Source organism: Chenopodium album, chromosome 11 (assembly GCF_948465745.1).
Source record: "Chenopodium album chromosome 11, dcCheAlbu1.1, whole genome shotgun sequence".
Taxonomy (NCBI): Eukaryota; Viridiplantae; Streptophyta; class Magnoliopsida; order Caryophyllales; family Amaranthaceae; genus Chenopodium; species Chenopodium album.
In genome coordinates, this window is record NC_137844.1 from 56894815 (window position 1) to 57033652 (window position 138838).

At 34.9% G+C, this 138838-nt stretch overlaps 18 protein-coding genes, 1 long non-coding RNA gene and 1 pseudogene across 25 annotated transcripts; 10 read left to right on the forward strand and 10 right to left on the reverse strand.

Annotated features, from left to right (window-relative positions):
- Window positions 1-969: 969 nt before the first annotated feature.
- LOC145567869 (regulator of nonsense transcripts 1 homolog) lies at window positions 970-18084 on the reverse strand. The gene is made up of 29 exons (XM_081627281.1): window positions 17304-18084; window positions 13942-14193; window positions 13654-13824; window positions 13161-13211; window positions 12942-13034; window positions 12656-12751; window positions 10038-10088; window positions 9831-9949; window positions 9225-9333; window positions 8777-8899; window positions 8621-8692; window positions 7293-7364; window positions 7134-7200; window positions 6779-6921; window positions 6630-6701; window positions 6367-6495; window positions 5968-6123; window positions 5703-5816; window positions 5481-5579; window positions 5319-5396; window positions 4768-4902; window positions 4435-4509; window positions 4216-4333; window positions 3762-4126; window positions 3613-3675; window positions 3454-3525; window positions 2744-2875; window positions 2519-2638; window positions 970-1797 (listed from the first exon to the last, which is right to left on the reverse strand). Exons 1-29 carry the CDS (start codon window positions 17871-17873, stop codon window positions 1642-1644), a joined length of 3873 nt encoding a protein of 1290 aa, XP_081483407.1. The 5' UTR covers window positions 17874-18084; the 3' UTR covers window positions 970-1641.
- Window positions 18085-19287: 1203 nt separating this feature from the next.
- On the forward strand, window positions 19288-22141 carry LOC145569365 (uncharacterized). Its single transcript, XR_014096104.1, has 2 exons — window positions 19288-19656; window positions 21926-22141. It is a non-coding gene; the product is annotated as an uncharacterized LOC145569365 (long non-coding RNA).
- Window positions 22142-22796: 655 nt separating this feature from the next.
- On the forward strand, window positions 22797-23548 carry LOC145569366 (putative invertase inhibitor). The gene has a single exon (XM_081628709.1). The coding sequence runs from the start codon at window positions 22814-22816 to the stop codon at window positions 23399-23401; it is 588 nt and encodes a 195-aa protein (XP_081484835.1). The 5' UTR covers window positions 22797-22813; the 3' UTR covers window positions 23402-23548.
- A 107-nt stretch (window positions 23549-23655) lies between these two features.
- On the reverse strand, window positions 23656-27380 carry LOC145569367 (vesicle transport protein GOT1-like). Its single transcript, XM_081628710.1, has 7 exons — window positions 27276-27380; window positions 27003-27057; window positions 25766-25857; window positions 25574-25654; window positions 25334-25431; window positions 25171-25252; window positions 23656-24016 (listed from the first exon to the last, which is right to left on the reverse strand). Exons 2-7 carry the CDS (start codon window positions 27031-27033, stop codon window positions 23978-23980), a joined length of 423 nt encoding a protein of 140 aa, XP_081484836.1. The 5' UTR covers window positions 27034-27057; window positions 27276-27380; the 3' UTR covers window positions 23656-23977.
- A 1307-nt stretch (window positions 27381-28687) lies between these two features.
- LOC145567870 (ras-related protein RABH1b) lies at window positions 28688-34068 on the forward strand. Its single transcript, XM_081627282.1, has 6 exons — window positions 28688-29048; window positions 30691-30761; window positions 30850-30938; window positions 31019-31130; window positions 32683-32773; window positions 33581-34068. The coding sequence occupies exons 1-6, from the start codon at window positions 28932-28934 to the stop codon at window positions 33722-33724; spliced, it is 624 nt and encodes a 207-aa protein (XP_081483408.1). The 5' UTR covers window positions 28688-28931; the 3' UTR covers window positions 33725-34068.
- Window positions 34069-34972: 904 nt separating this feature from the next.
- Window positions 34973-37007, reverse strand: LOC145569368 (putative purine permease 11). 2 transcript variants are annotated; one of them, XM_081628712.1, is made up of 2 exons: window positions 36860-37007; window positions 34973-36103 (listed from the first exon to the last, which is right to left on the reverse strand). In XM_081628712.1, the coding sequence occupies exons 1-2, from the start codon at window positions 36894-36896 to the stop codon at window positions 35037-35039; spliced, it is 1104 nt and encodes a 367-aa protein (XP_081484838.1). In that variant the 5' UTR covers window positions 36897-37007; the 3' UTR covers window positions 34973-35036. The 2 variants fall into 2 exon arrangements, with proteins under 2 accessions (XP_081484838.1, XP_081484837.1); XM_081628711.1 differs by lacking the exon at window positions 36860-37007 and adding an exon at window positions 36192-36842.
- Window positions 37008-39606: 2599 nt separating this feature from the next.
- Window positions 39607-42213, forward strand: LOC145569369 (putative purine permease 11). The gene is made up of 2 exons (XM_081628713.1): window positions 39607-39700; window positions 40960-42213. Exons 1-2 carry the CDS (start codon window positions 39664-39666, stop codon window positions 42087-42089), a joined length of 1167 nt encoding a protein of 388 aa, XP_081484839.1. The 5' UTR covers window positions 39607-39663; the 3' UTR covers window positions 42090-42213.
- An 844-nt stretch (window positions 42214-43057) lies between these two features.
- Window positions 43058-43809, forward strand: LOC145567876 (em-like protein GEA6). The gene is made up of 2 exons (XM_081627289.1): window positions 43058-43185; window positions 43563-43809. Exons 1-2 carry the CDS (start codon window positions 43065-43067, stop codon window positions 43694-43696), a joined length of 255 nt encoding a protein of 84 aa, XP_081483415.1. The 5' UTR covers window positions 43058-43064; the 3' UTR covers window positions 43697-43809.
- A 1777-nt stretch (window positions 43810-45586) lies between these two features.
- On the forward strand, window positions 45587-53426 carry LOC145567874 (phragmoplastin DRP1E-like). The gene is made up of 15 exons (XM_081627287.1): window positions 45587-45712; window positions 45895-45958; window positions 50149-50256; window positions 50422-50523; window positions 50628-50678; window positions 50800-50861; window positions 51081-51171; window positions 51263-51327; window positions 51666-51860; window positions 51943-52062; window positions 52180-52250; window positions 52327-52552; window positions 52656-52706; window positions 52804-53142; window positions 53298-53426. Exons 1-15 carry the CDS (start codon window positions 45587-45589, stop codon window positions 53424-53426), a joined length of 1800 nt encoding a protein of 599 aa, XP_081483413.1.
- Window positions 53427-54102: 676 nt separating this feature from the next.
- Window positions 54103-56946, reverse strand: LOC145567872 (haloacid dehalogenase-like hydrolase domain-containing protein Sgpp). 2 transcript variants are annotated; one of them, XM_081627283.1, is made up of 5 exons: window positions 56758-56946; window positions 55377-55494; window positions 55022-55173; window positions 54678-54939; window positions 54103-54584 (listed from the first exon to the last, which is right to left on the reverse strand). In XM_081627283.1, exons 1-5 carry the CDS (start codon window positions 56784-56786, stop codon window positions 54387-54389), a joined length of 759 nt encoding a protein of 252 aa, XP_081483409.1. In that variant the 5' UTR covers window positions 56787-56946; the 3' UTR covers window positions 54103-54386. The 2 variants fall into 2 exon arrangements, with proteins under 2 accessions (XP_081483409.1, XP_081483410.1); XM_081627284.1 differs by having other exon boundaries at window positions 54104-54584; window positions 55377-55491; window positions 56758-56945.
- Window positions 56947-60311: 3365 nt separating this feature from the next.
- Window positions 60312-61892, forward strand: LOC145569370 (expansin-like B1). The gene is made up of 5 exons (XM_081628714.1): window positions 60312-60530; window positions 60642-60748; window positions 60858-61039; window positions 61215-61347; window positions 61511-61892. Exons 1-5 carry the CDS (start codon window positions 60386-60388, stop codon window positions 61712-61714), a joined length of 771 nt encoding a protein of 256 aa, XP_081484840.1. The 5' UTR covers window positions 60312-60385; the 3' UTR covers window positions 61715-61892.
- A 488-nt stretch (window positions 61893-62380) lies between these two features.
- On the reverse strand, window positions 62381-64685 carry LOC145569372 (pentatricopeptide repeat-containing protein At5g15300-like). The gene has a single exon (XM_081628715.1). It carries the CDS (start codon window positions 64683-64685, stop codon window positions 62721-62723), a length of 1965 nt encoding a protein of 654 aa, XP_081484841.1. The 3' UTR covers window positions 62381-62720.
- Window positions 64686-72286: 7601 nt separating this feature from the next.
- Window positions 72287-76938, forward strand: LOC145569373 (DEAD-box ATP-dependent RNA helicase 51-like). Its single transcript, XM_081628716.1, has 12 exons — window positions 72287-72466; window positions 73113-73298; window positions 73379-73564; window positions 74065-74148; window positions 74865-74906; window positions 75055-75126; window positions 75223-75522; window positions 75647-75685; window positions 75778-75882; window positions 76151-76219; window positions 76297-76422; window positions 76603-76938. The coding sequence occupies exons 1-12, from the start codon at window positions 72380-72382 to the stop codon at window positions 76771-76773; spliced, it is 1467 nt and encodes a 488-aa protein (XP_081484842.1). The 5' UTR covers window positions 72287-72379; the 3' UTR covers window positions 76774-76938.
- A 6006-nt stretch (window positions 76939-82944) lies between these two features.
- On the reverse strand, window positions 82945-89656 carry LOC145569374 (uncharacterized). Of its 2 annotated transcripts, XM_081628717.1 has the most exons (9): window positions 89509-89656; window positions 88538-88763; window positions 87551-88427; window positions 87226-87287; window positions 87044-87102; window positions 84483-84592; window positions 83897-83969; window positions 83633-83813; window positions 82945-83473 (listed from the first exon to the last, which is right to left on the reverse strand). In XM_081628717.1, the coding sequence occupies exons 2-9, from the start codon at window positions 88737-88739 to the stop codon at window positions 83388-83390; spliced, it is 1650 nt and encodes a 549-aa protein (XP_081484843.1). In that variant the 5' UTR covers window positions 88740-88763; window positions 89509-89656; the 3' UTR covers window positions 82945-83387. The 2 variants fall into 2 exon arrangements, with proteins under 2 accessions (XP_081484843.1, XP_081484844.1); XM_081628718.1 differs by lacking the exon at window positions 89509-89656 and having other exon boundaries at window positions 88517-88680.
- Window positions 89657-90713: 1057 nt separating this feature from the next.
- On the forward strand, window positions 90714-100044 carry LOC145567871 (transcription factor MAMYB pseudogene; annotated as a pseudogene). Its single transcript, XR_014095748.1, has 2 exons — window positions 90714-91807; window positions 99631-100044. The product of XR_014095748.1 is annotated as a transcription factor MAMYB pseudogene (transcript).
- On the reverse strand, window positions 93676-98963 carry LOC145569375 (disease resistance protein RPM1-like). Its single transcript, XM_081628719.1, has 2 exons — window positions 96028-98963; window positions 93676-94021 (listed from the first exon to the last, which is right to left on the reverse strand). The coding sequence occupies exon 1, from the start codon at window positions 98840-98842 to the stop codon at window positions 96041-96043; it is 2802 nt and encodes a 933-aa protein (XP_081484845.1). The 5' UTR covers window positions 98843-98963; the 3' UTR covers window positions 93676-94021; window positions 96028-96040.
- Window positions 100045-101450: 1406 nt separating the features above from the next.
- On the reverse strand, window positions 101451-104282 carry LOC145566955 (disease resistance protein RPM1-like). Its single transcript, XM_081626208.1, has one exon. It carries the CDS (start codon window positions 104280-104282, stop codon window positions 101451-101453), a length of 2832 nt encoding a protein of 943 aa, XP_081482334.1.
- Window positions 104283-119266: 14984 nt separating this feature from the next.
- On the reverse strand, window positions 119267-122931 carry LOC145569376 (uncharacterized). 2 transcript variants are annotated; one of them, XM_081628720.1, is made up of 5 exons: window positions 122788-122931; window positions 121630-121997; window positions 120858-121053; window positions 119930-120061; window positions 119272-119724 (listed from the first exon to the last, which is right to left on the reverse strand). In XM_081628720.1, the coding sequence occupies exons 2-5, from the start codon at window positions 121980-121982 to the stop codon at window positions 119605-119607; spliced, it is 801 nt and encodes a 266-aa protein (XP_081484846.1). In that variant the 5' UTR covers window positions 121983-121997; window positions 122788-122931; the 3' UTR covers window positions 119272-119604. The 2 variants fall into 2 exon arrangements, with proteins under 2 accessions (XP_081484847.1, XP_081484846.1); XM_081628721.1 differs by lacking the exon at window positions 119930-120061 and having other exon boundaries at window positions 119267-119724.
- Window positions 122932-124941: 2010 nt separating this feature from the next.
- LOC145567873 (uncharacterized) lies at window positions 124942-131465 on the forward strand. 2 transcript variants are annotated; one of them, XM_081627286.1, is made up of 8 exons: window positions 124942-125228; window positions 125500-128144; window positions 128244-128402; window positions 128497-128676; window positions 128762-128956; window positions 129947-130045; window positions 130161-130778; window positions 130889-131465. In XM_081627286.1, exons 2-8 carry the CDS (start codon window positions 125520-125522, stop codon window positions 131249-131251), a joined length of 4239 nt encoding a protein of 1412 aa, XP_081483412.1. In that variant the 5' UTR covers window positions 124942-125228; window positions 125500-125519; the 3' UTR covers window positions 131252-131465. The 2 variants fall into 2 exon arrangements, with proteins under 2 accessions (XP_081483412.1, XP_081483411.1); XM_081627285.1 differs by having other exon boundaries at window positions 124942-128144.
- A 3811-nt stretch (window positions 131466-135276) lies between these two features.
- On the reverse strand, window positions 135277-136844 carry LOC145566956 (uncharacterized). Its single transcript, XM_081626209.1, has 2 exons — window positions 136028-136844; window positions 135277-135971 (listed from the first exon to the last, which is right to left on the reverse strand). Exons 1-2 carry the CDS (start codon window positions 136842-136844, stop codon window positions 135277-135279), a joined length of 1512 nt encoding a protein of 503 aa, XP_081482335.1.
- Between the last annotated feature and the right edge of the window lie 1994 nt (window positions 136845-138838).

A 138838-nucleotide genomic window follows, 5' to 3' on the forward strand; every position in this document is an offset into this window, starting at 1 on the left:
TTTAAATTATTTTTTCTTACACTAATTTCTTACCATATGTGCAAAGCATATGAGAAAATGAATACTCGTATAAGACCACGTATTTTTAAGGACGGTTGCATGATGGATATTATATTCCGAAGTTTATATATATGTCCTATGTTGAATAATGTTTTGTTTGGCATATATGGATTTTGGTGTTTGGTTGTTTTTTTGGTGTTTAGAGAGCCACAAGGGCGGGGATGAGAATCGATTCCAGGATATGAAAACGGGAGGAAAGCTCTAACCACTTGAGTTATGCCCCATTCTCGAGTATTCTGGTGTTTGGTTGTCATGGTCAGCTAGAAACCTTTGGGAACATAATATAGCTAATATATAGCGGATGTACCCTTTGTTAGCGACGTGGTCAGAGAGGATAACAGCTTGCTGCAACCTGCAAGCTTGTCGCAAAGCAACAAGTAGGAATGCAGAAGGGCAGGAATCAAGGCTTTACGGAACCATGTAGCTGCCCGACCTCGGGATTTCATAGAACAAAGGCTGGCGCAGGGTGATTGTGCAGCAATGGGAGTGGCTTGGTGTTGTAATTTGGTGGGATCATAGAGAATTTGATAGAGCTACTTCCATATTACAGAATTGCAGTGCATCAAGTTTGATGAGGGGTAATGGTCATATGAATTACCTTTCAGGACATTATTTTATGTTGGTTTCCTAAACCTAATATAATTAAACTCTCATTCCCTTGATTCTACATTATAATATTATACTTGTATTTGGATTGTCTCTTCATTGTTTTCTGTATAGCCTTGTTCTTTTCACTAAAAGTTACTTTGACGACATTGTTTTCGATTAAGAGTAAATCAACACATTGTCAGTTTGTCACAACAGGAACACCCCAAGCCTTGTAATTTATATCCTGCTATGTTACATTTTTCTTCAACTGTCAATTTCTTATTATAGAAAACATCAAGACAATACTCTAGGGGTAGACAATTAGACACCATAAGCAAGAGTAAACACTCAATTAACCAAATTTTCAGATTTAAACTTTTACACACTTGTATTGGTCAAGACGATTATGCACCCCAAAACACACCAAATAATCGCCATCATCTCTATTCATACTATTATCATTAATTTTGTTGTAGAGTATAATTACACGTCAGGAAGAGCTGAAAGGGTATGGTAAAATGGAATCCTTTCCCTGCACTACTGTACACAATCCTGTACTTCACTGCTGTTTCTGTATGAATAATCAGGGCTTTATCCTGCACGCCCCTCAAAAGCTCGCTATCAATTCCGAACCCTTTCCGACCAGACCATGCCATGTAATGATCTCTCCCACAAAAAATAACCAATTTCAGCCTTTTCTCAAGAGAATACCTCACGACCGATAAAGGGGGTCATCCTTCTCCTTCACAGCCTTATTTTGGGACACCTGTGCCATAATAGGGTTTCCATAGCCAACGACTGAAAGTCCTCCTTCAGACTCCAATCATCCTTCAACAACTTAGTATTGAGGTAGTGGAAAAAACCATAGACAACCTCATCCGAGCAAAAACTGTTGTTTCCGTTTTAATAATTATGCAGTGGCACAAGGGTGGACAAACCAAGTCACTGATATTGAAGACTAACCCATCTTTGGCCAACATTTCCCATACACTCTCAACCACTGTAGTGGACTTTCTGGTTTTGCGAGTTCAGACCCTGCTGAGCAGCCTGCTGCTGAGGCTGGGGCGCCTGGTGCTGAGCATTCTGCAAATTCAAAGGTTGCGAGTTGTAGTGTGTGAAAGGCTGGGAATATAGAGGATTCATTGGGCCCTGCAAAATAAGCCTTATATGAGAATACAAAATATACAAATAAATACTCCCTCCGTCCCTTTTTTACGTTCTTGCTTTTCTTTTTGGGTATTCCAAAATTACATTCCTCCTTTCCTATTTTAGTAAGCATTTTTTTTCCAAAGATCCCAAATTATCCCTCTTTTTCTGTTTTGTAATTAATGCTCACTCTTACTTTCCAATTCTCACTCTTATTTTCCCCCTAAAAAAATTCAGAATCCTTGTGCCTAAATTTAGATGAATATGATTGGTTCTTAATTTTCCAATAAGAGCATGTTATTGTTCCTTTTTTTTTGCAAAGGATTGATGACATGACATCATTAAATATTAATCTATCTTTGTTTTACTCAAAGACATCATTTAATGTTTTGTACTTCCCATTGTGTTTTGTTTTATTGTTATTTGTTTTATTCTTAGTTTTTAATTCCCGTGTAATTTTACAAACAGGAATGTAAAAAAGGGACGGAGGGAGTATATCTAAGCAGTAACATAAAGTTACGAAGAAAAAATGAAGGGCTCCATATAGAATAATGTACAAAGAGAACCTTTCCCCTCCCTCCCTAGATACAATGAAGGGCTCAAAATTTTTGAAAGTCAGGCCTCAAAACATTTCTTCAAATCAGCAATGCAAGTTTAACACATGGTTTATATTTCAAAAAAAATTACTAGTATATAAACTCGCAATCTTAAAGCAATATCACACCTGTGACTGAAGGGGGTTTACATTTCCTACTCCAAAATGGCCTTGTGAAGAGTCATCTTGAGATGGATCATTGAAGCCAACTTGAGTGAAAAGACCTTGAGAACCATGCCCCATATAATCCTGTAAAAAAAGTTATAATTTTAAAAAAAAAAAACACTATCAGTATGAAGTACAGAAAACTAACACAACCTAAAAACAAAGGGAGACACGGCTACTTCTCCATACCTGAGACATAAAATCACTCCCACTACCAAATCGAGAATATCCAGCCTGTGAGTTTTGGTTCAGGAAACTTCCTGGAAAGCCAGACTGTGGTCCTTGTGTGGCATAATCAACAGAATATCCACTCTGTGAAGCCTGTCACCACCAAATTATTAAATACACACATATTTACCATAGTGGAAACAGTAATCAACATAGCCTAATGTACATGAGTCCCACACATACAATGCCAAACTCAGCTAATTTACAAAAACTTTACAGTAATTCGGTCAAGAAAAAAGTGTTGTGTCCATAATTATGTCAGAATATAACGAATCCTATAAAAAAATACTTTAAATGAAAGGAGAATTTAAGTAAAATAAACAAACAGAAGAAAATAAGAGAGTACTATGAATCTACAACTCTTGCATATAAACCCACCACAAACAATTGGTAACAAGAGAAGGGAACATATCAGCTAACAAACTCTTCAGTTACTAAAGGGGCAATAAAATACCTAACTGTCACAGAGAAATAACCTAAAGCTTAATAGTAGAATTCTATAATCCGCATCTATACAATGTTTAAAAAAGCCAAGAAACAACTTACAGCATGTCATGAATAAAAATACAGAGGCAAGATAGGCAAAAAATTATTCAGTACAAACAAAAGACGAGATAGGCATGTAAACGGCAAAAAAATCATGGTATGCAAATTCAATTGTCTGAAAATACCTGTGTTGAAAACTCTGCAATATTGTAAGGAACATGTGATCCTTGACTCTTGAAATCATCACCCAAGAAGTCCTAGACATCATTGGAATGAAAATGAGAACATATTCAAAGGGTTATCATATGAATGCATTGCCCAAAGTTTGTCAAGTGGTATTATACCTGTGACATTCCTCCCATAGAAAACCCATCACGGAAAGATTGGCTAGGTCCTTGTACAGGCAGCTGTAAAGTGTCAAAACACAAATTCACCATAAGAAAAAAGACAATAAATTTCACAAAGAAAGCAAACCGATAAAGGAGATACTAACATTTGAAACAAAACCGGGTTGTGACAACGGACCACCAATAGTTGGTTGGCCATTGGGACTGTCCAGAGGAAAGTTGAAATTAGGCCCAAGACTTCCAACAGGTTGTTGTGAAGCTTGCTGGTGTGGTAAATGACTGCCAATAGGCGCAGAACTGCCACGTCCAGCACCAAAACCACGGCTTCCAGGCTGAGGGACTTGAGGAACTGCTCCAACAGGGCCATGTACAGCACCACGAGAGGGAATAGCATATGGCTGAGATGGTGGTGCACCATGATAAGGAGAAAGAGGAACTCGAGTCATGGGGAAACCAGAAGGATGCACTGCTGGCTTGTGCGTACCATTGGGCACTCCAGGTGGCATGTAACCTTAAAGAAACCACATCAGAGTGATTTAGATAAAGAGCAATGATAACTTCCAAAGTTATGTTGAACCAATGATAAAATTGATAGCATACCTCTACCACGACTACCTCTTCTATCAGCACTAGCACCGGTGGTTGAAACTGATGAAACGTTATCATTAGGCACAACACCAGCTGCTGCACCATAGAATAGTCTACGGTCATTATAAATCTGTGAACAATCGGGAAAAAAAAATTCAGCTGAGTATTACAACAACAATAAGACGTGCTGCTAGTAACATGGAAAGCCGGAAAAAAAAAAAAAAAATTTACCTTCTTGGGCTTCTGAAATTGAACCATACTTTGCTTCAAGTTACTGAGTGGTCCCTCAACCAAGCACTCATGCTCCTAAATCAGACAAAGGAAAATTTTGCAAGCCAAACATTAGCAAATGTAGCTAACTGCATCCAAGCAATAATGAAGTATTTAACAAATTTTGAGACCACCCACAAAGGCATACAATAATGAAAAGGCACCATAGTAATTTCCATGAAGGTTGAGACAAATACCGTAGCTTACTAATGCGAGCTATGTTTTATGTAAAATGCTACCCTCATTAGATCAAAGTCAATACTAAATACTTAACAGGCAGCAGACGAGATATACCTTATAGTGAGTCAATAAGCCATTCCAAAGTGGCTGCTTGCTCAGAACTTTCGGATTCCCCAAGATGACAATACCATATCGAGCACGTGTTAGTGCAACATTGAGCCTGCGGGGATCATTGAGGAATCCAATTCCCTGGCCATACATATGCAAGTCAGTTAATAGAAAATATCATGCTAACACATAGGGTTTCGGAGAAGGACAAACAACTTCAAACGTGCAAAATATAAGGCCTCAGGAAAGATGCATCTCAATTATTAATAGTATACGCCAAAGATTTTAACATACAAACAAATGCAAGGCAACAACTGACAGGGACACATTACACATATACCCTATTCATCACAAATAAATTTATTAAGCACAGAAATAAAAATTAAAAAAGACAAAGGTCAACAAAAAATGGACTGGAAGATAGAGTATTGTAACCAAAAAGAGCGTTGTAAGCATAATGATAAACAAATAGCCTTCCACCGCGCTAAATGCACACTCACACCATCATAAAAACCAATCAAAAGGGATTCGACTTAGTAAAAGAATGATGAACAAACCTGGTGTTCATTACTCCTAACACAAGACAAAATAATGTAATCTTTTTCCCTTCCTTGGAATGAATCAACGCTTGCCACCTAGAGGAAAGACAACAAGAGAGATTAAATTTATGAATATAATAGAGCTACACAAAGAACTGAAAACTAATTATCATATGTTACCTCAATTTCCTTGTAAAGTTGCTGTCTGAGAGCTCCATTCCTCGACATATAATTCACAATATATGCCCTCTGTCCTTCATAAGGTGTAATAACCCCAATCTACAGCATGAAAAAATCCCACAAGAACATATTAACTCAATCAGAGGGGGAAAAAAGTAGAATAAAGAACAGAAAAATAGAAATTTGCAATAAATAAGTGGAGTAAACAGAAACATTAAATACCTGACTAGGGACCACACCGCTCCTCAAGAAAGAAGTCACTATTTTCTCAACATTGGCAGCCTCAGTGCGGTTAAGATATGATGTACCGCTAGCACTTATCTCCTCTTGCCCCATCTGTAAATCATTTTTTTTTTAAAAAAAAAAGAAAAAAAAAGAAAAAACTATTCATTATTTTATCTAAGTCAAAGACTCTAGGCTATAAACTATTAGTTCAGAATCCTAGCCATAACATACAAATCAAAACCTAACAGCACAATCCACACACCTGGACGTAGAAGAACATTGGGCGATTTGGAACAGGCCATGGAAAATCAATTCCAGTAGATTGCCTTTCATTGATCGTCACACCATTTTGGAGTGTACCTTCATAGAAGCTATTGGAAGGAAACTCTGAAAGCGCTGGATGCATACGATATTGAACCTGAAGTGCAATTAAAAACAAATCAACCACGTTTCATCTCTAGGACGCACCAATAAATCATAACGACAAACGTATAATGATTTTCATAGTTCCAATTACAGGGATTGGATCAATCCCTTATAAAATACGGGTTTCAAAAAAAAAAAAATCCCTTATAAAATACAACAAATAAAATCAAAAAAGGCATTTATGACTATTATGCATATAATGAAACAAGAGATACAAATGGATAGAGTGTCAAACCTGCAGCCTGATGGGTTTCACACCAAGCAACACAAGGCGTTCAAAAAGAGACTGTGCAAGACCCGCTCGAGCAGCTTTCTTGCACATGATAACAGGACCAAGTTGGCAGTGATCACCAACAAGAACAACCTGATAGGAAAAAACAACGTTTCAGAATGACCCCCAGAAGCATAAATATTAGCATTCTGCAAAAACCGTCTTTATGAACGAGCAACTGATGAGGGAGTTTGTGCAAAAACATGTCAAATTGAGCACAAACATACCTGCTTGGCCCCAAGTACCAGAGGTATAAGGCACTCAGGTTCTGTCGCTTGTGTAGACTCATCAATGAGTACCTAAAGGTGAAAAGTGAGTAAAAATGCTGCACCAACATTATCCGAATAATTACAATTCAAGGCTTATGCAATCATACCTGACGAAATCTGAAATTTGCAAGACGAGGATCTCCAGCACCAACACAAGTGCAACATATGACATCAGCACTTTGAGCTATCTCCCTCTCTGTTGCTCGTTTCAATGCTTTGTACTTTTTCTCATCACTGCTAGACAATTCTCCTGAAAAAACAGATAACAGATTTCAAACCCAACACATCCAAAAGAATGGAGAAAAAAATAGCTAACAAGTGAAGAATGAACAGTCTTAGCCGATTCTTCCTTTAGAAAGCAAAGACTAATATTAGCGCCAAGAATAATATAATTAATCCACAGACTAAACCCCTTTCATCACCACAGAAAGGAGATGGAAAAAAAATAAAGCAGAACTTCACCTTGTTCATCCTTCAGTTGCTGTAATTTGTGAAGTTCACTCTTCTCTGATGTATCAAGGTGCCGCACCTAAGAGAAAATGATAAGAAGCATATACATTACATTACAGCAAAGCTGCGGAATAAAACGAGAGACATAAAGCAAAAACAAGAAAAGCAAACCTGATAGTGAAGTGTCAGATGCTCAACAGGAGAACTGACCGCTTCTCTAGATTTTGCACAGAGTCTGACAACCTATATACAAGAGTACAGTGCATACATTAAATAAAGCAACCGTGCAGAATCAGATAAACAATAGATCACAATCCTCACCATTGAGCAAATGCTAATTGATCTTCCCAGCCAAATGAAATACAATCAATGACTTTGAAATTTATAGAGACCCAGTCACAGAACACATGGGTCAATTGACAGACTAGCACACAACAAAATAAGGCAAACACCTTATACCAAATGGATCAGGTTAATGCATAAACCAAAAAATCTATCTACTGTGATCAATTGGTCATACGCAATTTGCTTTCATCCAATGCCAACTTGCTCTAGAAATCCCTCCATCCAAATTATCTTAAGCCTCCCCAGTTGTCTTTTAAGAAAGCTGTTATCTCGACCCTCCAACTTCTATACCAGTGCCACCTATCGTGGGTAGGGCCTAATCACCCTTACTCAGTCATTTTGGCCCGCCAAGGAAAGCATCTATTCTTTTAAAAAGAGTCCTTCACTTTGAATAGGTAGCTTCTCCGCAAAGATTTCCATCTGCCAAAAGACGTGGCCTCTATGCTTCGTCCCCTGCAAGTAGGGCCGATTCCCGTGTGCTGGAGGGGCGACCAGGGTCAATGTCTCTCACATGCCGAAACCAAATTAGTCAATCCTCTTAAATCTCATCCAGAACTTTAACTTTTATCCAATTATCTACATTCCGAATTCTATTCCACAATAGTTCTCCTTAATCTTATCCTCAATAGCCACAACTTCATCTTTTCGTCAAAAAAATTAAAAATAAAAATAAAAAATAAAAAAAACACTTCATCTTTCCTCCAAAGATCTAATTTCTGAATTCCATCCCATAATGTGTTCCTAAACATCCATCTCAATACATGACACTCACATATTCAAGGTGTAGCTCATGATCTATAACCCTCGATAAATTTAACAGTGGATCTACTTTGTTCTTATAAGAGATACCAAGGTATTAAAGATGGGCATGTAATTACAAAAGCTAAGGATCATCATAAATTAAGACTAGAACACTAAGAAAGAAAAAAAGTTTGACAGAAGCAACAAATTTGCATTTAAGACATAATTTATATACAATGGATGCAACACGAGAAATCTTGAACAATAGACATTTTTTGACGGAGTGCATGTTGGCCCAAAGATGTAAAAACAATGAGAAGTAGTGTAAGTCAGTACACCCTACACACCAACTGACATTTCCATGATTTAAAATATTTTCATTGTTAAGATAAGTAAAGAGAAAGACAAAATACCTTTAGACCAGTAGCACTTATCTTTTCAGCCAATTGATCTACAGCCACATTACTTGGTGCACAAACCAACACCTTCAGAGCAAAGAAAATTCAACACCCTATTAATAAAAGATTATCCAATACAAAAAATACAAGAGTCAGTGCCAAAACTAATACCTGTCCTTGTCCTTGTTTGGCCATGTGATACACAATAGCAGCAGAGGTAACCGTTTTCCCAGTTCCAGGAGGGCCTTGAATTAAACTGATAGGCTTTTGAAGGACACTCTTTACAGCAAAAACCTAACAATAAATAAAGATAAATTCAAAATATCAACAGCTATACCACCTGATGCAACAAAAAAAGACAAGCTAGACGAAAGCCTTGTTGCTTGGATATCATCTAAAATACAAAACCGGCAAAATCGTCAAGAATTACCAACACGATGCCTACACTAAAGAACACTAAAAACTAGTATGGCAGAATGATCGTCAATAACATAGGATCTCAAAGCTTGGTTTGGAAAAAAAAATTAAACAGAATATTTTTGGACTGGGGCATTAAGTTCGGAAGGACAACTATGACATGTACCTACAAGAATAGTTGTAAAACACAGGGAAAGAAAACCTGAGATGCATTGAGCTCTGGAAGGCCTGGAGCGCCAAATCGACGAGGCAAAGTATTTCGAACAATCTGCATTTCAACTTCATGTCCCAACAAATGGTGATAAATATACCTAAATCAAATTCAAAGACACTTAAATTTGTCAAGCAACAGAAGTGGAAATAAATTGAATACTAGCAACTTTTTACGATTCCACAGACACTACCATTCACCTCAGCAATATAACAGAACCAACACAGCCAACTTAAAGCATGAATTTAAGTCATAACACATATTAAACAATAAAATAATAAAATCATGTCAAATGAAGATAATGCAATTAATTAATAAAATTATGTAAAATGAAGATATCTAATGACATAATGCATCCTAGGATAAATCCTTAAATCAAGTCCAAGGAATATGTAACACGATTAGCTAGTTAAAAACATCCTAAATTATAAAGAAAGCTTCATATTCTTTTATGACAGTTGACAGTGTTGACACCCTATGGGACCCATAAACCTAAGATTCTGAGCGAGCCCCATCGACAGTTTCAATGTTAACCCACTCACAAATTAAATAAATGCTAAAAGTGGAATCAGATAAGAGTTTTCTAGGTAAACCCACCCACTGACACTAGTCTCATCCACTGCAAAGGTTTTCATGGCACCCTGCATGCGATCAAAGCTTGTACTCTTCCAAACAAAATCAACACTAAAACCATGAGTTATGTCAACTGGAACTCCCTGAAATCAACGAAGAAGATTGAGGTTGAGAACTTGAACCCACAGATGTAGAACCCAAGCAAATTGTCAAAATATAAAAGACTATCACCTGACTCGCACGTAACTCAAGTGCCACCTCCTCCTGTGCAGTCAACTTAATCTGAAAGCACAAAACAAAACATTGCAAGTGAACACTTAATCTAATACTGGTTGGTAGCAAGGTTATATCAAAAATAGATCTAGGAAAGTTTCTCCCAAGAAAACCAACATAGAGCAAACTCAAATCAAAGAAAAGTAACTTCTTAGACAACAATCAATCAATCAATCAATCAATCAAAGCCTTAATCCCAAAAGTGGGGTCGGCTAACATGAACCAAATTTGATTATTCCGTGTAGTCATCAACATAAATCTTTCTCCTCCATCCCTTACGATCCAAAACTTCATCCTCACGTAAATCCATGCACTTCATATCCTTCCTCACTCCTTCCAACCAAGTCATCTTTGGTCTCCCTCTTCCTCGTTTAATCCCTCCATGGTCCCACTCTTCCACTCTTCGCACCGGTGCACCCTCGGGTCTCCGTCTTACATGTCCAAACCAACGCAGACGATTTTCCCTTAATTTATCTACAATGTCCGCCACACCTACTTTCTTGCGAATAACCTCATTTCTGATTCTATCTCTTAAAGTGTTTCCACACATCCACCTTAACATGCGCATTTCCGTAACCTCCATCTTTTTAATATGCTCTTTCTTAGAAGCCCAACATTCTGTACCATAGAGCAACACTGGTCTTATGGCAGTCCTGTAGAATTTTCCCTTCAACTTTAAGGGAATGCTGCGGTCGCATAACACTCCCGTGGCCGCTCTCCATTTAAGCCACCCTGACTTAATCCTGTGGGTCACGTCTTGATCAATGTCACCATTCTTCTGGATGATCGACCCTAGGTACTTAAAACATTCACTCATGGTCAAATCCTTTCCATCCAAACTCACCACTTCATTGCTTGTCCCCCTCTGAGTGCCAAAACGACATACCAAATATTCAGTCTTACTCCGACTTAGCTTAAACCCTCTAGATTCCAACCTTTGCCTCCATTGCTCCAACTTGACATTAACCCCATCCTTAGTCTCATCCACCAAAACGATATCATCTGCGAACAGCATACACCATGGAACCTCATCTTGAATTGGTCTAGTTAATTCATCTAGAACCGTTGCAAAAAGAAAAGGGCTTAATGCAGACCCTTGATGCAATCCGATTGTAATAGGGAAATCTTTTGTCAACCCTCCGCATGTCCTCACATTTGTTGACACATCCCGATACATATCCTTAACTAGGTCTACATACCTTCGTGGGATACCTTTCTTCAACATTGCCCACCAAAGTATCTCTCTTGGCACCTTGTCATATGCCTTCTCTAAATCAATAAAGACCATATGAAGATCTTTCTTCTTTACCCTATAAAACTCCATCATTTGTCTTATCAAATGGATTGCCTCCATAGTAGATCTCCCAGGCATAAAACCAAATTGGTTATCTGAAATGCTTGTGCATGCCCTCAACCTTTGTTCAATCACCCTTTCCCACAACTTCATAGTATGGCTCATAAGCTTAATTCCTCGATAGTTAGAACAATCTTGAGCGTCTCCTTTGTTTTTATAAACCGGGACCAAGGTGCTCTTCCTCCAATCTTGTGGGATCCTTGTAGCCGTCCATATCTTGTTGAAAAGGTTTGTTAACCAATCAATACCAATCTTACCCAAACACCTCCACACCTCTATCGGTACCCCATCAGGGCCAACCGCCTTCTTAGGTTTCATCTTCCTCAGTGCAATCTCCACCTCTACTCTCCTAATCCTTCGCACATACTCCATGTTGATTTCTTCATCACTCATAGAGGTATCTCCTATCACAACTCCATTACTTCCATTAAATAATTCATCGAAGTACCCCTTCCACCTGTCCTTGATGCCCTCCTCTTGCACTAGGACCATTTGGTTCTTATCTTTGACACACTTCACCATGCCAATATCCTTCCTTGCCTCTTGTCTTCTCTTTGCCATCTTATAAATGATCCTTTCTCCCTCCTTGGAATCAAGCTTTTCATAAACCTCCTGATATGCCTTTTCTTTTGCTTGGCGAACAGCTGCCTTTGCCTTGCTCTTAGCCTCCTTATACGCTGCAAAGGTTTCATCACTCCTACATTTTCCTAAGGCTTGATAGCATTCCCTTTTTTGCTTAATTACTGCTTTCACCTCTTCATTCCACCACGAAGTATCTCTCTGTACCGAAGTTCTTCCCCTTACTTCCCCTAAGACCTCTTTGGCCACTCTTAGGAAACAGTTCTTCATTCGTAACCAAGTCATGTCCGGATCCACCTCTCCATCCCAATCCGCTTCTTCAATTACCTTTTCTGTAAAAACCTTAGCTTTTGCATCCCTTAGGGTCCACCATCTTATCCTTGGTTCTTCTTGTCTAACTTTTTTCTTCGCCTTCTCTTTCAGACGAATAGTCATTACCAATAGCCGGTGTTGGGTGACCACACTCTCCCCTGGGATAACCTTACAGTTTATGCAACTTTGTCTATCTATGCTCCTTGTGAGCAGGAAGTCTATTTGAGTTGCATTTGCTCCATTCCGAAAAGTTATCAAGTGTGAATCCCTCTTCTTAAACCAAGTATTAGCCAAAATTAAATTCTTAGACAACAAGAGATATGGTAATTACCACATGACCAACTGACTGCCATGCAGGATGAGCAGCATCTCCTGAGTAACGTAGCCGCAACTCATCACCAGGTACAAGACGCAGCTCATTGTCCTCCTAAAGAAAAACCATATATCACGCGTTTAGACACATGATATAATAACAGAAGTGAATGAGAAAACGGCACATACTACAGAAACTTAAACAAATGACTGCCCCTGCTTTTCATAAATGCAAAAGTATTCAAAGTATCAATCCATAAGGGCTATGGACAAAAGTTGAACTACACAAAAATAAAAAAAACCACCTTTGGAAAAACAAAATATGCAACACGCTTCTTATTTAGACCAATATCCCACCGCACTGTGAGATTGTCCTTGCTTTGAGATTCTTTCATCATCTGCAGGGCATTCAAGACAGGTGATCATTAAATGAAGATGAAAAGACAAACAAAAAAGTTTCTAAAACATAAATACAGAACACAGGAGCAGGGCACAAAAAATTAAACAGATGACAAGAGTCTCACTTTATCATAATCAGCCTCAAGCTTGATGAGCGGGGCAAATACATTTTGATACTGCAAATAAACAATAGAAATTATAAAACCAGATATATATACAAAGAATATTCAAACGATCAAATAACTCAAACAGCTATCTATGCTTAAAAAAATAAAACGAATTTATGTCTGATAACTAACATGCACCCGAAAAGACAACTTGAAAGGGTCATTGCACATTAATTATACTTAGACCCTCCCCCTCCCCCCCCCCCCCCCCCAAATTTCACAAAAGACAGTGTGAACTAACACTTCACATAACCACGGTTTGGCATGATTGGAAATCAGATTGCTTTTAAATTTTAACAAATAAGACAAAAATTCAAATGTAAACGTATAATTCATAAGAAGAAGGTCCTATCACATCATCAGAACCCCCACCCTCTCTAAAAAAAAGGGAAAAAAGCACAGTTTTCCTGTCTTCCAAGAAGAGCAGGAAGCAAGGAAAAACTTCAGAAACCTGAAAAGCATCTTCATATTTTAAAACAACAGGCTGAGGCTCATCATCTACACCAGGTTTCTCAAGATCCTCCAAAGATGCATCAGGGTTTGTTTTCCATAGCTCTTCAATCTTATTTATTTGCTGTGCACTAATCTGTCTGGCCCTAAGTTGCTCTTGCTCAGACGGAACCTGCAAAAGGCAATCAATAAATAAGAAAAAATATTCACATTTAACCTCCCTGATAAGTAGCAATTCACTTCAAATTTAAAAATAAATAAATAAATAAATAAATAAAACATTACTTACCTTAACAAGCCATGGAAGGAAACAGCGATCATCAATTAGAGGACACCATTGACTCAAATCCCAATTCATGTCCTTCAATGCATTCACACTTAAGCACGGTTCCCTACAAAGAAGAACAACTACACTCTCGGTCTTGGCAGAAATAAATCCCAGAAGGAAAACATTACGGCAACCACAATTGTAACACTCAAGAATTGTTTCTCCCAATGGACTATCTTTATGCAGACAAACTTCTTTGTGTTTAGCTCGAACCTGCAAAGGATCAATTTTGAAGAGCGATTTAGTGAAAAGAAATAGTAGAGTCTAACATATGTTTCAAAATTAGACTTTACAACCAAGAAGATCAGTCATTCAGAATAACTTGTTAAGACACTCAACTTACCTGTTAAGTGCATGTAAAACATCAAAACGTATTAAGAAGGAAAAGAATACCACACAATCATGTATTGAAGTTGCTAGGACTAATCTACAATGTATAATTATAATGTAAGCGGAAGAAAAACACGCTTGACCTGTGTATAACTATAAACCAGAGAACAATTACAACTGTTGTTCCAGTTGGGGCTACCAACATATGAAATAAAGAACAAAAAATACCTTACCGGCTGCTAAAGCTAAGCTGCTCACTACGTATAGAAGAACTGTTCAGAATTTGAGATTTAGGCCTAAAGATCTGCATATATTTTTGGGGATGTTAACTATCAGGGTAGTATATTGTATACTACATCCACAGACCAAAAGAAGTCAAATGAGTTCAAATTCATTCTCCTCACTTCCTTGGAGATCGTGCATATACGAGTATTATATCCTTCCCCCTTTTCCATTCCCAATACTCCATCAAAGCAGTTTAACATTATGTTCATTGTTCACCATCAATAACCATGTTACAACACATATTACACCTAAGATTTTGTCACATAACTAAAAATCAGTTCTCTAGAAAATTATACAAGAAACTTCACTGCATTATATTTTCTGTTCATAACCCTTTCACCAAATTTGGACCATGCTCAATTAAGCAGGATAAATTTAACTTCTATGATATGATAGTTATTTACAGAACTTGGTAAGAAAGTTCACAAAATAAAAAACATTGGTTATACGTACCTATACCAACAGATGATTTTAAAATCCTATATATAAAGTGAAAAGGGGTTTTGGGTGATAAATTTTACTTTCCCAAAATATCCCTCTCAATTTTGTCTTTATTTTTTTAAAAAAAGCTATAATTCTTTATATATATAAAAAAATAAAAATAAAAAATAAAATAAAAACCTACCATCTAAACAAAAAAAAAAAAAAACCTTCAATCTGAAAAGAAAAAATAGAGAATCGAGCCTGAGATATTCAGGCACACGAATTTTCGTGTGTGGCTTAGCTTGTATATATAAATCAAGACGCAGCCATAAGTTTCACTAAACATTACTTAAATCAACATGCAATTCAGGATTGGCTAACTCGGAGATAGGAAAGTCAAGTTCCATAATTAATATAGAAACAAACAACAATACGAGCCACAAATGAACTCTTCTTTCCAAATCTACCTTCAGCAAAGAAAACCAAACTTGACAAGTGATGAATTACTCCTGATCTTAACAATACCATGCGCAACAGGTTATAGTAACACCATGACAACACACTCTATCAACAATCAGATAAGAAAGCTTGTAGTAATTGTTTTATAACAAACAAATGGTATGTAATTTGAATCCACAACCAACCTGGCTTCCACAACAAAGAAAAATTCAAGAGAAAAATGAGACCACATCTAACGCTTTCACAGCATACTGAAGTACAATCCATAGTGAGCTACAGTTCAATGAACAATTCATGCAAGCTTTACCAATACTAATGACAATGTGAGATCACCACCATTTATCTCCTACATGGGAATTTTAATTCAAACAATACTTCCAACAGCAGGATAAAAAGTGGAAGACACATCTTGAAATGACATCTAGCATCGTGGATCAGCATATATAACAGCTTGTCAGACATCTTGGATACAGATTTCTACAACTCCCCCCCAGCTATAGGTATACAAAACAAAATGCCACTCAGACCAAAACATACAGAATCTTAATTACATCCCATCTAAAGGTCTTTGCAGAGTTCCACATAACAAATATGAACTCTCATTGCGTCAGGATTACATGCATATTTGGCATTTAGTCCAACTGTCAAATCCTCCCAAAATAAATTCCTATTGTAATGCATGAGTTCATCTCATCCGATTGCAATGTATCCAAACACATGTATCAGCTCACCAACTTGCCAAGCAATAATCTCCAAGCTGTAAAAGGTGTAAAGCATTGCCTGATAAAGAACCGAACAACCAAATCTGGTACCATTATACAGTGCCTAACCAGTGTAGTAACATGCTGACATATCCAATCTGCCTGACGTAAATTCATAAGGTATCAACTTAATACAGAACCACAATGAAGTACACTTCATAACAACCAAAAAAGGCCCCACTAGACTTAAATAACCTGCTTAGCAGTTCACATGCCAGTACCATTATATCGCGTAACCTTGACAAGTCCAAAACACATCCCAAAACAGATCCTATAGCCTACAGCTAAAAATCCCAAGTAAACAAAGTGTTTCAGAGTCATTGCTAGTGTTTAACACATAGGCTAGCAATATTATCCTAGTTAAATTCAACTAGAATGTTCTACATTTCTATTATAGCTACAAGACAAAAATGTTTCTATTAACTTGGTTACCAATATTTACAACATTTGCACGCTATCCGCTGGAATCATAGTCAGCCACAAGGCTCAAGCTACACAAAAACATCCTTTCCCTCACCCCCTTCCCTTGATAGCCAAAGGTTCCAGCCATTCTTAATCGCTTCATTAGTATGACAAACAGCCACGGGTCTCAAGCTAAGCAAAAACAACTTTCGCCTAATCATCAGCATCAAGTAGACAGCACCATTTCTCAAGCTACACCAAACCAGTTCTTAAAAGGTAAATGCACTCAAATTTTAATATACACAGTAAGGCATCCCCACTTCTCAAATTAAACCACTCCATCCATCTAAAATCAAACACAATTTTGCCACATTGTCCTATTATCTATGATTTTCCTAAAACATCCTTTGCAACATTAAAATCATTCCCACACTCTACCCTTCAATCATTCTAAGTAAAAATCATCTACCAGATGCAATCCAAAACCATTACTAATATAGAAAAGGCGCATTACTTTTCCCTAGCATCCTAGGGTAATACACGTTAATACTGTTTCGAAACACTAGAAGAACACAAATTTCAATAACAATCACACAAGTCATAACCATGAATGTTCAATATAAAAAACCCGAAGAAAAAAAGTAAAAGAGAAGGAAAACTCACCAGATGATTGACAATATGAGAACCAGAAGTATTCCCCCTGGAATTACAGAACCATTTCCGGCAGGACGGTACATTACACCGAACAACACACGCAGGATTCTGAACACCACAATACCTACAAGCATGCTCAGAGAAATCCCCAACACCCTTCCCAAACTGATCAACAAACCCATCATCATCACCCGCCGTCTCCTCAAAGTTCAACCCACTCATTCCAGCAGCCAACGAGTCCACAACAGAAGCCACACCCTGAACCCCACCACCCCCTCCACGACCCTTACTAGGCCCACCAGATGAAGAAGCCGAATGAGGCTCAGAAACTTGATGGGGTTCCTTAATTTCCGCCGCAACAATGGAATCAGAAGGAGTAGGCCAAGCGGGAGAAGACGACGACGTCGAAGGCGAAGCACGAATCGGTTGCGAAAGCTCGTTGAATTGCGGGTAAGCGAAGTCGTCATCATCATCATCTCCAGCACCCTGAGTGTTGAATTCGAGGAAAGTGTAAGCATCGTCGGTTCCAGTATCGGGTTGCGATGCAGTTTCGTAAAGATTGCTCGGGGTTGAATCCATGGCGATTGATGGAAATTAGTGTTTCGGAATTACAGTCGCATTAAGAGGAGAGAGAAAGAGGGAGATTAACAATGGTGGAAAGGAAGGAAGGAAGAAGAAGATGAAGAAGAAGAGTGAGAAAGAGGAGAGAGAAAGTTAGGGTTAGGGTTTGGTGGAAAGGGAAGAATAATAAAATTGGGGAAGATGAAAAGAAAGGAGGATGCTGGTGTTGTGAGACGTCATGAGAGAGAAAAAGCGTTGGATTTTTGTGACCTCGATGAAAATAAGGTGAGGTGGGTCACGCGCTACTCACGTGCTCTTAGATTTACTCTCTTTTTTTCTATTGGGAGATGGTGGTTAGTGAGGAAATGTGGTGATATTATTGGTGAATGGTGATGTAAGGGGTGGGGCCATAAATGTACTGTAGGGTTGTGAAATATTATCCCATTTGTATTATCTGATTAATTTAGGGTTTGTTCGTAATGGATCGTTCATTGTTTTCAATATGTGCATAGATAATTAGTGTGAAATTAAACAATGATGATTCAATATGTGTATGATTAAGAGAGTCAGGGATACCTCAAGTGGTTAGTGTGAACAATACAAATAGTGAATATATAAATTTATACATAATCAAATTAAAACACATTGCAAAAGAAGTGATTTTTTACACGCATGTTTGTAAAGAAATTAAGAAAGTAATCCCAAAATTTATAAATTCTTGCACGCACAAACAAAATGAGGTGAGTTAGAGTGCAAATTCAATATTTAATAACTCCATGATGGTAGTGAGTTAGTACACCATACTTTATTTTTGGAGGTCAGTGTCATAACCTTAATTGTGAAACATAATGCTTGGGAAAAAAATATGATAAACAACCAATTCAAGGCGGATTGTTACAAGTAATAATTTCGGAACGTTTGAAAGTAATTTGACACATTACCCAATATAGGAATGTGACACCATGGAAGCTAATTTGAGCAACAACTTAATGCATTTAGTTACTTTTATTTACAACGTTTAGAATTTCATGTATGTTTTTGACGCATGAAATTTCATATTTGCTGATGTAGAATTTTAACATTTCATATTTTTAGTTAATGTAAATATAAAACTTCAATATTATGAAAATCTTAGTTGAGACTGTTAATGGACCAACTCAACCAAAAGCTTAATCTGTTGGTTGAAACTCAAGATCGATTTATATACTCAATTTGTTCGACTATATACTCTATTAGAGACGAATCTAAAAAAAATTATACATGACTATACAAGTAGAGGAGTAGTGTCTTAAAAAAAAAAAAAAAAGAGAAGTAGTGCAAATTTCCAAACGTTGCAATTAAAAGTGAACCGAGAAACTCGTAATCGTAATTAACTTTCACGATATGTCAACACCCCTCTTAGTTGGGCCATGTAGCACATACAAGTCCAATACCCAACACCAAACATCCCTCAAGGTTTCAGCTCAAGTGAAACCCAAAAATAAAACCAACTTGAAAAAATAATCATCAACCATTGCACATTTTCACTGAAATTTCTAGGTCTTTTTGCACAGAAAGCTTCCATTTTTTCCCAGAAAAAGAAGAAGAAGAAAGAGGAGAGAGAAAGTAGAATCGAAGATGAGCAGCAGCGCAGCAGTTCCATTCTGGAGGGCAGCAGGGATGACATACATTAGCTACTCAAACATCTGCGCTAATCTGGTCAGAAATTGTCTCAAGGAACCCTTCAAATCTGAAGCTCTTGCTAGGGAGAAAGTTCTTTACTCCATCTCCAAATTCGAAGATGGCAAACCCCAGAAGCCAAGTATGATTCTTTCAATTCTTCATTTTGCATTCTTTCAATTTATCGATTTTGATTGTTCTTGTTTTCCCCTAATTTCATTGGTGTTATTTGTTTTGACTCAATCAATCGAGATCTAGGGTTTTTGGGTTTTTCTGGGTTTTTAATATGATGGTTGATTATGGTTTACATTTTGCTTCTTCCATATGATTTACATTTTGCTTCATCCATATGTGGTCAACTTTGTTTGATCTTTTTTGCTCATTCTCGAACAAACGTGTTCAGTGTAACTTGTTTGGACGATAAGGTTATTCAATTGTTGAAATTGGTGTCGTGAACAACGAATGATTGATCTATGGAATGTGAATGTGTTCTATTGACTGTGGGTTATATTGAATGTGTTCATTTGGTTGATTTTTTCCTTTTTCTTCTGTGAATCAAAATCCCCATTCCTTGCCCTATTCTGCCTGGAGCTGGCAAAAGTTGACACAACACGACACGAACCAATAATGAAAATATTGGGTTATTGTCAAGGGTTTTCCACACGTTTAATTAAATGAATCAACACGACATGTTTACTCAAACAGGTTGGGTTAGTGTTGAGATTCCTAAACACGAAATTAACTCGACTCAACCCGCCTAAGAAAAAAAACCTAATAAATTATGGAAATTTTGACAAATTTATTGAATGAGACTAATGTTTTTCATGTAACACAACAACATGACACGAACTGGACACGAAAAAAGCGGGTTAGTGTCAAGAGTTTCCGACATGTTTAATTAAACAAGTCAACACGATGCAACAATTTATTAAATGGGTCGGGTTAGTGTTGAGGCTTCCTAACCCGTTTAATTTTGAACACGAACACGACATGACATGATTGCCTACTCTAGTTCCGCTGCGGCCTTTTTTCTATCTAAATTGTTGTATGAATCACATAAATTAGTTTTTTTTTTTTTTTTGGTTGCAACTTTGTGCTAGTCATTCAAATTTTGTGCTTTCTTTCTATATTGATTGAGGAATTTTGCACTGAAAAATTTCTTGCTATTACTTGGCTCATAAAGGGTGAAGTGGCAAATTTTTTTAACAGAATTTATGTGGAATGGTGGCAAGTATTTTTGAGTGGCTGTGTATTAATTTAATGTAATATAATTGCAGTGCATTTACTGGAGTATAAGATTTTTGTGGTTTTGAGCTTATTAAATAATTGATGTATGGTAGTGTAGCATAGAAAGATCCTCCGATTTGCATAATTATATTGTTGGGAGGGATTCTGCATCTTGAAGCTTGGTGATAAATGTGCAAACTTTGCGGCTGGGGATGGCGATTACTTGGCCTGTTGATAATCCTGCTTTAACTGGTCTAATTTCTAGGCATCAATTATTGATGCTCTTAATTGTCTCCATGGTATTTAGAAGGGCAAGTCTTTGGACATATTAGACTTTATTTTGATGAGCATGCTATTTATTTGTTTGTTTAGTCACTTGTAGCTGACATTGTTGGTGATTTACTTATGCAGACAATAGTAAAGAATTTGAGGGGTGCTTACATGTTAATACTGTCATTAGGAAACTATCTCTTTTTTAGTTTATATGTTTGGCTGAAGTTCTAATGCTCGGCTACAGAGCCAGACCAACACCCCCCCCCCCCCCCCGCCCTTCTTATGGTAGTTATTTCCCTTTTTATGGAAAATGCCAAAGAACAAAGTCTTTAGTTTGTAGAATTTCTATTCTGTTTTAGGGTGTAGCTACTAGCTAATTGGTCAGTGATTTAGTGAAACACCTACTTACTGAGGGTTTGCTATCCTAGCCTTTTTATACTGGCAAGGGGTAATCAATTAGGGAAAAAGTAAAGACTATAAGAAGAGGTGATAGATTTCATTGAAGTGCCTTGGTTGGGGGAGTGAAGGACGGGGGACAGTATTACCTTCTTGTTGGGGTTAATTTATTGCCACCTTCATCTCAACCCATCTTTCTTTGTAACTTTTCTCCTACCACCACTTGGTTCCAAGCAACCCTGACGAAGAACCAAAATATTTGACTTCATTGTGAGTAATACAAATTTTGTCTCCAAATAACTTATGTAGTCTTTTCTTCTTATTCTTATATTTGTATGCTGATGTTGAGTTCTTTATACACTGTTATCATGCCTATTAGAATGTTCTTGTGCTAGCAGCCTAGCATTGGCTTGTTGCCTTCTTATGGCTATACAAGAGGTGATAGAATCTACTTGTATAGAATAGCACTTTGTAGTTTCCGTTATACTCACTCTTTGCTGTTTTTTGCTTGACAGTCCTCCGAACTGATGACGGGAAGGAGCTCTGAATCATGAAGCTTTTCCACCATGATATGCTCTCCAAATGTCGTTCTATTTTTGTTAGCGTCGTACATTTGAGGTCTAATACCCAGACTCTGAGATAAATTTCATTGTGAGCTTTGGATGTTGTGATAATAATGTAACTTTCAATCATCTTGAAATATTGAATAGTCATTTTGTTTGATATGGTTATGAATACGATTTGCATTCTAAGTTTGGTGCTCTTGATGCATTCTTATTATGTATGATATGCATCGATCAAATAATATACTTTGTATGTTGGTTTTCGGGAGCAATTCTACCATTTGCACCATTTTATGACCGTTACCCTCCCAGAATTTCTACATCAGTTGTAAGCCTTGATCATTCTTCATTTGCTTCTGATTTATTTTGACTAATGACAACTTAAGTTGCATGTCTCTTTCCTCAAAAAACTAAAAACAAAGAACAAAGTTGCATGTCTCTATGGACTCTCTACCTGTCAAGCCTTTCCTGTCTCTACCATAACCTCTCCTTCCTACAAAAAGCACGGACGACTTTAATATGCATGCTAAAAAATTAGATCAATGCCAGGGTTTAATGCGAACAGGACTTTGATTAACCACAAAATTAATGAAGTTTACTTTTCTAATACGAAGTATCATGTAGCTATGAACTACCAGATTTCCGAATGTCTCTAAATCCTGATTTTTTTACTTACTACTAAACTACTTAGGCCACCTAAGCAGCACGATTCATGACTGCAAATTCTTTTAACTTCACTAGACAAATTTCATGTCATAATTAGCCAGGGAGTAGTTTTCATAGGACAGGAATATACATGGACACATATCTTCGTTTGAAAATTAACAAAGCAACAGAAATATGAGATCATCCTCTATCTTCCTCTACTCTCTTGTCTTCATATTTTCTCTATTAGTTCCCCTTCAATGTGTCACCCCTACAGAAAATATATCAGCAGATATAATCAACAAAACATGCGAAACATGTGCCCAAAAAACTTCATCCAACTACAGCTATGACTTCTGTTATTCATCACTTGCTGCAGTTCCTGTTAGCCATTCCACTGACCTCGCAGGGCTTGGGCTGATTGCTCTGGAGCTAGCCCTAGAAAATGCCACCAACACATTTTGGATCATAAGTGGCATGTTAACCAAAAATGAGTCTGATCTTCGTTGCAGCAGTTGTCTGGAGTCCTGCATGGAGCTATATCTAGAAATGAACATAAAATTGGAAGAGAGCATCGGCGAATATGTGTCTGGAAAGAAGCATGATGCTATATATTTATGGGTAAGTGAAATAATGCAAGCAACTAACACATGTGAAGCAAGCTTCAAGGAGGAAAGAAATGAATCTCCTCTTACAAGGGAGAACAACACCCTTAGTCAGTTGTGTGGCATAATTCTGTGTATTATCGACCTAATTAGCTCAGATCTAAACTCATGGTCTTAATCTAGCTTCAATAAGGAACATAAATAGTCTCTATTAGCTAAGTGTTTTTCCTACTTAAGGAATTGTGTTCTGTTGTAAATGATCGCTAATATTGCCTCGTAAATTAGTAGCATCTCTGATCTTCGTCGATTTAAGTTAGTGATACCATAAACTAACATATAAAATATATTAATACCAATAAGAATTTCAATTTGAAACTCAACAAAAATATTCCTCGCTGACCAAGTCACTTATAGTACACGAGGGCAGGACAATTGATATGAAAACATAATTTTCACTGTTGTGCAATTACAAAAGTTGAACATTATTCTACAACAAAACATATACAAGTATCTTTTATATAGAGTAAAGTAGTAAACCACAAATTGTGCTTTTGTTAGTTTGATCTGTACAAAGAAATATTGGAAACTCCTAAGAAAGTGGGCAAAAACTTGAACAAGTGAGCCAAACAAAGGATGACACACTTACTACTGAAAGAATCTAAAAAATTACACCTTTGAACAGCCCCTTTCCCCAAAACACTTACAAAGAACATGCTAATTCAGCTTCTTCACTTTTTCCTAATCATCTTTAGCTTTATACTGGTACCCGTTTCCCGCGGAATCTGTCTATCAACTGCCAATCACAGAAATAAGCAACATAAGGTCAAAAGGTATGCATGCGAGATAAATTAATTAACCACAAGCCATATAGAAAATATATAAGTAAAGGATTCCTAATTCTCAACCAGAAAGCAATATAAAAAAAATAACATAAATAAATTAGATGAACAGATCTAGTAGACATTCATTTTCGTATGTGTTTTCAATGACATTATAAATTGAGACTCTGCTCACATGATCACCCAACCCAACAGTCTGGTGATTGGTTCAAGCTGTTAATAAACTTTTTCCCTTTTCTTTCCTTTCTATTAAAACTGACGAGTCTAGTATCTAGTTCAGAAACTGAGGAGGTCTGCATGGTAAATTCACAGCAGTCAAGGCTGCATCATTGACCTAATAAGCGACAAATTAACACACAAGCCTGTTCATGCTTTCCAAGTCCTACATAGAGACACTCTTTGAAGAGAAGCAATCATTTAAGTCCTCAAATAGACAGACCATCTGTAGGCATGTAAAACCTCACAAAGGGTGATCAGACACCCAAACCATTGTACCCAATCAGATTGTGTATAGGAAAAAGATCATGTTAAGCTCACAGCAAGACTTGGTCTTTCAACTTTTCAAGAGGTAACAAAGAGCTGGAAATTTGGATACAATTTGACAATGGAACATGACTTTTTAAATTTTATTTAATCTTAATTTTTTCTCAGTCACATGCAATGCAGTGAATACACATTAAACAGTGACTAAAAACAACTAATCCATTATAAAGCCTCTGTAAACCAAATTTATATAATTCAGGGTTCAATCAATTTCTTAATCTCCTCTCTCTCTTTCATCAAACCCTGTGTTTGGTCTTGTGATTTGATAAACTTTAGCACAGTTAACCTATTAAGTATTGACTTTGTTTATAAAAGTTATGTAGACCTTAAACATATGAAACCATCAAATCTAGCACTGGCTGCATCCAGAGTGTGATAGTGAAAAAACTGAAAACAATGGCTGCACAATATTTAGCAGCAATAAAGCAGACCAACACTCTGTCTTAGTTATTAGATGCAGAGAAATTTCATAGAAAGATATATGATGAGTATGACAGGTCTACAATGAGTCATTTTATTGCCAAAGCTTGGAACTACCATGCTCAGATATAGTCAGATGATTTACCGCTCTAAAAAGTGGATGTTGCAAAACCCAACCAAGAACAGGTATCCTCTGTATAAAAACTGCCAGAGTAGGCCAGAAGCCACTGCAAAGATAATCAACCAATCAGCTGTCATTCAAACACTAGAAAGCTATAAAATTGCAGAAATTTATAGCCTCTACAGACCTGAAAAGTACAATGAATCCATATAATTCCAAAATCATGCCAATAATAGGCCAGCCAATAATAACCAAGAAGAAGCCAACACCAAATGATATCGTCCCCTGAGTAACCATGAATAATCATTGAATACACAGTCAGACAGAGGAAACTCAGAAGGGGGGGGGGGGGGGGTTGGGGAAGGAGGAAGGAATAGAGAGGGGAAAAAAGAAGAGAGGAGGTGGGGGGGGGTATTGCCATCAGAACCTTAAAATTTTGAGGTTTCATGAAAAAACCAAGAGCGGATTTTGGCCCAATGGTCAATGTCACACCAGCCAGGAAGAGGATCTGAAATAACATGTTTCAATTACAGCACATCAGTAAGCATCAAAAGGAAGTTGACATGGTGATAAGACCATATATCAAAATGAGATCACGAGAATGAGATAAGAAACTTACGTTACCCATGGCAAGCAACCCCTTGTCAAACAAGAAAATGACCCCCAATAATGTAAAGAACATGCCAAATCCAGTCAATCCCAGTCCAATCTCTGTCAAATTTCACGTTCCAAGAAATCACAATAATTATCTTCTTCAACATTTCTCATCAATCCAAAAGAAGTTCATATTCGATATAGAGCAAGGAGAAAGATATTCTCTCAGAAAAAGGCAGCAATCAAAACCTAGGGTTGTGTTCTAAAGGCCTTTAACCAATGAGGACAAGAAAGTTCCACCTATGTAGTACATATGCGGCCACCTAAATAAACCCACATCTGACTTGCAGACGTATTAAGTATGACTCTCACGCTTCAAAGTAGAATGATAAGCAGACCAGACCTTGGGGGTGCTACCCTGACCCCCTAAGTTACAAACTAGTACATGAAATTGTGTCCCCAACTATGGATACATAGCACCAAGCAGTAAAAAGCTCTGTTCTACGATATCCCTCCCCATGGAATTGTCACTCTAAGGTCTTAATTGAAAACACATTATTTGTAAATTTTCACTTGGATAGGACTGTTGTCCCCAATTTGGATTTTGAACACAAACCTATAGTCTTCCAATTAGGTGATTAGATCCTAATCAGGAAAGATATCAAAAGGTTTGACACAAAGATCCACAGTCCTCTCCAAAACTAAATTCTTGTCCCAAGTTGAAATTTCATAGCATCAGCAAGCAGTTAATAAAGAGTTGCAAACAACAATCCCTCCCTCCTAATTTAGTCCCAAATTCACATTTATGATTAGAAACTATAGCTACTATCCAAAAACTCAATCCCAATTTACCACCATGATCCACCAAGTTATCGCCCTTATCGAGCATCCGAAATCACACAAGCATGATTTAAAATCAATTCAAACAACAGCAATTAGAGTGATAGTCAAACCCAATTCACTGCCACAATTCACCGCATTATTGAATTCAAAATCTTAGCAGCATACCAAATCATATAAGCATGATTTAAAAACAATAGCAACAATCGACTCAACTAACAGCAATTAGAGTTGTACTCAAACCCAATTTACCACCAATCCACCTTGTTATCTAATTCACAATCTCAGCAGCATCCCAATTTGCATAAGCATGATTTAAAGACAATAGCTAAACTAACTCATTTAACATCAATTAAAAATTCTTAAAAAGTGTATTAATCTAAATAACAATTTATTTCCAAAGAAAGAAAGTATCCGCTTACTTTTTCTATCATCCATCTCAAATGACGCCATCTTTGCCGATTCCAAATGTCAAATCTGCGAAATCCAGGAACAATTTTACACGAAATCAAGAGGAAAAACCATAAAATTAATAGCAGAAAATGATCAAATGAAGAAATAATTAGGGTTTCAAAAAACTCAAAGATCGAACTTACAACTAACTACAAATTGAGAATTAGTTGTATGAGAAATCAAAAGGTTGAAGTTAAGCTGAATTGCAGAAAACAAAGGAAAGCTTAAGCTATTGCGAATACCTGTTAATGGAGGAGGGAGAACGAAGCAAACGTAGTTGATGTGTTACGAAATATTAAGGAAGAAGAAAAGGAGAGATGAAGGTGGTGATGAAATGAAGTGGAAATTGGACAAGGCGTTATTTCAAAGGCAAAAGCTTATAGTTGCCACGCCATTTGGCCAATGAGATGAGACACAACACCGAATTATGCAAGTAAAATTTTTACATCACTTTTTTTTGCATCAAAATCAAAATTTGGTTGGTGTTAATGATCGTAAATGTAATTAGAATGAAATTATTAAACGTGTTACCATGGAGTATGGACTATGGAGTATTTATACTATTAATTGATTGTATTTTTGAGAATTATTACATTTGGAAAATCGAATTGAATGACTCGTCACTTAAATATGACTCTATAATTTTCTCCAAAGTGAACTCAATCTAACACTCAATTTGTAACCTTATCCAATCAAGCCTTCACCTAATATCAATCAATACATTGTTAAATCTATTGATGTTTAATAATTAACATAGTTTTCACCAAAAGATTATACATCCAGGGGTGATTTGCATCACGAACCAATATATATTCTATTTCATCTTATATGCACATTCTTTTTAACATATTTTTATGTACAACTAAGATTATATCACCTAGGATATGGTGCAATGTCATATTTGTTGAGGGGTGGTGCATAGTAGCATTTCTCGGGTTAAGGTTTTAGGCATAGTATATAACTCTAGGAGGGATTTCTCCGCCCCCTCATCCTTGAATAAATCTTTTATATTAAAAAAAAAAAGGACAATTACCCCCCTAAAAAAAAAAAAAATCATTTGTGACTCTCAAAGGACAATGATCAATTGCAAGATGTTGTAACTTGTAAGGACTAAGGAGTGATTTCCCCCTATATTAAAAAAGGAAGCCCTAATTAATATCTTGGATAAACAAAAAGTGTTTATCACATGGCATTTTTATAAATAAATCAACAACTTTATTCAGTCATCATCGTTACGGGGCTCGCTTTTATTACAAAAGTTATCAAATTATTTACTAAAATGTCATATGATAAACAATAATGGTGTATCTCGGAGTTGAACTTGTATTTTTATCATAAGGTGTTGTTCACTAATTTTTTCCAGTTAGTAGATATAAATTACGAAGTACAAATTATTAAAAATATGACATGTAAAACTCATTTACCTATGAGTTTATATGAAATTAGGTCTTGTTTAGTTCATTTCAGCCGTATAATTATTTTCAATTCAACAAGTTTAAGATGAAGTAAATGGGCCGTTAAAACCTAATCAATAAATCAAATACGAGTACTTATTATCAAATTTTAGTTTTTAAAAACTCGAGACCCAAATCATGTTCTCGGGTGCATAAAATAATGATCGGTGCACTCTCACATGTCGTAATAAAGTCCACTATGAGGCGTTAGCCGGGCTGGTTAGCTTCCTAACTCACTGCTGTCTCTCCCTCACTTCGGCAGCTCTTTCTCTCTCCTCCCCTCCAACCCGGAAACGACAAATTTCCCACACTCCAATTTTCCAATCGCCATCTTATTTTTTCTGGGATTCATCTCAAATTCAAACAAATTTCTTAAACGATTCAATCGAATTTCATCTTGATTTGCGAAAATTGTGTTTTTATTCACCTTCAAAATCCCCAAAAATGGCGCCAGTTTCAGCTTTAGCAAAATACAAGCTCGTCTTCTTAGGAGATCAATCTGTTGGTAAAACCAGTATAATCACTCGTTTTATGTATGACAAGTTCGATAATACCTATCAGGTGATTTTTTCCTTTCTTTTTAATGTTTATTGATCATCATCAATTTACGATTTGAATGATTGTTAGGTTTTTGACGGATCTAATCGTTTTTAGGGTTTTATCTTATTGATTCTTTGTTTTCTGCTGGTTTAATTCATTGTGATCTTATTATATGAATCTGATTAGGATTCTTTAGTGTTTGAATTGTGATCTTGAAATTTTGTGATTCTGAAATAGTTTTATGGAGTGGGATTTAGATCTGTAATTTTGATAGAGAATTGTTGTAAAGCTGAGTTAAATTAGCAAAAGGATCACTCTATATAGTGATTATAGTGAATGAGTTGTAGAATTGTGATGAAATTTTGGCATTGTTACCGCATTGTGGTTGTATTCGAATGCAGCGGTTTGATGATATTTTAGGAGGAATTAGTTGGATCGAATGTGCTGATCACTTGCTGTTTGTATGTGATACATGTCTAAAATGAGGTCTTTTCTCTGTCAACTCTTAAAGGGGACTAGATGAGTACATTGCTTTCTTGTCATTGGTTGAAGTTGAACTCTTATAATGGCCAAAAGTCGGGATAAAGGTATTTGCAACTTTACAAGTCCTTGTTTTGCAGAAGGACCACTGTGGGAAGCAAGCAAACAGTGATTAGAAGGAAGTTTAAGAAAGTATGCTGTATGATGCCACTTTGTTAGAGATTAGGATCCATGCTTGTCTCGTCCATGTCTTTCCTTCAATCAAGAATGTAGCAGAAGGGTTGGAGAGAGGACTTATCTTAGAATTTGATGCAAGTGTAGCACCTTGAAAATATAAGAATGATTAAAGCGTGCATTGACTTAAATCAATCAAAAAAAGAATGTTTACATGGATCAATTCAAATACTTAAATACTCCTTCTGTTCCAAAGCTGTTACATATACTTTATATGTGGTTTTTAAGTGATGAATAAGTGGAGAGAAAAAAATGGGTGGTTGGATATCAGAACCAACTTTGGAGAAAAAGTATTGCATCAGATGAATGTGGCAATTTCATTAGGATGTCCAAAAAGGACTATGTAGCTACTAGCTAGTTATTTGTGACGGAGGAAATATTATGCTTTAACATAAGTCAGTGGAAGAGTTCAGCTATAAGTATAAAAAATACGGTAGAGAGGTTAAGAGGAAGAGCATTTAGGCTCATCAAAAAGACTTTTGAAATGTGATGCTTCATGGATTGAAGAGTTGCTCTTTCCTTCATAGTGTTGAAGCTATCATTGTATAGGGTGTTTTGTTATATATTACCTTTTGCCTCTTTTGAGCTCTTGATTTAAGGTCTTTGTAATGAATGCTGGATACAAAAAGGGGTCCGAGGAGGCAGTATAATTAGAAGGGTGAGAAGTTTTTAGATAGGGGATCAAACCAAAGAGACAAGATAGGCACACTTTAGATAAATTGAGTTGATTGCTAGACTTAGACTAGCAGCAAGGATTGAAATAGATGCCTGGTGGCTTTAAATGGCGTGAAAGTGTGGCTGAGGAATGCTTGTTAGTCAGTGATGAATTTTATATGCCCATCAGCTGTTATAAATTACTGCTTTCATATTTTTGTTGTTACTTGTGATCTCATCCCCTTTCCCTTTTGGCAGTGGTTAAGGCTTATGTGACTCTTCTGATGTTTCTCAGGCTACAATTGGTATTGATTTTCTATCAAAGACCATGTATCTTGAAGATCGTACTGTACGACTACAGTTGTGGTAAGCTTCAACCTCAAATTGACTGTTGAAGCTTGCACTGTATGCTTACTATCTAATATCCCATTGATTTACTATTTTTTGTGTACAGGGATACTGCTGGGCAAGAGAGATTCAGGAGTCTTATACCAAGTTACATAAGGGATTCGTCTGTGGCAGTCATTGTATATGATGTTGCAAGTAATGCTGTTTGACCTTTCATAAAATATATTTATTTTTGAGCCATTGTTTAGCCTATTTACATATTGTGCTTTGTGCAGGCCGACAATCCTTCCTTAACACTGCGAAGTGGATTGAGGAAGTCCGCACTGAGAGGGGTAGTGATGTCATTATTGTCCTTGTTGGAAACAAGACTGATCTTGTGGATAAGAGGTAAAATGACGAAAAAAAGTTTTACATTTTTTAAATGAATCTATGTGTTCTATGTGAGACCCCACTTTTGGGATTAAGGCTTTGATTGATTGATTGATTGATTTTATGTGTTCTATGTGAGATTGTTATTCCCTCCCCTTTTTGTTTGCTCCATTTTCTTTTTTGGTGTCAAAGTTCATCAATTTTGACCATGAAATTTATTTGATCTATGGAGTATAAGAAAAATTACAGTCTTGGGGAATCTGTTACATTGGTTTGGACAAACATTATCAACTTTTTATTATTTTTACCTATACTCAACTATATGTTTGTTAAAGTAATTGGTGCAAACAATAAGGGACGACGGGAGTATTTCTGTCATTGTGGCTCCTTAAAATTACATTCTGACTAAGCTGTCTGTTAGACTATTGTATTTTATTGATCCGATTTTCCTTTAGTCTCTAGTGTTTCCCCACACAATGCTTAGGTAATTTTTGTGAATATGAGGACTTCAGGCTGCAGTACCAAAGATTTGAATCATAGCTATTAATAAGTTGGTCTATCTGAGTGACAGGTCAGATGCTAAATTGCTGACATGGTGAGTGCATAAACTTAATTTGATTTGACTTTATGGTAAATGGAAATCTGGGATAGTTGGAATGTTCATAATATATATTTTTTCTCTGGTTAGAAAAGTCAGTCTTATCTTTCTTTCTTGAACATAGGGATTGTATATTGATTCACACCTTTAGTGAGCCATTTGGATCTAAAAATACCTGACTTGCATTTCTGCAAAGGATCTTAGGTGCAGAATTTCCTGTGAAGAATAAAGTTCTAAATGCTTGTATTAGTATTTGACAACCTTATTCAAAATCTTCAAGCTGAAAGAGAAAATGGTTTAATAATACATGAATGATGGCCGAAAATGTTTTAGCGTCTTTATAACTGCTTGCTTTATTGTTATCAAGTCAAGTCTGTATGCTTTGTAACGATGGTTAGAGCTGAGGGCAATAGTGAATCATAGATCAGATTGCTTATCATTATGGAGTAATTTGTAGCATATGTTTTCAATTTTGTTTGGAAAGTTTGCCGGGAATCACTTACTTCGTATAATATAAGCGGATAAGCCACTTTGCAATTTAAGAAGTGAAAAATAGTGGCGGTTGCCTGGTTGGTGTGGTGGAAGGAGTGTAGAGGAATTTGTAGAGTAAAAGGGAGGACTGGAGGAGTATAAATAAGGAAGATGCAAATTGGGCACTTGATGTGTTTTTTTCAGATGAAAATTGACAAAAGCAGTTGACATTGCAAATACAAGTATTAGCTTTTATTTAAGGGGATCCACGAAGGCCAATGAGGTAGATCGATTATAATCGCAAATGTTGTACCATCCCCAAAATTATTTTATTAACTGTATTTTTAAATTAGGTTGCTATCCAGAATGTTACTTGACTTGGTGTGTGCTGCTAATTTTCCTTTATATTTCCTTTTTTCAATCTTGAATGTAGTTCTATCATAGTATCATACCCATTGTTGTTGTTTCAATGTTTTTATTTATTTATTTTTCACTTTACAGGCAAGTCTCCATAGAAGAAGGAGAAGCAAAAGCTCGTGATCTCAATGTCATGTTTATTGAAACTAGTGCAAAAGCTGGCTTTAACATAAAGGTACATCTTTACCTTAAGTTTTGCTTAAGCTGCACTCTAGGGTGAACTGATGACCAGAGTAACTCATTTAGCAACTGTACCCATATTTTCATGAGACTTTTGTCACGATTGTTAAACTTCTGCTTAAATTGCACTTTTGGATGATGTCAAAGCTCAATGTCTGCGACATTCGGTTGGAGCATTTGTAGCATAATTGGAGACCGTATGAAATAAGTTTTTATTAGGTGATGTGTTTGCCTTTGGGACTAACCTACCCTTTTCACATTCTCCTTGTCAGTTGTTGAATGATTTCCTTATGATTGCCAAATGTTGTTTTCTGTTCCTATTGCTATACAGATTTTCTCCATATCTCTTGCTTTGCTTCACGTGTTCAAATTAGAACACCTAAGCAAGTATTAACTCTCTTGATCTGATGGAACTCTGGCTGTTGTTATCAATGTGCTGGTTGCTCTTATCAATCAAATATTAGAGCACACATTAATTTCTGATGCTCTCCATTTGGCTTTTGTGCTGTCAGCTCTTGATAGTCCTTTGATCCTTTTCTTTTCATCGCTATTGTACTTTCTTTGGTGCTTTGGTTAAATGAATTTACGTTTAACCAGGCTACTTCAGTTCCAATATCTTTGTTTGGCATTGCACAGGAAAATGTGCTTCCGTGTTTAGGTGGCAGTATTACATTGTGTTTTGATGTTTGAAAGCCTGACCTGACCTGACAGGGCCATCATATTATTGTGATTTTTTCTTCTCCGGCCTCCCTGCAAAGTAAGATATTGCATACCATGATATTAACATAACATGAAATTGCAGGCGCTGTTTAGGAAAATTGCTGCTGCATTACCGGGAATGGAGACACTCTCTTCGACGAAGCAAGAGGATATGGTTGATGTAAGTCTCAAGTCCACGTCTAGTGCACCCCAGTCGCAGTCCCAGGGAAGTGGATGTGCTTGCTGACCTTACCTCATAAATCTCCATGGAAGTTGCATTCTACTTAGTTTTGTGTACCTTTTTGTACTTTCGGCCTTGAACTCTAGAAAGATTTTGCTCTCTTCTCTGAAGTAATCATAGTGATAATGTTGTGCTGTTCCTGCTAGAGTAAAAGATTTTTCTTTGAGAATTTGAGGAACTAAAGGACGTAGAAATATTCGATTTATTATGCTATTATTTGTCTGAACTCCAACGTATTTCAGATATGAATATGACTTGTTAGCTCAAAGAGACGGTTAGCTTCCTTTGCCACACTCTGTTTTTTGGAAGCATACGGAGCTAGTGCTTGCTAGTGTGATTCACATCCCCAATTCTCAAGATATGTATTTTTTTCATTTTTGTTTTTGTTATATACTTCGTATATGTTATGTACATCAGGTTTAATTATAAAAGTCGGTGAGATAAATTCCCCCCTCTTCTAAATAGCAGGTGTGATATTCATCTGATGTTTTAATGCTCTCGATGTGGTTGGTAACTATGGAAAAACATTATTATGATGAAAAGCTGTTGATGTGGTTGATAACTATAGAAATAACTAGCCTTTTGACCCGTTCGATGCACGGGTTGTTACTTGGTTATTTCAATGTAGATATGCTTTTTAATAGTTGAAATTTTTGATATAAAATACGAAATAATTGTTTCATTGCTAAAACTTAAAAGAAAAAGAAAAAAAAAATAGTGAGGGTAGAACTGTAGAAGAAGATGAAGGAATTTAGTTAGTTATATATACATAAAGATCGTGGGATATGAAATGACATATTAGTTTAAGTTATATTTTAAATCTAGGAGCTGAAAAGACATTTTTTTTCATTATAATTCATATGTTTATGTGATGTGTATTAATTGGATCAACTTGATTTTATTATGGCGGAAATAAAACACTTTATTTTCTTTATTGAATTTGCAAGTTATAGAATGCATAAAGATTTAAACAAAAAGATTTAGAAAGGTGACATGTGTCATATGGGGTAATGGGTGAGTAGTGACTTGTGATGACATGTGTCATATGAAAAATTTGTGATTTGTGTTTTTAAATATTAATAATTAAAGAGTATATATATATATATATATATATATATATATATATATATATATATATATATATATATATATGTGTGTGTGTGTTCTCGCATATGAGCAATTGGTTATAGACATGCATGAGATAGTGCTGAAGTTACCGCAATTGTTATAGTAAACTGATGGAAGTTCATTTTAATATAAAAGTTAAAAAAAAAAATAAAAAATCACAACATATGAACTAAATTGTGTATACTCTGTATCAGAATAACTCTGTGCTAGCATCAAGCTTTACTTTTGTTGCTTTTTTAGCTTCAATATCATCCAAGTAATGCTGATATATATAAGAAAGGAACCCCCACATAGCAAGAATCATAGAAATCACCTTCACACCATTCATCTTATCATGGAAGAACACAACTGCGAAAATTGGAACCAAGGGCAAACTAAAGGTGGCAATCACATTAGAGAAAAGGGATGAAACCTCAAAAATTAATCCTAACATTCCCAACGAAGCAAGTTGCCAACTTATAGCCGTGAAAGTTAATGTTAGCACATAGGACACACCACCCATTTTGTAATTCCTCATCTCTTCGTTCAGTGTATGCCATTCCCCGCTACCAAAGAGCCCTATTACACAAACACAAGTCGCGACGATAAAAGGGTAAAGTTGCATACATACCACGGTGTTTAGGGAGTTGTCCTTAATCACCTTCTCGAAAGAATATTGTGCCACGGACACGTTGAAAGCTAATGCCGCGGAAGCTCCAAGGGTACATAAAAACCCTAAGGCAAATTTCCCCTTCCCGGTATTATTGCTTGTGTTAGCTTCATTATCAGCATTGATAGCTATAAGACACGCGGAGATAGTAAGGATTACAAGCGAGTTAAGCACTAGGGCAGTGAACTTCTGCGCGTTGATGAAGAAGGATGTGACCGCGTTGAAGGCTAGTTGGGAGGCACACAACAAGGAATACGTAGACACAGGGAGGTATAGTAGTCCATAAGAGTACATCAAATTATCACCAGCCACAAGAAGGCCGTAAACAAAGTAGAGAAGGGTGAGCTTATAAACCGGGGGATGAAGAGACGTTGGTGAGGAGACTAGGAATAACTTGAGGGGAATGAGGATGGGAAAACCGGCTGTTTGTACAAAAGTGGCCATCCATTTACTGTTTCCACCTTTGTCAAAGTAGAGCCTTCCTAAGAGAATTCCGGTGGTTTGGCCTACGAGAAGAAATAGGATGTAAGGTATGATTCTAAGCCACATTTTGTAGTGTTTAAGGTTTGTCAAGGCTAAATTTGATCTAGCATCATCTTCTTTGGTGCCTACAAAAAAACAATTGTTGCATTAGAACTAACAACATGCTAAAACTTAGATGACATAAGGCGTCAAATATTGAGAATCAAGGTTGACCTAGTAGTTGGAGGCCCTCCTTCCACCCCAGTGAGAGGGGTTCGATTCTCATCCCAAGCAAGTGGGATCCCTATTTCCCCCCTACTCGCAAGGGATTTCTCTTTAACTCTTAAAAATATAAAATAATAAGACATAAAATATTACCATGTATGAAAAAGAAAAATAGTCGAGAAAATCATTCATTCGAAGTGTTTTTTTAATCTCTTAGGTAGAATATTGAATAAATATGTTGCTTTACATAGTAAAACAAGACGTGCACATGTCTATAAACCCATTAAAGTTCAATTTGGCAAAGAGAGAATATAAACCCACATACTTTTTGAAGAAGTTATGATTGACCATCATTTACGGCAGCTAATTTTAACTTACTGCTTAGGATACTACTCCAGTACTCATACTATTATTTAGAGAGCGTTTGGTTTACAAGGTGGTATAAGTTTTTGAAAACTATAAGGTTATAATTTGAATTTCTTTTGGTGAAGTTGAAAGACCATACAATCTATACTCGTATATGTTGAAATAGAATTTTTTTTTTATGATTGACTAAATTTAGAAAGAACTGGAGGACTAAGAAACTAGAAAGTAGTTGATGAATTAAACTAGCAGCCACTCCTTAGGTGATGAACTTGATTATTGAGTACTTGAGTAGTAAGTAGTTAATAGCTTACCTATGGTTTGCTGCGCTAAATCTTGAGTAGATTCCATAATTAAACTAGTAGTGCATTAAGTTGGATGAAAAGTGTGATAGTTCCTTGGAAGTAAGAGAATAGGATTTAAGAAGTTGAAGTGAACAACAGTATGAAGATATTTTAACTACAACCTTATCACATGGGCTTCTTATAGTCTTGTCAAAGGGCCTAAATAGATAATTTGCACAAAAATCGATTAATATTGGGCCAATAAATTTTATAAATTATTTAGCTTTGAATAACTATCAAAGTTATTCATAGTGTCATAAAAGATATTCATATTTTTTCCTTTATCTTTTCGCCACATATTAAATTATTATAAATCTATTTTTTTTTAAACATTTGTCTTTCTAATAATTTCCGCCTCACACCATAGTTAACATTAATTTCATTTTTTTTGGGTGAACACGTTAATTTCATTTTTGAATCAACACAAAATCATATTGGTGGGCTGTCCAAATTATATTCTGTACATTGTTTTCATAGCTTATCTTATTATCTTGAAAGCCTCTATGATTGATAAGGCTCATTAAAGTTTACTATCAGACGAATTCAAGAGTCACCTCCATCATTAATTCATTATTGTTGTTTATCAATAAATAGGAGTACAAACCAATAATTCTCATCACATACAATTAAGTAATACAGAGATTTTAATTCAGAACACAATTATTGTCACACACTTTTCGTATAGTTGATGAGAAGAGGTAGTCCAAAATGATTTTTTCTTCACAATGAGTGGTCTTCTAATCTTTAATCGATGTCTTTCGTTCACGTCATTTGTTCCACATCAATCAAGTAGAAAAAACATTTTCATTGAATCGATTTAATTTGTCTCACTTCCAACTTCCCGGTCCCACCAGGTCTTCCATTTTACACACGTGTACTGTACATTATCTATGTCAGACGAAAAGTAGTGTAATCACTTGCATGTTTAGCTAATACGAGCGTAAAGTGTAAACTAGGATTTGGTCACAAGTAAATGCTACACATACAATTGTTGTATATGGTCCCTATATATAATTTTAATTTGTCATGTTTTTATTGACTAAAATAATAGATCTAAGTCTTATTAAACTTCAATTTATATTTAACTCCTAATTTTCTCCCCTTTTTTGACGAGAGTTGTCAAATTTCTACTGGTGTTATATATAGGGATAACATACAATGGTTGTATATGTATTTGGTCACCTAATAGATTTATAGAGTCCTTTATAGATTGCTGATACGAGTAATTATAACATTTTGTATGTTATGTAAGAAAACCAATATAATGAAATGCAGAGGCTATCAACTATGGCCTGACACGAAAAGTGGATAGATTTGAACAAGTCTAAATAAACTGTTTAGTTAAAAATCTAAACTAGGCTCGTAAAAGTCCGATATTTTTAAATGGAGTCGGACATGATTTATGATGTTAAAGCCCGGCTCAATTTTATTACCTCTAAATATCATTAATTGCTAATTGATTGGATAAGGTTTTACATATTTTGAGTAAACATTTGTTGATCACAAAGATAGATAAAAAAATTTCTAATCTAATTTTCTTCACTATGGAGTAACTGAATTTAGTAACAGCATTTCTAATCTAATACGACTCGTTGTGATATCAAACAAGACGACCCACTAACCTTTATGAAGAGCTCATACTGAATAAGCAAAAACTTTTAGTTGAGGAAAAGAATTGGGCAGCCACTAGAATTGACTATATATGGAATTGAAATTTGAAATATGGATCATCTACGATAATCCACGATGAATTAAATCTTAAAAGAGTTGGCTTACATTATCTACCTGTAACAGAGTTGGCTTACACTATCTACCTATAATAGACAAGGAGTCGAAGAGTGAAAAGCGGAAGAAAAAAAAAATATTTTCCCCGTTTCTTAATAGTTACAACATTTCTGTTTTTATGCTGTCAATGCATTATTTAAATCGATAATATTTTAATTTACCAATATGTAAAAATTATAAAAATTTGATATTTTGAAAGTATAAATTGAGACGAATATATCAAAATCCCACATGAGTATATTTTTCCTAACCAATAGTTGAAGTGAGATATGTAAATAGTGTAAAAGTCAAACTGTTACAAGTAGAAAAAAATGGAGGAAGTATAAAATAAAAAACGTGTCTTTCAACGCTACAAATTCTAGACCATATTTAGTACTCGTTCTCCAAATATTACAACATGGGGATGAGAAGAAGAGGAGAAACTTTTTTTTTTTTTTTTTTCCTTTTTTAGAGAACTACAAGACAAGTGATGAGAATCGATCTCAAGATCTTTTGGAACTGGTAAGAGAGCTCTAACCACTTGAGCAGTTGAGCTATTCTACACTCTCAAAGATTTATAGAGAAATTTGACACTCATGTAAACATGAGAGAGAAAAGGAGAAAACATATGCATATAGAAAAATAGTGCAACATTTGTAAAACTTCATAATTGTTGCAATATTTATGAAATGGAGGAAGTAGAAAATATATTTCTTTGATTAAAATTTTCTTGAATAAATATCTAAAAGAAATCTTGTTATAAAACTACTCTGTTGAAATTAATTCAAAATCAAACATAACACAATAAAATCTTGGAAAAAATTTCCAACATAAAAGTTTCCGTCCAGATGGCTAATTTGGCAACACAACAAATATCTTACAGTAATATTCATTTTCAGCATATAACAAATATCCTACAGTAGTATCTATCATTTTTTTTATTTTTTTATTTATTTATTTTTTGAGTAAAAATATCCTTCACAATTTATGCGATACTTTCTTGGTTCTCGATGGATGCTGCTCAAGAGATGGTTAACCAAAGTCGAGGTAAGCCACTCAAATCACCAATTTTTCTGTTTTTAAATGTATTTTATTTTGATCGATAAACAATTAGACATACATGTACTATTTGTTAATTGTTATATGATGAGTTAAAATTAAAGATACAAACGCCAATTTTCGATCTACAAAATATATATTTCCCTGTTTTATTTATTTATTTATTTATTTTACACTTTAAGAACTTTTTTTTTTTTGAAAGAAAACTTTAAGAACTTCATCCCAAGTTTTTGATTTTTTTTGGTGCTCCGATTCATTTTATACCGATGATAAATTGATAATCCTTTAGTGAATGAGTAGCTGCTACTTTAGATCAGCTATGATATATCAAAATCTGAATGTTTAAAATTATCGAATTTATAGCCATTATTAACTAATTTACTGTTAATATTATTTAAATAATGGAGTACGAAATAAAACATGCATCATTTTTTAGACATGTCAAGCTACCATTAAAAAATTTCATGCAAAGTCTATGATATCACCTTTAAGATTTTTTTTTTTTTTTTTAGTTACTCGTATTTTAAGAACCTGTTCAATTCAGCTTAATTTTAATTCAGTTCAGTTCAGCTCTATTCAATTCAGTTCAATTCCAATCAGTTTAATTCAGTTCAACTCAATTCAGTAAATGTAAACATGTTCTAATTAGGTTATTTTTTGAAAGTACATTACAATATGTATGCCACTTTTAAAGTTTTTCAACACAACAATAATAATTTTTTTCTCAAATTTAAATTTAATAAATTTGGCCTTATTATTTGTATTTTTTTTTCAAATAATTTGCCTCATTTTTATATTATATCATTAATTAAATTGGAAAAAAAAAATTATTACTACCATACATCCCACGGACATTGATAATTTAATATAGTCAAATATCACCTTACGTAGTACCAAGATTCCACTAAATTAAAATATGTACTCCGTAGTAAATATCTTTCAAAAAAAAAAAAAAAAAAAAAAAAACGTAGTAAGTAAAATTGTAGTACTAAGATTATGGGCCATATGGCCCACATTGTTGGATCAGCTAGCTAGTTATGACTTTTTGGGCTTTAAGACCTTAAGAGTGGACTCACCATAAGTCCATAACTCACAATTCAACTGTTTTACAGGTCTAGCTCCTAATTATAAGGACATGTTATTGTTTAATTCATACTTGTGTTAAGAGGGTGTAATACCTTATACAAGTGTTATTTGATAATCATTCATTGATCATTGTTCTGAAGTTTTAATTAGCAATTTTGTAGGCAAAGAAGAAATTGATCCAAGACCAAAAGAGGGCATTGTTCATCATAATTCCATAGCCAACCACATCAACAACAAAATTCTTCCATTTCCAAAGGTTAAACACTACAAAAAATGGCTTCGAATCACCATTTACATCCTCTTCCTCCTCGTTGGCCAAACTACCGCGACTCTCCTAGGAAGACTCTACTTTGACAAGGGTGGAAACAGCAAATGGATGGCCACCTTTGTACAATCAGCCGGCTTTCCCATCTTCATTCCTCTCTTATTCTTCTTCTCCTCATCAACTACTTTTCGCCGCCCTTTAGTCCTTAGGCTCACCCTCCTCTACTTTGCTTTCGGCCTAATCTTAACCGGAGACAACTTGATGTACTCTTATGGACTACTTTACCTTCCTGTCTCTACGTATTCATTGTTGTGTGCCTCTCAACTAGCCTTCAACGCGGTCACATCCTTCTTCATCAACGCGCAAAAATTCACTGCCTTAGTACTTAACTCGATTGTAATCCTTACAATCTCCGTGTGTCTCCTAGCCATCAATGCAAATGACGAAGGTAACAAGACTAATAATGTGTCGAGGGGCAAATATGTCATAGGATTTTTATGTACACTTGGTGCATCCGCGACATATTCTTTGTTATTGTCATTGACACAATTCTCTTTCGAGAAGGTGATTAAGGATGAGTCTTACAACACAGTCATATGTATGCAATTTTATCCTTCGATCGTGGCAACCTGTGGTTGTGTCATAGGGCTCTTTGGTAGCGGAGAATGGAGAACGTTCAAGGAAGAAATGAGGGATTACAAGACGGGTGGAGTGCCTTACGTGCTAACATTAACGTTCACGGCTATAAGTTGGCAAGTTTCATCGTTAGGGTTGATAGGACTAGTTTTCGAGGTTTCTTCCCTCTTCTCTAATGTGATTAGCACCTTGAGTTTGCCTATGATTCCGATTTTCGCAGTCGTGTTCTTCCATGATAAGATGAATGGTGTGAAGGTGATATCTTTGGTGCTTGCTATGTGGGGGTTTCTTTCTTATATTTATCAGCATTACTTGGACAATATCGAAGCTAACAAGGCAAGAAAAGAAAAAGTGGATGACACTCTAGGTGCTAGCACAGAAATGTGTTGATAGAGGAACTACTAAAGTTTTAATTATTAAAATAATTATTGCAATTTTTATCATTTTTGAGAAATTAGTGCTCCGTAGTATTGTTGCTTGAAACATGTAACTCTACTATCATATTCTCAACCACTCAACCTATGGCCATTTAGCTTTTAGAAAGTTTGACCAAGTTATATAACACTGTTCCATTACTTTACTTTTGTCCCATTGTCATTATATGAGTCGAACTTTGAAAACTTTGAGTATAATTTATGATTAATCTATAAGAAATAATATAGTCATGTAAAATCCTATTAGATTCGTCTTATTATATATTTTATCAATAGTAAATTATAATTTATACGTGTACGAAAATGAAAATATGTACGTTTATTAAATAGAGCAAAATTTAGAGACAAAGGGCCGGGTGTAAACCATAAGTAGTAAAATTGTGTTTCGTATAAAAACCTTTACATGTAAATGGAACTAACAACTCAAACACGAGCAATGAGAATTCGATTTCAAAAGGTACATAAATATGTATATATATAAGTAGATCAGATAATTCAAAGTATCATACATACACGTACAAATGTACAATACAACCCAAAATAGAACATTATATCCAACCGCATAAAATATCATGCTACACTTATCCGAAATATAATCCGATTTTTATCGGTACAATAAGATGAACATAAAAGTGTACGTGTCAAGAAGGTCTAATTCGGTGACGCAGGTGTCAAAGTGACATAATTATACATACAATTATGCTTGATTATTCACCTTGCATGTTGAGGTTCAAAACGACAACGTAGCATGCATCTTATATTGTTTTACCTCTAATTTATTTGTCGTGTCTTTTGTATGTATGCACTTATATATATACTTGTATAGTTGTATATCTATCTATTAGAGAGAATAAACTGGTAAGTTTGAACAGAACAATTAAGGATAAAAAAACTAGTTACAAAGGAAAGCAAAAGTAGAGAGATAAAAAAAATGGCGACGAGACAACAGCATAAGAAAGAAGACTTGGATGAAAAGGCAAAGAAAGGAGAGACTGTAGTACCTGGTGGTACTGGTGGCAAGAGCGTTGAAGCCCAACAACACCTTGCCGAAGGTCCGTTCTATTTTTTTATTGTTCTTTTTTCGTTTTAATTTAATCTTTTTTACTAATAATGATATGTATTTTTATTTGTATATATATATTTTTAATGATCATATTTCAATTGACCATTATAAAATTTTTAGAAAAAATAAAAGTGTTTTGAAAAATTCATAATCGGTATTAAAAAAAAAAAAGTATGTCATATGGACAATATACTGTAGCAATTATTTTAAAAATTGATCACGTAGGTCTCTAGCTCACATTATACAACCAAATTAAAGCTAATAAGTCATGATAAATAGAGTAAGATAAATAAATTTGAATGAGTGAAATATGTACAGGTGAATTGAACACACCCTAATACAGTGTATAATTAATTGTACTTGTAGGAAGGAGCAAAGGAGGGCAAACAAGAAAAGAACAGCTAGGGACAGAAGGGTACAAGGAGATGGGTCGCAAAGGTGGGCACAGCACCAAGGACAACCCCGATGAAGGCGACGATGTCGATGAGGCCGCCACCTGAGTCTCACCGCCTCACATCGGCACAACTTGTAGCTCAACAGCATCTAGTCTAGTTCATAAATAATAAGATACGTACATGTTATCTGTGTAGACCAAGATCAAAATAGTAGTGTGCTGCTTTTTTTTTTTTGTTTTTTTGGACAAATGCTACTTAGCTACTATATCTATGTATAAAGTGTATGTATATATGTACTGAAACTCCCTTTGATGTATGAACTTTTTATTGTTTCTTAATTAATTACTACTCCAAACTTTCTTAATATGCCGGTTTACAATTAGATATTGATTGGATTTGAATTATATATTCTTCTAAATTACTCCCTCCGTTTTTAAATACTTGTTCCATTTCTTCATGCGCGGAGTTTTAAGGAGAAATTGGAGAAAAGTAATAAAATATGGAGATAGTGGGGTTGGTGGAAGAATAAAAAATTGTAAAAAAATCAAAAGTAGTGGAGAGAATGAAAGGAGAGTGAATATGGAATTAATATTGTTGGGTTCATTCGGTGAGAGAAATTAATTAAATTTTATAAAAGTTTTCCAAATAAGAAAATAAAGCAAGTATTTATAAACGGTCGAAAAAGAAAAATGGAGCAAGTATTTAAAAATAGAGGGAATACTGAATATATGATCACCACTCTTTATACAAAGTATGTAAGAAGTAACATATGCAAAATTTGATGCTTGAAAGGTGACCTATAAAATCGAAACTTTATACGACTATGCTCATTTGGACTCATTCACTTTCCACTTGTAGAGCACTCATATTAGTGAGCAAAAAAGGATTTGCTGATTCTCTCTCTAGCTACTTTCTCTCTCTTCCCACCTTAATTTGCTCATGAGTATTTTTGGTGAGCATATTCTATCCATTAGTGATAAAAAAAAAATGCTCATCATTCTCTCTCCTACTATTTCACATACCCCACCAACATTTTTCTCTCTTACACATCACCATAATATTATTAATTAAGTTTTGGTTAATGAAGTTCTAGTGCTACTAATTACAATTATACTATTTGAAAGTATACCAAAATATGTCAAAATGGATCTCTATTTGTAGAAGAAAAAAAATTATAACCGTTGATTTTTTTTTCAATTATAAGTCGGCCAAAATAGCCATTTAGATTTATTGCCGTTTTAAAACGGTAACAAATCAGTGATTGGGTGTTGGGTTGACAGGGACGCGTGTCAGCTCCCCATTTGCTGTCTGATGCGCCACTGTCAGCAGGCTGAAGATAATTTTTTTTTTCTTTTCACACATCAAAACGACCCGTTTTGATGTTGGGGTGTTGAGTGCGCTTCCCAAAACACGTCGTTTTGGGGTGGGAAGAAAAAAAAAAAAAAGGCATCAGTTTTGATGATGAGTGAGGCCCATGTTTTTACTGTTCATTGTTAAATTTGCTCATCCGATGAGCATTTTCTACTTTGCTCATTGATGTAGTACCTTTTTATCCATTTTTGCTCATCAATTTTGTTCATGAACAAAAAAATGCTCATTGATGTGAGTGCTCTTATCGGCGTTAAAGCGTAACAATGTTACCCTTGTGTTAAGTTTAGTTGACTACGAATCATATTTTGATTTTAAATTTAAGAAATATTTCAAAAAAAAAAAACCTTGAACCTAAATCGGAAGAGGCGAAGACCAATGAGTCCAAGTCCAATAACACCCTCAAAAACATAAGTTAGCATATATAACAACGCCGAAATAGTCTCACGTTAATCATTAACAGTTACGATATATCTCTATATTCATTCCAGTGCTCACTCATCACTTGCGAACATCATCATAAGTGATTAACTCTCCCTTCTTCAATTCGGTTCATCCTCTCTCAATTCCTTCGTATTTGACGTCCATAAATCCTCGCTACGATTTTTCGACGTCGAAAAAACCTTAATGGAAGGATTGATCGGATTAGTTAGCACATTACACAAATCATGTACGAAGCTAGGTGACTTTGGTAGTGAACCATTGCCTTCTCTTTGGGATTCTCTTCCTTCTATCGTCGCCATCGGCGGCCAGGTATTTTTTTTTTCTCTACCTCGAGTTATCGACACTAACATATTCTTCGTAAAATTTTGGTGTAATTTTATTTGAAGTTATTTTTTATTTATTTATTTATTTTTAATTTTTTTTTTTTTTTTTTTTTTTTTTTTTTTTTTTTTTTTTTTTATATTGTGGTTTTGATGATTGATGTAATGTAGAGTTCAGGAAAGTCATCTGTGCTTGAGAGTATCGTTGGACGTGACTTTCTTCCCCGTGGGTCAGGTTTACTTTTTCAACTTTTCGAATCAAAATCATCTATCCCACTTTATCGTGTTTTAATATTCTAGGTATTTTTACTAGAACAACATTGATAATGTAATTAAATATAGATGATATTTTCTAGGGATTTATTTTCATGGATTAGTATAAGTCATAGATTTTATTATATACTACTCCGATCCTAACAGTACATTTTTTGAGAAATTAAAGTATAATGTGCTACCTCCGATCCTAATATTACATTTTTTTTTTTTTGAGAAATTGAAGTTCAATGTAACGTAATATGTGGGCAATTTCACTGTAGCATTGGCCAATTTGAGATTAATGTTAATTGCAAGGAAACAAATGAACTCCGCCAGTGGGTTTCCCGCTGCCAGTCCCAAGCCTGGATAAAGGAGGAGGGTTACGGTAGGCCAGTGACAGCCAGTATAAAACTTCGTCACATCCCATGACATGAGCCAAACAGATATTTTCGTGGGGGCGTTCCCTACTCAGCGACGCGCTGCACTTCCTAGACCCGGGTGTAGTGATAAGTATGCAAGGGTTGCTAGGTCGTCGCCCAGAAGCGACGCGCCACATTGCCCGAGTGTGGTGTCAAATGAGCAAGGGCGTGCCATTGGGGCGTTCCCTACTGAGCGACGCGCTGCACTTCCCAGACCCGGGTGCAGTGATAAGTATGTAAGGGTTGCTAGGTCGTCGCCCAGAAGCGACGCGCCATATTGCCCAATTGTGGTGTCAAATAATCAAGGACTTGGAGTTGGGATCAGGAGGGAGCGTGGGAGAAAAGAATTTAGTTTGCGGATTGGTTCTTGGAATGTGGGGTCTCTTACGGGAAAATCAGCAGAATTGGTAGAAGTAATGAAAAGACGACGCGTGAACATCATGTGCCTCCAAGAGACAAGATGGACAGGAGAAGGAGCTCGAGGCTTGGTTTTGGGGTATAAGGTATGGTATGTTGGGCAAGAAACGAGCCACAGAACAAGGAATGGTGGAGCTAGGAACGGAGTTGGTGTGGTTCTCGATGAGAGGTTGGCAAAAGAGGTGATCGAGGTCTATCGGAAGAACGATAGGTTGATAAGGCTGAAGTTGCTATGTGGCAAGGAGATTGTGAATGTTATCAGTGCTTATGCTCCCCAAGTGGGTTTAGATGCAGAAGAGAAACGACAATTTTGGGAGGACCTAGACGAGGTGGTGCAGGGTGTCCACCACTCAGAGAAGTTATATATTGGAGGGGATCTAAATGGGCACGTTGGGGCGAGCCGAGATGGCTATGAGAGTGTCCATGGAGGCTTTGGGTATGGGCAGAGGGACGCCGGTGGTGAAGCTATTATGGATTTTGCCCAATCATATGATTTAATTTTGGCTAATACTTGGTTTAAGAAGAGGGATTCACACTTGATAACTTTTCGGAATGGAGCAAATGCAACTCAAATAGACTTCCTGCTCACAAGGAGCATAGATAGACAAAGTTGCATAAACTGTAAGGTTATCCCAGGGGAGAGTGTGGTCACCCAACACCGGCTATTGGTAATGACTATTCGTCTGAAAGAGAAGGCGAAGAAAAAAGTTAGACAAGAAGAACCAAGGATAAGATGGTGGACCCTAAGGGATGCAAAAGCTAAGGTTTTTACAGAAAAGGTAATTGAAGAAGCGGATTGGGATGGAGAGGTGGATCCGGACATGACCTGGTTACGAATGAAGAACTGTTTCCTAAGAGTGGCCAAAGAGGTCTTAGGGGAAGTAAGGGGAAGAACTTCGGTACAGAGAGATACTTCGTGGTGGAATGAAGAGGTGAAAGCAGTAATTAAGCAAAAAAGGGAATGCTATCAAGCCTTAGGAAAATGTAGGAGTGATGAAACCTTTGCAGCGTATAAGGAGGCTAAGAGTAAGGCAAAGGCAGCTGTTCGCCAAGCAAAAGAAAAGGCATATCAGGAGGTTTATGAAAAGCTTGATTCCAAGGAGGGAGAAAGGATCATTTATAAGATGGCAAAGAGAAGACAAGAGGCAAGGAAGGATATTGGCATGGTGAAGTGTGTCAAAGATAAGAACCAAATGGTCCTAGTGCAAGAGGAGGGCATCAAGGACAGGTGGAAGGGGTACTTCGATGAATTATTTAATGGAAGTAATGGAGTTGTGATAGGAGATACCTCTATGAGTGATGAAGAAATCAACATGGAGTATGTGCGAAGGATTAGGAGAGTAGAGGTGGAGATTGCACTGAGGAAGATGAAACCTAAGAAGGCGGTTGGCCCTGATGGGGTACCGATAGAGGTGTGGAGGTGTTTGGGTAAGATTGGTATTGATTGGTTAACAAACCTTTTCAACAAGATATGGACGGCTACAAGGATCCCACAAGATTGGAGGAAGAGCACCTTGGTCCCGGTTTATAAAAACAAAGGAGACGCTCAAGATTGTTCTAACTATCGAGGAATTAAGCTTATGAGCCATACTATGAAGTTGTGGGAAAGGGTGATTGAACAAAGGTTGAGGGCATGCACAAGCATCTCAGATAACCAATTTGGTTTTATGCCTGGGAGATCTACTATGGAGGCAATCCATTTGATAAGACAAATGATGGAGTTTTATAGGGTAAAGAAGAAAGATCTTCATATGGTCTTTATTGATTTAGAGAAGGCATATGACAAGGTGCCAAGAGAGATACTTTGGTGGGCAATGTTGAAGAAAGGTATCCCACGAAGGTATGTAGACCTAGTTAAGGATATGTATCGGGATGTGTCAACAAATGTGAGGACATGCGGAGGGTTGACAAAAGATTTCCCTATTACAATCGGATTGCATCAAGGGTCTGCATTAAGCCCTTTTCTTTTTGCAACGGTTCTAGATGAATTAACTAGACCAATTCAAGATGAGGTTCCATGGTGTATGCTGTTCGCAGATGATATCGTTTTGGTGGATGAGACTAAGGATGGGGTTAATGTCAAGTTGGAGCAATGGAGGCAAAGGTTGGAATCTAGAGGGTTTAAGCTAAGTCGGAGTAAGACTGAATATTTGGTATGTCGTTTTGGCACTCAGAGGGGGACAAGCAATGAAGTGGTGAGTTTGGATGGAAATGATTTGACCATGAGTGAATGTTTTAAGTACCTAGGGTCGATCATCCAGAAGAATGGTGACATTGATCAAGACGTGACCCACAGGATTAAGTCAGGGTGGCTTAAATGGAGAGCGGCCACGGGAGTGTTATGCGACCGCAGCATTCCCTTAAAGTTGAAGGGAAAATTCTACAGGACTGCCATAAGACCAGTGTTGCTCTATGGTACAGAATGTTGGGCTTCTAAGAAAGAGCATATTAAAAAGATGGAGGTTACGGAAATGCGCATGTTAAGGTGGATGTGTGGAAACACTTTAAGAGATAGAATCAGAAATGAGGTTATTCGCAAGAAAGTAGGTGTGGCGGGCATTGTAGATAAATTAAGGGAAAATCGTCTGCGTTGGTTTGGACATGTAAGACGGAGACCCGAGGGTGCACCGGTGCGAAGAGTGGAAGAGTGGGACCATGGAGGGATTAAACGAGGAAGAGGGAGACCAAAGATGACTTGGTTGGAAGGAGTGAGGAAGGATATGAAGTGCATGGATTTACGTGAGGATGAAGTTTTGGATCGTAAGGGATGGAGGAGAAAGATTTATGTTGATGACTACACGGAATAATCAAATTTGGTTCATGTTAGCCGACCCCACTTTTGGGATTAAGGCTTTGATTGATTGATTGATTGATTGCAAGGAAACAAATGACCTAAATAACGTTTAGAGTAGCACCACCTAAATTATTTACCTAAATGAAGTTGAAAAACTATCAATTCAACACGATGGCCAATTACCATGACTCTTTATTTGCAATCTAATGAGATGCAACTTTATTGATCTTGAATCTTGTTACGCAAATTCCTTACAACATGTCTGTTATACACTTGGATGTGCTTGAAAATAGGTGCATCCATGACGGAGTACAAAATTTTATACTGAATTTGTCTCAAACTATGGTAATTATCATATGTTATTGCTGAGTATCGGTCTCTATTTTTTTTGGTATTAACAGAGGTACAAGGGTGAGTGATGAAAATCGATCCCAAGATCACCTGGATTCGGGAGGGGAACTCTAACTACTTGAGCTATCCCTCACTCCTTAAGTATTGGTCTCTGTAGCTTAGCTAATAAGTTACAATGTGTACATACAGGTATCGTTACTCGAAGGCCTTTGCTTTTACAGCTACACAATATCGAGCCTGGAGAAGAGGAGTATGCAGAGTTTCTTCACTTACCAAAACAACGATTCACAGATTACTGTATGCTAATTTCCTTAATACCCTTTTCTTCCTTGGAAGATCTTACCTTTGTATGAGCTGTATTCAGTTGGGGTTAAGATTTAACATTTTAGTTCATCATGCTTTGATAAATCATTTGTGACTGAAAATTTTCATTACTGCTGCTTGATCTTATTATTCCTACAGCTCTGGTTCGGAAAGAAATTCAAGACGAAACTGATAAGATAACTAGCAACTCGAGGCAGATTTCTTCAGTCCAAATCCAACTTAGCATACATTCACCCAATGGTATCTTGAATGAAGATTTGAATATAGTTTTCTTATTTTCTGCAGTCCATATTTAGTCTAATAGGTTTCTGACATTTTTTTTTCCTGTAATATGTCTACTGCAGTTGTTAACTTGGCAATGATTGATTTACCTGGTTTAACAAAGGTAGCTGCAGGTATGACAACTCTGGCCTCTATTTGATGGTGCATAATGTAGTTTTTCTAATCTTCCTGTTATGTTCCTCTTTACGAATTTCTGATCTCTCTGAGACCGCGCTGTTAACATTTTGTTGACAGAGGGGCAACCAGAGACCATTGCACAGGATATTGAGAAGTTGGTCCGCTCATATGTGGAGAAGGTAATCATTTTAAGAAGATTGTTGTACGATACAACTTAATCTGAGCTCAAATTTGCATCTTTAGTGCGGCTTTTCAAAAAATACTGATGAATGATTTCCAAGACTCATTTCATTAGTCAAAAGTTATACGACATCTACTATCAATAGTCTAGGCATCTATCTGAGGTTTTGTGTCGTTTGTACTCAATGTAATTCTTTATTTCTATTCTTTCCGTGTAGCCTAACTGCATCATCCTAGCCATAACACCAGCAAACCAAGATATAGCTACATCTGATGCTATCAGGCTTGCCAGAGAAGTTGATCCAGCAGGTAATCTAGGACTAAGATTTCTTTCCGGAATATGGAGTAATATTGTTTGATTTTATGTATTTCTTGTTTATTGACAATTGATCTTTGCTAGGTGAACGAACATTTGGTGTTTTGACCAAGCTTGATCTAATGGATAAGGGAACAAATGCTCTAGAGGTTAAGTTTTTCCCAATTTACCTGTTTTTTGGTGATACTTGGTTTTTTAGGCCAATTTTTGTAGGTATTTTTTTTCTTCATGAAATCGAGTTAAATTGTAACAATTATCCTTCACTTGAGACATTATTGAGGGAAATATAGGTAAATATAATGTTAAATGTACTAATCTGATTAAAAAATGTTGAATATTGTGACGGTCTAAAATAGAAATGTGGCCTATTATTTAGGGACAAAAGGAGTATTTTATGTTTGTTGGGAATTATGTTCACTTCGCTACCTATTTCTTTCATTTTTTTTTCTTTTCTTATCTACCCAAAACTATCCTTGCTATATTATAGGTTCTTGAAGGAAAATCTTTCCGTTTGCAACGTCCTTGGGTCGGAACTGTGAACCGATCCCAAGCAGATATCAATACAAATGTTGATATGCTTGCTGCAAGGAAAAAGGAACGTGAATTTTTCGCCACTAGCCCAGACTATGCACACATTGCTAGCAAAATGGGTTCAGAATATCTTGCAAAACTTCTATCAAGAGTATGATCTTTTCTCCAATTTCGTTGTCGTGTGAGATCTGAACAATGCAATATGTCTTACTAGACATTCATATTATTGTTAGAATTTGGAGAATGTAATCAAGGCACGAATACCAGGGATCGCGTCTTTGATTAAGAAAGGCATTGATGAAGCTGAATCTGAATTAAATCAGCTTGGTAGACCTGTTGCCGTTGATGCAGGGGTAATGAGTTCCACCATGTCTATTCCTTATACATGAATGACATATCAGCTGAGTCGTAGACTCGTAGGGCATGTCTTTCTCATATGCTGTTTTGAATACGAGTATTGTTGTTTTCAGGCACAGTTATACACTATTCTAGAACTCTGCCGCGCATTTGATCAGACATTTGCAGAGCATCTAGAGGGAGGGTAAGTTTGTTTGCAGTTATTGGCCACTGAGTTTGTGTCTAGTAGTACCTGATCATCTTCTGTTAACCTTTTGCAGTCGGTCAGGTGGTGATCGTATATATGAAGTTTTCGGCACTATGCTTCCAAAGGCCATGAAGAAAATTCCCTTTGACCGTCATTTTTGTTTACAGAATGTGAAGAAGGTTGTCTCACAGGCTGATGGTTATCAACCTCATCTTATTGCACCCGAGGAAGGGTACAGGCGGCTTATTGAAGGTGCACTCAATTGTTTCAAAGATCCAGCTTTAGGTTCAGTAGAAACTGTAAGTTTAATGCTGTTTCACTATCTTATTGCTGGTATGAATTCAAAATGCTTATAATTATGATTGCGATGTGCAAACACTCAACTTGTGTTTGCATGTTCAGGTCCACAGAATTTTGATAGAGCTTGTCAGGAAAGCCATTGTAGGAACTCAGGTTTGTTTTTTTTTTTTTTTTTGAACCATCTTATCTTAGTAGAAATATACAAACAGTGCACATATAAAGGGTTTTTATCTATGGTTTTGTGACACAGGAATTAAGGCGCTTCCCTACTCTTCAATATGAGATAGCATCAGCTGCAAATGCTGCACTGTTGAGGTTTCGTGAAGAGAGCAAGAAGACAACTTTGCGCTTAGTAGAGATGGAATCCTCATATATCACTCCTGATTTCTTTCGGAAGCTGTCTGCAACAAATGTGGTTCCATATACAGAGGCTTACTACCTAAAGATCAGCTCGAATGTGGCCTCTTATGTCAATATGGTGTCTGAATCGCTGAAGAACTCAATTCCCAAGGCTGTGGTGTATTGCCAGGTCAGGCAGGCAAAGCAGTCTTTACTGAATCAGTTTTACTTGCAACTCGGCAAGAAAGAGGTAATCTAACAGTCAACCTGAGGCACATTTTCTGCATGTTTAAGTTGCTGCAGACTGCAGTCTGGTTTGGTTTGCTATAAATTGTAGTGTGGACATGCATCGAGTTATATTTCTCAAAGTGATAATTAGTCATTGCTCATTGATGATTGTGACAGGGTAAGCAGCTTGCTCGTCTACTGGATGAAGATTTTGGGCTAATGGAAAGGAGAGAGAAAAGTTTAAAGAGGCTGGAGTTATACAGAGCTGCAAGAGACGATATTGATTCAGTCTCATGGACTGAATGAGATCATTTTATTTCCTGGTCAAAATTTCCGCTGTGTATAGTATAAGTTTAGATGTTTTTCTTCAGAATAGATTGGTATTCATATAACTAACCTGTACATATTATATCACTAGGGACATCTTGCTTCAGCTAATAAATGTTTAAGACAATAGTTCTTATTAATTCACATTTGTTGGTCTAGACGATAAAGGCCAAAAGCAATGCATGTACTCCCTCCGTCTCAAATTTAACTTCACAATCAACTTTGCCTGACCTCCAAGAACAAACTTTGACAATTCTCTTCTCATAATTTGAAACGCGCAGTATAAATTTAAGAAAGTATGTCTGAAATAACTTTGAACTAAAGATAATAACTTTACAGTAAAAATTATTCAGGGTTCGTTTGGCATCCCTGTGGTTTTTTATTTTTTGGTTTTTTGTTTTTCAAAATCATATGATATATGTCCTATAATGAATAAAAAAATTAGTCAAACTTATTAAGATAATGATATTTTTGAAAACTGTCAACAAAAAAGTGAAAACACCTTTTTCTTGTTTCCTGTTTTTGGTTTTTTGTTTTCAAAAAAGCTGAAAACTGAAAACAAAAAACGATACCAAACAAGCCCTCACATAATAGTTTCATGGCCAAAGATAACAAACGTTGACCACAAAAGTCAAATGGTAAATTTTGATGGATGTAGTAAAAAGACTGTATTTGAAGCGACGTTAAAGATTATGTGTATTGGTACCTGGTTGCACCAAGCCTGGTGGATTGATTCTACTGTTTAATATCCTTTTACAGGAACTTGAATAAAATATATCTGCCTCCAGCAGTAAGAATAGATGAGCTGCATAACTACAAAATACCAAGAGATGCAGCATTGCATGCTTATCAAACACCAAAATTAGTTTTCATTATTATACCAATTTGATTTTCCGCAGCCTCACTACAGCTAATCTGTACCTTCTACTTCAAAGAATCTCAAGCAGCCTCTGCTTTAGTTCTAACACCGTTTTCCTTTTCCAGCTCCTCTAAAGCAGACCACAACTTTGAATCTTCGTAGTCTTTAATGAGGAAAGCTGGATTTTCTTTCATCAAAAGGTTTTCGGGATTTCTAGTACTCAAGCCGATCACAGGCATTCCAGCAGCTACACCAGCTCTGATTCCAGAAGGAGAATCCTGCAATTAAGGGTTAACATTATCTTTATGAGGTATATAAATTCAATATATAGAATAAACACAAAATGAAAAACAGAGAAAAGCCAAGCAAACCTCAAAGATAAAGGTATGCTCTTTTGATGCACCAATTGCTTCCAAACCCTTCAAATAAGGTGCTGGGTGTGGTTTTGCATGTTCACACTCGCTTCCAACTATAATAGCCTGGAAAAATTCAGTGAGGCCGAGCATTGAGATCATGAGCTCAGCATTAGCTCTAGGGGCGTTAGTAACGGCTGCCCTTTTCAAGCCATGATCTGTGATCCATTTCACTAGCTTGCTTAGGCCGTCTATAGGCTTCAACTGTTCAACCACCAGCCTGATTTACAAAGACCACATTGCATAAGCCAGATACTAGAGAATTCAGCTAAATTCTAAACCAAAGAATGACACAAACTTACCTTCTAAAATAGGCTTCCTTATCATCTGTAAATTTCAAGCCTCGCTCATAGTCATCAGGGAAGAGGGCCCTGGCGATGTCATCATTATGCTTTCCAGCTATGTTCTGAATAAAGAATTCCTCGTCTATTGGAACACCACCATTGAAACCGATCTATTTAAAACAAGAAAAAGTATTAATTTTTTTTAAAAAAACAGCCTGTGTCTCTCACTCTCTCATCATCTATACTATCTGGCAACATGCTAGCTGTTCATTTTAACATCAGAATATAGACATGATTCACAAGAGAGATTTCATATCTTCACTGCGGTGATTTAGTTACTAGAAAATCAGAACTTATAATTTTGTAGATGTACCTCCTGAAGCATTTCACGGAAAGCATGGTGATGGAGAGGATCTGAATCACACAAGGTTCCGTCCACATCAAATAAGACAGCTTCCACAGGAGCAAGTTTGAGCAGAGCAGATTTGCTGCTACAACAGAAAAAGTATGTAAGATTAAAAATTCAAACCTTCCAATAAGTAATGTCTAAACTCTACACATCAAATACACAATTGCCCTGATTCTTCCCATGAGGATCCTGGCAGTATTTGGGACACGAACCCTTCACATAATCACATGTGAATCCAACAAAATCTTAGTTTAAATGTGTTGGGTGTGTGTCCCAGTTCTATATAGTGATACTTTGTCATTCACATGATGAGTTAAGTCATTAGGGTCACTCAACAATCATTAGTTGTGGATCATACATATCTATGCAAATAAAAAGTATGTATGTACCTCTGATTAATAATTGAATTGATTGCGCTAGATGGTGAAAATTACAACAGGCAACAAGCAGACTCGTTGAGTCGAAAACCAAGAGTCAGTTAACCTGTACAATTTTTCCAGAATTTATCTGGTCATGTCTGCTCCATGGATTCCCTAAAATAGTGCTAGGTGTAGGATTGGATCAAAGTATCTATGATAATTTCCAATAACTAATTTAATTTGGCATCAAAAATACTTGCACAAAACATATCATTGATATCAACATCCATGTCAGATTACTTAAAGTAAACAAGGTACACCACAAAAAATGATGTGTCTACTTCTTACACTTTCTACTTTTCTAGCTTGCTCTGAAACTAAGTAAAATAAGGGAAAGAACAACCAGGACCCACAAATGTTGTAAACCGTCACCAAGATGTCAAATTCACTATTTGAGGAGTATTTTTGTTAAACAGTTTCCTAATAACACTACTTGTGGAATTAACAGACCATTTAGTCAATGTAAGCAAAGAAGAACGCTTGGGTGTCTGCTAGCTAAGTTGGTCATAAGGTAAACGTCAAGTTTCTATGTAACATATCAATAAATATCCAGCTAAGTTGGTCATAAGGTAAACGTCAAGTTTCTATGTAACATATCAATAAATATCCGTGTGTTTTGACTGAAATGAAAAGTCCGAGTAACATACTTCAAACATACAATTCATTTGAAAGAATAATGCTTCAGCAACTTGTAAACAATGGGATTCTTAGAGAAAAACCCAGCTTAGTTAACAAATGCTAGAATCTAGACTAGATCAACCAAATGATCATTCTTCTCTCACCAATCACTCAGATTCATCAAACCAATAAATGGACCAATATACAATCTAACAACAAATTAGATAAAAACGAGAAAACCCCACATCAGATTCCAATCAAAATCTCAAAATCAACGGAAAAAATGAAAGAAAAGGGAAGAACTTTACCAGTCAGAGGAAGAATTACCAGCAGTCATGGTAAATTGGTAAGATGGCAATCAACAAATTAATTGGATGAAATTTGCGAATTGTGGGAAGGCAGATTAGTTGAGCCTGAGAGTCTGGTATGATGTGATTTGAGGAGGGAGAAAGAAAATCTTAAGTAAATAATTTAAAAGAAAAATGTTTTTGAAAAGAATATTCGTCAGAAATTGTAGTCAAAATCTAATATATAATTGTAGAGTCAATTTTGCAACACTTAACCACATCACTCCAAAACCCCAATTCTACAATTTGGTGCAATCTTTTTTTTTTTTTTTTTTTTTTTTTTTGAAAATAACTACCCTATCTATCTTTTTTTTTGTTGAAAATAACTACCCTATCTATCTTTTCTTTTTCTTTTTTTTTTATTGGTTGTCAATAACTTCCACTTCTCTAAATTTTAGATAAAAAAAATAAATAAATTATTTTCACTTTTACAATTTTACAATACAATATATATCTCCATATATAATTGCACATTTTTTAACAACGTTCAACTACAAGCATATTTATTATGTTTTTTCATCTTATAGAAAAGTTAATATATAAACTACCCACTTTACTTTTTAATTTTTGAGGGAACTACCCACTTTACTTAATATTACAAATATACACACTAATTTTTTATAACACAATATTGAAAGGATTTTATATTATAATTGCACGTTTCATTTTTTTAATTTTGTATTATCCCAACGCTTGAAAACTTCAATCTTAAAATTATAGGCATTTTATTTATTTTTGAAAATAATATAGCCCCCCATAAGTTCACTAACTTTTAGCTGGCCACTTTATGAAATTACTCGGTTAGTGTTATAATGGTTACTCCGTTACGGATGTAGAGCTTACTTAGTTAATAATATAGGGGTTATACTGTTTTCAGGGTTACTCAAAAAGTATAATAAGGGTTTACCATTTCAATATAATACAGGTTACTCCATTTTTCTACCAATAACCCTACGGTATTGCAGCACACAGAAAACACGCTAGCATAAGTTCCACAATTTTCCTTTAAAAAAAAACTTCCTACATTGTATTCATTTTAATATCTTACTGTGTGATATATATCCCGTGCATTTTACACGGATACACTCTAGTAAAAAATAAAAATTAAGAGAATATACTAGTAGGATTTATGCCAATTGTCTTTAAGCACATTCTATGTGGTTGCTAAAATGCTAGGAGTTGATAATTGGTTCTTGTTCTCCTGCTTTTTTTTCGCTACACCATATTAATTTGTTTTTAAGAAATCTAAAATTCCAACACAAGTACATATCATGTTAGAACTAGTTACATCGCAGATTCGATCAACAATCGCTTTAATAAAAAAACTTCACCTGAAGCAATACAATCTCTGAGTTAGCACTATTATTGTTGTTATTCAAGATTATGAAGTACATTTAATTCTATATAATTCTTTAATGAAAAATAAAAAAATATTAATCTCATATGGAGTTCTTTATTTTTCATTGCACTTATTTTTTTTTTCCTAAATAGAATATAGCTTATATAGTTAAGCGGTTAGGTAACTCTTTGGCTCACCTCGTTGCAAGGTGGGATTCGCTTGTAACAAATTTATTTGCTTGTTTTTTTTTTTTTTTTTGAGTAATAACAAATTTATTTGCTTGGTTCCCTCGAAAATCGACCTTCTTTAATATATGGCATGGTCGTGTATGTTTAAAAAAAAATGTTAAGCCGGTCTTTATTTTTAGATGTCTTAGGGCCTGTTCTCTTCAGCTTAATTTCAGTTCAGTTCAGCTCCAATCAGTTCAGTTCCTAATTTCCTTCTCTCATAAACAGTTTAGTTCAATTCAGTAAATCAAAATAGACCCTTATTCTCGATTTATACTAATCATGCAGTAAATTAAAATACTTGGAGGAATTACATATATGCGAAGCACATGAAAATATGATAATCAATTAATCATAATATTCTAGCCATATTGCTGCTCATTTTTGGCCTCCTAACATTAGGTTACCAAATTGTTAAAGCATCCAACAAAATCAAGTGTTAGATTCAATTCCCAATTGGTTGGAGCTCACGCCATCACCCCAATTTCTATTTGATGGGATACATTCCTCTCACCCCTCAACTAACTTTCTTGGAATAGGACAAAGTACAAAGTAGAGCCACTAAGTACAAGTGTTAGATTTTTTATTTTTTATTTTTTTTAGGGGAATTATTACAAGTACTTTGTATTAGATAGATCATATTGTGTTGGTTTTGAATTTAACATTTTTGTTGGTACATTTCCATATCCTTCATCACACCAATTATTCTATGTTGTGGTATTTGATTGTTTGGTATGTGGAAAATGAGTGTGTGGTTGGAAGTTTTGATTCCATTTTAGGATATTATTTATTTATTTATGAGATATAAAATATATTTTTTTGTTGCAAATAAGAAGAAACGGAGGTCGTATATCAAGTTTTCATTCCCATATACCAATCGACTCATAAAGTTGGGGATTCAACCCCTTATGTCGGTATTCACACTCAATTGTTCTTGCTTTCAAGTCAGGGCTAGGCTAACCAAATTTGCCCACTGATTGTCTGATTCTCAATGTTAGGCAAATACTAGGATAATGGATATACTAGCCACATTGGTCCAGGCCACTATTCCCCATTATCACTAAAGATGTTGACATCAAATTGAGTTGTTGCATTCTCTTAAAATAGCGTTTTTGTTAATCATTTCTATGCAACGGTAACCATTTGTTTATTCTTCATTTCCATACTTTACATTCATCATGTTGTTATGTCTAGTATTTTAGTGGTATGAAAAGATCCTATCATCTCTCCAGGTTAATTAACAACTAATTAAAGGTATGCATGAAGAGGGCTCAAAAAATTATCTATTGGCGGCTCACATCTTACTCCATCTTTGACACGATTTTAGATAAAGGAGAGCTTGAATGTTCAACAAATGTGTAATATAACAAAGTATTAAAGGATCATTCATTTCAGAGCAATTTCCTCAAGGAAGAAAGCAGGTCCCTGGGTTACAGGGACCAGTTGAAGCACTAGTGCAGAAGTGCCTAACTGATAGATACTTTACCAATTCATAAAAATTGAAAATTGAAATAATGTATACATCAATTTCCAAGCCAATAAGACTTCATATTCTAATTCTAACAATATATGATGGCCAGATTCCAAGTCTAATGTATAGATCAAATCATATCACTATACTGATGAAAGCATTGCACGATGCATTGCACGTCGAAATAGACAGCCAATCAAGGCACAAGATAAGCTTGCAAAGAAAAGTTTAACATGTGAAAGGAAGGAGGCTAAGGAATCAAGAGTTGTTTTGTTAACGTCATCTGATTCAAGGAAAGTCTGAAGTCTAAGAGGGATTTTGGGTCAAAAGCATTCAACTAGTTACAACAAATAAAAATTTATATTCAGGTTGATAATTTACTATTAATATTGACTATCAAAAGTTTTTACGATCTTACCAACCTCTAAAGGGAAGCCTTGTTTGCTTTGCTAGTCTATAAATACTGTCGCGCTTATCACATAATCCTCATTCACCAACTAACACATCTTCTCTTGATCTTACTCTCATTATCGTCTCTGTAATTGTCTCAAGATGGCTTTCTCATTGCATAATTTGCTTCACCTTTCAATCTGCTTGCTTCTCCTGATAAGCGTAGCTAATGCTCAAAATTGTAGCGACTGTTTTGTTCACTCACGTGCATCATATTATCCAAACTCTGATGAACAGGGAACAGATCGTGAGTATATGCAAGAATATTATTGTCAAATATACATTTTAATTTTATAATCACATTCCAGCAGTTTAGATATGACAAATGAATTGACTACATCTTTGAAATCCAATGCAGATGGAGCTTGTGGGTTCGGGGCATTTGGAGCAACAGTCAATGGAGGAGATGTATCAACTGCAGCAGAACTCTACCGTGATGGAGTAGGTTGTGGTGCTTGCTATCAGGTAGGTAACTAGATTACTATACCAGATGACACCAAGGAAAGCTTCCACAATCTGATTTTTACCAACTGTTATTACGAACTGTTTATTCATGCAACTATTGTTTCTATAGGTAAAATGCACCAACAGTGACTATTGCTCAGACAATGGGGTTACTGTGGTCATAACAGACCAAGGCTCTGGTGACCATACTGATTTTATTCTCAGCGAGCATGCTTTTAGCAAGATGGCTCAAACAACAGATGCGGCTGCATCTTTGAGATCCCTTGGTGTAGTGGACATAGAGTATCAGCGGTATTTTTCTAAAAAGCTTTTCATTTATAATATCTAATTAACAGTTCTTTATAAACATTTCATACCTGGATACCAGAGTTTCACTTTACTAGTTGCAATCCCCTGTCTACTTAAATTTGAGGATTGCTACATTAGAACTTTAAATGACTTCGCAAAACATTTCTCTTCAAAACAGGATTTCATGCAGCTACCCAGGTAAAAACATAACATTCAAGATTGACGAGAGCAGCAACTACCCTAGTTATCTAGCTTTTGCTATCTATTACCAACAAGGAGAAAAGGACATCACTGCTGTGCAACTATGCGAGGTCTCAATTCTATTATCCATTGAAAAAAATTCACCAGAGCTTATTTTACTTTTTCTATCTTCTAATCAATTATCTAGTGATTCTATTACACCATATTTAGGACTACAAAATACAGATAAAAAGCTGAGGAATCAGGTATTAACATGCAATTTGATATGTGCAGACACAAAATTTTACCTGCAAGTTACTGCAACGAGATCATGGAGCTGTGTGGACAAGTACTTCTCCACCAAGTGGACCATTGTCCATAAGAATGTTGTTCAGTGATGGTGATTACGCAGATGATACTTGGATTGTTCCCGTCAATAATATACCTCAAGATTGGAAATCAGGAGCCATATATGACTCTGGAGTACAAGTGAGCTAAAAGGAAAAAGTCTCCTGCATTAATCAGATTTACAATGAAAATAGGCTCTATATATACTATAAATTATTTTATGTTGTAATTATTTTTCAATAGATTGAAGCTTAGGCTATAAACTTCAATCCATCATTACATTCAATGACTAATAAAATCTTGAGTTTCAAGATACTATTTCTTATAATCATGCTTAGCCCCCTTATTAGCTTAACATCTTACAAAGCAGAGATCATCACTCATGCACCAAATTTAATTTATTACAAGCAATTTTGGATTGTTATAAAAACCTGCCAACTAATATACATCAAAACCATCACTGTTGCCAAAATAAAAACCAACATCACTACAATATTTGTGTTCAATCAGAACTCTGAAAATAATATTTGGATTTCATGAATCTAGAAACTAAATCAGATTAGAAAAATGATCAGATCAAATCAGTTGAAGTAATTTCAGGTGAACCAAACGAAATCCAGTCAACATGTGAAGCACACAAGCGAAGGAACTTTGCTAATGCCAACTAACATAATTTGGTAAATAGATATAGATTAATGAAGCAGGAGACATAGCAGAATATGAATACAAATAAATTTGAAACACAGAATGGCTTTATAATAAGATTAAGATAATATCATTTCAAAATTACAGCACAGCCAGAAATTTAAGGTAAGAATAGCAAAATCTAGAGGGTTAAAAGTGTTGAAAGCTATGTTATTTTATTACAATATAGTTGACAATACTTCCACTAATACATATTTTACATAGGTGGGGTGAATTGCATCATGATTATTAAAGCAAAATATTTTTGAAGAAACAAGTCTATAATAATCCGATATCTGAATCATATGCAATTTCAAGTCTATTGTCTATGTGAGCCAACATTATCAGGAGAAAGGTTTGCACAAAGAACGAATATAACAAGTCTACTATCAATTTTCTTTAGGATTGCTTTCCCACAAAAGTACCTGTTCCAAGGAGTTCTTGCCAATGCCTTGACACCATCATGGTCCCTTCACTCTTTGGTTTCAGCATTAGAGTCTGTATTACACCAGTCTGCCGTGCTAATTCCAGACAGCTTCACTTGAGAACTCATTTGTCTCAACATTGAATGAATCATAGTTCTTCTATGAAGGGAACCGTCTTTTTTAGAGTAATCTAGTTCGCCCAATCCAAAACAGGTCTTGCTGTACCCTGCTTCTTTGTGCAAACCTTTCTCCTTTATAAGTCTCCTCACTGTATCGACATCTTCCCATCGCCCTTGGGAAGCATATATGTTTGATAATAACAGATAAGCCCCAATGTCTTCAGGTTCTTGCTCAACCAGCCACTTCCCAACAAACTCCCCAAGCTGTATATTCGAATGGGTATGACAAGATGAGAGTAAGGCTCCCCATAAAGCAGGTCCTCCCTTCACATGCATATCCCTCACGAGGTCTTCTGTGTCTTTGAGCAGACCAGCCCTCCCAAGAAGATCAACCATGCAACCATAGTGCTCAACCTTCGGCTCAATCTTGTAAACTCTATTCATGATATCAAAATACCACCAGCCCTCCAAGACCTTGCCTGAATGGGCACAGGCGGCTAAAACACATACAAAAGTGGCATCATTAGGTATTTTCCCACTATTCTCCAGCTCTTGAAACATTTCAAGGGCTTTGTCTACAAGACCATGTGAGCCATAGCCCATGATCATCGAGTTCCATGACACAACACTCTTCTCTGGCATACCATCAAAGACAACTTTAGCCATGTCCATATCCCCACACTTAGCATACATAGTCAACAGAGCTGTAGAAAGCAAAATATCAGGTTTAATCCTCCTATTACTTTCTATATAGTGATGGACCCACTTACCCAAATCCAGCTTACATAAATAGCCACATGCTGCTAGCACACTTACAAGAGTAGCCTCATTAGGCTGAGCATCTCCTTGTATCATTCTATCAAACAATGTCACACACTCATCATACTCCTTACACCTCACACAAAGGGCCAATATGGAATTCCAGGTAACCACATTACGGTCAGGCATACGATTGAAACATTCACGAGCAGCCGAGATATCCCTCATTCTAGCACACCCATCAATCAAACAATTCCAAGAAACAACGTCTCTTTGAGGCATTGCCCCAAAAATCTCTACCGCGGCCTCCATATCCCCCACCCCAACATACCCAGCAAGCATTGAATTCCAAGTAAAGACATCTCTCTCAGGCATTTCATCAAACAGATTGCGGGCAAGACCCACCTGCCCATTCTTCACATACCCATCAATCATTGTATTCCAAGTCACAATATCACACTCAGAACTTTCATCAAACACCTTATCTGCATCCCACATCCTTCCAAAAACCGAGTACATTCTAATCAACGAATTCCTAACAAACAAATCCAACCCAAACCCAGATTTCAATACCCTGCAATGCGCCTTTTCTCCTTGTACACCCTCCCCAATATCAACACAAACCCTAATAATCAGAGGAAAAGTATAATGATTAGGCAAAACAAACCCACCAATAACATAATCATAATAAAATGCAAGACCACTTTCTGGGTAACCCTGATTCAAAAAACCTCTAATAATGGTATTACACATAAAAGCATCAACTTGATCAATCTTTTCCAGAAGCGAAACAGCTTGGTATAACCCATGAGGAAGAGAGCAGAGCTTCTTCACAGCCCGGCTCGCGGCGAGAGGGTGATTAAGGAGGCCTAAGATAATAAGCTGAGCTTGAGTTTGATGAAGTTGAGCAAGATTGGAACATGAATCTACTTTCTGGAGAATTGGGTGGTTTAGATTTAATTTGTACTTTTCTCTATCATCAAAATTGATTTCTGGGGAAGATCCGAATTTGAGATTGGACCAAAGTTTTGGGGATGAGAGTTTGGGGGGAGATTGATGAAATTTGAGGCGTTTTTGGGGAGAAAGAAAGGTGAAGGAAGTTATGGGTTTGAAGAGGTTTTTCTTAACGGTCATTTTTTAGGTTTGGCGGGAATGTGACTGATTTTGCTACTCCCTTGGTCTAATGGTGTTTTCTTCGACAGAGCACTATCCACTTGCTGCCATTTTCTATCTCTTTCTAGCTTGCTTACTTATTGTTCTCATACTAATCTCTAGCAGAAGTTTGCCTAAAATTTCAATTCTATCATGCATAAGAAAATATAGTCTTGTAAAGAATACCATTATAATGACAAATGAACATCAATTAACATAAACTGAAGTCAAACATATAAATATCCAACAATATACTACAGATTATTATATGAAGCTTGAGCAATTGAGCAGCCTTAATATAAATGATTGAACTAAAAGGACTGCAAAAATAAATATTTCATTCTAAATAGGCCATGATGTATTAGAAGAAGCACATGCACTTGGGAAAAACAGATAGGAAATATTGATATAAGATAAATTTGAGAATTGTTAACTTAATGTACTACTCATAAAATTTCCTGCAGATGAGAGGAAAATCAAGAAAGTCTGATAACTGCAAATTACACAGCATAATTGTCACATTTGTCCATTTTAGTCTTCCAATTAGTTGCAACTTTTCTAAAAGACATCATAGGGTGCTGAAGATTATTAAAGTAAAATTGGCAGCTGAAATTGTGCTTCACTACTCAGTTGAAGACTACTCATCAAAGATCTGCTTCCTACCCAAGATTGGTCCTAATGCTAGATGACCCCTCACTGCATAGACTAGATCGACCAACACATTTTTTTCCTTATCTATAAGATCAAATCTACAGCTGATCAGAATTTAAACGGCTGAGAACGAAGTTGGTAATAAAAGAATAGTCTTCCTTCTCATAGTTTCAGAAAACTCTACAAGATTATTATCTATTCCTTCAAGAGGTAACTCAAGCATCTCTTCAAGAGGTAACACAGCATCCAAGTTACACAACAGTAAAAAATACAGAAGGTAACCATCAAAGTAGAAGAAAATGAGCAGAAGGTAATCAGAAAATGTGCAGAAGGTAAGCATCAAAGTAGAAGAAAATGAGCAGAAGGTAACTCTTGAACTATTACAGATGAACCTATACAATGCGTCTTCGTTTTGCCATTGAGAACTTGAAAGCCTGCTCCTGCTCCGGGTTGTGCAATGGTAGAACATCAATATACTTAAGATTTAAAATAAATGCATCCCATTGGTCTCTATCTTCCTCATGCACTTCTTCCTCAATCACTTGTTCCTCAACAACACCACCATCTTCAACCTCTCCCCCTCTATCTTCTGGTTTTCCAAGTTGTTCTAGTTGTGCTCGTAGTAATCGTAGTTCCCACGGTTCAAGATATTCCTCATCCCAGTCCAAAGGTTGCAAATTCTGATTTTTGTAGGAAATGATGTAGTCAAACCATGGGTCTAAAGGAGATTCTCCACCATCATAGGGCTCTTTTCTTCCATGGGAGGCACTATAGAAATGAATTATCTGATCAAGCCTTTTTTTGATGTAAGGCTACTCTTCGGAATGTCTAACAACACAGGGTGATTTCCAGTTTTACGTAGAAAAACAACTGGTTTGTCATACTGTCTCTTATGAACAATTACATGATCTAATTTTTCTGCAAACTCATCCCACCAAAGCCTTAGAGGGTCCAATCTCCCAGCGCCTCCTCTATACGATATGTCTTGGTATCGTGGCCACCAAGGCCATAGTACATGGGGTATGCTCCCCTCAACCCTATAAGGGTAATATGATCTAACCTTTTTAGCAAAGGTGTAGTACCCTTTTACACCAAAGAGTGTAAATTCAGCTAGCTGTTTCAATTCCCCCCCAGCCTGTTCCTCATAAATGATGATCTCCTTTTCTTCCAGCAATTTTCGGCTTTGTGATTCTACCTCTTCGTCTACTTCAACGCCCCCAGGCCCTTCTGCAACATCAGGGGGGATTCGCTCCCTAAAAATTTCTGAAGAATCAGATTCCTCTTCATCACCACCTCTTTCATAAATAGGTGGGTCTGGTAGAGGATTAACATCAGCGAATTTTCTGATGGCCTGCGCAAAGTTTTCCCGAAATCCAACAATTATAAACAATTGGAGATCATGCAAAGTTCTCTTATATGATCAATACCCTGCATCTCCACTTTTGTTACTTCCAATTCCTTTTGTTCCACCTTTATTTTATTAACATATGATTGGTTGGTCCATCATCCTCAGTAATTTCGACTAGCCAAAACCATAGTAAAATCATACACATAAAACCAATGAACAGTTCAAAAGATTGGTATGGAAATTATACCAGGTCATCCTTGATGAAGAGGGTGATCTTAGTACCCCTGCCTAAAGGCTGTCCATTAATATCCCTAGTAACAGTGAAAGAACCACCAGCCTGAGACACCCAAATGTATTGCACATCATCATTGTGCTTGGTTGTCACCACCACCCTCTCAGCAACCAAGTATGCTGAGTAAAGTCCGACTCCAAATTTCCCAATCACGCTCACATCAGCAGCTGCTTGTAGAGCTCCCATCAACACAATCCAAATTTTAATTGTCACGCGAAAGTTTGTCAATGGAAAAATACATAATGTCATAAAGTTGTACAAGTCTACTAATTATTATCTTTTATATTTTGGGAGTTAAGGTAATTCTAGGGTGAGATATATATTGGTTTTGATTGATAATGAAACTCAAGTAGTAAGTTTATACTAATTCTACAATAATTATAAGTTCCAACACGGCAAATTAAACAAGTACATTCAATTTTTATCATAATAAGATAATAACACGTTCTCAAAAAAATTTATATCATCATAATACTAAATAACACAGAAATTGATTAAAAACAACTCCGATTGAATTAGAGAAATTATAAGTGTATTATAAAAGGCTAAACGTGTACGGAGTACGCATAACATTACATTTACAAAAATCAACGTGTGTTTTATAGTAATTAAACTAACTATAAAATATTAATTCCTTGTTATATCTGAATTTTAATTTCTTCTAATGTCTGAATTTTAAAAAGCATTCATAATTAGCTCTTACGCCTTTAGGGCTATAAAAATCCATCAAGAAAACACTTAATTACCAAAATTGGCAAAATCTAACACATTATTCTCAATCAAGAAATACACAGAACTGATTTCTTGCCGAAATCAAATCAAAGCCCAAACAACTCAATATTTTAGTACAAATCCATCATATTTAAACATCAATCAGCAAAATATAACAATATAATCAACAATTAACTCTAATATTAATCGATGAGCACCAACTAAGTAAGAAAATCGTGGTGGAGCATAGTAATCCGTACCTCCTTTTGGATCAATAACAGAGAGAGCCGTATTAAAGTGAACTGGTACAATTATGATGAACAATTCTGGCTGAGCATCCAGTTTGATTTTACCAATTAAACTCTCAAATCGAATTTTATCCAGCAACTACAACACAACGAAAGCCAAAAATTCAGTCAATTAACATCACACATTTATCATAATTTTAAAAATTTTAAGGAGAGAGAAATGTATGCCTCGGAAGAGTTTTTGATGATTTCGTATAGAAAAGATTCCTTGTTGCTGTAGAAAGTGTTGATGATTAGACTAAGAAGCCGGTTGATCTCTGGTTGATCTCTTTCCCCTGACATCTCTCCGATGTCCGCCATTGATGAAATCTTAGTTTATAATCAAGAAAATTGAGGAGTTGATTAGTTAAATCTGGACGAGTATAATCAAGAAAATTATCAAACTGCACTATGAGTAGCTTGAAACTTAGGATTATATCATCATTAATTGGAAATCAGGCAAGAATTTCATAATAAAGAAAATTAGAAATTAAACCTGAATGCAGTTGATTCCGACGTCAATCTTCGGCTTATCAGAAATGGCGGAAAGAATAGAGATGATTCTGACGTCAATCGTAGATTCCTTTTCTGCAATGGTGGAAACAGGCATAAAATGTTGAGAACGCCTGGAATTTTCTGGAAGAATATGGTTGTTTTGTGGTGGAGTGGAAGCCATTTTTAGAGAGAGAAAGTGGAGGTTGAGAAAATGGAGGTAAAATTGAGGTTTAGAAAGTGAAGATGGAATTGTTCAGCTGATTACAGTGGAGGAGGAGGGTTGTTATATAGGGAAGGAGGGCGAAGAAAATTTTTGGCGCAGAGATATTGAGTTGAATATTTGAATGAGTTGGAGGGGCATTTTTGGAAAAAAATAAAATAAAAACACATGCGAGATACAAAGTTTTAAATATGGATCTAAGTCCATGGATCTGTGGATATGGATTTGGGTTGATCTTTAGACCCAATATCAATTTCTCACACGGGAAGGATGTCATTGTTTGGACTACGCGTGATTTGGGTTGAGTTATGCTAAGCTCGGCTCGAAAAGTTTGAACCAACTCGATTATTTTTTTCCATATAAAAAATCTTATATAAACATAAATATATTTATCATAAATATTAGACAATAATAAGTTAGTACTTTTATTATAAAATAAAATAAAAAAAAAGTAAATAAATAAACTCGCAATATAAAAAAAATAAAATTATGAAGGATAAAGAAAACAAGTAAAACAAGAATAGTAATAGGTCCCTATCAAAAAAAAAAAAATAGTTATTAATAGGTCAAGGTTGTTCAGGAAAAGCTTGAATTCAGCTCGGTCAATTCTTAGTCAATGCTCAACGCATAAAGGTTTGAGCTCGCCTCAAGTTCAAATAAACTTAAACGGACATGCATGAGCGCCCCAGCTAATCATAGCTGCTCGGTTCGTCTGATTAGCACCCCTTAGTTCAGACTGACTCATCCAACCTGATTCATGGACTCAACAAATACAATATTGCAGCTAGCAAAATTAATCCGATAATCAAGGACATCTATATCTATATCTATACTCTATACTTAGTATTTAAAAACACAAACCATCATCCTCATCATGCCACATGTAAATTATATTTTTCACCAATGTCATATGTCATCTCATTTACACTGTGTTTGGATAGAATTTTTGGAAGGAAAGGGAGGGGAAGGAAGGTGGAGGAAGGGGAGGGTGAAGAAAAAAAAAATCCCTCATTTGGATAATAGAGAAAATGAAGGAAGAGAAAGTGAGGGAATGTGTGTATTCTTTTGATTTACAAAAATCAATTTCAGCAAACTAAATTTCTTAATTAAGGTCAAATTTTTGAAGCCTGTGGTGGAGGCGACAGACAGTAGGTGCTGCCGAGATATTTGTTCCTCTTCTATAGAAGCGGAGTTTTTCTTCCAAATCTTCTCTAATTTGGAAAGATTTGTTTCTTAATTGTGGAAGGAAATATTTTACTTCCATTTCTCTTCCTTCTAATTCCCTCACCTCCCATTTTTGCTATCCAAATGGAGGATAACTCATCTCTTCTTTTCCTTCCCCTTCCCTTCCCTCCATTTCTCTCCATCCAAACAAGCTGTTAACCTTTCTCATATTAAAAAAAAATACATTAGCTTTAATTCAATACATACATGAATGAATGTTTGGTTTACTTTCCCCCAACTAAATATCTTCTATAATTACATTTAATTTTCACCCCTTTTTATCTTTTATAAACTATTCATTTTCCAATAAAAAACATATTATAAAATTTAAAATTATATAATATACCTATAAACAATCCGTGCATTGCACGGGCCAAAAGGCTAGTTAAGTTTAAGACATGATCCTTTTCTTCTTTGTTACTTTGTATTTAGGAAAACAAATACTCCATCTGTTTTTTTAAATGCATCAATTTGATCGGCACATTTATCAAGACGTAACTTTAATTATTAATATCTTTAATTGTCTATTAGTAAAAATTGTAACAAAATTATATCATGAAAGTAGACATTGTGATGAATCTAATGATATACTCCCTCCGTTTTTAAATACTTGCTCCATTTCTCTTGGGTACAAATGCCGATGCTAATCTTTGAAAAAAAATATCTTTAATTATCAATAAGTAAATATAAATTCTAACACTTGAAAATTAATAATCTATTCATTGAGACAATTTCAACAAGTACCCACAAGACTATATTTTTTTTTTTTATGTATAAATAATCACAAATATTAGTCAAAGTAGGACAAAAGAATAGTGTAAAAAATAAAAATGGAGCAAATATTTAAAAACCGAGGTGATTTTTACATAATACGAAGTAACATTTATTTATTTTATAGTAGCAAAAAAAAAAATTAAGTCAAACATAGTCTGTGAATAGTGCAAAGTCAAACGGATGTATTTAAAAAAACGGAGGGAGTACAGATGTAACTAAATTCCCTCTAAAAAAACTCTTTCTAATATTTTTTTTTAACAATCTAGTATAGGTACTCCGTAATCCGTATGTGCTCCATCTGTTTCATAATAATTGCAATATTTTCCTTTTACATCTGTTTTATACTCCATAATAATTTCAACACTTTCTATTCTGGTAAGGACCCACTAGTATTTTATTTTTTATCTTTCTTATAACCCCGTTTATATTACTTACTTTTTTTTATTATTTCTCTTTCCTACTAACAATAAAATACTACCTCCGTTTCATATTATTTGCAACGATTTGACATAAAGTAAAGAGGAAAAATATTTAATTGTTGCAAATAATATGAAATTGAGGTAGTATATTCCTACTAACTATATTTTATATTAAAAAATTCACCCTATGATCCCTATCCTATAAATATTTCCTAAAATTTTATATAATACCTATTATTACGATCAAGGGTCTGTTCACTTCAGCTTAATTTCAGTTCAATTCAGCTCTAATCAATTCAGTTCAGCTCCTAATTTCATTCTCTCATAAAATATTCATTCCATCTCTATTCAGTTTTGTTCAGTTGAATTCAACTCCAATCAATTCAGTTCAGCTCAGTTCAATAAAGGCCCTAATACGAAATGAAAAGAGTAGAATAGCTGAAGCCCACAACCTAGATACAAAGGCTAGACAGGGCTAATATTTATTCGGTTATTCCCTTTATATAAATATAAATATAACCGTATAAAAAATTTAAGTATTGTTGAACCCAAAGTAAAAAGACGGACGAACGTACGTACGTACATACTTTGTCCTCCTCTCTCGGTCTCTCTGTTTCTTGTTGTAACTTGTAAGTGGTTTCTTTTTCTAATCATCGAATATCAATTTCACAATCTAGGGTTTATCGTTGAGTCAGTGTAGTAAATTTGGGTTCCGAATTAATCAGGAATTACTAAGTTTATGAACGATCATAACCAGAAAATTTTACTCCGTATATTTGAATTAAACTTGCCTTTTCTCCCTATAATTATGTGATTTTCGAGCTTGATTTGATAATTGAATCAAATTTGGTTTAAAAAATATAAACATCACAATCTAGGATTTATTGTAGTACATTTAGGTTTCGAATTTATTAGGAATTACTAAGTGTATGAACGATCATAACGAGAGATTATGTTTCAAGAGAAGAAATTTATGAGCCTAATTTGATAATCTCTCTAAAATTATGTGATTTTCGAGTTTGGTGTGATAATTGAATCAAATTTGGCTACAATCATATAACTTTGCTGTAGTTTTGCAATTCATAGTATCTATTTGTAATATAATTTGATAAAATTGAATTTGAGTGAATTTTGATTAAACCCTAAAATGGTAGGACGGAAACGGCCATACGCCGACGAATCAGAAGCAGAAGTTGAAAGAGAAAATAATGGCGGGAAAGTTGAAAAGAAAAGGAGTAGTGGTGAGATTAAAATAATGAGTGATGAATCCTTCTTTGCTCTACCACTTTCCGACCCTACTAAAACTGCTATTAAGGATATTGGCTTCTCTAACATGACACAGGTTCGTTCTCTTCTGTTTTTGATTCATTGTCTAGTTTCAACCTAATTATAATTCCAAAAAATATATCCTTAACCTTTTAAGTGAATTTAATCATCCCAATGGTTCTGAATAAAGGGGTTGTATGTAATTTATGTTTTGATTTGCTTTCGAAAACTTAAATTTGGAGATTGTGTTCTTAATGATGAATTTGTAACATAATTTGAGAATGGGAGGGTGTAGATTTAGTCAAGGGGTAGCTATGGATAAGTACTTAGTGAGTGAGGTGATAGAGATGGCGCGTTAGCTCTGCAAGGCTCCAAGACCTACAAAGACTTTGTGATTGCTGACAGCCTGGTATAATTTTATCATAAAGGCAATTCGATTTGAAGAATCCTAGCTATTGATCACATCACCCTGGAAACTATTACTTCGTATATCTTTTCTATATGAATAAATTGCACCTCCTTGGCCTGCCTTGCGCCTTGCTGTGTCTTGCGCCCTTTAAAACTAAGGACAAGTGGCACTGAAGCTTTTATTATCGATTTTGTAATTTCTTGTAAATTGGTCTACCAAGACCCTTAGAATCCCAAAATGCAACTTCAATTGATGGAATTTGAATTTAGTATTTCTCGGTTAGCTAATGCTATTTGCTTTATTATGTTTGCAGATTCAAGCCAGAGCTATACCTCCTCTCTTGGAAGGCAAAGATGTGCTCGGAGCTGCAAGGACTGGTTCTGGAAAAACCCTTGCCTTTCTTATTCCAGCTGTGGAATTGCTGCATCAGACACATTTTACTCCTCGTAATGGTCTTGGTGTTGTTGTTATTTGTCCAACCAGGGAGCTTGCTATTCAGGTTTAACTCGGGACTTGCTTTCTTTTGTTTGCTCTGCTTTAAAGGGCAGTTTCACTGGACTATATGTCTTTATGATGCAGTCACACGCTGTTGCTAAAGAACTTCTGAAGCATCATTCACAAACCCTTGGCTTGGTCATTGGTGGTGCAGCCCGAAGGAGAGAAGCAGAAAAACTTGCCAAAGGTGTTAATCTTTTAGTGGCAACTCCCGGACGCCTTCTTGACCATCTTCAAAATACTAAGGGCTTCATATACAAAAATTTAAAGGTGATTTGTAGCATTTATATCAAACTTTACTTGAAACATGGCTTTTTTTTTTTGTGTAGTATTTCCAACTTTATTTGTTCTAAGATCTGATGATCTGATCCTGATTTGATTTCTTAATTTGACTAATTTCTGACAATATTTGTACACTATTTCTTAAGAAATAAATTTTATCAAATGTGACTTCTTTGGAATCGAATTAATGTGTAACTTCCTATTATAATGTTTCGCAATAAGCAAACGCAAATAAGCAAGTATGGTCTGATTTGATCAATTTTGAATAAGCAAATATTTGTTGAAATTAGTTGAATTGAACATAGCCTAAGTGAATGTAATATAATGAAAAATGTTAACTCAACCTAATATTCAATTCTCGTTTTTCATATTTGCTGAATGGATGATCAAAACCATTGTACAAGAGGAGTTATATTGTGGGTATTTCCTTACATATAATGCTTGTATTTACTAGGGTAATGGCATATCTAATATATTTATGCTTGCAGTGCTTGGTGATTGATGAAGCTGACAGGATTCTGGAAGCTAATTTTGAAGAAGAGATGAGGCAGATACTAAAAATTTTGCCAAAGGTCAGAAATATGCTTTTTATATTTCATGTGTGGTTGATACTCTGTGTCCAGAAAAAAGGGCTGTAATATGTATTCAATTAACTTTTTTTTACAGATATAGTGACAATGTGCTTGTGATGCATGACTGGAGAAAAATAATATTCATGTCATTTTATGTCTATTGCCTCTTTGATATTAAGGAAATTTGGAAAGTATGATAGTTTGTGGTTCTCGTAGCATTTTGGAAGATGGGAAGCTGGTGCTTTATAAACAAATGTTTACCTTGATAAATTTAATGGCTACGATATACACAGCCTAAGGGCTAATTATGAGCGTCAAATATACTCTCTATTATTGAGTTTAAGAATACGTGACAAAATAACATCTTGATATGTGTTGTAAATGTTAACTTTAATACTAATAATTTTACTTTACTCTCTCATAGGTAGCTACTTATATTAATTTGGAAGTGTATGTAATCCAAAAGTAAATTTCTTTTGTTTTGCAAGTTATTGTATTCATTTAGTATGAACAGCTGATATGATTGAGCTTGAATTTTACTGTGCTCTGGATGGATTATCTTCTTTTGTGATGTTTAGGGCCTTTTGATGCCGGATTTCTACTTTTTGGTTCTTGGAATCGTATATGTTATTCCAAATTTTATGCTCTTTTATGTCTTTGTCAAGGCCAAGAAATTTCTGAAATAATTATTCGATTGAAAATTTTCTGGCATACAGGAACGGCAAACATCTCTTTTTTCAGCCACCCAAACTCAGAAGGTAGCTGTCAATTTCTTGTAATTTCTGCCGTATTTCTGTTCAGGAAAGGGGGCAGGTTTAGGGGAGAGAGGGATGATGGGATACTGAGTAGAACTGGCTATTATGTGTATATGTGCTGAGTTAGTGATATAATAATCTTTGTATGTAGGTGGAGGACCTTGCACGCTTGTCATTCAAGTCTAGTCCTATCTACATTGATGTTGACGAAGGGAGGACTAAGGTAAGTGAAAACTGTAAATTGATGATTCCATTATTTGTACCTGTCATTCTTGGATCTTATATGATGGAATAACTTATCCAATGCTGGTTATCATAGGTTACCAACAAAGGACTACAGCAGGGCTATTGTGTTATTCCTAGTGATAAGAGACTTATCCTTCTCTATTCGTTTCTGAAGAAGAATCTGACTAAGAAAGTTATGGTTTTCTTTTTTTCCTGCAAGTCAGTAAAATTCCATTCAGAACTCTTCAGATATATTCAGATTGACTGCTTTGATTATTATGGGAAGCAAAAGCAGAACAAGAGAATTACAACATTTGACGACTTCAGCAAAGCAGAAAAAGGCATACTTTTTTGCACTGATGTTGCTGCTCGTGGACTTGATATTCCTGGTGTGGTTAGTGTCTTATATGCTGTTTTTACATTAATTCGTGTAATCTCAACAGAATACAGGTTTTGGTACAGCAAGTTAGCAAAGGCACCTTATCTGAATGGTCTGTTATTTTCTTGGCTTTCTGTAGGATTGGATTGTGCAGTATGGTCCTCCAAATGCCTCAACGGTATTTCACATTACCGACTTGAGCCCCCCCCCCCCCCCCTGAATATAGCGAGCTTTATGTGATTTTGTTAGCTGATATGTTATCCCTTTTAGGATTATGTTCATAGGGTTGGACGAACAGCTCGTGGGGAAGGTGCAAAGGGTAATGCTTTGCTTTTTCTTATTCCAGAAGAGCTGCAGCTCCTTAGTTATTTGAAGGTATGAATATAGCCGACAAGCTACACTTTGAAGTTTCTATGATGAAAGTGAAGTCAGATGTATGTATTTAATTTGGACTTAAAACTTTATGAATGTATTCATCAATCTTTGTGAGATAATTTGGATTTATCTTTTGTTACACTGAGTGCTGACTGCAGAATAAAGCTCAGTTATGTTAAACTTGTTGGTTGTGCTAAGTTGATCAATTTGTTTCTACGTGTATATATCGCCCCTTATTTCTAACTCAATATGCAAATTTATAATGCAGAGTGAGAAGATTCCTGTGAAAGAGTATGTTTTTGATACAAAGAAACTGGCAAAAGTGCAGTCGGTTCTGGTACTAAATCTTCTTATTTCTGTTTTTTTTTCCTTCCTAATTATGAAAGCATCATCTTACATAGTGGGATTTTGCAGGAGAAATTGGTAGCAAATAATTATTACTTGAACAAGTCAGCTAAAGATGCATTCAGGACCTACATATCATCATATAGCTCACATTCCATAAAAGATGTGTTTGATGTACACAAACTTGATCTACAGGTAATATTATTTTTCTTTTGTATTATTAGAATGGGGCTGATCTTGTTGAAGACCAATTCATTTTGTATGGTAACATATGAATTAAAGACGAGGCAAACAGCTTATCAGATAACGCGTTTTCAATAGATCCTATTGCCGTTGTCTATTTTTCCAAGATAACATGCTGGTTCACTTGTGCAGGCAGTAGCTGCTTCATTCTGCTTGTCTTGCCCACCAAAGGTAAATCTCAACTTACACAGCAATGCTTCAAAGTTTAGGAAGAAGAGCCGTAAAATTGAAGGGAGATTCAATGAAAGCAATCCTTATGGGAAGCGAGGTGGAGATGTTACCAGGCAATTTGTTAGGTATTAGAAAATTGTCGTAAGGGATTTTATTCTAGTTTTTCTGTTTTTGTAAGGAAAATTAGGAAAAATAGTTTTGATATCTATTGCTAGTTACTCGTAATTAAGAGGAAAATGCTATATGTAGCCCTAAGGGCTATGTATAAGAAACTAAAAGAGAAAAATATTAATGAAATATATTCATTCATTACACTAATTTGCGCGTGATTTTGTCATGCATTTATAAACTTATACCAAAAAAGAAAATATATTAAATGCCTATTTGTAGCCATAAGTTTAATGAGTTTAGCAACAATGATATTGTTGGTAGTAAATAATCCGAACAACAATACTAATACTGGATTTAGGCGTGTACGAAGAACACTTTTCTAAAAACGCTATTCGCCCCACCGTACTAACAAGGCTATTGATGAACACGTTTTTGGGATACAAAGATTATACACTCAAGAGTGTTTAGTACTAACGATCATGAGTTCCTAGAGTTTAAGAGGAAAAACAGAGAAAAGGGGAGAAGAATTAGATGAACGGTCATTCAACCAGAATTGATCTTTTATAGATCAAATGTGACAGCTACGTGGAAGGATAAGAACGAACAGTTATTCTAATGATAACTGTTTGATTAATATTTAATTAATTATTAAATAATATTTAGTTAAAAATTAAACCTATAAAAATAAATTATCGTATTGACTTTTATTATAAATATATATAAGCCACTTAGCCCATTTCATAACTCATATTCAATTATTTACAATATAAATCATACATCACCTTCTTATTATTCTTTCCATGTGGGATAACTTCCCACACATGAAATAGTTATTGGAAATACTCCCAACAGATATTAATGTTGCTATCATTTGCCCTGTTCCTCTCCCAAAACACCGAAGCAGCACCGCACTCGGGCTCCGATTTCGAGGGGCTTGTAGATACTAACTAGTACAGTATCTAAAAGCGCCGTACGAAAACCCGATATCTCCGATGATGACTTTATTAGAGCGTTTTCCAAAACTGCAGACTAACTTAAAACTAAACCCTGATTTAACCATCTTTCATCATTTCCATATTTATTTGTATGGAAAATTGGAAGCTTGAAATCGACTTGTGTTTAATATAATAATATGCATGCGTGTCGTTTTACTTCATCGTTTTTTTTTTTTTTTTTTTTTTACCTGTGTGTGACCTAACTTTAATTTCACCATTGTCTCCTATTTGTGAGTTTTGCTGTAATGTTGAATTGTCATATTATAAAATAAAAATATTTACCTTATTTTTTTAGTTGCACTACTTCACTTTTTTACTAAATCCTATACAATTTTTTTGGAGAAGATAGAAAAATTAAAATGAGGCTCATGTGGTATGAGAGAAAGAGAGAATTTATTACACCTTCCATATCATATTATAAAGCCAATTTGAGTTTTTTTTTTACAGGAATTAAGGAGCTTGTAAATTCGTTAAAACTAATATTTGAGAATACAAATGTGTATGCGGAGCTAGAGAGAGAAAAAGAAAAAGGGGTTAAAAATTATTAAAAAGAGGGAGAGAGAAAGTATTGAAAATTAATATCAAAAGACATCATTAGTACATAAAAGACAAAGAAAAAAAATGACAACTCATTAGAAAAATAACATTGTAAAAAAGTATTTCCTCCATATTTTATTACTTGTTCTATTTATCTATACGCGGAGTATTAGGAGAAATAGTATAAAGTAATAAAATATAAAGAAAGTGAAGTTGGTGGAAGAATAAAGTATGATAGTTGGGAGGAGAGAGAATAAAAGCATCCCTCCTCCACAGCCCCATTGCCGAAGCTCCTCCCCTTCCCCCTAAACAACCCATAATCAAACCCACGTTCCCCAAATCACCATCCCTATAGCCACCATTAACCAAAACCCCAACCCCGAAACCATCCCTTTCCCCTCCCCCACCCTTATCTCACACCTCAACTTTCGAAACCCACCTCCCCTCCTTCTCCCTACCCCTGAAACCACCCAAAATCCAAAACCCTTCTTTCTCTCTCCTCCATACGTAGAAAAAGACAAATAAAAATGGGGTGAGGGAATGTTTTCGATGTGGGGGGAATGGAGAGAGGTCGGATTTGTGTTGTTTGGGTTAAAGAGGGTAGTCGGGGGGGGGGGGGGATGGATGGTCGGCTAAGGAAAGGGGTGGCCACCAGCATTAATAGTTGGTGGTTTTTTTGAGGGGGGGGGGTTTCTTTATTTCTTTTTTTTGGTTTTTTAATTTCATTTACTATCTCCATTTTATATTTTTTGCAGCTTTGGGGTATTATTTGTGAGATATAAAATATTTCAAAGTTGTAAAAAATATGAAATGGAGGTAGTATTTTATTTATATTATTTGAGCCAATTGACATGCACCCCGCGGTAATTAATTTGTTTTTTTATTCTTTAGGTAACTGGTAATCGAGATTGATCTGAAGAAAGAAAACATATGTGAAAGTTGGAATTATTGTAGAATAATCTAAAGTTGAGATTATTTAAAGTAAATCGGATAAAGTTGGGATTATTAAAGTGCATTTTTCCTCTTTAAAATTTTACAGTTAAGATTTAATGAATTTTGAATTATATTTAAATGTTAATATGAATTAAAAATCAATTTAATTATTTTCCGTTAAAAAAATTAATTTGTTTTTTAGAAATTTTGATTTTATTAATAATTAAAATTGAATTTCATAATTAAATTTGAAAAAAAAAATCAAAAAGTAGAATAATTAATTTTCAAAAATTTAAATTGAATACCTAAAATAAGAAAAATTAATTTTAATTAATTTTACCATTAATTAAAATCATTAATTCATAGCTTTCCAGCTTTAAAAATAAATTGTGGTAGTTATCTTTCAAACGATTATTATATGTTTGCTCAACAAAAATATGATGTGGAGGTGAGAGAGGTAGAGAGAGCTAAAAATTCTCATTCGATAGCACTAGTTATTTTCAATGTGTCTAACCACGGATTATAAAGGACAAAGAGATCCAAATTCAAATAAACAACATACATAATAGACATTATTGTATTCATAAATAGCACTTATATATACACCATACTACGAATGAAGTATCATCCAAACGGAGTATGTTAAGCATGCATGAAAACTTCATTAAGATGAGAATGAAATGCAAATAAATAAACTCTGTGAAATGGTACTTCCAACAACTTAACACGACATATATGCTTTAGAATTAAGTAGCTTAGGTAGAGTACATACGTATGAAGTTTTATTATGGACTAGATCGATCATGACTACAACAAACAAACAAAGAGATAATGACTAGATCGATCATAAATAAAGAGTTCATCAAACAAAAAACATGATTACAACAAATTAAACACTAAATAAAAGGTCCCATACATTCCATATTATCATGTTTGAATTGATAGATTGATCTACGAGATGCTCCAGCGTTTGCCTTTGTCGCCTGTGCTGCATGGCTTCTGATCCGCGTACATGCACGGCCGTGCAAAAGCTTCACTGCTTTTGGTTTCAGAAAACAAAATAAGGCCAATTATTAACATTATTATAGTTTTCGCGAATTTTGAAAAGTTAGTCTTCTTCATATTGATCTCTTTATGTGTTTGTAATTTTATAGGGAGTATATATTGATTTTTTTTTTTTTTTTTTGTTATGAAGATGTATTTCCTTTGTATAATTTGCACTCTATTTATAGATGGTTTTTTTTCTTTTTTTTTTTTTTTTGTACCTTCACCTAAGTGTACGAATTATTGATTTTCATTAAAGGTTTTTAATATACTAGCTATACCATAAATATTATTATGGATCGCCATTGTCGCCGGAATCGTTGCCTGAATCATAGGGCTCAATAATTAGTCGTCCTTAAGTTGGACGTTATATCACATGTTTTATATTGTGAGTTGACGTTGACTTACAGCTCGATCGCTTATGGGTGAGGAAAGAAGTAAGCCCAGCTAGCTACCTAAAGATGATAAGTTTGATCAAGCCTGGATTAATTTGATGAATATGAACTTGTCTGAGTTTGTGAAGAGTTGGGTGGTTTAATTAGGTTTAATGTGTACTCCCTCTATTTCTAAAAGTTCGACTCACCATGTGCAATTCCAATAAACACCTTTAACCATGAATATCTTCGTCCATGTATAAGTGAACATTATAAAAAGTTAATAGACAACATTTGGAAAAAGTATAATAAGGGAAATCTAATAAGATCCCACATGCTAATTGTATAAGTCATAATATTTGATCAAAGTTATTTATTTTGACTACATAAATAATAAGTAAGTCGAACTTTTAAAAAATGTGATTGCATGATATGTAATTACTCCCTCCGTCCCCTTTTGATGGTCACTTTTGGTAGAAAATCACGGGAATTAATAAACATAAATAAGAAGTAGCAAAGTACATGGAAAAGTAAAATTTACATGGAAAAGTTAAATTTGCACAAATATTTTTGCAAATGGAAGAAAATTTTGGTAAAAAAATAATATTAATGGTACTTGAAAAAAGCAAATGTGATTAACATTTTGGGTCACCAAAAATGGCACAAGTGATTATCAAAAGGAGACGGAGGGAGTATATTATAAAATGATACAAATATTTATGGACCACATTAATTAGCAAAACACTCAAATTAAGTTGACATTTGATGAGCACATAATTTATTCCTTTGAGTGTTGTTGCATAATGTTGTTGCATGTTCTCTACTTAATCAACATGATTATCATTTATCACCATAGTAAGATACATAATGTTTCTCACCCTTATCTATATCTACCACTTAATTAGCTTCCAATTGTAATATTTAAACCAAAACTTGTCTCTTAATCAATGGGGAATAATATAAGCGGCTTTTATAAGTTTAAATATTAAGCACAAATTAAACACTATTATACTACCGATTAAAGCATGATTTTTTCATATATTAACATTTATATACCTACCAAATTGAAGGTTTCATTGTTCCATGTGATCAAGGCTAGTTGGAACTATTCTACTACGTATTTTGTTTATCAAACCCTCTCTAAAATTCACATAATTAAATTACTAGAGTATTTGCTAATGCAATTGGATGGCATTTTGTCAACCAAATTTGTTGGATACTTATCATCGATGATTCTTATACTCATACTGTCATACAATTCATATATATACACCTCATTTTAAGATTATTACAACTTTTATAAATTTGTACAATTTAAATTGAACACAAATTTTTACTTTTATTGAAAGCAAATATTATCAAGTTAAATGTTGTTGAATCAGTTTCATTTACATTTCCATAATTTCATTTTTTTTTTTTTAAATAAAACTCTATTGCTCTAAAATTATAATTATCCATGTTTAATGTTGTGCGAGTCAAATAAAGCCTGCTATATCTAATTAAAGGGTTGCAATTATTTGTAAAAACAAAAGGAAGTAATTTCTTTTATACACATACTTTTGGTCAAATCAAATGGGAAGAATATAATGGAAGATAAATATGGATTAGAGAATAGTACTTGCCAGATTAAACTTTAAAAATAAATTTTTAAAAACATAAAATCCTCTATATAAAGGGTACGTTACAAGTTGAAAGAACATCACTGAGATAATATCACCCAAAATTCCCTCAACCTATAATCTCACATTTGCACTCACAAACACACAAAGAAGAGATCAAAGATGATGAAGAAGACTAGTTTTGCTCATTTTGCAACAACTGCCCTTATGCTGCTATTTGCTGCGCTCATCCTCCTTTCTCAAACCACCCAAGCACGACCACCAAATAAAGAAATGTTTGCTTCAAAACCAAAGCCCGGGGTTCACCAGAGCCGCAATCGCTGGAGCATCTCGTAGAGAAAGCTATAACAAACAACTATGAGTATTCATTTGCATGGAATGGATAGTTATACTCAATAATCAATGTCATCCCCTCCTTACTTTTATGCTGTGTGTTGCGTTACATTTTACACTGTTCAAATTTGCAAATTTCTTTTTCTCATTCATACATTGTACTACCATTGTAAGTCTGTTACATGTTCATTATTGAATCTGATTCTGTTGAATATGTATGATGAATTTCTGTTGACGTTCTTTTTTTTCCTAATAATAAATTACAAAGTATGTTACAGAGTTTAATTATTATTCACCTAGAATTCAATGCAGTATGAATGGTTTGTCAATGCAATTGCGCTTGTGAATGGCAACATGTGTCATACCTAAAACATTCTCGTTCATAAATAATATTTTCTTTTACAATAATACAATTTGAATCAACATCACGACTTTCTAGACTAGGTTAGTATATATTTGTTCTGAAAGACGTCTGATCAAACTCCACCAAAGGATCCAAATTTAGAAGTTAACTATGAGAAAAGATTAGTTTCAAAAAGTCCGGAGTCAGATTGCAAAAACTCCCATACCAATTTCCTTTGTTTTCCGGATAGGATAGGCTAGGCTAGTACCAAACCTACACAATCACATCCAGGAAAAAAAATAAAAATTACAGTTACAACTTACAAGGCAATAAAGTATTGTAATTCTTCAGAAGTCGAACAAGAAGCTTCCAGAATCAAAGAACTCCGGGAATGTAATTCTTCAGTGTCATCGCTTCCACATACCAATACAGCGTCCTCTACATCAGTAATGCATCTTTACATGTCTGATACAGACCACAAATACGCTTCTTTCTCAGTAGCGCGTTTTTCATTTGTTCTTTTGAACAACTGCTTTTCATATCCTACATTGCAGTGAAAAGAGGATGAGAACATTGCGACTTATCTTTCAAATTAGTTAACGAATGATCTGTGACATCAAGTAGCAAAGCAATTGATAGCTTCACTCTTCTTGATAAATTAAGGAAACTAAAGAATTTCAAGGATTTATTAACAAGAATTACCAGTACTACGATTAACTCCATCCCAATGTCTCCCAGGTTTGATGCCGTATCTGTTAGGTTCATAGTCAAGTCCCCTTTTGATCCAGCTGTGACTAGGTATATCTTGGGGAATAATGAAACCAGATTCCTTCATCTTTTCACTATCTCCCAAGTCTGAAAGGAGCAAGTCGGATTGTTTTTTCTGCAATTTATCAAAACAGTCAATGATTTTTCATGAGATTGCAAGAGCAATAGATTTCATACAACAATCTAACAGAGCATAACCTTGACCAAATGTGCCATTGGATCACCCCACCTAAGTCTATCCTTCATCAGGCTATCGAGTTCTGGATCATCTCTGTCAAAAAAAAGCATCATGAGATTTTTAAAAAGTACGCATAATAGAACATACCTTATGCGATACACAAAACTCTATAAATCTTTGGATTGCACAGAAAACATGTCACTTATTTTGCAAGATAATATTCACCTCTGTCCAATTTCAAATGTCCTTGCATATTATTTTGGGACATTGACATTCAATTAGTCACTTCCATAATATAAAGTCATATATTCTTCTTTCTCATCCCTCTCGTATGTCATATTTTTAATACATCAATTTAAATAGTAGTAGACAAAGGTGATAAGATCACACAAACAGAAAACACAATTGCAAAATATAGAATACAAATTCTCAACACCCCCCTCTCCCCCCAACACCACCCTCTCCGGTCCCCAAGCAAAAAAAAAAAGGAAAAGCTCAAAATTTTAGTGTAGTCATATACATGAAACAATGAAAAAAAAAATAATTCAAAACACGTAATCCCTATCAGCTATCACTAAAAAAAATCAGCATCCACTTGAGTTTTACCTGGACCGTGCAAATGGTTTTTCTTTCTCAAGTTCCATCTCAAGAAGCCTAGCTTCAGCTTCACGTTTTTGAGCCAAGCCCTTGCCCCATTCCAGCTTCTTCTCCTCCTCCTAATCAACAGAAATTCAAAGAAAAAAAGCATCAATATTGCTAGTACTGAATTTCTGACAGAATCAAAGAATAAATGCGGGCCTATTGTAGGGGATATAGTGAGAAGAAAGACAGAACACAACAGTCAATTAATATTATTATATTAATGTCAAAAATAAGGAATGGATTTCAGAAAGAGTAATATGACAATATATAAAAAAAAAAAAATCCAAATTATAAAGAGAGGGGTTTCGCCGTCACGGTAACAGATCCAGAATTCCGGTTCTTGAGAAACACTTCATCCAGAGAAAGAGGCAGATAAATTACTACAGCAACCTAACCAAGGAATTGAGCATATCTGAGTGGACCAAAAATTATTTTGCTTGCCCCATTCTTGTCAAGTTTAGAGTTACAATCATTTCCAGTGTATTCTTTTGTGGGAAAAATTTTGATTTCTCAACTATAAAAATACTCGCATTAATATATATTTCCTAGAACTCAAAATATTTTTCAACACTACAAGGACGAAGGAAAAGATGGGTACAGTGATCATTGACAGACCACAGACCCCCTTAGTTCCCATACCACCAAATAAATTGCCTTTCAGGCTTTTCATTATACAAGGCATGCGTCTCTCATTTGAAGACTTCCCGTCCAAAGAAATTGAACCAATAATAAGTTTGTACTTTGTAGCATATGATAAAAAGGACATGCATAATTATCAAATGACTACTATAACAACTAAGGAAAAACTTTCAACTTTTCAAGTGCTTTACTGACTGCAGTCTAAGGTTTAGGTTACAATTAAGGACTACAATCCATGGATGAAATCTAAAGTTACCATACTTTGACGCGGAAAATTATCCCTATTATCATTTAGAGACTCCTAAGATGAACCATGACAAGGTTCTCTTGTGCATGAGTAGGATTTTGGGATTCAGTAAAGTTTCCAAGTCAATTCTCAATTCTCAAATATCAAATTTCCCTTCCCTTGCTTAGGATGCTAAAGTATAATAAATAAGCATTTGAGATGCCGAAATAGCAATTTAAGCGATATAAGCTAAACTTTCCCTATAGTCAAGAAGAGACTCCTAAAATGGATCATGAAAAGGTTCTCTAGTGCATACTGCATAAATAGGATTTTGGGATTCAATGGAAATTTCCAAGTCAATTCGCACAAATCACGCTCCTTTCTCTTGCTTAATTAAGGTGCTCAAGTATATAAGCTTGCAACTGTGCTTCAATGAAATTGGAAGAAGAGAACACTCCTTATCACAACCACATTAAAGGCTTTCTCCTTTTCAGATCTAAGCTTCGTGCAAGGATTAGATTGTTTTAATCTAACTCCGTGCAACACCCGAAAAAAAAAAAAAAAGGATTGCATTAGAAGTTAGCTCCAAAATCTGAAAAATCTTTCGCTTTGGAGCTCGACTTGGGCAGCTCTTCCCTAATTAAATTAATTATAAATTTATAAGTGACTCATAATTGACCATGCATCTTTTAAACTGAAGAAATTGCTAAAATATGATTGCTTGAACAGTCATAAGAAGAGCAAGCACAAGTTATAAATGCTAAGAGACCTTAGGCACATTTATTATTAAGCTACCAAACCCCTGCCTCCAAAAAATGTATTAGGAGAAGATTGTGTCAGAAGGTGAAGCACATCTGCACACTGGCTAGACTATAAATTTATTAGTAAAACCATTCAGATTCAATTTGTTCAAAACAGTAGCCTGAAAATGTGATTCTGAAATTGCCAATGCTAGACTATAGATTTGGCCCAAAGTCCCAAGGAATGAAACTATGACACAGAAGCAAAAACCATATTAGGCATCCACATGACCACATGCAACTACCAATGAATAAAGGACAGAACATAATTCTTGTTACACAGGATTAACCTGTCATCTCAAGTAATCTATAGCATATACAAATTACAATCTAGTGCTTGAGTTCTTTAACGTAGTATTTTATTTTTTTTGAAGGAATCTAGTGCTTTATGTAGACCTAGGAAATAACACAAAACCAGCAATAGCAATTATTACAACAACAAAGCCTGAGTCCCACATGATTTGGGGTTGGCTGACATGTTTCGTCAAAAAGGAACAGTCCGCAAAAAATGAAACAAAGAAATAAACATGATAAAATGAAAGTGGACAAAAACAAGAAAACAAATAGTGAGTAAAAAGCGAGGGCAGTGTAAAGTGAAAATCCAAGAAGAGAACATAAAGATAAAATTTAAGAAAGTTTTATGAAAGAGGAGCAAGGGCAGATAAAAGAAAGGAAAATCAAGCATAAAAAATAAAAATAAAATAAAAAAGTTTCAGAAAACCTTGACATGGGAAAATAAAAGTAGTTTGTAAACACAATGAGTATAGGTAAATAAGAAAAAACACAGTAATACTGTAATAGTAATTACTCCTCTCTAATATTCACTCATAAAGAAGCCATTGTAGAATTTTTTTAGCTACCTTGGGCTTCTCTTTTTTCTTGGTAAGTTTCAAGTATTCATCCTTTGCTATGCGTTCTCCTGCAATATAGTGTTCAGTGCCATTAAGTTACAAACATATAATGATATAAATGTCATAAAAATATGACCTAGGTCAGAAGCTATAACAACTTAGAGCAACAAAGGCAGGAACCGATCACTAACCCTTGTAACGATACACTGGCTCGGCACCCCGTCCACTTGCAGAAGGATCCATCTCATTGAATCTAAATATATGTACATATTTTATGAGATAAAGTCACTGGTATTTGAGAGATATAAGCCAAAACTGAGAATATCAAGCACTCAAGAAAACAACCCACTCCCAAAAATAAAAATCGAGAATATGATTAAAGCATTCCCATCTGAACTGCAAACATTGTTTTAGCAACAGTAATAAAATTATACACATGTACCTAGCAAGAATTTAACACTCAAGTGATATGAAACAACAATTTATAAAGAAGCCAAATATATTGATGTAATATACCTCGTCCATTCATCTTTTTTAATTTTTTCAATCTCCGTACTGACATCTTTGCCAGTAATCAAGCCTGTTTTCTGCTGTTGTTTGCTTTTTCTAGGAGGAGACAGGTCTGACTCAATAGACTCCTCTTGAGCACCATTTGCTCTGCGACCCCTTTTATCAATCCCTTTCTGGATTTTCCTTGGAGGTGAAAGATCCTCTGAAACTCGTGAATCATTTAGTTTTGATGAAGCCGGGCGCTCACGGCGAGGGGGAGACAGGTCATCCAAGCCAGAATCTCTTACACCAGTAGCTGAAGAAATTTTCTGAGGCATGGGAGAAAGAGAGCCATGAACTCGTCCCCGCCGACGCGGAGGGGACATATCACTGTCCTGTTTTGCATCTGTAGCCTTGGTCCTGCGCTCAGGTGAGGGGGAATCATAACGTCTACGACGCTGCCGTGGTGGTGATAAATCCACTTCTTCACCGGCAGCCAAGGACCTTGATACATGCTTAGATGAAGGAAAATCATTATTTTTTTTACGTTGTCGAGGTGGTGACAGATCAGAGCTTTCTCTAACAAAATCATCAGGTCCTGTCGAGGGACTGTCATTGCGTTGGCGACGTTGTCGTGGTGGTGACAGGTCAGTAACTTCTCTACCTGAATCTGAAGCATCCATGCCAGGCTCAGGAGAAGGTGTATCAAACCTAGCTTTTCGATTACGAGGAGGAGAAATATCTGAAGATAAATCATGAGTAGTGGAGCTCTTAGGAGCATCAGAAACTGGAACCCAGCCACTACCATCTTCAGAAATTTCATTATAAGAACGCCTAGCCCTAAGCTCCTCCAACCTCTTCATCCTTTTAAATTCGATGTCTTCATCAACTTGTGGCTTCTCATCTACAAAATGAAAATAAAAAAGAACAAATTCGAGAAAAAACGATATGGCAGAAACTAAAAAAATTGAGTCACAGTCCATGAAAACATACATTATGACATGGAAATTTTACCAGGTGAATCATTCTCTTCCTCTTCATCAAAACTAACTGGCTTTTGCCATACAGGATCTTCATCCACAACAAGTACACCAGCAGCTACTGCAACTGGTTTAGATTTCTTCTTTTTCTTCTTCTTTTTCTTCTCCTCCTCTGCTGCATTACTTTCATATTTCTTCAGGTATTCTTTCAATGACGAAGAAGCCGGTGCTGCCATCACCACTTTTCACTTAATTGTTTCCTAAACCAACAAAAACCAATGTAAGGACTGTATTTTACTTTCAAACTTCTTCAGGTATTCTTTCAACAACAAAGAAGCCGGTGCTTCCATCACCACCGCTCACTAAATAACAATTCCCAATACCAACAAAAAACCTATACAAAGATTGTCTTTTACTTTCATAGTTCAGGAATTCTTTCAACGACGAAGAATTGTATTTTACTACTGTTCATTTAATAGCAGTTTCCAATACCAACAAAAACTACATAAGGATTGTATTTTACTTTCATAGTTCAAGTATTCTTTCAACGACGAAGAAGTTGGTGTTGCCATCACCATTGTTCACTTAAAAATTTCATAGTTCAGGACTTCAGGTACAGGGAGAACCAGAGAAAAGGTCCATTTTCATAGTTCCTTCCTACAATTAACTAACTAAGGGTTACAATAAACAGCCTGCAACACATTTGCACCCAGATTTGGCTTAATTATCATCAAATTAAGCTCCAAAAATCCACATTAAATTCTTCTTGCTTAGGAATATCAACGTAAATTGCATATAACAAATTCTAGCAAGAGCAATAATAAACGATAAACCCTAGAATGAGAAGTTGATAATATTTCATAACATCAGTTATTTTAACCAAAAGTTCAATAATCCAGCTTAGAAGAACCCTAAATTGACTATACTTACAATTAAATGAACGATAAACCCTAGATTGGGAAATTGATATTCAATGATTTGATTAAAAAAAAAAAAAAAACTAACCTCAGAAGGTGCTTAATGGAGGAGAGAAAGCTCAGAAACCGCTTCAATGGAGGATTCAGAATACGCGCTACAATGGAGGAGAGAGAGAGTTAAGAGAGGGAGTATAGAGCGTAACAGTTAAAAGACAAAACAAAAGGAGAAAATAAAAATGAAAACGTATTTACTCCTCCGTATTTAGGGTCTGTTTTCACCGACGGAACGAATTGTACTGAGCTAGTGAGCTGAATTGTTTTTTTCTTTTTTTTGGTTGGAACTGAATTGTTTATGAGAGAAGGAAATTAAAAATTGAAGTGAACTGAAATTAAGCTGAAGTGAACAAACTTTTTGTCAAATATAATAATACCAACGGTGATAATTCTTTTAATTTTTAAGATGGCTACTCTTTCGTTTCACAATAATCTTTCCATTTAGAAATTCGTATTTTTTTTAACGGAAGTATTCGTAAATTTGATTTGACATTGCTTTGTATTGATATCCCATTTTTATAATTTTAGCTAATTCGAAGTTAAAAAATTTTTGCAATCAAAGATTTACATCAATTATTAAAGAAACATGGCACAATTAAAATCAAATGTCAAATTGAGGTAAATTTATATGGAGTACCAAGTACTTTTTTTTATTTTTATTTTTGTGGAATTTATATGAAATAATACTTTATACTTTGTAATATAAAATTGAGAAAACTTTAACAAAAAGTATATTTAAAATAATCAATTCAAATCAATAGAATACAAGAAAAATCAATTGCAAATTAGAGAAGATCAAAGAAGATCAATTTATTTGGGAAAAATGAGCCTTAACACCTTCGGTGCATCCAACAACCCAAAATTTGACTTATTTATAGCTAGCAGGCCTAGCACACCACTAAGGTATGACGCTGGAAGCTCGTGATTGAAATGTGTCTCTTACAAGCAAATCCGTTCTAAAACACAACAATGCCTATTGATAATGGAAAAATGATTGAATCTTTATCATAAGTTGCTTTTCGTGTACATTGAATTTACAACCTCAAAGTTGTGAGTAACAATCTTTACCACTAAACCAATTATTATTTAGTTAAGTCGAGCATTATATTGACTATATGCCAATGCAGCAATCCATTATCAAAGTACTTGATTACACAAAATATTGAATTTCACGATAAATAACAATTATTTATCGTTACTTATAGTAGCGGTTTAGGGTAAAACCTCTACCTCAAATAGGAGTTTTGGCTCCTTCCTTTCTTTACCAAATGCACTTAAGCTAGATGAATGCCTGAATTAGGAAGCTTGCTCTAAAACACAAAAATGGAGTTTATCGACGACTATGACGAGAGCAGACCCAGGCTCATCTTCCGATCTCGCTCCCAACCTTCTTCAGCCGCCATTGATTCACCTCTAAATTCCCAGAAAAACAAGCCTCTACTCATCATTTCACTCTCTTTCTCTCTCATTTTCCTGGGTTCTTCCTTCTTCTTTCTCCAATCCCAGATTCTAAATCCCCTTTTCCTTTGGCTTTCTCTCTCTTTCCTTGTCGGCCCTTTCGCCCCTATCTCTCTAACTGCTGGAGACATTCGAGTTGGGCAAGGAAGAATCGTCGATTTCCCCCCTGAAACCGAGGCAATTGATGCTGATGAATCCAAGAAAAAATTGCCCAATAGACGGAATCGAGGTAAACGATCTGAATTTGATGGGGTTATTGCTAATGGGTCTTCTGATTTTGTGAAGAACAGTGAGAATTTGGTTGATTTGAAGGAAAAGGATAAAGGGTTTTCGAAATTAGAGGGAAATGTTGATGGGGTTGTGATTGAGGAGAGAGAATGGAGTGAGGAGGATTTAGGGTTGTTGAGGAAACTAATTGTCAAGTACCCAGTTGGGAAGCCTAAGAGATGGGAGGTGATTGCTGAGGGTTTTAAGGGTAGGCATAGTGTGGAGAGTGTGATCAGTAAAGCTAAGTCATTGGGGAAGGAGAAACCTGTGGATTCGGATTCGTATTCGAAGTTTTTGAAGGATCGAAAGGCGGTTGATAAGAGGGTAGAAGATGAAAATGTGGCTGTGGGTAAGGAAGAAAGTGGTGGGGAGGTGATTACTTGGAGTTCAACTGAAGATATTGCTCTTCTTAATGCATTGAAAGCATTTCCAAAGGAGGTTGCTATGAGGTGGGAGAAGATTGCTGCTGCTGTTCCTGGGAAAACGAAAGCCGCTTGCATGAAGAGAGTTTCTGAATTGAAGAAGGAGTTTAGGAGCTCTAAGGCTTCCTAAGAGCTAGTTTAATGAGTTTCATTCATGTTTTTGGATTGCGGCAATACTCAAACGAGGTATGGTTGCATCACCACTCAATTTAATGTATTTTGGTTGATTATTGAAGTTAAATTCAATTTCCTGTTTATGAATGTGTGTATGCCGCTGTTACATTTGTTTAGAATCCTTTGATAAGTGCATGTTGACAAACTAGAAAGTTCAAAGAGCTCAATTGCGAGGTTATGATATAGGTGGTTTGCAAATTTAGAGAGGTCATGACTCTGGTAAGAGAGGTACATTAGATTAGCATGGGAGGAGATAATAGAGGAAGGCTTAATTGTTATGATCGAATAGAGATGATGATTGAAGTTGGAGATGCTTAGAGTTGTTTAGCGGATGATGATCACGCGTGGTAATTTAGAAGCTAATATTTTGCTGTGATGGGATAGCTCTTGCTTATCCATATAATGCCTAGTAGTGAAAGGTGAAAGCCTGATGCTTGCCTCAATAAAAATTGACAATCTTGAGTAAATATCCTTTGAGGGCTCTGAAATATTTCCTGAAGGGCTTTAGAACAGCTAGACTGTATCTCTCCATATCTTGGTGAGCAGAACCCAGTTCATATGCTCTGCTGTATGGAGATATTCAGGTGACTGTTTTGAATACCCTGGATTGTATTGAGATAAGTGATAGTCGAAGAACATGGAAATCTAGCCAACTAGAAAGGAGTTTTGATATGATTGGTAAAATGCAATATAAGACTTTCATGTAAACATTTGCAAATAAACATTTGCAATTGTGTTAAGGTTAATATTTAGGAGATTAATTAGGTTTTGATCATGACATGACACATGAGCTACCCTTCCAACAGAGGACTTTGGTACCCATTCCCTATTTTCCTATAAATGCTTATTCTGAGAAGCTTGGGATTTTTATGTATTCTCCAGTACACCCAATTGTCTTTACTAAAATCCAGTAATCCTTAATTGAACTGCTTACTTTGCAATTTCATGTGTTTTTAGTCGATAGTTATGGTATCATTGGGTGCCTATTGACTCTACTGAAGAAAAAACCCAATGCTTTAAAGGATCAAGTTCAGAACTTCAGGATTTGGAACCAGCAAAATGCTCCTATTACATAACTATATCTTCCAGGTTCCAAACTGAGCTGGGCTGACTATAGCCCGATCCAATGGTTATTTTTAATAATATTTTGAAGTTTAAAATAGGTTTTTCCAAGGGAAATAAAATCTGTTGGCTGAAAATTAATGGCATGTAATGACATAGATTGGGAAGGCATTTACCTCTATCCATAGTAGGTGTGGATCAATTTCCCTGTCATTTAATAAGAGAAAATATTGTTCAAATTACCCCAGTGTTTCCTAATTTGTTAACGTCAACTATGCAACACTATCTGGAAAGTGCAAATTTGTATGTAGAACACTATATATTGGTATGACTTTGGACTAGTTTGGCAAAATTGGGAAGTGAATCACAATTTTTGTACCTCCTGGTAACTTACTTCAAATTATCTGGGTAATTTGAGATGAATTAGGTAGAGAGGACCAAAACAATTTTCTTTTGGACTATTAAGCTGGGCTTAATCTCCTGTATTCTAAAGACATTTCAAAGTTTTCTTATCTTTGACTAAGGTGTGTAGTGTGTCTTCTTGTTGAATTGAATATTTTAACTCTATACGCCTTTTGAATTGATCTTTATCCCTGGACGACAAGAGATAAATTCGCTATCAATGTCTATCACTATCCCCATCAGCATTTTTGTCTTTGGGTCTCTTAAACAAAAAGAACACCAGTATCCAGGGTGATGATAATCTTCCCTTTTTTTATTTTTATTTTATTTTTATTTTTTTAATAGAATAATGGCTGACTATATTAGGTTTTTTTAGACCATTACTCTTGTATTTTGTTTTAAAACAATGTCAAAAAATCATGATACCTGTTAAGAAAACAAGTGCATAAGTACAGTAAATACAGCCTTTTGCATATGGTCTCGTTCCCTTGAAAGAAACCAACAATCAACTGAATCAAGAGTCTGTTTATGTGCATAACCATTCAACAAGAAATCTTGAAAGGAACAAAAATGGGGTACATTGTGAAAAAAAAAAAAAAAGAGTACAAAGCCTTAGAGATGACCCACAAAATATAATTTCAATTAAGCAAAGTATTTATTGAAGAATATAGGAACACTTAAAAAAAAATCCCATAAAGAGCAGCTGCAGATTGATATTGCACCTAAACTTCCAACAGTCCATAGGAAAAGAACCTGATCCACCTGGCAAAAACACAAGGCATAAATGGCGCGACAAAAAGCAATAGATTATAAAGAATAATATCCTTTGAACTACATTAAGACATTACATAGAAGGTATTGAAAAATAAGGTCTGAAGCTCTTAAGAAAATTAGACTTCAATAAGCAATGAAGTAGCCGCTAGCTGTTACCCTGGTACTCAATACTAATTTCAACTCTAGTCACATAAAATTTATCACCATAGTCAAAGCTTGGTGAAGTTGGTTAATACTCATGAGGTCAAATCCTCCCAAAGACAGATGATTGGGAGTGAGGATTCCTTACCCCAGCCCTTCCCCCTCACTTACATGTGCCTGAAAATTTGGACTAAGAGACTATGAGGGTCGAGGCTTAGTTTGGGGCTCTCCTTTTATTTTTTGTTAAAAAAAAATCACGGAATCTAAGTTGGGGTGCAATCGGCAACAAAAAAAAAAGTGCAATTATGTGTCATATATAGAATGTATGTATTTGTGTAACCATATGCTGAATTAATTAATGCTCCTTCTGTCTATAAAAAATCTTTGTATTAGGCTATGGCACACATATTAAGGAAATTAGGTGTTGTTTGGTTGGCTTACATTCATATGGGCATTCAAAATTTCCATGAATCTTGGACTTCTTGTTTGGTTGACACAAAAATGTGAAAATGGGGGCAATGACAATTCATGGGAATTTTGACTTCCCCTCAAACCATGGGAATTTACTTACCTAACTCCCCCTTGGTAAGTTTTAATTTATATGGGAATTTACTTTCACCATTATCAACCAAACAAATTTGATAAACTCCCATGATTTTGATGAGGGAATCTAATTTCTACAAATTGAAATTTCATGGGAATTTTCACTTCCCTAATGAACCAAACGACCCCCATGAGGGAGGGAGAGAGAGAGAGAGAGTGTTAGTGGAGGGGTCCACTTCATGGGTTTGACCAAGAATGTTTTCTATTTTAAGTAACAAGAAGATAATTTGTAGGCATATTAGAAATTAATACATGAAGATTATTTGTGGACAAAGGGAGTATAAAATAAGGAGGGAGAAGGGGATTTTCCATTTTGAAGTTAGCATCCACATAATGAAACACACTAAAGTGATCATAGAAACAAAATTCAGTTCCAATGCTGAATAGCTGGACCCAGGGGTCAGGAAGATGGTTAAGAGTATAAGGAATATTTCATAATTGGCACAGCTAAGACCAAAGAAAGCTCAGATTCTAGGAGTGCATTGAAGATAGTGCAAATTGCCGGCAAAATGTCTGTAAAGTCAGTGTCAGCAACCTAGGATTGTGATGAATTGGTGATTTAGACTGGAAGAGTAAGATTGAAACTTTCAAAACTTATATGAAGATTATTGTAGGGTGTGTTCTAGAGAATTATTGAGGGCACTTACAGAGTTAAGTGTGCTAATCGAATATGGCATTATAGGTTCTAATGGAAGGAGTTAGGGGCACTGAATTAGGCCAACAGATCGAAAATTCCAAAAAGATGGTTTTGAGAGGTGATCTGGAGATCTAGAGTTATCAGTACTGATAATGGCAGTGTTCAATGTCATCAAAGGGGTAGGAGGTCTGGAGGATAATTTGGCGAGAGAAGGGGCCTTCTTATTCCTAATATTGCTAGCAGGTATTTTTATGTGGATATTATGGTGTCAGGTGCTACCTTTAAAAACCAAAAATTAAGGACCTTTGTTAAGCATAATATTTGGGCTTCAGGATTGGTTAGATGAGCTTTTTTTTCTTCTTATAATTATCTTTTATCATTTGGTCACTGTTCTTCTGAAAGCTGTTTGGAGTTGCTACTGGCCTTAATTTTCAACTGGTGAGATGCGTAATCAACAAGAACATTTCCTACATAGGAAGAAGGAACTAGCCTACGCTAGAAACTTTAGTAGTAGTTCTCTTCTGACCCACTAAAAGATTCTGTTTTGGTAGAAATTGAAATAGCATGTCCTGACATCTCTAATGTTACAGCTAAGTAGTAAAAGGAGGCTAACCTTTGTCAGTTGCTCAGACTAAATCACTCAGGGTGCTGGTCCTGTAACATTCCCCTTGTAGCTGGTAATGGAAAAGTACAGTTTGAATATGTTCAACCACCCAAAAGTCTTGTCCCACACCTGGAAGTAGTTTGAGGGCAAAATCTTTTGACACATCATAGAAGCGAAGGGCAGTGAGGCTTTTTAGATGGCAGATACCTGTTGGCACGGTATTTAACCTTGGGATTGGGCCAATCTTCAGCAACCGTAAAAGAGGCAAGGCACCCACCTCTATTGTCAGTGTCATCAAAGTATTCATGTCGTAGAGCTTTAGAATTTTAAGCTTCTGAAAGCCTGTGGCCTGAAAAACTAGCTCTTCACCAAGAAATGCTTCCTGGAGTACAAGCTCTGACAAAGTTGGCAAATTCTGAAGGATAGACAGTGGGTCAATTATCATCCTAGACCACATTAAACTAACTGTAACAAGATTTTTGAGCTGGGGAATCCAATCAGGTATCCTCTCTAGGCGGCCTTTTAAGTATAGGCGTTCAAGATGTTGGGGAGGGGATGAAAGAAATTTTAGGTCAAGGATCTCTTTTTCACTTTGTGAACAAACCTCTAGAGATTCAAGGTGTCTCATCAAAGCTATGGACTCACAAAACATTTTCCCATTTGGTGTTTCCAGCTTGGTTATCCCCAACTTCCTCAATTGCTTCAATTTTCTCAACTCCCTGAATAAAGTTATCCCATGATTTGCCTCTACAAGGTACAGCTTCTGCAGATTCTCTAGACGGCCTAACCCTTGTTTCAATCTCAACCCTCTTTGAGTGCTTATGCTAAAATCAGTTTCATATTCATAGCTGTATCCAATAAGATACTGCAGATTAAGTAGCCTGTTTATTTCACCTGGTAGCTCATGAACGAATGAGCATTTGAGATCCAATGTCTGTAGGTTATGTAGCTTACCTATGGACTTTGGTAGTTTTTTTGTCTTTGTGTTCCTTAGACTTATATACCTTAAGTGAAACAGATCTCCAACTTCTTCAGGAATAAAATCGGTAGGTGCACCATGCAGATCTAGCACTTTCAAAAGCCTGAAAACTTTTGTTAGTGCACACAAAACAGAACTTGGGAAGTTGTCCACATCAAATATTGAAAGTGAGCGGATTCCAAATTTTCTATTGCTCTTCAGAAAACTGTCGTCGTTGCATCTGTGGATTGATAACCTCCTTGTTAAACCATCAAAACTTGAGCTACTTCCTGTCCATACATGTCCAAAACTTAATTCCTCTGATTTTGAGAGAATGATCTCACGCATCAAATCATGCACTCTGATTGTTCTAATCTTCCCATCAACATCTATACGTGAGACTTGAACTAAGCTTCTATTTATAAGTTCTGCCAGGTATTCTTCTGCAACTTGCTCCATCGTTCTTCCTCTTGTCCCTTTTATGAAACCTTCTGCTATCCATAGTCGGATTAACCGTGCATGTCTGATTGAGTAGTCCTCAGGCAACATCCCAAAGTACATCAGACACAGCTTTAGGTAATAAGGCAAGTCATAGTAGCTGAGGGACAAAATTCTGCTCATACTTGAGAGGTGAGGATTGGTCAGCAGCTCAGAACCAAGGCTGGATTCGAGCTTCTGCAATTCACTCTTGGCTTTTCTTTTAGTCGATAACATTCCTGCAATTGCAACAACTGCCAGTGGCAAGCCTTCACACTTCTTCACAAGGTTGCCTGACAACTCCTTTAACTCTGATGGGCTGCCACTCTCTGTATCAGAGTGGAATACCTTCTTGCAGAATAGTTCTAAGGCCGCTTCCTCAGGTAATGGTTGTAGTTTGTACATTTCATCAAATGAAGATTCTTTGCATGAAGAAGCAACATATTCCGAGCGTGTTGTGATCAATACCCTGCTGCTTTGACCATCATCCGGCAAAGTATGCCGAATCAGTGCCCAAAATTCTACTGTCCAGACATCATCAAAAACAACCATATACCTCTTTTGTTTTAAATACTCTCGTAGCTCGATTATAAGCAATGTCTCGTCCATTTGATCGATCTCTGTTGGAGGGGTTTCTTTCCTTGCCTTGTAGAATTCTTTCAATGTTTTCCTCAGCAGATCCTCAACCTTGTATGATTGTGATACAGTGATCCAAGCTTGATAGTTGAAGTGATTCGTAACAAGATGATTCTCATATACTTTTCTGACAAGTGTTGTCTTGCCTAGCCCACCCATGCCAAAAACCGAAATCACTGTGCGTTTAGGTGCTCCATTGACTAACCAGCCAATCAATCTATCTCTGTGGGACTCTATCCCCACAACTTCGGATTCTTCAATGAATAATGAAGTGACACGGGGGTCATGCCATGATTCATTTTCTCTATTTGCTTCTGGCTCTGAGGACCTGAAGCCAAAACTCTTGCCTCTTTCTTTGATGGCATGGATTCTATCCTTGATATGTTTAATCTCACAAGCCATCTGGGATCGAGGTTTCAATCTGAGAATCATGCAGAGTGCCCTGCCTAGGTTGCCAAAGACTCTGGGACAGTCATGAAATTGTGCTTCTGTGGCCATGTAAAGAACATAATTGTCTATGACGTCTTCTATCTGATAAGCTACCTCTCGCAGTTGGTTCACCCATGTCTTGGCACCATAGTTAATTGCGTCTTTTTCTGCCTTAGCATCTGCATCCCTGACATAGGAATGAATGCTTTCCAGCTCCCCTTTAATCTGAGCAACTTCTCTGTGGATGCCACTCAAGAATGTTGCTTCATCAACGAGCAAAGGAACCAGATTTTGTATTACAAGGCTCACAACAGCCTCTGTCATTTGTCTCGTTCTGTGCTCACATTGCCAATCAGGCACACCACTTCATTTCTTTTACTTATTCAAATGGCTTATGAGATAATGTCTTCATAGTTGTGAAGCTGAAATATGCATACAGTTCACAAATTAAGAGACTTGTATATAGATTGTGTTTTGCTGTATGTAATTTGTTTAACAAATGGAATTCTTTTGTGGTATCATAACAAGTCTGTAAGTCAGAATAATAACGTCCAAGCACATTGAATTCAAGGAAGACAAAAGGTCTGGTAGGGTGGTGGGGGCTGAAGTCAAGTTGAGTATTCCTCGGGTCAGTCAGTCAGATTACGTTCACACTTTAAGTGGGGTCTTATTGGACATTATTTTGAGAGGAAATTTCTTTTTCTATCAAGAAACTTTTCTTTCTTCTTTCCCTTTTTTGCTCAACTCATTGTTAACTGTTGCTAGTCTTCCATGGGTCAAACAAGTTTTGATTGGACGTCTGTGACGAGTACGTGTCCAAGTGTTGACTTGATAAATCTTGTGAGTATGCTGTTCAAATAAAGGCTTTAACTCTTTTAAAGTTCACTGCCTGATACATAAAGAAATACTTTGATCGACTTGGTTGCCTGGGTATCGAACCCTATATAAAAGTGTGAAGATCCTAGTTTTCTTTGATTTTACATCTGATCATTTTGTTCTCGCTATAATAGTTACTTGTATTAGTCATTTTCACAGGACTGCTCCATATAGTTCTATTGCTTGTTCGAGTTTTTTATCTGAAAAAAGCAATTGACAACGATGTGTGAATGCAGGAAAATAGAGTTTATGCGACATTAACATCAACATCGGATTATTACAACTTTCTTCGGAAGCATATATGCTATTATGTATGAGATGAGAAGGGAATATGTTCTGGTCAAATACTAGTACAAATGCAAATATACCGAAACTTCATGCAGATCGTATACAAATTCTTGATGAGGAGATTCAATGAAGCCTTGAGCTTCTTTAGGTTAGGCAGTAAATTACTTGCTCAACTTTTTGTCCTCTCTCAGTTTTGGCTTTTAGATTGTTTCTCCTCCTTTTCTTAATTTTATTTACTTGGTATTTATTTGATAAAATTGTTGAAAGTCGAAACTAATAGTGTTATTTGACCTCCTTACTAACTTTTCTCTTTCAAATACTCTCTAGTCTTTAATAAGTAATAAATTATTTAATCATGTATCAATTTATTTTCTCTGTTTCTGTTATCATATATACTCGTAATTAATTAATTATAATTATAAACAATTGTCACCTTACGATAGGCAGAAAATAGCCAATGCAACCGATAGACTCCAATACACACTTAAACAAGCAAGCTTACAATCATTATAATCATCAACCTGAGTAATACGGAGTAGAAACCAATTGGAACCTACCTTTATTATTTCTCTTTCTTACTTTAAGTTCCATTTAAATTATTTTATCATTTCTCTTTCCCCATGGTCCCTACTTATATAATAAAATTATTTACCCTCACTAACGTACTTTCTCTTTCATGTTCTCTATTTTACTTTTATTATACTTGTAATGAGTTATTCACCCACTCACAATACGTAACTACTCTCTTGAAATTACGCGCATCACCAAGTAATGCATTAAAAAAACCGGAGGGAGTAGTTTGATGGAATGGGAATTATCCAATCTGAAGTAGGTTGGTTGGAGGCTAAAGTATTCTTCGGGTAAAATCATGTTCAAAACTTTGAAATAAAATGAAATATTAAAAAGGAAGAGAACACTATTCATTGTAAGCAAAAGATACAAAACCAAATACATGAATGAAATGCAAAAAATACAAGAATAAAATGCAAAATTGAGAAAACAAAACTGAAAACCAATTTCGGTTGGAGTAGTAATCCAAATCCCTATTAGGACTGTTTGAAGAGAGGATTTCATTTAGCTTCTCTCCTAATTCGATAGAGTTTTCACCCACAAAGCTTGTGCTGAATTGACTCTGATGGGTCTGGCATCGGCTCATTGAAGAAAAACCTGGCCAAAACGCGGGGCATTAATGACAGGTTAAGGTACTTAGGGAGGGTATGCATATATATCTAAGTATAGAGCCCTTATATGAATTAGTTAAAGCAACATTAGTTGTAGATTTATCATGTGATTCATGTGAAATATGGTCTTGAGGTTATAAAACCATCATGGGACTGTAATGACGACCAACTAGAGAAAATCATTGCCTGCATCTAGGATGGTGCTCCAATCGGCTCATCCTAGTCATGCAAGCTGTGGGAATCAGCTTGCACACGCGTGAGAAGCATAAGTTTATTCCGGCTATGGAGCTGCCAGTATTGAACACTCTTAAAGCTCTAAGCTCTAACTACAAACTCATCCAGTGTCTTACTAGACAGCTAGGCCCATGCACTGGAACTTTTACTCTATTTGATTAATTAAGGCATTAAAGACTTGGATGTTAATGGAATAAGATAAATTCTGAGGTAACATGCTTGATTACATAAACCAAAATAATGCACATGGAACTGAAGATATAAACCTTGGTTAGTTAATGAGAAAAATTCTCTAGATTAAAGAAATATAACTACTTAAATAGTGTTTGGAAAAAAAAAAAGTTTTACCTTTTTCAATGGTTGAGGAAAATCAAATCATTAAGAGTGCAGGTCTTGTAGCGTTCCCCTTGTATCTGGTAATGGAATAGTACTGTTTTGACGTGTTCGATGATCCAAAAGTCTTGTCCTTCATCTGGAAGTAATTTATGGACAAATACCTTGGACACATCGTAGAAACGAAGAGCTGAAAGGCTTCTTAGGTGATAGATGCCTTCAGGGACAGTGTTTAACCTTGGGATAGGACCAATTTTAAACAGCTCTAAAAGAGGAAGTGCTCCTTTCTCTATCGTCAGCTTTGTCAAAGTATTCATGTCATAGAGCTTTAAAATCTTAAGTTTTTGAAAGCCTGTAGCCTGAAAAACCAGCTCTTCACCAAGAAATGAATCCTGGAGTACTAGCTCTGATAAGTGAGGCAGGTCCTGAAGGATGTTCACTGGGTCAGTCATTAGCCCTGACCACATTAAACTTACTGTAGCGAGATACTTGAGCTTGGGAATCCAGTCAGGGACCTTTGCTAGCCGTCCTTTTAAGTATATGCGTTGAAGGTATTGGGGAGGGGATGAAATAAACTGTAGATCAAGCATCCCATCTTCTTCTGAACAAACTTCTAAGGACTCGAGGTGGTTCATCAAAGCTATGGACTCACAAAGGATTTTTCCATTATGTGTGCCCAGTTTGGTGATCCCCAACTTCCTCAATTGCTTCAATTTTCTCAACTCCCTGAATAGGGTCATCCCATCACTTGCCTCTACAAGGTATAGCTTCTGCAGATTTTGCAGACGACCTAACCCGTGCTTCAGCTTTAATCCTTTCTGAGCACTTACGCTAAAATCAGTTTCATAATCATAGTTGTATCCAAGGAGATACAACAGATTAATCAAGTACTTCACTTCATCTGGTAGCTCATGCACAAAGGAGCATTTGACATCCAAAGTCTGTAGGTTATGTAGCTTACCTATAGACTTTGGAAGCTCTTTTGTCTTCGTGTGCCTTACACTTAGATATCTCAAATGAAACAGATCTCCAATGTTTTCAGGAAGAAAATTTATGGGGGCTTCTTGCAGATCTAGAACTTTCAGAAGCCTGAAAGCTTCCATTACTGCACACAATGTGGAATGTGACAGGCTGTCTGCATCAAAAAATGAGAGCGAACGTGTCTCAAATTTGCCTCTGCTCTTCAAATTACAGTCTTTAGTGCATCTGTGGATTGATACTCTTCTTGTAAATTTATCACAGCTTGAGCTATTTTCTGTCCATACATGGCCATAACTCAAATCCTCGGACTTTGAGAGGATGATTTCCCGCATCAAATCATGGACTCTGACTTTTCTGATTTTCCCATCAATATCTATTTCTGAGACTTGAACCAAGCTTCTATTTATAAGCTCTGTCAGGTATTCTTTTGCAACCTGTTCTGCTGATTTTCCCTTTCCTTTTCCTTCTCTCACAAAACCCTCTGCAACCCATAGTCGAATGAGCCGTGCGTGTCTGATGGAGTAATCCTCTGGCAGCAAACCAAAGTACATCAGACACAGCTTAAGGTAGTATGGAAGGTCATAGTAGCTGAGAGACAAAATCCGCTTCATATTTGAGAAGTGAGGATTTGACCGAACTTCAGAGCCAAGATTTTTTTCAAGCTCCTGCAACTCAGTTACAACTTTTCTCTTAGTCGACAACATTCCTGCAGCTGCAACTATTGCCAGTGGTAAGCCTTCACATCTTTTGACTATGCTGCGTGACAACTCCACCAATTCTGATGGCAATCTGCCACCCTCCTCCATATCAGAATAAAATACCTTCTTGCAAAACAGCTCTAAGCCTTTCTCCTCAGGTAACGATTGTAACTTGTATATTTGGTCGAGCAATGATTCTTTACATGTAGAAGCAACACCGTCAGAACGTGTTGTGATCAACACCCTGCTGCCTTGGCTGTTATCAGGCAAAGCATGCCGTATGATTGACCAAAATTCTACTGCCCAGACATCATCAAAAACAACCATGTACCTCTTTTGTTTCAAATATTCCCGAAGCTCAAAGATTAGTAAAGTCTCATCCATTTCATCAAGTTCCGGAGGAGCAGACTCTTTCCTTGACTTGTAGAAATGCTTGAGAGTTTTCCTTAACAGTTCCTCAACCTTAAATGACTGTGAAACTGTAATCCAAGCGTGATTGCTGAAGTGGTTTGTCACAGTCTGTGAGTCATAAACTTTCCTGGCAAGAGTTGTCTTGCCTAGCCCGCCCATGCCTACAACAGAAATAACCGTGCGTTTAGATCCACCATTGACTAACCACCCAATCAATCTATCTCTGTGGGGCTCAATTCCCACGACCTCAGCCTCCTCGATGAATAATGAAGTGACACGAGGGTCATGCCATGATCCATCGCGCCTGCTGCTTCCTCCTACTACTGACGAGGAGGAGCTGAAGCCATAACTCTGACCCCTTTCTTTGATAACTCGGATACTCTCTTTAACCTGAATAATCTCTTGTGCAATTTGATGTCGAGATTTTAGTTTGAGAATCCAACACATGGCCCTTTCAAGAGAGCCAAGTATCTTAGGACGACAAACGTGAGACTGTGCTTCAGCTCCCATGTGCATCACATAAGTGTCTGTGACATCCTCTATCTGATAAGCTGCCTCTCTAAGACTTTTCACCCATGAACTTGCGCCGTTAGCCTCTTCTTGTTCTGCCTTCTCGTCTGCATCTTTGATGAAGGATTGAATGCTTTTCAGCTCTTCAATGATCTGCTCAACTTCTCCTCCGACTCCTCTCAATAGCTTCGCCTCACTAGCTATCCAAGGGACTACATTATCAATGACTAGTCCTAAGACAGCCTCTGCCATCTTCACAATGTTTATTCAACTGTTACATCATTCAACTGTTGCATTATATGCTATGAAATAACTGGTTGTGATCCATAGTTTCATAAATGCAGAAGTCTTAACTGGTTTATGCTATGTTTTCATATAATATATCTGGCTGAAAACAACCTCAGTAATATCAAATACACCAGCCTTACCTGGTGACGGGGAGGCACATGATGTAGGATGGTTAATGATATTAATAAATTGTCTTATGATGCGCTTATGGGGGGAAAAAGTCTTCTCAATTATAAAATTTAATCGACTTTGCTTTCATAATAATAAGCTACCAATAAAAAATTACTCTCATTATTATTAATACATAGTATTATACTCTGTAATTATTATTAATATCACCATTGTTTTTCATCGTACCAATAGTTGCTAGTCATAGAAACATAAAAAAATATGGACATTTTCTTATTTGAAGTAGCGCATAATGGTTGGACATGATCGTTGCATGTACAACTGTACAAGGAATATTATCCTAATTCCTCTAGATAAGTCCTATAGCGTAATCAATTCAAAGCGTAAATGATGGTGAATAGAACGTACCCTTAGTCTAATTTCTTAATTCTTTGAGCTCAAGGAGATGTTTCATGTTTGAATCTTGACAGGTTGGTTTTGGTTCCCAAAGACAAACCCGCGAGCGAGCAAGATATCTATGTTTTGTATTGTGATACGAATTACTCCGTCTTACATAATTTGGAGAACCTTGCACAAACTCTGTGCTGAGTAACAGGGTAAACTGTAGTGCAACTTCATTTGTATGCTTAATTCCTCTTTTGTTTGGTTATATTATTATTACGTAGTACTTTGTCGACCGATAAAAGATGATTTTTCTAATAAGAACACACGTGATTTGTTTTACCTAGAAAGACCTAAAAAAGTTAAATGATAACTACACCATGAGAACACCTGCGATATGCTAAGATTGCTAACAAGATTACAGATTTACAGGATTGTGTTTCAAATAAACTTGCTCAATTGACATATAAATTATGGTACAAAGCACCCGGGATGGGGTGGTGATCGTGTAGTTGAGTTGACCGGTTAATGTGTTATTTTGGTTTATTTTCCCAAAAATGTTCTTCAGTTAAAATCAACGGATTCATTCGACAAAAAAAAAAAAAAAAAAAAAAATTGTTACTCCCTCCGTGTTTTAATAAGTGTTTCACTTACCAAATCCGACCATGTTTTTAATAAGTGATACATTTTTTTTTTAGCAAAAAAAACTACAATTTAATATTATATCTTTCTCCTTTCATAGCCCCCACCCAAATCCACTACTTTTTTTTTTTATTATTTCCTTCCTCTCATATTCAACCTACTATCTTTCTTTTACAATTCTTTAATACTCCAACAACCACACTTACCTTTTATTTTATTTAAGTAAATTAAATTGCCGATTAAAGTGTAACACTTATTAAAATAGGGAGGGAGTATGATAATAAAATTAGTCAACAAACCTTAAATTATACGAAGTATCAAGCATTTAAATAACCTAATCAATATACTTTATGATAATTAAAAGAATATTATTATTAATTAAAAGCTTGAATGTTTAACCCAATTGGGTTATTGGGCATAATACTTATCCTACTTTACAATTTGCCTCGATCATTTGTCTAAAACCTGGATCAGTGAAAGGAGGAGTAGAAAAGACGATGTTTGCACAATCATCACTCAGCCTATTTATTGCATCACAACAATCATTACCTATTAGGGCCTTCTTCATTTGTGCCGACATCTTGAGCCTTTCACAACAATCATTACCTATTAGCTACCGTGCATGCACCTTGTTGTGGGGGTGGCGCTTCGCCGTCGCCTTGCACAACCCATTTTGATGATCCCATGTTCCATATCAAAGCTATGGTCATCACCATTACTAGCTTCTTTATCATCATATTCTTATGACTTTATGTTTCTATGTAACAAAAAATTTTGACTAGCCTTTCTTTGAGCTTTTTTTACTTGCTTGTTGATCCAAAGGTAATGTGGTATGCTTTATTATATATATAAACAAACTTTTACATATAAGGTATAACATTAATGAAATCATGATTTAGGGAAAGAAACTAGGGTTATAAATAATGAAATCAGGATTTAAGGAAAGAAATCAGGGTTATAAATAATGAATTCAGGATTTAAGGAAAGAAATTAGGATAATATAGAAATGAAATCCTTATGTTTTTCTAATACATGATCTGTACACCCGGGTGTACCATGCACACATGGTACACCCGATCACAAAAAAAACATCAATATATGTTGCAATGAACATGTACACATAGTACATCAAGATATGTTGCAATGAACATGCTCACATAAAAGAACATCAATAGTAATAGGAAGAAAGCGAGCTTCACTCCCTTAATTTTAGAAATGATACTTAAAGAAAAATCTTTACCCTGCATTAATTGTCAAATCTTTTCAAAAGTTTAATTTTCCAAATATTTTTCTCTATCTAAAATTATTTTTTCCAAAATTAATTCAAGATTTCATTTTTAAATTTATATTCAAAATGTTATTTTCATTTTCAAAATATAAGTTACAAGATATTTTATTTTAAATTATTTTCTCTTTTAAAAAACCTCTACAAAAATATTCATATTCTTTCAACAAAAAAAATATCTTTATATTTACTTATAATATTCGTTTTAAGGATAGTCATATGTATTTCTTGTGATTTTCTTTATATGATTAACAATGTTCTTTATTTGAATACATTATATACTTTATACTCCGTATTTGTTTATAATGTACAATTAATTATTAACACTATATTTGTTCGTTATGTTTAGTATTATATAATACAATGATAATTATTATGGAGTATATCTTTTGATAAACTATATTTTAAATGTCCATCATGTTCTTTAATCGTAATAATAATGTACTTTTATTGTCGTATAATGTTCATTACTTATTGTGTAATGTCCTTTGAATTTTATCTTTGAACCATGCTAGTTAAATTTAAGTGATGTTCATTACATAATTGTAATCCCCCACATTTTAATTTAATTATAATTTAATTATATGTTACTCTTGTAATTATAATTATGGTAATTTTATTAAATAAATTATTTTATGGAAGTTTTTTTAAAATAAAGTAGTGTTTTTTTTTTATTTTTGATTTACAATAATCCTAATCTATTTAGGAATACCACTCCTAATTTAATTAGGAAATTAACAAGCCCAAAATAAAAACTCTTATACCTCTCCTCCCTCAAATCTCACGTAAAAAAAAAAAAACACTCTCCTTCATTCCTACTGCTTTCACGAAGAGAAGAGAAGAAAAAAAAAAAAAAAAAAAAAAAAAAACTGCTGCCGCCAGCCACCACTGCTGCTGCCGCCAGCCACCACCGCCGCCAGCCACCTTGTCGCCGCCCAGCCGACCACCAGCAGTTTGCCTCCTTCCTCCCTTCTCCTTCCCTTATTTCTCCTTCTCTTATTCTTGTTATTTTTTTTTAAAGTTTTGATCTTTATTAAATTTTGTTTATGAATTCTTATTCTTATGGTTTGATATTATATTTGGGTTATTAAAGTTTATAAATTTATGAGTTTTGTCATGTTTAATTTATTTAATAAATTTTCAGATTTGGTTTAATTATAAATTTAGGGTTTAAATGTTGATTTTTCATGGTTTTAGGGTTTAAAACATACTAATTAAGTTATCTAACTATATTATATGTAAATTATGTTTAAGTTCAATTATTTTGATTATTATTAAATTTTCAGATTTTGTATCTTCTATTTTGAAGCCTCTAATTGCGTTGAATTGATGTATTTTTGGGTTTTTAACACTCTAAATTACTATATGATGGCTTTTTCAAATAATTATGCTTATGGGATTATTTTATATGCTTAAACCAAATTTTCAGATTTATTTTACCACTTTAAAGTTGCTGTAATTTATTATTAAACACTATATTTTCATGATTTTAACACCTAAACTTGTAGTTGGGATGTTGTACTATTAGTTTTGGCTAATTGGATTAATTTAAGGACTTTATTTTAATGGTTTGAGAGGTTTTTAAATACTTTAGTATTGCTGTAATTTTAATTGCTTTGGTATTGATTTATTCTTTATTATTTGGTTTAGGAGAGGACTTTGTAGAAGGCGATTTCTAGTCTTTAAAGTGGCCAATCGAATTGTTTACTCAAGGTACGTACAAGTTACAAAACCTTGCTTTTAGGTGCATGTTTAAGGATGGATCGAGAACTTAGTACCATGTCTAGGGATGACTAGGTTAAATTGTTTGGTTATACATTGTGAAATTCATTTGATGTGCATTATTTATTATTGCAATTATTGGTTATGTACTAATTATGCAAGGTATGCTTAGAGGCAAAGGTATGTGATTGGTGAAATGATTCAATTATTACTCATTCATGATTTAATGAATTAGGATGAGTAAAGGAATGGTTCATGTCTTATAAGACAAGGTTAAGAGTTTGGGGTGCCTTATGCACTCAAGGTGTTTATACACCGAGGTAGTAAAGAAATAAATAATAAATGTTGCTTGCCACTAATAAATCAAGAATTGAAATTGAAAAGTTGTTTTACTTGGTTGAATTGATATTGGATTGATTGAATTATTATGCATGTGAGTCATCACCAAGTCTAAACCTGTAAATCACGTAAAGTGCAAGATGGATGAGCAATAAAACTCTGGATTGGTGCACTTCTGGAGTAATGACAATCAGGGGTTGGGGTACATGGGGTATTAGCCGTGTACTTTTCTCGAGGCCGTCTGATCTACGAGTCTCTTATTTCAAATACTTTTTTTTTATAAAACTAGGAGTTAGGTGAGATCTCATACTAACTACGGTCACGGAGTCGCGCCCGTGGTCGTTGGATGTTTATTGATGTTTCCGAAAGGAGGCATGGGGTTTTTCTTTATTGATGTTCCAAATGGGACATGAGTTGGACAACCTTGTCTATTGCTAAATCCAAAGAATAAATTGAAATGAGTTAGCTACTATTAGCTAGTGGAGTCTTAATAAATTAAATAATCGAGTCGTGTGTTGAGTTTGTGATCTAATTATGCGTATGATTGATTATTAGTAGCATGTTAGGTACTTCCTTATTTTACTTTGCAGCTTGTATGTACTCAGCTTTGCTGATTGCGTGCTTTTGTGTGTGTCCTTCTTTGGTCATGGCCTTCGCCTTCAAATGACCCTGTGACGATCCAATTTTTACACTTGTAATATTGGGGAGCAGAATAACCACAGGTTCTCTCACATGCAGCATTCATCAGGGTTGTGGGATCTTGAGTAGAGAGTTGGTTGCTTATTTTCGCGTTTCTTGCAAGTTTGATTTTATTTAACTCGATTTTATTTGACACTATTTCTTTTGGTTTAAGTTTGTTTTAACACTGAATTTTAATTACTTACTTTTGCTTTTGGGTTTTGGATAAGGGCCTTAAAGGTTCCAACTTGTAATACTTATTTTGATTTAAATACTTTGCTTTGAGGTTTATTTAAACTGTGTTGGTTTTCCGCTGCTAATTTCTGAGATAGCCTTAACGTTTGAACACGTGGCGGTAGCACTCCAGTAATTCTCTTGGATTTGTTCAGGTTATTTACAGGTTTCTCACAGGTTTTTAAGAGAGAATTATTGGGGTGTTACAATAATATTATCTTGTTCTTTATTAATATCATGGATGTTTTTTGGATCTAACAATCAAACATCAATAGGGAGCTCCCAGAAGAATATGGTCATCAACCTTCATGATCCTGATTTAAAAAAAAACAATTATTAGATGATAATTAATATAAAAAAAAATACATGAATAATAAATAATATTTAAGATGAATATCATAATATTTAAAAATGAAGTTTATAACTAATTTTAATATGAACATAATTTTAATACCTAATTATAACTAATTTTAATATGACATGTTTATAACAAAAATCTGCATCACTCAATACCTCGAAAAACATAAGAATCAAAATCAAAGAACATAATGGATCGATCCTAAAAAAACATACAAAATTAACAAAAAGAACAAGAAATCAAATAACATAAGTGTTAAAATAAACAAAAATGAACATAAAAGAACATACTATTCAAGTAAAAAGAACATAATTCATATTATTATTGAGATTCAAAGAACAATTTTAATTAGCAAAATTCAAAGAACATGAGTTGTAACGTAAAGAACATATAGTTCATATTCAAAGAACATATTTTCATATTCAAAAAAACATATTTCATTCAAATAAAAAAAAATATTTTATGTCCATTAATGAATAAATAAATCAACAAACAATTAAAATTTCAATAAATTACAAAATGTTCCTTATAAAGTGACTACATCAGTGTTTCGCAACAAAAAGGTGACTACCTCAAAATTACGTTAAAAAGAACATGACTGATACACTCAATGAACATACTATATAAAAAAAACACAACATTCATTTGAAAGCCAACAAAAAAAGCAACGAACATAAGGGTCACATAAAAAAGAACTTCATCATCAACCTTCAATCCAATGTAAATAGAAATCTACAACATTAATACTTAAATATAAGGAATTAATACATACAATAAACATAAACATAATCTGATTCAATTCAGATCTTAAAATAACAATAACGAAATTAAGTTAACATAATAGGCATAATTCTGAAATGAAAATCATATAAAAAAAATTAAATTACCTTTTAGGTTACAATAATGTCCTCAAATTCACCACTATTGTCGATATCATCACTATCTTGAACATCATTAACAAATCTCGTATATCATGGCGAAATTTAGAATAGTATGACATTATTTTGCTCTGTATTTCTTTTTCTATAAAATTCTCCATAAACTTCCCTCTAAATTCAAAAATGAAAAATAGTTAAATTTAATTTTGGCAGTTATGTAATACGGAGAATATCACGCGTGACTACTACATGAGTCCCATAAATTGTGGAAAGGATTTTTTTTTCTTTTTTGACATTTTTTTTTAAATATTGGAAAAGCTAACATCATGCAACACATCATTTAATTCAGGGTATACCATGCTCATCATGGTACACCCTGGTGTACTATGTAAATTTCAATGTTTTTCTATGTTCACATTGATTAATTAAATCAATGGTTAGTTTTTGTGGGAATTAGGGTTATTTCAATCAATTTGTGGGAATTGGGCTGAGATCAGTTTTGGTGGTGCCCAACTGTTAAGCCCATCTCAAAAGTGCTCATATGATAGTTCTTGTAGAAGTAGAGCTTAACCCTTGGTTCATTCTTTATACAACTCCAACATCCTATATTCCTATAGTTTTAAATGTGTATATGTTGTTGATCAAAATCTATGCATTAGCACACATGATTATTATTTTAAACGTTAATATAATAACAATTATTAATTTAAATGTGTATGTATTGTTGATCAAAATCCATGCATTTGCATACGTGATTATTATTATTTCAAATGTAAATACAATAACGATTATTAATTTAAATGTGTATATATTGGTTATCAAATCTATGCATCAGCAATAATTCAAGTGTAAATACATTAACGATTAAATTTATGCATTAGCACACGTAATGGATCTATTTTTGCTGAATCAATTTTAAGTAGACAAATGAATCATGTTGAACTCTACAAGTACTACAGCTGATATGAGATTATGAGCATTCTTATGATGGGCTTAAGGAAAAAAGGTTCTTAGTGGGCCGGGTTATTGGGCTGCGCTTGTTATGGACCCAGGCTGGACATGGGCTTGACATCAGAAAACTCATTAACAAATCCAAAGCCCTGTTTTATGTTCCTAGAAATCTATTATCTTCACAATCTAACTTGCTAATGCCAATGCAAGTAAAAATATGGAGAAAAAATTTATACAATATACGTGGTACGAACAATAAAATTTGTCAGAATACATTATTATAGGCATTTAAAGATACGATGAAAGGGGAATTTTGGTGTCTAAATTCTGGTACGCGCAAGCTCTAATTCCTCTTTTGTTTGATGATAGCATTATTATTCCTCTATCGAGTGATATAAGACAGATTTTTTTAATAAGATCAAACTAACATTCGCTGATGGGATGTAGATCGTGTAATTGAGTTGACCAGTTAATTACGGTGTTAGTTTGATTTATATTTTTATCCAAAAAAATATTTTTATGTTAAAATAAACAGGGTCATACGATAAAAAAAAAAATGCTATGACAAAAAATATTTACTCAAATGATATCAAATATTTAAATGACCAAATCGATATACTTTATGATAATCAAAAGATGATAATATTATTATCAATAATAAGCTTGAATCAATTGTTGTTTGATCCACTTGGTTTACAATTTGTCTCGATCATATCTCTAAATCGTGGATCATCGAAAGGAGGAGTAGAAAAGACGGTGTTTGCACAATCATCACTAAGCCTATTTATCGCATCACAACAATCATTAGCTATTAGACACTTCTTCATTTGTGCCGACATCTTGAGCCTTTCACAACACCCTGGTACATGCATCATATCAGCCCAACACTCCGTAGCTACCGTGCATGCACCTTGTTGTGGGGGTGGTGCTTCATCGTCGCCTTGCACAACCCATTTTGATGATCCAATGTTCCATATCAACGCTATGGTCATCACCATCAATAGCTTCTTTATCATCATTCTAATGATTTTGTGTTTCTATGCAAGTTATAGAATATATTGCTATGTAACAAATTTTTTGACTAGACTAGCTACTCTAGCCTTTCTTTGATTTTTACTTGCTTGTCTATCTATATGAAATGTGGTGTGTATATATAACCAAACAAACATTTACATATAAGGTATAAAATTAATGAAATCATGATTTAAGGAAAGAAATCAGGATTATATAGAAATGAAATCCTTATATTTTCTCTGTTCACATTGCTTTAATGAGAGTAATCAATGAGTTGAGATTTTTTTGGGAATTGGGCTAGGTCAGTTTTGAAAGTGCCCAATTGTTGAGCCCATCTTAAAAGCCCATAAAATGAGTGGGCCGTGTGATACTGGGCTTTTCTTGTTATGAACCATTTCTGGGCTCAACCTCCGGAAAAACGAATTTAGAATAAAGAAATTTTTTATGTCTCAAAAATAATAACCTTTGTTATAAATAATTAAAAAAAAAAAACAAAGTATATAAAGTTTGTTGAAATATTATTATTAGCATGTATATACGAGTACTAGGAAAGGGGAAATTTTTTTTTTTTATATATTACGAATTTTATTACTCTCTTTGTTCATTTTATTTCGATAGTTTTTTTGGGGTAAAACAAGTAAAATGAGGCCGAGTGAAAATAGGAAAGTGATAAAACTTTGAGAAATAAATCTAGTTAAAGGTTTGACTTAAAAGATAAATTTTGATAATGAAATAATCCAAAGGAAAATAAAACACAAATTCATATCCATATCCTACAAATTATTTTAAAGTTGTAGACCTTTGAACACAAACTTTGACTTAAATTCCAAAATAATTTAAAGAAAATAAGAAAAGAGGTTTGACCCAAAGTGGTACCAATAGTGACCTATACCAAACTTGAATTTAGTTAACCAAAAAAAAAATCAACTTGATTCAACCAATTTTAATAACTTTACCATTTACTTATAATTAAGTAAAAAAATCGAAAGGTGAAAGAATGAACAAGATGATAAAAGGAAATAAGGAAGATGGTTAAGTTAAGCTTGCACTTAAACATGTGGTTTCATGTGGGGAGCAAAGAATGACTAAAATAAGTTAAGTAGTTGTCAATTAATCAAAGTAATTAATTTAAGGGCAAAGTCCAAAATCTTTCAATCACCGGCTTAATTAAGTCACACAAATCAAGCAACAAACAGTATATAACATGCATGCACTTGCGTACACAAACTTGATTTGTTCTTTAAGATGTTGACATATCAACTAATATTATTATTGAAGTATTAAATAAATAATATTTTAAACTAACATTATAATGTTAAATTTTATTTTGTTTTGCTTTGTGGTTGTTTGAGTTTTGCATTGATCTAAGACGAATAAAAAGTTGGATTTTACAAGTATGTGGTCATCACTTTATACTCCATACATATGTTAGTTTCTTCGTGCTTTTCCAGTTTTCCTCTTTCTACGCACGTTTAGTCGTTTGCTAAGGACTACAAGTACTGACATCATTATTATGCTAATGTGCTAAGTGTGGTACAAGATGCTAAACATGCCCTTGGACAAGTACAAATGTACAATGACACCAAAGAAGCTAAAGCTAGAGGTAACTAAACTAATTATCTCTTAGCCTCTTACCAGACACGGTTCACATGGTAACTCGACTCAAATTCAACACGAAATTTTTTTGAGAGATTGTGACATGAACACAAATCAATCAGAACGATTAATTTCGATTCGTATTTTGTCATATTTATGAAACTATCTTGTATATTTATATATTCTTGTTGATAGAGTATCTAAATCGATCTTAGGCTTCAACTCTAAATTTAAGATTTTGGTTAAGATGTTACTTAACATGGTATCAAGAGCAAATGTGACACAATTCACCCCTCCTTTTAAAATGGAATATTAAGTGCTGGGTATGATGGGGCCTATCCTATAGCCACACTTCAAGCCCAATGGCTCTCATATGAGGGGTTAATAGTATATATATAAACCAATTTTGGCTTTCAACCATAAGCTTAAGCTTTTGGTTAGATGGTCCTTTAATACATATACAGAGTAAATATTATGGCAATAGCCGAAAATCAAGGTCAACATACATACGACCTCGTGCATTTACTACACCTGATCAGAGTTAGCCCGACCCAATTTTGTGCGGGTTTTGGGTAGTTTCTTTCTACCCGAAATCGGGTCGGACCCGGTCCGAAATTTTATTTTTTTTGAACGGATTTGAGATTGCGGTGTTATGCAGTTTAGTTGTTTTTTGACCTGATCCAAAAAGCCCGCAAGGCCTGGCCATTTTAGGCGGGTTTAGCCACAAAAATTCCAACCTGACTCAAAAAGTTTTTTTTTTTTTTTTTTTTTTTTTTGGAGAAATGATCACCTCTTAGCATTTAGCATACATAACTTTAAAGTAAAATGAATAATCTTGAATAGTATTACGCGTCTTAATTTGTTTCTGACCCCATTGGAACTCTGTTGCACCCATTTGCATTAATTATACTATTAGCAGTTAGCCATTTAGCAATACTCCTTGAAAAAATCCACTTATTTGTTAGATAGAATTACATGAACATAACAGCTAGTAAGGTAAATGAGATCTTAGATCTATATATGGCCATATATAAGCGTAAAGCATTCGATTATGATTTAAGACAGCTTTGATTCATGCAAAATTAGCTCATATACAGCTGGTGTCTGGTAATATAAATTAATTCAGGGTTCTTGCGTAAATACTTGAAAGGTGGCCTCATACTAGTATATCCTTGTCATCTCCATTAAGTGTAACTTATTTCTTACCTCGTTTGTTTATTACTATCGACACATATTGTCTTTAGACACTATTAACTTTTTTTTTACGATTTAATATATAGAAAAAATATATGTGAGTCTTGTTATATTCATTTAACGTCTGTTTTTGAATATAAAGTATTTACAGTTTTTATAATTGATGATTGAAGTTTGGTACGTGTAAAAATGTTAATGCATTGATAAGCGTATGTAAATGAAATCTGTCGAAGAAACAAAAATAGTGGTTAACTAAAACTTAATGAAATGAGTCAACCAAAACTAAAACGAAACATATAAGGATTTTGAAGTTTTAGTTTTTTGACGAGGATATAGGTGTTGTTTAACTTAATACGGAATACTTTGTATTTAGATTTATTCGTAGGAAGTGGGTGAAGTGGGTTTTAGGTGGTCACATAAAATAATAGGTCCATAAATATTAATAGCATGCCTTAAATAAAGTATGAAGAAAAGCTTGCAAGCAACAAAGACACCCACTACTATGTATGTTCACTATGTTGTCATGTATACCAAAATTTGTGAATTTTAAAAAATAATGCAATATATAACAAGAACTTTTACTCAAGTTGACAAATTGTCTATGTTTAGATCCATACAAATTAGGTTAGTGGAATCATCTATCATCTATACAATTGATTTTGCAATTGGAAGGTAAGCAAATGCGCATTATACACTAAGGATTCCGTAGTATTTTTATTTTACTTTTTTAGAAAAGAAAGATGTATAAAATCAGAAAAGTCTTCTCTTAAGAACGTAATCTAACATTAGAAAAAACAACAAATACGAAAAAATGATTAGCTAATTATGTATGGTTGTTAATTGTGATTGACAACTGCTACTCCGTATAACTTATATGTCCTCTGATCCATTTTATAATAGTTGAACAATAAGATTGAGGGATAGCTTAAGTGGTTAATTCAGCTTTATATTAGAAGAATAATATACAAAGTTTTAATCTTATTACTGAATTAACCTAATATATGGAATACTTAATTTCATGATTCCCAAATTACAGAGTATTTTTTTTTTAATTGTTAATATCTATAATTAGAATTGAGGCATGATTAGAGATGTCAAAAGCACACCCGACCCGATCCGATCCGATCCGAAAAATATCCGATTCAGATTTGAACTCGTGTGGACATAACAATTTAGTATGACTTAACTTTAAAAATTAACCCGATCATATTAGACCCGATCCGATCATCCGAATTGACACCCCTAAGCATGATAGTATATATAAATGGCAGTATTTATCTCTGACATTAAGCTAAAATGCAATTGACACGCTTAGTGGCGTAACTCTGAAAGGAGTGAAAGCAACCGAAACTACGAGATAATTAAAAGTACTCCTTGAAAATGAATTGAAGTTAACTTGATATTGTTCTGAAGTTGACATTAATACCAAACTACCAAAGAGAAGGTTGATCAAGTTTGTAACAACGTCCATTGTTATGTAGACTTGTAGCCGTTTAAACCACATAGTAGGCTAACCAAATTTATCATGACTAGTCTCTTTATTGAATGCTTTAATAAAAATAAATAAATTTTTTTTTTTACGAGAATAAATTTAATTTCTTATTAAGAAGCACAACGCACAAGTTTACAAGAATGCTTGTGTCGATTTACAATTACATTGGCAAATATAATACTTATTAGGCTCCGTTATCTTCACCTTATTTTTGCTGAAGTGAAATTATTTTTACTGAAATAAAATTATATTTGTTGAACTTAAATTATTTTTACTGAACTTAAATTAATTTTACTGAACTGAAATTAGTTTTGCTGCACTGAAATTATTTTTACTGATTTTCTATTATAATTCTTCTTTAAGAAAACTGAATTTTACTGAACTGAACTTATTTTTATTGAAGTGAAATTATTTTTATTTAATATTATGTTTTGTATCAGTTGTTAATATACGCTTAAATCAGTTAGCTCCTTTGAACAACCAGGGACTATGATTCCCTTTAAACTTAAGTGCATGGATTTTAGTTGCTTTTAGTATCTTGATTGCTTAATCCCATCTCTTAATTAAGCAAACTTAGCTTAAAAACTAAATAAATCAAGCAAAAATTATCATAGTACTGTACCATTTGACTAACTAAGATCAGTCAACTGTCCAGCTGGACTAAACTTTTGTAGTTGACGTGGTCCAGTAATTTTGCAGGGGAATTATTTATTAAATTAACAGAGGTAGAATGGTAGATAATGTACTATTCTGAAAGATAGTACAAGTGGGAATTTGAATATTCTTATCCTTGTAATTTTCAATATCCTATGATGATTAGAAATTTATTTTTCTTCAAAAAATTAAAAAAAGTAATTTAGTATTATTATCCAGTAAAAACAATTAAAAGAAAACGACAAAGAATTAAAAATAGATTAACATTCACTATAACTGTGTGGAATCTTTTATCTCTATGATCATCGTTTGTTTTCACGTCAAGTCATTTAATTCCCCAAATTATACCACTTCTTAACTTTATGTCATGTGATATTTTAATTCACCAAAAAAAAAACTTAGGATCCTAGGTAATATGGGCCATCAACCTAGACTAGGATACTAGATGCATGTTGAAAATTACTTCATCCATTTTAATGCTTGTTTTATTATCTCAATTTCTTTACAATGAGTATATTAGCAACAATTTATTCTACTCCATCAATTGAGTCAAAAAATAAAATAAAATAAATAAAAATTCTACTCCATCAAAAAAAAAAAAATATAAAAATAAATCTACTAGCATAATTGTAAATTATGGATTTTTTTTTTTTTTTAAACAATACATTGAGATAATAGGAGGGGGGGGGGGGAATCTCACAATAGTATTTTTGTTTTTCTATATTACATTTATATTTATGAATAATCATGGTCGAAATTTTCTCTCTTCAAATGGAATATTTCAAATGAAACAAGCATAAAGAAATATGGTTAATAATCATATTGAAGCTAAATGAGCATTATATTGTAAGAAAAGGATAAAAATGGATCAACTAACAGGCATAACAGCTAATACGGGATAATTAGTAAAATATTTGACATCTACTCCAAATAATGCCTATCAATCGTTACTAGTTGTGGAAGTAACTGACATCCGTTCTACTAATTGTTAGCGTGCAATATTTTAATCGTCAAATGGAAACAACTAGCCATTTTTTTATGCACAAAAAATATTATTGATGGAACAGCACTGAAAGCACACAACTGCACAAGTGATTATCTTCTAATCTTTATGATTATTATAATTAACAAGATCCTGTAGTTGGTAATTAAATTAGTATTGTAATATAGAATGTTGGAAGTTTTAGTAGCTGAATTTGTTTAAGATTAAAAAGAGATTAGATTTGATGGAGTTGTTTGACTTTTCCAAGCCAAAAGGAGTGACATATACTCAAATCTACCAGATTGGCGGCCCCCAGTTTCCCATGTGACCTTCTAGTACTTGTTTATGGTCTACGAGTGGTGTTAGTGCAATCAACGCAACAAGTTCCTGCCAATATTTGAACGTGTGACTGTCTCCCTTTCTATTTTTTTTTTATTATCGAAAATGTGGCAAGTTTATATACGACTCAAAAGGGAAAAATGGGAAAATTTTTAAGGGACGGACATGATACATTCAATGGAGGGTAGGAGGGTTTTGTTTGTGTAAAGATGTAGTGTGACGAAATGCAAACTTTACGTGGGAATGACTAATGTTATATAATCACGATAACCACTTAGCGTTTGGAAGGAATGCCTTTCCATTCTCGTGTTATGATGATCGATTGAACCTCTTTGTTAGATCCTAAATTTTAGGCATTAGTAACAACTTTGTTTCATGCATTAAGCTATCAAAAAGTTTCACTTAATGCAACTATCTTCTAGAGATGAGCTAAAACCCTTTGCTCCATGATTGCCCCTGGACCATATAACAAATGGCATCGATCAGTAAACGAACTGACCAATCGAGATACCACCTCCCGGAAGAACATTGATGCCGCCTGCACAGAGGAAGCCATCATCCATGTGAGGGAGTAAACAGCATGTATTCATCTAATCAAATAATACAGTGACATATAGGTAAAACTGCAGAACAGCAGAGGTCTCTTGCTATAGTTAAAATGTAAAATATTCTACTTATTCTTAGAGCTAAAATGAGGTAGATAATAAGTTTGACACAAGACAAAATCATAGAAGGTGCGTTACCTGCCGGTAAAGTGGTGAACGGAACTTGAAATCAACCAAGAAGTAAAGGTTACAGGTTTCCGGACTTGGTCCTAGTCTAAATTCCCATATGTTGATCAAGTGTTCAAAAAGGTTGCTTTCAGATGCAGTGGTCTGACAAAACCATTAACAAAAGTAGAGATACAAGTACCTACTTGTATTAGTCAAAAGGCAACAAAGTCTTCATTTAAAAGAAATACAAGTTTCCAACTATCTAAACCTAATACAAATACCTAACAATTTAAGCCATGAAAAAACAAAATTTTCGCAAGGAATATAGTATTGATTAACGACACAAAGAGGACCAAGTTGCTTGCATTTATTTTCCCTTGAAAATGAGGGCTAAATTACTTTTCTCCCTCATTTATAAGTAACACTCTTCAAATACATAACGTTTAGAGTCTTAAATTTGGTCTGACAAGCTTTTTCATCCTATAGATGTCACTGACCCCTTTTCTTTCAAACATTCAGTATAAATTAAATTTAAGCTTGGGTAGGGTGTTGGTGATTCAAGCAATAACTACATATTTCAAAGAAAAATATATAATTAGATAACCCCCAGTCTTATACCCCTCTCCCTGATATGTTCTCTTAGAAGCAACAATTCTTAAATTTTTTACTACATTTCACGGCTTACCTTACATGTACTGTCGTAGATAGTGAACAAAAGTTCTCTTAGAAGCAACATTTCTTAATTCCTTAATAAATTTGTCCACAGCCTTACAAAGTTACATGTAGTGTCGTAGATAGTGAACAAAAAAAGGACAGCATATATAGACTGATTATAAAATGTATAAAATCGAGTCTTTTGGGATGCATGTAAAATTGCATTTCACTGTCAATTACTCAAATCATAACAAAATCAGACAAGATTATAATATATTGATGTTTGATGCAACGAAAATCGTACCTTAATAAACTTTGGCTTGTCTAAAACCACATGTGAAATGTAACTCTCAACCAGAAATTTAAAACCTATCTCTAATTCTGCATCGAACGATCCATCAGGGTGGCGCCGAACAATTTCTGATCTTTGACACCAAGGTAAAAAATCTTCATACAAATCTACAGCTGCAACAACATCAAACAGCTGTTCAGGGGAATACCTGTTTATAAAGAAATTTTTTAGTCTCATGCTTCATCCCTCCAAACATCATAGAGCTGTTTAGACATTATTCCTCTAAGTGGGAAGTGTTGTTATTGAACAGTGAACAGTTGTCAATATTACAGTTTCTTGATCCAAAATAAGAGCTAAAATATGGGCAATGAAATAGACTAGGCCAGGGGAGACAGTAGTGAATGATTTTTTAACAAAGTCACAAGTTTCATGCATTACCAAGCTCTAAATTATACACCGTAATTGTTTTTCAACTTATAATTGATCTTCACACCTGCTAATTATCACAACCTTCATTATCAACTCAACCCAATTATTCAGCAGTATATATATATATATATATATATATATATAGCATCATGACCAACATGCAAACTTCAGATTCTTAACAAGAAGACTTGATTCATCAGGAAGACATCATCTTATTCCTCTTTAACATATAGGCTTATCATACAACAAATTTCAACCAAATTATTGTATCAAATCAAAGCAAAATTGGATTGGGCATCTTCCAACCAATCCAAATTGCATTAAAATCAGACGTAAAAAGTTTAAGAGAACTCACCCAATTACATCATTACATCTTAGACGTAAAATTGGATTGGCCATCTTCCAACCAATCCAAATTGCATTAAAATCAGACGTAAAAAGTTTCTCTTCGTACATCTTAGATAAAGCACTTCCTTCTTCTCCATCTCCACAACCCAAGAACCACCTCCTCTGGAGTTTCTCATAAGAATTGAAGGACTTCCTAGGGCGATGAATTACATTCCTAGAAGAAAAGCTATCGACTCCAGCAATGCTACTCAAACATCGAATTGGACAATAGTGTCCATGTCGAATGAATGGTTTAATATAGTTTTGTCGCAACAAACAGCTCCTCCCAACAGCTCTCAATGCCGGTAAAAAAAGAGGCATCAGGATCGACTAAATCTGAACACGAATCCACAAATTGAAAAGGGGATGATCAGTGTTGTAATATGATCACATGCGTAACAATTACAGAGAAGCATGATGAAAGATTAAGGAAAAAAGAGGTGTTCTAGCTCAACAAGCAAACCCTAACAAGCTACCTGAACATAAATTCCACATGTTTCGGTACAAAAGCCTGAAATTTCATTTCAATATAGGAAGTACATGCTGCCTAATTATTTCCCAGGGGCTCCAGAAATTCACCAATCCCATGTAAACAGAACTTCCCATTAGAGCATAGTTAGCAAATGCGAATATCTCGGAAAGTTAGGCCATTAATCCTCAACACCAAATCAATGATCAAGCATCACCAATACTAAGATACTGAATTCCAGTGACACTGCAAATCCATTTTATATCATCATTTTACCTCCCAAACACATGTTCTATCACAATTATGATTCCTACATAATCATTAACCTTAACCTGAACAATTCAATGATCAATTATATAAATCTTCAATCACAATTATACAATCCAATCACTTAAATCTTGAAACAATAACTACTCATAAGCAGAATTCCGATCTTCCACTAAATTAACACAAACACTACATAATTTCACTCACCATTGTCTCAAAACGAAACTAAATTCACTAAATCAGTAAATTATCAGCTAGAACATGGGTTAATCACTAAAAACCCTGAATTAATCATTAAAAAAAACTGTATTACGTTGATTAACATGTTAAATAATATCAAAACTCAGCTAACCCTAGGAGAGAGAAAGACGAAGAGCAAAAGTGTGTCACCTGTGGGATGACGTGGCAGTGGCCGGCGTAGTCTCCGGTAGGAGGCACGGCGACGACAGCCGCCTCTCCGGTGAGCGGCAGAGCGCAAGTGAATAGGAAGTGATGGAGATTATTTCCAAAAAAAAAAAAAGAGGTGATGGGGAAGTCGGGTGTGTCTAATTTAGAGTACTCTAGTTGTCTTTAGACATCTAGACAATTCAAACTACTCCATACCCGATTTTGGAAATTGATTTTGGCACATCCTGATAGAGTATAAAAAAACTTTGCTCTCACATAAAAGGTGTGTCAAAATTAATTGTGGTGTGCCAAAATCATTTCCTCTCGATTACCCGATCCAAGCTGTGATCATCAAGTATTTCTCGAATAGCTATTCGTATATGTATTATGGTTTTCAAGTTATAGTTTATGATTTTATTTAGTATGGAGTTATTAATTTGAATAATTATAGACAATTAGACATTATTGATTTTGTTTATTAAGGATTCAAATTCATACCATTGTTAAAGGTATTTGGCAATCAAATTTTAAATGTATTACACCTAATACCACGTGAAAATAAACATACATCAATCATGCACTTGAAATGAAAATAATTTTAGTTTCATAAAAATCAGTAACTTTAAAGGATTTCATTTCAATAAAATTGAGGGTGCATTCTATTAAGGGTTTGTTCTCTTTAGCTTATTTTCTGTTCAATTTCTAATTTCCTCCTCTCATAAAATATTCAGTTGATTTTCACTTAACTAACTTATTAAATCTGTACATGGATAACCTTTATCAAAACTTATTTTTCCTTAACTGAACTTATCTAAATTTATTAGACTGGAAATTAGTGAAAATAAGGTGAAACGAACAAACTCTAAATATGGGTTCTATTCACCTAATTTCACATAATTTTAACTTATCTTATCTATACTTATGTGAACTTATCTAACCTTATCAAAACTTATTAGAATTTATGAACATTGCAACTTATTTCAATTGTAATTTAAATTTAGACAACCTTATCAAATTAAAATTTATTTTTCCGATTGAACCTATTAGATCTGAATTAAGTATAGGCCAAAAGAGATTAGGGCCTAGTTTTGTCACTTTTGTGGAATTTTTATTGTTTTTTTTATTGATTTATTTATTTTTTTTGGAAAAATTGTTTAATATCATAAAGGATATCAAATTTATTTGATGAAAATGACATAATGTTAAGCATTAAATATCATTGATCAAGAATTTTTATTTTTATTTTTATTTTTTTGATGAATCATTGATCAAGTCAAATGTAACAAAAATCTCGCATAATTATATTGTTCCGTATAATCTATTTAATATATATGAATACTGAATAGTGCCTAAAATACAAATAAGATGAATACATATATAATATGTTTTTTCCAATTGAATTTTTTAAGTAATATATCAAGAGAACATATTATTTCAAAAAGATTACAAACCCATGATTTTTTCTTAAAAGATAAAAAAGCACAATATCATAGAGAGGTTAATATGATATCCACGCTTAACTTATTTGGATAAATAATTACTAAAACAAATTTATTGATTCTATCATCCAAAGATTATTAGTAAAACAATGATATTTTAAATGAAGATTCCATTAAAAAAAAAAATGAAAAAGAAAAATGAAGATAATTTCCTTTTAAAAAAATTCTTAAATTCATAAGAATAGGAGCATTAATTATGCAAGAAAATATTTCAATTGCCTTATTTTTTTATCTTTCTTTTTCCAACAATGGGATAGATATTGACATCAACAAATTTGTTTTTATTGCTAAAAAGCCCCTATTCCCTCCAACCTCCCCCCTTATTTCCTACTTTTCCCTTTCACCCTTTTTTCACATTGATTTCATGGCCCCTCTAACTCATCTATTTAAAAATTAAATAAAATAATTATAAAAAAAAAAAAACCCAAAAAATTAATAAAAAAAAAAAAAAATCAAAGTACAATATCCAAATCACCCCTTAACTGAAATTGAGGTACGCACTGCTGTAAAAAAATCCAAAATAAAAAAAAAAATTAATCCAACTTTTAATTGAAATTTAATTTAATTAATTAATACGGAGTAATATATATATATATATATATATATATATATATATATATATATATATATATATATATATATATATAAAGGAGAAAGAAAAACAGAGTGTATAATTAAGAATTAACAGCGTAAAATAGTCAAATACAAAACCGACGTCTCCTTTGTTATTACTTGTTCCTCCTCTCTCTCCTTATTTATTTCATCACCCATCACTTTCTCTCTCCTCTCTTTCCCACCGCGTCGCACTTTCTCTCTCCTCATTTTCTCTCTCTATGATCCAAACCCAAAAATTCATCTTCTCTTCAATTTCACTCAACAATGCTGAAGCTCTTTCGTTGATTTTCTGCTAAATTACTTGATAATTCTCCAGATTTCGGCGTTTTTGTGAGTTAATTTTGTACTTCACATTGTACTTTTTAATTGATTCAATTCAATTCATACTTGTTGATTTGCGTGATTTTCACTGAGGATCTGTGGTTGAATTTGCGTTGTTTCTGATTTTTGAATTCAGTTTTATTGGTGATCTGTTTTGTGATCTGATCGATTTTATTTATTTTTTTGAATTGGAGGAAATTTGTTGTTTGAGAGTTTGTTTTTGATTTTTTAATTTTCATATTGTTGATAATGACGGTTGATACCGTTGTTAATGGTGAAGGAGAGAAGTGTGGATTAGATATGAGGAGTTCTTCGTGTGAGGATCTGCCGCCGGCGAGTGTCGGTGATGGTGGTTGTGAGTGTAATGGTGATAGTAAGGATGATTATGTGTTTGTTAATGGTAGCGATGCCGTTTCGGATGATCATGTTGCAGTTGAGGGTGATGGCGAGCTGAATGTGTCTGAATCGAACGCTGCTGATTTTGATAGGAAATTGGAAGGTAGTGTTGATGGGAGTCATCAATTGGAAAATTATGATGTTTCCGAGGGTAAATTAGACAATGTGGGTGAGGTAAATGGCGGTGAATCAAAGCGTGAGAACGGGATCATTGTAGAGGGGGAGAAAAACGGCGAATTGGGTGATGTGGAGTTGGAAGAAGAGATCAAGGTAGAGAGTGAGGGTTTAGTTGAGAGTGGTGATAGTAATGCTATTGAGGGAAAGGTTGATGTTAGGGTTAGAGATTTGGAAGGTTTGGAGGAGAGAGATCCAAAGTCTGTGATGGATGAGGTTGAGGATGTGGAATCGGGTGTTGAGAAGGGGGATAATGCCAATGTATTACCTTCATTAGATGATGATGATAAAACACATATTTTGCCGAATGTAGATAGTGGTTCTGATATTGTGCAGAATGGGACTGCAGTCGTAGAGGCTGAACCTCAGGCACCTCATAGTGAAATCGAGGAGCAACCGCATGATATTGTGCAGAATGGGACTACAGTCGTGGAGGCTGAGCCTCAGGCACCTCCGAGTGAAATCGAGGAGCAACAGCATGATTGTGTGCAGAATGGAACTACAGTCGTAGATGCTGAGCCTCAGGTACCTCACAGTGATATCGAGGAGCAACTGCACCCTGGTCAATCTGAGGAATGTGAGAATCATGCCAAGGAACCTGAAAAACTGAAGGATGATGTAAGTAATCTGGAGGTGGTTAAGGATGATGGTATTTCTCATATAGATGAGGTCACAGAATCCGAGCCAGGCGATGGTATCATAACGGAAACAAAATCTCTTAAGGCAGATGTTGTACATCAGTCTCATCCTCAAGAGGACAGTGCAGAAGTAGATACACGGCCATCTGATGGTGTTAAGGCTCCAGGTAGTGAGGCCGGTGAATTGTTTCTGGATGATGCAATCACTCAGGAGCAGTCTGCTGACTGTCAGCAGCAAGATTTGCAACCTGCTGACAGTAATGAACCAGATCTAGTTGAAGCAGAGATTAAGGAACACAGTGATTTAGATCTACCAGGGATGAGTGGAAGCCAGAGCATTAACTCTGTAGATTCAGAAGCTGCTGAATGCGAGCAGCAGCTGAGTGACAATAGCGAGTGTAAGGATCAAGATGCTTCCACCTTGACCACAGAATCAAAAGATTGTCAGGAGCCTGAAGCTGTTCTTGATCAATCTGAAGGAGAAGCGAATCAAAGCAATTTAGAGTTGTCTGCCTCAGAGGTGGATGGTCCAGTACTAAACAGTTCTATTTCATGTGAGGATACCACAGTAGAATCACCACTAGATGTTGAAAGGTCTCTTGAAACTGCAACACTAGATGTGCAACCTGATCAATCTCATATGCCTGTAGTTGACCATGAGCAGGATAGTATTCATGAAGGAAGAAATGCAGAGTTGAATGATCAAGTGGAAGGAGGCCTAGAATCTTCAGTCCAAGAGGTTTTTTCTCAAGATCAGGTGGCAGAAGTGACTAGGTTGGTAGATGTTATTATTGACAAGGAAGTTTCTTCAGAGGATGTTAGCTTTGAAAAATCCGTAACTGATGAAGCAACTAATCCTGTTGAACGAAAGTCTGCCACTGAGGCAGCCATAGATGAGGAAGGCCATGGTCTAGATGCTAGCCATATCGGAGATGGTATTTCAGAGAATGAAGCCAATATTCCCAACTCTTCTCATGAAGCTGAAAGTTGTTTGAGACCTGAAAATGATGAGTTGACTGTACCTGTTGGTGATGAGGTGGACTTGCCCGTTCCTTGTGACACAGACATAACAGAGGAACAGGGAAGTGATGATGATGGCTCTTATGCTGTTGATAACTGCATTAGCTGTTCTGCTGATGACTCCAGTTCCCAGCCCAAATTGGAAGATACCAATGATTCCCTTCCATACCTTGTTAATGGTACCAAATTGGAAGTTGAACCCGTGAATGCTGAGGTTGATGGTGCAAGCAAGATAAATTCTGATTCTGAGGACACTTTGAAGCCAAAGATCAGTTTTGGTTCCTTTGAATGCGTAACACCTTTTTCACTCAATGATAATAATAACATCCACACTGACATACTGAATAGATCAACTGAAACAGTTACCAGACATTCAGATTTTGCCGGTGATGGTTTCACTTCACTGAACTCTGAGGCCAATGGAGTTTGTTCTACTGAGTTGAACCATAATAAAACGTGTGCTGGAGTTGTGAGTCCTGAGCAAAATAATGTGGACAAGGTTTCGGCATCTAACCTTGACGAATCTGATGGACAAAATGTAAATCCTGATTTGGTTAGAAGGCCATTTTACTACTTGATCAGGCTCCCAAGATTTGATGATGTGAAGCTTAATGAGGAGGTTAAACTAAGTGAGATGGAAGTTCACGAGAAGACACGAAATAGAGATGTCGTTCGGACTGAATATCAGAAGAGAAAGGTGAAACATAGTGGAACATAAGAACTTTGCTTGATCTTATGTTAATTTTCTTTCCCTCTGGGCTTCTTATTCATATTCACAATTTGCTTCTTTGAACAGGCCATTCATTGGGATTATAAAACAAATTTTGAAGCCGCTAAATCTGAAGAGAGAGCTGCGCATAAGTTGATGATTGCCAAAAGGCGGGAAATAGACTCTGCCCAGTCTTTGATAAACCTAGCAAGGCATGCAACTACAGTTGAAGATGTTGATAGTCAGGTAGGCATTGCTTTCAGTATTTCTTAATCCTTAATGTTTTTGTGTTTTCTTAACATTTGTGACAAAGAAATTGTGTTCTGGGGTGTGGAAACAGATTCTTACTTTGGAGCGCAAGATACAGCACGAAACCATGAATTTGGCTGAAGAGAAAAAATTGGTACGTGATATTAAGCTATTGAACTTTCAGCGTGAACAACTGGCTGCTAACTCTCAGAGGCAGCAAGAACTACAGCAGGCTTTGGACCAGAGGGTTGAGACGGAGGAAAAAGTGAAGGTAATATTGACTTCTAGTTTATTTCCTCATCTATTTCTTAAATTTAGTTTATGCATTTGCCTAATTTATTTTGCTTGAAATACAGGTCTTGAGGAAGGAATTGGATGCTCTCAGAGACAATTATGCCAAAGCCGAAGACAATTTTAAAGCCGCTAAGAAGAAATATGAGGAAGAAAGTGCCGTGCTGAATGACATTAATGCTCGATTCAAATCTGCTGATAAAGTTCGACAAGATGCATATATACATTTTCAGACCCTAAAGAAACAGGCATATGAACAGGTTACTTTTCTTTATCTAAAGCTCTTTATTTGTTTCTTTTTAAAATATTTATTGGGGTTGTAGCTAAATATTGTTGTGATTTAAGAGCAAAATAGTGGGCTTGATCCCAAATAGTGGGCAGCCTTGAGAGAGAGAGAGAGAGAGAGAGAGAGAGAGAGGGAGAGAGAGAGAGAAGGGGTGGGGTGGATGATCCGCTCCACAAGAGACTATAAAAATTTAAAAACTGATGGGTGTATTAGAAATGTTGAAATATGATCTACTGTCATACTTCGTCTCTATGGAAAACCATAGTAGGATTGAATAATAATATTTGATCCCATCCTAAGCACCCTGCAACTAGTCAAATGTGTGGACTCTATTACCATGGTAAGAGGCATTAGCATTACTAGTTACTAATCAGTGGGCTGATGTTTGACCAAGATTAGGCTTTCATGCATCAATTTGTTTACTACGTTTAAGTCAACTGAATTGAGTTTGTTGGTAGAGTTGACCTTCAGTAATGGGTCTTGTGACTCCTGTCATTATTATCTGCTCTAATGTATTTAAGGGCCTGCTCTTTCGTGCTTGTTAACTTCGGTAGTGCATTTTACATCATTATTTTTCTCTGAAGGAACTCCCCTCTGAACCCAACACATTCTGCCTCAGGGCTTCAAGGGAAAGTGTGGCCAACACTTTAAACTAATCACATTGTGCAATCAGTTCACTGGCTAGTTACCTCTCTCTCCTATTAGTTAAGTGGAAACATGTCGCCAAATCAAGCCCCAATGATTTTAAGAGATGTCATGTGAACTAGGAGCTCAGTATTTTTATTATATATTTATTTACTTATTTAATATTTTGGCTTTAGTGGGTTATTGCTGTTATGTTTCACTTCTACAAATTCTGAGATGTTTGTAAAACTAAAATGTTGAGAGATTTATTTTTAGCTATTTCTTTGATTATGTTCATGCATGTGTTATTGTGTCTTTAAGTTGGTGTTTTAAATGGCAGAATAAGCTTTTCTATGGTTACAAGGATGCTGCCAAAGCAGCCTATGAATATGCAGTGGCTGGTGAAAAAGAAAGGCTTGAACAGCATTGTGTAAACCAGGTGAGTAGAGCTGGTATACACTTACACTGCAACATGGTGACAAGAAGCCATAGCTACATTTTACTATTTGGTTTCGTTTTACTTTGACATGGCTATTGACTTAATTTTTATGTAGGTTGAGAACTTTATGGAGCGATGGAATAACAATGATGAGTTTCGGAAGGAATATATTAAACGCAACATGAAGAGTACATTGAGGAGATTTAGAACACTGGATGGTCGATCACTTGGCCCTGATGAAGAGCCACCAACATTAGTAGATGTCCCTGATTATAGGGTAAATACCATGGCCAAAAATCCCAAGGCCAATTCGGTTGGGACAGTCCCAACCTTAGAAAGAGATTTTCCTTTAGTAGCAAAAAAAGTTGTAGAGGAGTCATCAAAGAAAGTAATAGAGCAGAAGAATAAGAATGCCCTTGCCAAAAAGAGGGTTGAAACAACATCAAAGGTTAGCTTAGCAGAACCTTCTGGCAGAATAGAGACAGAAGAAAAGGAAGAAGAACAAAAACAATTGAAAAAGGAAGAGTACAAACAGACTAAAGAGGAAGAAGAGTTGGCAAGGAAAGTGGAGCAAAAAAGAAAAGAAGAGGAGGCTGCCAGATTGAGGGAGCAGCGCAAATTAGAGGAAAAAGCTAAAGCTCAGGAAGCTCTGGAGAGGAAAAGAAGAATGGCAGAGAAAGCTCAAGCGAGGGCTGAATTTAGAGCCCGGAAGGAAGCTGAAGAAAAGGAGAAGGTTAATTTCACCCAAAAAATTAATACTTAAGATTAAGATGTGTGATTATTACTTTTTTTTTTTGGACAATTATTGTCTTCCTAAATGTTTTCATTTTTTGATTGGTGTAGGAGAAAGAGAAGAGGGCAAAGAAGAAAGGAAAGAAGAAGGGCCTTGCATCAGAGATTTCTGAAATGGAGCCTGCTCAACTGCCAGAATCCTCACCTGATACAATCAGGGAGGCTGAAGTTACAGAAAAGCCCCTGACAGTGGCTAGGAAGTCCCATAAGCCTGCATTATATACAAAGCAGGTAAAGACCACTAAATCAATTTCTTCTCCTCCTGCCCCTCTCCGCAATCGGGGTAAAAGAAGGATACCACAATGGGCATGGTGGTTAGTGGTAGTGGTATCAGCTGTTGCTCTTATATTCCCTTTGGGGAACATAGACATTCTTGGGTTCGTCAAGCTTTTAGCTTCTGGCTCATCCCATTAGTATAATCATAAACATAGGTTTGAAAGTATTTTTTTAAATATTCAATTCTTGTTCATGTCTTGGTTTCTTTTCACCTCACTCACTTGCTGCCATTTGTATACTTGACCCTTAGATTGTTTTATGAAATTGTGATGGGAACAAAATTATACAATATATTGTATTGCATTTACTCTAATTTAATAAATCCAGTGATTATGCTGATATTGTTTTGTAATTCTGGACTTGTGGGATATACATCAGCTTAGTGTCTTAACTACTTTGTACCGAGTATTTGTTTTGGTTCAGTTTGAAACAAAGTGGCCCTCCTTCACTGTTTCCTGGTTCTGTATTATACTCAGATGATTGTTACCCTGATGGGTTTCATCCTGTTCTTTCTAAAAAAAAGTTGGGACATGGTTGTAGAGGATAATTCTGAATGCTCATGCTCTTTTTTGCTTAGTTCCTTAACTGTCACGCTCCAGTGACGGTTTACAGTGAGAGTCTGAGACCTATGAGCTTGTGTAAAGCTGTAAGCCTGTAAGCGGGTTATGAAACTATTGTGCAGACTGAAACATTATCTCTTCCAACGAATCTCACCATGTCAAAATAGTTTCATCAAGGACTAAGGATACGAGTACCAGATTATAACTTGTGATTGCTTATGAGGTTTTCATCTGGTAAGAGCTGGTGGTGTATATTGAACGTGCATCTTGAGAAAGCCTTTGAACATTCGAGTGGAGTTTCATTGAAGTGTTTGACCTAATTCCATAGCTTAGATGGCTACGCTATTAGTTTGATTATGGACTATATTTTTAAAGCTTCATCTTCAATTGTTGTTATAGAAGGAAGTTCACATCTTCCATTCTCGATAGTTTAACTAGGTGATCCTATGTCCCTGTATCTATTAGATATTTGCCTTATTCCAGATTTCCATTTGACTAACAAGGCTCGTGGAGAAAGAGAATTAACCTTCTTTAGATTGTGTAATACCTCTCTTACCTTTTGTTCATCGGTGAAAGACTACCATTCTCTTGGGAAATGATTTTGGCACATTACAATTGATTTTGGCATACCTTTTATGTGAGAGCATAGTTTTTTATTGTTCTATCACATAAGGGTATGCCAAAATTAATTAATGGTATGCTAAAATCTAAAGTTGTGCCTACTTCGTAGATGAACATGTTCTCTATTTTGAATTAATGCTAAATAAACACATAAAGCTTAATACACACGGAGCATTAATGTACAATTTTGAATTTTATGTATTAATGTTATATACAGACATGGCATTAATGTAATGTTCTAAATACTAAACCTCTATAAATGCTAAACCCGAATTTTGGCTCAGCTATTATCAATCCACTTTGGAGGTTAGATTTGTACAAGATACACAACTAACAGTCCAACTCCCTAGCCCAGTTGCCCATGATCCAAAAATACAACAAGTGTTGAGCCTAAATGGTGCCATAGAAATTAGAAATGCAAGTTTTTAGAATATACACAAAGATTAATGTACGATTTTGAAATTTTGAATTAATATACTCCTTACTTCATTTATGAATATGTTCTCTATTCTGAATTACTGTAATGCCAAATAAACACATAAAGCTAAATACACACAGAGTATTCATGTACAATTTTGAATTTTAAGTATTAATATTATATACAGACATAACATTAATGTACGGTTCTAAATACACATGTATAAATGCTAAATACTCCGTAATACACAAAAAGAACTACTAAATGATAAATACACACATCCATGTGTATTTAATTAGTATTAATTCTAACAACATAATGCGTATTTAGTGGAGTATTTAGCATTCAAAAAAGAACTACTCGTACTCCAGTGTAAGCCATTACAGTTGCAGTCACACTGTCAGAGACAAAGTATATTGATAATGAATAGGATATGAAACTAGTTAAAATGTTCCAAGGTTAATATAAATAAATTGGAACATTTAACTCTATCAAATTCTCAAATAATAATTGGAGCAGCAAATTCCGGATTAGGAACAATCGAAAAAAAGCTAGACTAATCCCTTTGAATCCTGAATTGAGCCTACATATCACCATACTGAGATGCCGTGTCTAATTTAAAATTAATTTAGTAATGCTTTTTAAAAAGGGGGGTAGGCTCACAACTCAACACATTTAGCATTTTGATTATTGTTGGTCTTGGGCCAAAAACTAGAGTTCATCTTAGGATTCCTACCATTCTTCAACAATATAGATTATGAACAGTCGGTTTTGCTTTAATTTATAGGTGAACTTCCTTACTAAAAGTAGTACTTTGAACTTTTAATGTAGTTGATATTTTTGGAATTTAATCAAATATATACAATTGCCTTATTTATATATAATTGTCTTACGTGTCTCATAACCAAATTATTATTTTTTCCATTTTAGTATGTTATCTTCCTTAATATTTAATACAAAAAAAAGGACAATTTATAAAAATAATGTAATTTAAAAACTTAATTACGATTTTAGGTTGGAGTAAAACTTAATTACAAAATTAGTATCCATATAGGCTTGGTAAGAGGTTTGTTTTTTTTTTTTTTTTTTATTATTATTTTTCAAGGCAAAATTAAACCACTATTAACTATCGAAACTGCTATCTTAATATTTAACAAAATCGCTATTTGTCAAATTCATTTAACAAAATCACTATCTCACTTCTCCTATTTACTATGGGTTATTGCTCTCACTATCTCACTATCAAACTTAAAGAACCAAATACTTTAAGTAAAGAAAAGATAATTGTTTGTCAAAAAAAAAAAAAAAAAAAACAGAAAATTCCAACTCAATTGCTCGAATCTAAGCTACTGAACATTACAACTGAGAGGGGGAAAGAATTAGAGAAAACTTATTCTAACGTAGTTCTAAAAGAAACAGTTGGTCACATGCACTAAAAGTAAACAATGGACTAAAGATTAAATAATGACTATTTATGTCATTATGTGATCGTGGCTAGTTCCTAGCATAGTTGGTGAGCTTTGGCCATTTTACCATTTTTGTAAGGATATAAATCTGGGCAATAATTACACCAACAATCCTTTCCACAACTCCACAAACTGAATACTCAAAATTCCACAAAATAATTTCACCAACTAATCCAAAAAAAAAAAAAAAAAAAAAAAAAAAAATACAATGATGAGTTTTAAAAGTTAACCAAAACAAGTCTAATTGTGAAAGCTAAAATTAAATGTGTCAACTGGTCTGATTCTAATCATCAGCTCCATGAACCCTAAATAAAAATATATAATAACATTAGTATCACATTAAATATAAATGAAATAGCCTAAAAAGAATGTATAAAAATTAACTTTATTAAATGTCTATACCCTGATGATCTAACATTACTCTTGAAAGGACAAGTACGTGCGTTATGACCTCTGTGCCGACATATGCTACATGCAGTTTTGTTCCTGGTACGTGCACCTTCATCCATTTTATTTTTTATCCTAGTAGATTTTGGTCGTCCGGCTTTTCCTCGCTTTTGTTTGTCATCAGCAATAACTTTTGGACCAACATAAGGAGACCATTATGCAGCATCAGGAAGAGGTTTAAAACTTTTGATGTAAGTTTTCCTATACTCATGAATGCTAAAGAACTGATCAATAAAAAAGGCATGTGATAAGTTTTGATCTTGACAAACCGCTAGAATGGGAACATGGCAGCTTGTATATTTTCACTTTCTCACAAGTGCATGTTTTCTTAACTAAGGGCATGTTCTCATACGCTGAACTCAACTGAACTGAACTAAACTGAAACTGAACTGAACTGAACTTAAGTGAACTGAACTGAACTGAACTGAAATTCAACGTATGAGAACAGACCCTAAATCCACATTATATGCCTTGTCCCCTTTTCCAGGAGGACGATTCCCACGACCACTAGTGACTTGGAAAAGACCCATCTCATAATCAAATGATCGTATGGAATGAGCTGCTAATTTTTGCATGTTTCTCTCTATTATATTGTAAGCCTTTTCACTATATTCATGACCTTCTTCAACTCTCCTCTTTTCCCAACCCCACCTAGCTACAAAGTATGAATTCACTCGAAAAAAATGCCATCTCCACAATTGCTTTGATAGGTAGACAACGAGCTCCCTTCATAACTCTATTAAAGCATTCTGAGATATTAGTTGTTCCGATCCCATATCTATACCCACCATCATGGTGGATTGACCACAAATGCAAAGGGATGCCATCTAAGTATTCTCGAGCCTTATTATCTAACTCACCAATTCTTTTGAACCAAAAGTCAAACTTTTTCTTTTGACGTTCATCTGTAGTACAACCAAATAGGTCCTTAATATGAGTTTTGAAATGTTTGCCCACATTAGAAGCAAGATGTCGAATGCAATACCTATGATGTGCAAAAGGCTCCTCCCATCCACTCCCTTCCTTATTCATTGCATCCAATATCCCTACGTGTCTATCAGATATAACACATAAACCTTCTCTTTGGGTCACTGATTGCTTAAGACACGTCATGAACCATGACCAAGTATCAATAGATTCTTTTTCAACGATGGCAAATGCAAGAGGGAAAAGCTGAAAGTTTGCATCAGTTGCCATTGCAATGAGTAACGTGCCCTTGTACTTTCCATACAAATGAGTCCTATCTATAGTAATTAGAGGCCTACAATGTCGAAATCCATCAATAGACGGCTTGAATGCCCAAAAAACTCTCTTAAACACATGAATCGAGGGATTAGAAGTCTCCTCTGTGCACCAATGAACCATAGTTCCCTCATTAACCTCTTGCAAAGCTTTCATGTACCTTGGTAGCTCTTCATATGATTGCTCCCAATCACCAAATATAATAGAATTGCTTTCTGTTTTGCTAGCCATGCCCTCCTATATGTGATGGTGAAATGTATTTGATCTAACACTTGTTTAGTAACACGAATTTTGAGAGAAGGATCAGCTCGTACAAGATCTAAGATGATATTGCACACATACTCAAAAGTGAGATTTTGATGATCACCAGAGGTAATGTCACCTACACAATTGCTTGCATGCGGACCATTATACCTCACAACTCGAAAAATAGGTAACAATGGATCCTTAATTGCGCGCAACTTCCATGGACAGTGATGTGTTTTCTTTCTTTTACACTCCACAACATACTTTGATGGCCCAGATTCAACAACTCGAAATGTTTGATTTTTAGAAATGGAGTATGATTTCATTATGTCTTTTATTTGAAGTAGAGAATCAAAGTCCTGACCAACGCTAAACTCACCATTATATGTGTTGTTTCCTAGCCAAGTCATCCACGAGTCACAAAGCATTGGATCCATTTCTTCTACGACATTGAAAGATTGTGAAGGAGCACTTGTTCTTATGGCAATGTCATTTTCATTATCCACAGCTTCGTCAACTTCTTCATCACTATCCACATGGTCTTCTAGGATTCCAAAACCATCAACTTGTTCAAGATTTACATAATCTAGCGATGAATTTTCGAAGGCGGTTCCAATCTGCAGAGTTGGTGTAGGGGAAGTGAACTCTGAGATATGTTGTTGAACATAATTCTCATCGGTTAACATTCTTATGAAAGAGCCCATTGCAATCTCGGGATTTGTTTCATTCATTTCTAAACAGAAACATTATCATCAAAAGTAAAAGAGGTACAATAAGAGTATTATGTATATTTACAAAGAGCATTTATGCATTCTCCATGGAAATTTACCTGAAATCTTTGCCAAGGAAATATCAATACAAGATCAATTCAAATGTATGATTATGGGGTGCAACAATTAAAAAGAAAAAAGCTTAATTTTTTTTTCTTTCTGAACAAACATGGATGTATAATTTAACATCAAGCTAAGTAAAATGGAAAATCCCATTCAAAATGTAAAAAAAAAAACTAATAAAGTGTCAAACTGGTTTGTACTTTCATGAATTAGAAGACCAAAAATAAAATTAGAGTCTTTTTTCTTAGTTGCTCTTCCCATGCCAACCTTACACTTTCTTTGATACCACAAATATTGCAATTTGAGCCAACATTGCAAATCAAAATAACAAATTTAGTTCAACAAACAAGATTATCACACAATCATACCATCCTTCTAAAAAAATTAAAAATTTATACAACATATACAAAAAAAATTATGAAAAACAGTATGAGTTTAACCTAATTCCATAAAAAAATAAAAAAATTAAAAAAATAAAAAAAAGAAATCATATAGCATAATTTGAATGATTTTCATGGTAAAATTCATCTTCTTGTTGAATTTATCATACTAATTTTGACAACATGATGCAACAAGGTAATTGATTTTAACAAACAATAAATTGAGAAAGAAAATTAGGGCAAAAATAACCTTTTTTTAAGTACTGTGGGTGATAGCTTAATGACGGTGACAATATCGGTTTCTGCTCAGCGTAAGTAGGCTGCTCGGTGGCGGAGCTGCTTGGTGGTGAACTACTCAGTGGTGGGACTGCTTGGGGAAGCCAAATTGCTTTGCAATGGCTCTACTCCGTACTTATGCAGTAAAAGAAGTAAATAAAATTCCTTTCAGGAAAAAAAAATAAACGCCTTATACAGTATAAAGAAGGTAAGATAACGTTTTGTTAAATACTTCGTATTAAGATAGTGGTTTCGATAGTTAATAGTGGTTTTGCCTTGAAAAATAATGAAAAAACAAACCTCTTACCGAGCCTAAGTGGACACTAATTTTGTAATTAAGTTTTACTCCAACCCAAAATCGTAATTAAGTTTTTAAATTACATTATTATGGTAAATCGTCCACAAAAAATGATATAATCAACTGAGTATTATTATCAAATGCATTAACATAGATTTAATTTATCATAATTACATTTATTAATAATTAAATGCTATAATCAAGCGTAATGTAAATTAATTGGAACATTTTACTCTTATCAAATTCTCAAATAATGTCTTTTGGAGTAACAAAAATATTTAGAAAAATAATGAGTCGTTTTTTTTTTTTAAATGTATCGATGGTTTAACAAATTAAAATAGGTTTATTGAACATTTTTTTTTAAAAAAAAAAACAGGCCGTCTTGTATGTGGCTGGTCACACCGTGTGGCCACTTACAAAAAAACAAAGTAATCCCTATAACACTGACGAAGTAGGGCTTGTTCACATTTACTGAACTGAACTGAACTGATTGAAGCTGAACTGAACTGAGTTGAAGTGAATATTTTATAAAAGAAGGAAATTAGGAGCTGAAATGAACTGATTGGAGCTGAACTGAACTGAAATTAAGGTGAAGTGAACAGGCCCGTAGTCCCTGTTATACTGATTGAGTAACCTCTACCCTATTACACTTATGAAATAACTCCTTTAACACCGACTATATAACCCCTATAACACTAATGAAGTAACCCTTATAATGGCCAGTCACATGTAAGAGTTTGTGTAAAAAAAAAAAAAAAGTCACCCGTAGCTAACAAATTAACGATTATCAAATATACTTTTTGAGCTATTGTCAAAATCTTCAAAAAAAATAAAAAAAATAAAAAAAATAAAGAAACAAAAATAATACAATCAAATAATTATAATTTCCTTAAAATTTGACCCAATAATAATCAAAATCTTCTTAAAAAATTAATTAA

Excerpts from the sequence above, each read along its gene's own strand:
- LOC145567869 (XM_081627281.1), bottom strand. The coding sequence starts at position 17,873 with ATGGATTCAACCCCGAGCAATCTTTACGAAACTGCATCGCAACCCGAT. Across the intron at positions 14,194-17,303 it reads CTCATATTGTCAATCATCTG|GTTCGAGCTAAACACAAAGA; the intron begins GTGAGTTTTCCT and ends GATCCTTTGCAG. Across the intron at positions 4,510-4,767 it reads GCTTATTGACTCACTATAAG|GAGCATGAGTGCTTGGTTGA; the intron begins GTATATCTCGTC and ends TGTCTGATTTAG.
- LOC145569366 (XM_081628709.1), top strand. The coding sequence starts at position 22,814 with ATGAGATCATCCTCTATCTTCCTCTACTCTCTTGTCTTCATATTTTCT.
- LOC145569367 (XM_081628710.1), bottom strand. The coding sequence starts at position 27,033 with ATGGCGTCATTTGAGATGGATGATAGAAAAA. Across the intron at positions 25,858-27,002 it reads TGAGATGGATGATAGAAAAA|AGATTGGACTGGGATTGACT; the intron begins GTAAGCGGATAC and ends GAAATTTGACAG. Across the intron at positions 25,655-25,765 it reads GGTTGCTTGCCATGGGTAAC|ATCCTCTTCCTGGCTGGTGT; the intron begins GTAAGTTTCTTA and ends ATGTTATTTCAG.
- LOC145567870 (XM_081627282.1), top strand. The coding sequence starts at position 28,932 with ATGGCGCCAGTTTCAGCTTTAGCAAAATACAAGCTCGTCTTCTTAGGA. Across the intron at positions 29,049-30,690 it reads AGTTCGATAATACCTATCAG|GCTACAATTGGTATTGATTT; the intron begins GTGATTTTTTCC and ends GATGTTTCTCAG. Across the intron at positions 30,762-30,849 it reads ACTGTACGACTACAGTTGTG|GGATACTGCTGGGCAAGAGA; the intron begins GTAAGCTTCAAC and ends TTTTGTGTACAG.
- LOC145569368 (XM_081628711.1), bottom strand. The coding sequence starts at position 36,243 with ATGAGAATCGAACCCCTCTCACTGGGGTGGAAGGAGGGCCTCCAACTA. Across the intron at positions 36,104-36,191 it reads GGAGGGCCTCCAACTACTAG|GCACCAAAGAAGATGATGCT; the intron begins GTCAACCTTGAT and ends GTTTTTTTGTAG.
- LOC145569369 (XM_081628713.1), top strand. The coding sequence starts at position 39,664 with ATGGATGCTGCTCAAGAGATGGTTAACCAAAGTCGAG. Across the intron at positions 39,701-40,959 it reads GATGGTTAACCAAAGTCGAG|GCAAAGAAGAAATTGATCCA; the intron begins GTAAGCCACTCA and ends GCAATTTTGTAG.
- LOC145567876 (XM_081627289.1), top strand. The coding sequence starts at position 43,065 with ATGGCGACGAGACAACAGCATAAGAAAGAAGACTTGGATGAAAAGGCA. Across the intron at positions 43,186-43,562 it reads CCAACAACACCTTGCCGAAG|GAAGGAGCAAAGGAGGGCAA; the intron begins GTCCGTTCTATT and ends TTGTACTTGTAG.
- LOC145567874 (XM_081627287.1), top strand. The coding sequence starts at position 45,587 with ATGGAAGGATTGATCGGATTAGTTAGCACATTACACAAATCATGTACG. Across the intron at positions 50,524-50,627 it reads TAGCATACATTCACCCAATG|TTGTTAACTTGGCAATGATT; the intron begins GTATCTTGAATG and ends TGTCTACTGCAG. Across the intron at positions 52,063-52,179 it reads CTGTTGCCGTTGATGCAGGG|GCACAGTTATACACTATTCT; the intron begins GTAATGAGTTCC and ends TGTTGTTTTCAG.
- LOC145567872 (XM_081627283.1), bottom strand. The coding sequence starts at position 56,786 with ATGACTGCTGGTAATTCTTCCTCTGACTG. Across the intron at positions 55,495-56,757 it reads GGTAATTCTTCCTCTGACTG|CAGCAAATCTGCTCTGCTCA; the intron begins GTAAAGTTCTTC and ends TTTCTGTTGTAG. Across the intron at positions 55,174-55,376 it reads TCCGTGAAATGCTTCAGGAG|ATCGGTTTCAATGGTGGTGT; the intron begins GTACATCTACAA and ends TGTTTTAAATAG.
- LOC145569370 (XM_081628714.1), top strand. The coding sequence starts at position 60,386 with ATGGCTTTCTCATTGCATAATTTGCTTCACCTTTCAATCTGCTTGCTT. Across the intron at positions 60,531-60,641 it reads TGATGAACAGGGAACAGATC|ATGGAGCTTGTGGGTTCGGG; the intron begins GTGAGTATATGC and ends AATCCAATGCAG. Across the intron at positions 61,348-61,510 it reads CTGCTGTGCAACTATGCGAG|ACACAAAATTTTACCTGCAA; the intron begins GTCTCAATTCTA and ends TGATATGTGCAG.
- LOC145569372 (XM_081628715.1), bottom strand. The coding sequence starts at position 64,685 with ATGACCGTTAAGAAAAACCTCTTCAAACCCATAACTTCCTTCACCTTT.
- LOC145569373 (XM_081628716.1), top strand. The coding sequence starts at position 72,380 with ATGAGTGATGAATCCTTCTTTGCTCTACCACTTTCCGACCCTACTAAA. Across the intron at positions 73,565-74,064 it reads TCATATACAAAAATTTAAAG|TGCTTGGTGATTGATGAAGC; the intron begins GTGATTTGTAGC and ends TTATGCTTGCAG. Across the intron at positions 75,883-76,150 it reads AGCTCCTTAGTTATTTGAAG|AGTGAGAAGATTCCTGTGAA; the intron begins GTATGAATATAG and ends TTTATAATGCAG.
- LOC145569374 (XM_081628717.1), bottom strand. The coding sequence starts at position 88,739 with ATGGCAGCACCGGCTTCTTCGTCATTGAAAGAATACCTGAAGAAATAT. Across the intron at positions 88,428-88,537 it reads GGAAGAGAATGATTCACCTG|ATGAGAAGCCACAAGTTGAT; the intron begins GTAAAATTTCCA and ends TTCATTTTGTAG. Across the intron at positions 83,970-84,482 it reads AAACCATTTGCACGGTCCAG|AGATGATCCAGAACTCGATA; the intron begins GTAAAACTCAAG and ends TTTTTTTGACAG.
- LOC145569375 (XM_081628719.1), bottom strand. The coding sequence starts at position 98,842 with ATGACAGAGGCTGTTGTGAGCCTTGTAATACAAAATCTGGTTCCTTTG.
- LOC145566955 (XM_081626208.1), bottom strand. The coding sequence starts at position 104,282 with ATGGCAGAGGCTGTCTTAGGACTAGTCATTGATAATGTAGTCCCTTGG.
- LOC145569376 (XM_081628720.1), bottom strand. The coding sequence starts at position 121,982 with ATGCCTCTTTTTTTACCGGCATTGAGAGCTGTTGGGAGGAGCTGTTTG. Across the intron at positions 120,062-120,857 it reads ACAAGCCAAAGTTTATTAAG|ACCACTGCATCTGAAAGCAA; the intron begins GTACGATTTTCG and ends TGGTTTTGTCAG. Across the intron at positions 119,725-119,929 it reads GTTCACCACTTTACCGGCAG|GCGGCATCAATGTTCTTCCG; the intron begins GTAACGCACCTT and ends TCCTCTGTGCAG.
- LOC145567873 (XM_081627285.1), top strand. The coding sequence starts at position 125,469 with ATGACGGTTGATACCGTTGTTAATGGTGAAGGAGAGAAGTGTGGATTA. Across the intron at positions 128,403-128,496 it reads TTGAAGATGTTGATAGTCAG|ATTCTTACTTTGGAGCGCAA; the intron begins GTAGGCATTGCT and ends GTGTGGAAACAG. Across the intron at positions 128,677-128,761 it reads AGACGGAGGAAAAAGTGAAG|GTCTTGAGGAAGGAATTGGA; the intron begins GTAATATTGACT and ends CTTGAAATACAG.
- LOC145566956 (XM_081626209.1), bottom strand. The coding sequence starts at position 136,844 with ATGAATGAAACAAATCCCGAGATTGCAATGGGCTCTTTCATAAGAATG. Across the intron at positions 135,972-136,027 it reads TCATATGAAGAGCTACCAAG|AGGAGACTTCTAATCCCTCG; the intron begins GTACATGAAAGC and ends ATTGGTGCACAG.